This window comes from Pyrgilauda ruficollis, unplaced genomic scaffold, assembly GCF_017590135.1.
Source record: "Pyrgilauda ruficollis isolate IOZ18807 unplaced genomic scaffold, ASM1759013v1 scaffold32, whole genome shotgun sequence".
NCBI classification, from domain to species: Eukaryota; Metazoa; Chordata; class Aves; order Passeriformes; family Passeridae; genus Pyrgilauda; species Pyrgilauda ruficollis.
Window position 1 is genome coordinate 5176347 of NW_024524600.1, and position 144179 is coordinate 5320525.

General features: G+C 35.6%; 4 protein-coding genes across 5 annotated transcripts; 2 read left to right on the forward strand and 2 right to left on the reverse strand.

Annotated features, from left to right (window-relative positions):
- Positions 1-17347: 17347 nt before the first annotated feature.
- TMTC3 (transmembrane O-mannosyltransferase targeting cadherins 3) lies at positions 17348-47090 on the reverse strand. Its single transcript, XM_041474386.1, has 15 exons — positions 46997-47090; positions 39363-39483; positions 38557-38773; positions 37252-37470; positions 33440-33539; positions 32625-32740; positions 30837-31009; positions 29746-29998; positions 26791-26939; positions 24816-24936; positions 24098-24209; positions 23294-23397; positions 21943-22112; positions 20947-21173; positions 17348-19522 (listed from the first exon to the last, which is right to left on the reverse strand). The coding sequence occupies exons 3-15, from the start codon at positions 38743-38745 to the stop codon at positions 18711-18713; spliced, it is 2745 nt and encodes a 914-aa protein (XP_041330320.1). The 5' UTR covers positions 38746-38773; positions 39363-39483; positions 46997-47090; the 3' UTR covers positions 17348-18710.
- Positions 47091-47168: 78 nt separating this feature from the next.
- Positions 47169-95973, forward strand: CEP290 (centrosomal protein 290). 2 transcript variants are annotated; one of them, XM_041474243.1, is made up of 55 exons: positions 47169-47407; positions 49493-49549; positions 50081-50206; positions 50345-50422; positions 50825-50894; positions 51097-51143; positions 51428-51571; positions 51761-51814; positions 52476-52628; positions 52969-53151; positions 53495-53584; positions 53660-53782; positions 55619-55742; positions 56264-56436; positions 56855-57017; positions 57658-57758; positions 57844-57931; positions 58397-58509; positions 59267-59351; positions 60496-60638; positions 60812-60976; positions 61878-62027; positions 63030-63145; positions 64618-64720; positions 66016-66246; positions 67535-67708; positions 68888-68999; positions 69782-69987; positions 72051-72202; positions 73195-73306; positions 74072-74527; positions 75587-75751; positions 75973-76080; positions 76159-76293; positions 76917-77180; positions 78291-78398; positions 78965-79155; positions 79799-80012; positions 80202-80339; positions 80449-80670; positions 81218-81334; positions 82728-82873; positions 83676-83831; positions 84433-84556; positions 85120-85773; positions 86807-86935; positions 87215-87301; positions 88997-89161; positions 89491-89613; positions 89910-90070; positions 91787-91928; positions 93602-93675; positions 93822-93925; positions 94771-94874; positions 95164-95973. In XM_041474243.1, the coding sequence occupies exons 3-55, from the start codon at positions 50105-50107 to the stop codon at positions 95347-95349; spliced, it is 8028 nt and encodes a 2675-aa protein (XP_041330177.1). In that variant the 5' UTR covers positions 47169-47407; positions 49493-49549; positions 50081-50104; the 3' UTR covers positions 95350-95973. The 2 variants fall into 2 exon arrangements, with proteins under 2 accessions (XP_041330177.1, XP_041330178.1); XM_041474244.1 differs by lacking the exon at positions 85120-85773.
- On the reverse strand, positions 95945-102375 carry CUNH12orf29 (chromosome unknown C12orf29 homolog). The gene is made up of 7 exons (XM_041474245.1): positions 102242-102375; positions 100404-100521; positions 99682-99777; positions 99183-99299; positions 98638-98832; positions 97432-97601; positions 95945-96892 (listed from the first exon to the last, which is right to left on the reverse strand). The coding sequence occupies exons 1-7, from the start codon at positions 102329-102331 to the stop codon at positions 96704-96706; spliced, it is 975 nt and encodes a 324-aa protein (XP_041330179.1). The 5' UTR covers positions 102332-102375; the 3' UTR covers positions 95945-96703.
- Positions 102376-103090: 715 nt separating this feature from the next.
- Positions 103091-115880, forward strand: CUNH12orf50 (chromosome unknown C12orf50 homolog). The gene is made up of 11 exons (XM_041474264.1): positions 103091-103224; positions 104676-104799; positions 106849-107022; positions 108227-108304; positions 108405-108518; positions 109805-109924; positions 112513-112620; positions 112847-113044; positions 114474-114563; positions 115119-115210; positions 115821-115880. The coding sequence occupies exons 1-11, from the start codon at positions 103216-103218 to the stop codon at positions 115878-115880; spliced, it is 1167 nt and encodes a 388-aa protein (XP_041330198.1). The 5' UTR covers positions 103091-103215.
- Positions 115881-144179: the final 28299 nt, after the last annotated feature.

Sequence of the window (144179 nt, forward strand, 5' to 3'; positions counted from 1 at the left end):
TGACTGAGAATTTTTGTTTGCATCCTTCATACCAGATGAGTGTGGAACACTGAACTCATCAACTTATTTCAGCTTTCTTTATTTTCTTTATTTTGAACATTCCCCAGATATATCAGAAAATTATGCCTGCTGAACTCACATCATTAATTTGGATTTTGCAGAGGAAGCACTTTGTTTCCCTAGAAAAATAATCATCTTGCAAAAAAATACTTGTCATGGTTAGAAGCACAATGAAATGCTGCCTGGAAAAATCAGGCAATTTAGATTTCTAACAAAACTAGGTATACAGTACATGGCATTGAGAAAGTTGTCTAAATTCTACCCGCACTTTTTAGATCAGTAAGACAGGTTTGACATACATAACAGACCACAAAAAAGTAAGTGGATGAAATGCATAATTACTGCTATTGGTATGAACTTAAGGGTTTTCAGTTAGAACTTCTGATCCATATTTCAGTCAGAGCACAAACTGTTAACAGAACATTAGGAAATGCTTTGTAATAAATGTAAATACTATATTCTGATTCTGTTTAGCATCAATATAAATTACTCAGTTTGATTTAATGGGCTGTGCAGGAAGGTCACCTTATCTCAAAAGCCTATCAAACCCACTGTCTATTTGAGGTAGAAATTATTAGCTTTAGTCAATAATAATCAATAGGCCTAATTTATGTTCCAAAAGTTTAAAAACTGCACAGAATTAAAGCTGTACAGATCACAGAGAACAGAGTAGAAATCCAGATGGATGACCTCTGGTGTTTGGTATACTTGGCTTGTTCTGAGCCCAAAACCCAAGTACATTAAAATAAATAAAAGTTCAAAGATATTGAAAAGTACTTCTGGAAATTAAAACAGACCAGGTCATTTATGAGAGAAGCAGAATTACATTAAATATACCATATGCAGAATTGGTAGAAAAAGCAAGACCAGAAAACAATATCATGCATTTGCTCAACAGAGACATAGAATTCTCACAAAAAAAAAAAAAAAAAAATATAGTTAGTAGAAAGAAAGGTTACTCTATCCAGAATCTGAGCTAGAATAAGAACAGCCAAAGAAATGGACATTTTCCAAATTCATATAACAAAATCTTTCAAAGAATGAAACTGAAGTTCTATTATTTCTGAATTTCTACTGAAAGAGTGTAGAAATACATGGCCTAAAGTGACTCAAAAGATAAATATTTATCAAAAAAGAAAAGAGCTACATCTGCAAAACTTGGGATTTCACATCTGTTGGGAGATGAATCAAAACAAATTCTGTCATGCTCTGAGTGTTTCCTGTAAAAGTGCAGTATGAGCCAGGTTCTCTCTTACAAATGCCATCACTACGTGCTGTGTATGGCTACAGCTTCCTCCCAGGTCTGCCTCACCAGTCAGTTAGCAGAAAGTGCTGTAGAAAGAGACATTTTGCTAACAAGCACCAGGTAATGTTGTCCCCTAAATTAGTACTAATAGATAGCCTGCAGGAAAAGAAAAGGCAGGCCATCCAAATATTTCCTGAAAATAGTTTGGGACTTGGAACTACTGAGAGCAGGTGAGGGAGTTTTCACTCCTCACCTACGCTGACTTAAGAGATGCAGCACAAAGACATGTAAGCTACACACACCTCTTAAAAATGGCTACCTTACTAATAAAAATAATTTTTAAAAGGAAACAATCTAAATAAATGCAATAAAATTGGAACATAGGAAAAAACTTCCCGAATTCTTAGTTACCACTTCTATGATATTTTCTGATTTTCCAACTCACAGAGATCAACAGACATTACAGTTTCAGGATGTTAGGACAATAATTAATCTGATCAACAAGAGAGAGAAGACCAAAGTTTATTTCTCCATAACCCACAGCAGGTGTTACCTAAGTGCAGCAATTGAACGGTTTAAAGCATTAAAATCTAAAGGTTTAAAGCATTAAAATCTAACTTCAGGCTTGTTTAACAGTTATTGATAGAAAAATTAAAATTAGTATCTCTGTAACAGTACTAAGCTGAACATTGTATCACTAATAAGTAAGCCTCAGTACATTTTGTACATTTAGTATGTTCCAGATGCACCATTAAAATAAGTGTTGATTTTTGGGACAGTACCATGGCTTATTTCTTCTTTCTGTTGTTTTGCTACTGCTTATAGTTTGCTAAAAAAGACTGATCTCAGCACTGAAAGAGCATGAGAAAAAATTGTGCAGTAGAGAAAATCGGAAATCAGGAAGCAAAACCAGATTAATTATTCATCTTTCTCCAAGGTCTCACCAAAGATGGAGGAGGTTCCTCGACTTAGTTGCACACAGCTAATAACCTTCAATGTTTTTCAGTTTTCAAAACTGTAATCAGAATAAGCTTTTGTGTATTCTTAACTTCAGTTTTCTTAATACAAAATCCTCTACTTTATTGCTCTTCTTTTTGTTGTTGTTTTGTTTTATTAGATTATCCTTAATTTTAATGTTCTAGCTATATTTGTTTCATTGGTGTTCTTGTAATTTTGTTGGAAGGTAATAGTAATAAAAGCTTTCTTTGGACCAAGAAATAAACATATTTTAGTGTAAAAAAATGTGAAAGTCTTCCTTTATCTTTTTCTTAGTGAAATAAATTGGAGTATCTAAGTATCTTCCTATATTTGCACATCAACCACTAATTTGCACTTAGAAAAGCTATCAGGCTTGCATTACACAAAGTTTTACATTTAAATACTTGTAAATAAATATAATAGCATCAATTTGAAGAGAGACATAATCAAATACTGGTAAATGCCATGATCTTTGACTCAGTACTTACACAGTATTGCAGGGTATTATGGGTTTATTTCAGAAGAAATTGGGCTATAATTTTTTCATGACTACTAAAATCAAAATATCATAAACAGAACAAGAGAAGTGATGCATCAGTTTGTTACCTACATTCACAGACAGGAATTTGTTTATCTATTTAACCCTAGTTTCTGAAATGGAACTATTTCCCAAATATTTCTTAATCCTTACTAGCTACAGAACTGATGTTTTTTTCCTTCTTATTTTTTAATTTTTTTTTTCCCCAGATTTGGATCACAATGAATGACTGTGCTTTTATATATATATTCATAGCATACTTAATACTGATTACTGGGTAAACCTTGCACATGGCCCAATTCAGTGTAACTCAACTTACTGCTTTTGGGATTTTTCAGACTAACAGGCTTTAGAAGAAGGTGGTAGAATGTAACCCAAATATAATGAACCTTTTACAAAGACAATAAGTAGTTTCATTTGCAAGCAGATGGTGAGCTGGACATTACCAAGATATCATGTAAAATACTTCAGTCATGAATGCTTTACTGCACAGCAGTGAGAACCTGTGTGCCTTCACCAAGAACCTTTGTGCACGGAGAAGCACGTGCGCCTTCAAACTACACTTCAGTCTAAGTACCTTTAGAATTCAGATTTATAACTAAGGGTTATCTCTCAGAGAAGGCAAAAAATATTCACACATGGTGTTTCTAATAAACATACAATGCCCCCTGAAGACTAGGATTCTGCTTTGACAGAATTTGTTTATTTTTTGAAAGTACTTTCCAGTAAATTGGAAGATTTTGGCCCTGACTCTCCTCCTATGTTCTTGGCTACCTCACTGCTAAGAGTATTAGCAAATCTCCTAAGAAGACCTAATTCACAAGGTCATTTACAAGATTACTCACAAGGTCAATTACCAGGTCATAACAAGATTGGTGGCCACACTGCTTCAAGCAATGCAGCTTTTCTCAACCTGCTGCTCATCTACCAAACATCCTGGCAGATTTTCCCTATCCCAAAGAGACTGCTGTGTCAACGTTGCCTACAATTTATTGAATCTTCAAAAGTTCATTTGAGCAACAAACAATAAAGCTATATATTTGCTTTTTAAACAATGCTTTACTTAAGAATATTTATTATCCAGTATAGTGTTGAATCACTCAAATATGACTCTTAGGAATAGCATAAATTATTTTCCTACGACCCTTGATATAATTAACTCCCATTTTAATAATAAATTTTCTGAAGCATGAGAGTAATTACTAAACAATTTATATACAAATAGCTCTTTTAAATGGGAATATTTATTACAATTTAGATTATTTATTTTTATTTACTGATTTTCCTAAATGATTCTTTCCTAAGTTTATCTGCCAGCTCTTGTATAATGGCAGTGGTCCAGTAATAATGTTGCAGTCTTGGGTTCGAAACAGAGTATTTTAAAACCTGACTTTAGAATACATGCATATTATCTGTTCTGTGAGATATCATCATCACTGCCACCAAGAAAGAAAGACCAGTGGTTATGGACACCACAGAGATTTCTTTGGAATTGAATTATTTGATCCTTAGTTCCATTGTGAGTTGAAAAAATTCTATCTCTGAAAATTCATTGAAGCAAAAGTCACAACAACTTCATTTTTTGTACAGGTTTTGAAGTGTTCAATGTAAGTTACATACATATATGGAATTCATTTCTGCTCAGAATATATAGATAATTTGGACTTCATTCAGTTCACTAGCCAGCATTTCAAGGAGAAGTGTACTGCAAAGTATTTCACCAAAATTTTCAGTGAGGGCCATATTTCATACTAATTTTTATAATTTCATACTAATAAAGTTAAGAATTTTTATTTTTGTCATATAAAAATGCAAAATGAAAGAAAACCAAAGGTCACTTCTTCGGTGTTTTCTTCTGACCACTCAAAAAAAAGCTTAGAGTTTATTCCAACAACATGAGATCTTATAGACCTACTAGAAAAATGGTCTGGTATGCAATGAGAAGTGCTGACCTCTACAAATGCAAAAGAAAAGCTGAATCTCCAGTAAGGTCAAATAAACATAGGGATTATTGACATATTCTGAGGAGTTTAACATTTTGCATACTGTTAAATACCTACTATTAGCAGCATTAATTATTAACAGGCTAACTACAACAAATTATTAACCAACAGATTTTCAGCATTCATCTTTCAGGTCGCTTTGAAAACTATTCCTCAGATTCTCAGTCTGTTAGGTTTGATTTCTGATATGTATCTTCTAATACACAGAAAAGTGTATATATTGTTATTAAAGGCTTTTCAAATATTCCCCTTTTAAAATATTGCTGTCATCAAAGATCCCACATCCTGAAGTACAGGTCTAGAGAATTTGTGATTAGCCTTATCAAAATTATAATCCTTCCACCATATTACCTGTGTTTTTACAATCTCATGTCAAATTTAATCTTTAATCAGGATTTTACGTCAAAGTTAAATGAATTAATTGCTGACTCTAACACTCCGGTACCTGCATAGTCAAAGTGTATTAGACCCACATGAATTTCTTTGGAGTTAAGGTGTTTTTTCACGTATTTAATTCATTAGAGATTAAAAAATTGAAACAAACACTATGATTTAAGAGCAGAACAGTTTATAAGCATGTGAGAATTATGAAAGTGGAGATTTAACCCCAGGACCTCCTTTTCTTTCAAGTCCTCTTGCTCTAGATCCCACACAGTTTTCTTCAATGTCTGATTTCACTTATCTCTCTGTGTGATGTACTTACACAGGTTACCTGAAAATGTATGTAAAAAATTCTATTATTAAAGGACTTATTCTATTTGAATAGCATTATTTCCAAATGTAATTACTTAAGAGGAATAAAAAAGCAACCAAAGTGTAAGTAGAAGCACAGCTTCCATTTTGAAAGTTTTCAATGTGTTTACATAGTAAAAAACATCTGTGAGAATAGCTGTGATAATGACTTAAGAAATCTTTCTGGAAATACTATTTGACTAGGGAATATAGTGAAAACTCCACATTCATTATACAAAATTCCTCTTAATCAAAGTCATATCTTGCACAACACATCTACTGAAATATTAGGACAACGTTTTTCATAGTTTATTTATTTACTGATTGGAGCAATATGGCAGGCTGACAATACTGTTGAAGTCCCATCCCCCCAGATTGCTCTCCTCAATTCACTGTTGTTTATACTTTTTGGCTCTGCAGCTGCAATGCTGTCCTTGGTTCTTGGGCTGGAAAAGGATTGTTTTGTCTAACTAAACTGTAAAGAGAACTTGCTAACACTCTATATGAAGTTCAGAGTTATATATTATATGCAGTACAGAATCTGGAAAATATGAAAGCCAAAACTCAAGACATCACTGTAACCAATACTGTTATTGGCTCTCACTTCCTTATTGTGAGAAAAAGGCAGGCTATGAATCTGTAATGCATTAGTTGATTGGAAACTGCCACCTTCAGCCTAGTGTTACATTCCTTTCATTTACTGTGGAATGAAGACATGGGCACAATCAATTAGGATGGGGTGAGTACACTGCAACATTTTCTTTGGTCACACTAGATTTCCTACTTCAGTCATACAATAGCTTATCCATGCGGCCAATATGAGTCTTCCTGAAAATTTCAACTCCCCACAGGATCTGATCAAATGTGCTTTCTGCCTTAAAAGGAAAGGATACAGAGCTATGAAAAATAACATACAGGCATAGACTCTCCTAAGAAATTCATTAAAATGTATGAATAACAATGTGGTAAAACATTTTAAGTACATATACATTATATAATCTTTAGTAGACAATATTATATACCAATATGTATTAGTATATGTAGGTGTGTACAAATATTCATATACATATATATATATATATATATGTATAATTTCTCCTCTTCCTTACTCCCATGGGTTTTTTCAACACATTCCTTTCAAATTATGCTCCAGTTATATTTTGGAAGTAAAATTGGCTCAAGAGATTAATGAGAGTTTCTTTTGCCTGAGACATATTTGCCCTATTATCATTATCCTTGAATTATGTTTAACATTTCCCATTGATGCTAACCTTAATAAAATGTGTTCAGTGATTATGGCTGCCCATATCCAATACATATCTCTCTCTACTACATATGTTTTTCTATAATTACAGAAGAATGCAAGATCTTCACAAACTGAATCAATTTTTTTGTGGATTAATTGAGTATGTCTTTTACATCATGAGATAACTTACAAGCATTGACTTAAACAGACATTTTTCCTGAAAAGAAAATTAAAGCAAAACAGTTTTTCTTCACCAGATTCACAGTACAGAACAAAGAAACAAAAGAAACCTACTCTGGAATAGAAGTGACAGGAGGATGAAGAAACATTTTTTTCCAGAACTAGCCTCATTTATCCCAGACTGGGGAAAACTAATCAAGATTATTTTCATGTATGAGACATATCTGGGGTCTGAGTTCAAAGCAGAATAATTAAGCACTTAGTTGTTGCAGGTCAGAACTCAGAGATATTTAAAAAGCAAAATCCTTAGTTTTCCATTATATAGTTTTAAAATTACTTTTTTTTCCTTTACAAAATAGATCATTCTAGCTAGAAAAAAAAATCCACACAAACAAGATCTTCTCTGTGAATACAGGAGAGAATTAAATAAAAAACTGCAGAACTGTCATTTTCAATAAGGATGAGATAAAACAGTAGGAAAGATGATGCAAGAATTCAGATGTGATATGAATAGGTCCAGTGTCAGGGGAATTCCTGACTCCCAACAGCTTGTGTCCTAATGAAGAACTAAACTAAATCCCTATTGCTTTCAATGGAATTGAAAATGGAATATTTAAATGGAATGTTCTCAGGCAGAGAGTATGAGAAGCTTGCCTTAGAACATAGCCCCTCTGCAGACTGATGCCAGTCTCCAATCAAGAGGCCACCTTTATAGCCCAAACTTCTGCATACAAAGCAAACCTGTACTAACAGTTGCTAGATGCAAAAAAACCAACCCCAACCCACCCCCAAAACAACAAAAAACCCCAAAACCCAACCAAAGAAAGAAACAAACAACCCAACATTAAAAAAAAATATGATGTAAAAAAAATTAAATGCATTTTTCTTGATTTATGTTTTGGGCAAAGCTGAATCTTCCTGATGCATTTTAAGAATGGCCAAGGGAGTAAGTGTCCCTAGGAACATGAGCTCATGTGTTTCCACCTCCTTCAGGCTGAGAACTGAGCACTTGGGTGCCTTTAAGGACTTGGGAACACACAAGCATCTAGTGACAGAAACATCACCCCAAAAGATCTTGACAAGCAGGAGCTGAAGGTGCTCTTGAGGTGTGTGCATGAGGAAACCCCTGCAGGGCAGCAGAGCAGGGTTACTGAGGACTGGCACTTCAGCCTTGTATCCCCCACGGCAGACATTTAAGCACCTCACAGGTCTAGCAAATGAACATACAGAATTGTTCAGAAACAGGTGAAACCATATATCTTCTAGGAAATGAAAGTTTTGAAAGCAGCCAAGAGTAGCTGGAAAGATTGCAGGTAGCAGAAGAATATGATCATTAAGGGAGGAAAAAAGTAGGAAAACAATATCAGACTAAACACAAAAAAAGCCTCTTTAGATTGTTAAATTAACTGTGTCATTAACTGTGTGGTTTTTTTTGTTTTTTTTTTTTTTGTGATAAGAATCTGAAATGAAGCTATACTTATTTTTATGAATTTGTTGAATTGGATTTGTTGAATGGATGACCAAGTGCCTATATCCTTTTTTTTAGAATACAGACACACGAGGATTTGACTCTAGCACAGCAGGTGGAGACACAGAAGGACCTGTGCCCAGAGGGAAGTAAACTCTGGAAAGGAGGTTCTTATACACCAAGAAGGCACCAAGAGATGAATATTGGGACACATTCCTAAATTTTGGATTAAACATCTGCTGCTCAGGAAGATTATTTTAAATGAGGCACAACATTTTACATTTAAGGATCCATTCTCTACGTTCTTTGAGATTGTCATTCCTGACTTCCAAACTTAGACTTGTTTTCACTGCTCTTTTTCTTCTTCTGTTTTTTTTTTTTTTGGTTTTGAAATTTAACAAATTACTTCAGCAACCATTTTCCCCTTATTTCTTAAATAACAGAATACAGTAAGTTCTTCTATTACATTGTAATTCTTTTTTACCTTAACTAGTTGAAATGTTTCTGGGAAATGATTCTGTGCCTACAATTTACTTTTCATATAAAGTCAGAATTGTATATTATATTAAAAACCAAGAATATCATCCAGTACTAAGAATATATTTTCAATTTTTTAAATTTACAACCAGTTTTTCATCATCATAATAATGTTATTATTGTTATTATTATTGTTATTATATTATTATTATTTAGAATAAATACCTTTTATTGTATAAATCTTTTAGCCAACCAGCCTACCAGGTAGAGGGCATGGAAGCAAAAAAAGGAAGGCCGAGAACTGCATATTCTTCTCTACCTTCACAGTACTGATTCACTTCAATCTTTTGTACGGCTTTCACTACCATCTCCAATACATATAAAAAGGCAATTTGCATCTTCAGAAAAAACTGAATTCTACTGCAAATTTTCAGTTAACCTCATGTACTACCGCATGAATTGCACCAGTAATTTGGCACACACAACTGTGGGACTTGCACATCAAGGGATTTGTCTTAACATCATTGAGTTGGCTCTTTAAAAGGTCATTTATTTAACCTGTAGCGAGAGCATCTCAGGACAAAGGGGTAAGATGGCAAAATAATTCCAGAAGACAATAAACATGCAAGTTTAGACAACTCTTCACTGCTACATTAAGATTTCAGTAAAATTATAACCACTGAAAACAAGACACTTTCATGTGATCTGTTTCTGTATTGTTCTGTGCAGAATGATTTCACATGTCAAATACATCAGTTTGCAATAGGCATTGTTGCCTTCACAAGAGTACCTCCAATTTAAACATATGCTTTAAAATAGAGGCTTTAAAATGCAAATGCCTATAATTTCTTAGCTTAGACTGCTTTAAGGAAGGACAAAATTAGAATAAACTTCCTGGATCACAAAATTTACTTCTTTATTATTACAGGTAGCATTTGATGAATTCACTTTCAAAACTGTTCATAGCCTTAGTTTAAAATAACTTTTTTTCCTCCCCCCACCATTCTCCTTCAAAGACAGTCCCAAAATATATTGTTCCAGTAGACTGGGCCTTTTGCCTCATTTCCAGCTTGAGTGTATTTATAATTGTTTTCTCCCTTTTTGTTCTTGTACAAACATTGGCTTTTAGCCTAAATGGCAGTATGTCTTCCAGTTTTAACCCTCCTACTGAATATCTTAATAAAGATCTGCCCTTTTGACTTGTTTAGCCTCAGATAACAAGCTCTGGCTCTTTGCAGAAGACATTCCTCTTTCTTTACTTATCCATCCAGCAGAGATTTTCTGTAATTATTTTAGTTTTAATTTATTGATCTTGGACATAGAAAATCAAAACTAAGAAAGTATTCCAGATAAGCATCACCAAAGTATTTATTTCTATTGGAGTTGCCTTTCTGACACAGTCATGTCATTTTTGGGCTAAATTAATTCACTAATTTTTAATATTGCTGTTAAGTAGGATAGCCAAGTACATTTCCACCTTATTTCTTTGCTAAATTCTAGCTTTCAACAGAAGTGGGATACCAGTAGCAGGGTTGTGATGACCCACCCTTTAGGGGAATGGTGCATCACTTTTTATTATCTATTATTGTATTTAATCTGATTTCTATTAATCCAGTTGAAATAAGATATTTTTATGCAATACCATACCCTATATTGACAATGCTTACATATTTGTATCATCAACAAACACAATCATCATTTTTACTGTATTTCCACCATGGTCATGACTGACATTATTAAAGAAGTTCAGTGACAAATTATTTTTGGAATATCTCTAGTAAATGCTGCACTACCAGATATTGCAGAACTGTCTTTCCCTGCTGGAAAGCTTTTATTCATCTTCTAATAATTCCACTAATTCTTGTCATTTGTAGTTTAACTATTAGTTTCTCCAGAGCTCAATTTCAGGAAGATTTATCAGGTGTTTTATTCATCTGTTAAATCAACAAAAAAATAGCATCTCAATTTACATAGATTGAGAACTTTACGGTATTTTGCTTCCACCTTTTTCTGTGGTCCGTTGAATTGTCTCAGTATATCTGTGCATAAAATCTGCCTCTTGCAGATCCATCCAGTGCTTAGAAAAAAGTGTAAAGCAAGATGGAAGTGATACTAATCTAGTGTTTACTCAAGCATCCAGTAATCTGTGGAGTATACATGTCTTGACTCACTGGGGGTACTTTTGTGTGCAAAAATCTTATTCATTTTTTATTATTCCACTTAAGCCTTTCCAGTCATGTTGTACCTGCAATATTCCAAACATGGTCTTCACAGCAGTCTCACTATTTGGTGCTATTGTATGTACATGAGCTTCAGGATCTATGCATAATGATCCTGAATTAAAAGTTAAAAACTTTGACATGGAAATTGACTGTAACATTTAAAAGCAAATTAGTATTTTCTCTTTAATTAAGCAGTTGAAGAAAAACAATAAATTCTTCAGAAGAAAATCACAGGCTTGGAGGAAAGTTAACAAACAATATCATGAAGACTCATATTTCAGTAGAATTAAGAAGCTTTGTCAGACCCTAGATGCTTTTTAGCTAGTCCCAAATATATAATGAAAATGCCATTTTTATTTATTTTCTGGTTTAGATCATCACATTCTTCCATGATGATAAGCTTCTCAGGTCAGAGGCCACATCTTACAGTGGTGTTATTTAGAGCACGGCAATTTATCCTGTCACATGGAGAACATGGGTTGGATTGTTGCTTAAGATTTATAGTTGCTGGCCTAAGGTATACAAAAGTTGCTACCAGGACAATGAAGAAAACATTTCGTGAAGAGGTGAATTCAGGACAGAAATACAGAATAATTCTAATTTTGTCCTCATCTGCAGAGTGATACAGTCACGATCTTTGTGTGACTCTATAGATCGTGTTCTAGTTTAGCCTGTTGAATGAACCCTCTGTTTCACATTTTAACGAGACACTTACCAAGAAGTACAAAGATAGCAGCCTTCACCTCTGAAGTGATAATGAACAGGAGATAACAACAGTTTGAACAGCTGCTGCCCTTGGAAGCAGAAACTCCCACCTTCTCAAAACCCTGCCAGATCACGAGCAAAAGAAATCCAATCACAATACACAACAGTAAAAATCAGCCACATGGTGTTATGCTCTGTATATTGTACAACTATACTGATTTATTTACGTAAGTCTCTGCTTTTAGCTGATCATTTGTGTGATTTATGTAGCTGCCTCACAATGGGTAATAACCTGAAGCAGTTACTTGGTCATCAATCCCTGTAGGTATTTTTCTACGCTGCTGTTCCAAGGACAATAATGAAAGTTTTGAATAATAAGGCAAAATGAGCACTTTTCACGGCGAATGTTGAAATAATTGTGTTCCACTTTTTTAGCAAAGACTTACATATGCAATTTATGTACATATATAAATACATATATTCATATGTATTTAACCAAAAGCAAAGAGCAGAACATGAAGATGCTTATTAGTTATATATAAAGGCTTTAATCCTTCAGTTACCGCCTCTTTTCAGTCCTCTGTCCTGGAACACTGGCAGTGTGAGAAAGTATCACTGCCACAGAAACAAAAAAAAGACAAGAGAACAAAGGAAAGAGAACATAAAGACATCAAAAACAATAGAGAGACTGTGCTAATGAAATGCAATCTCACCTCCAATCCCTTTATGTAGGTTCATCTAGAGCTGAAGGAGGAGCAGCATAACTACTAAAAGCAGCCAAATGACACAGCTTTTAGACTCCAAAGTTGATATTGTCAGTAATTTACGAGTTAAAAGTTTGCTTTATTTCCTCCTAAGTCAGAAGGCTCCTAAGACAACCAGACACAAAACAGCCTAAGATAACAGTGTTTGTTTTTTCGGTATTAATTTTTAAACTAAACTCCCCCATTTGCTTTCTTGCATTTCAGTTGCTTTCTGATTTATGCGGTTTTCTCTTTTTCTAGTCACAGCATGACCTGTGTTTGTAAGCTGAAGGTTCATCAGTCAATTTTATAATCAGAATTTTTTAAAAAACTGTTATTTAGGGGAAAAGGTCTTACAGTCAGTAAAATAATCAAAATTTAAAGGAAGTCAATGGAAAGAAGTATCCTTTTTAGTACAAGATAAACCACTGCAGATAATTTGAAAATCTTGGAAAAATCTTTATGCATCTTTGTAATGTCAGTGGTACTTTTATCTTCATGCAATAAATCTATTTTTTAGATCAAATACATAATTTTTCATGTATAAAACTCCCTAAACTCAATTATACTTATTTTTGCTTTTCCTGAATGTACAAATTAGCTCCTTTGCAATATCTGTTAAACTGTCTGAAGGATTATCTTTGGAATGGTAAATTTAAACCTAAATATTTGTACTAAAACTTTGACTATATTCACCCAAGTGAATAAAGGGGCAGAAACACAGTGTGAATTATACAAATAGTAGTCATTGTTACAGATCATACTGTAACTTCATGAAAACCCTCTCATATAAATACATCTAAAGAAGTAGTGCAGAATTCAGCTTCTTTTATGTTTTTGCCCAGTATTTGAATTTAATGAGATTTAAGCTGTCACATTCCTTTCCATTCTTTTTATTTATTTGTTTGCAGCTATTTATACTGGAAAACTGATAAAAGTATATGCATAGAGTTGAAGAAAACCCAGTATTCCAGACCTGTTCAAAATTTGTTCAACGGGTAGAAAGGGGGTTCAGAAGCTCCCTTTAAGCCTCTTTTATTAACAATTACTGTATCTTGCAAACTGAGATAATAATCCATAATGTCTGATATTCCTGTAGATGAAATGAGCAGTGCACCCAAACAAAAAGGCAAACCTTGATTATTCAGTGGGAGGCTGAGGAGTGGTAACAACTAATCCCCCAATCTGTCAGCTGCCGGTGTCACAGTCTCCTGCCAGCCCTCGGTACTGGGGAGTCGGTGCTACAGATCGTTCTCCACTGATGCTCACGTACAACTAAAGTGTAAGGCTGGGTGAACAACTGCAAATGAAATCAAGGTGAGTGCATGTTCTAGATGGTATTTTAAAAATCAAGATTTATGACTTCTACTTTCGGTAAGACATCCTGTAATTGTTGTATTTTCCTCCTCCACCTACTCTCATTGTGAGCAGATGAATACTCATGTAATTAAAAATACCTTGCCATGCCTATTTAAAAATACAATACCCTGATAATTACATGTGAGGAACAAACATATATGCTAAATAGGGGTAGGATATCCGAACAACATGCTTTATTCCAATGCACAGAGTACTATGTGGAGTCCTTCAAGGCTTCACATTCACTACAGTTACAGAATTGATAGCCTCATATAAATCTTCTAAGTTGTATCACCCTCCAAAACTGTATCAAATACACCAAATCACCTGCTTCAGTGATCTATGAGTAACTAAAATTTTGGAAAGTATATATACTTTTTTCCCTCAATGCCAAGGTGCAGTCTTGCATGCAACACCCCAAGCCAAGCTTTTAATTTCTTTGTTTCTGTCCATAACCACAAAAGACCAAACTCATCCATGCAAGCAGGTAACCCCTAAATTTGCTGTAATGCTAGTGTCTCTGTATGGGTAATTAGCAAAAGACAATTATAGTTCTGTAAGCACTGGTGAAGACACAAGCTGAATAAGGATTTTTTACTCCTTTTTTTTTTGCTAGTGTCTTTCTTATACTGGTAAAGATGTAGCAGCTAACAGTTGCTTGCATTATGCTAGAGTAATAACATGATATTAATTTCATTCTAAACAGAATTCCTTAGTTGACAGTAGATGGTACCCATCAATTCTAACTCTTTCCAGCAATCTTTAAATTATGATCATGCCAGAGAAGGTTAAATGTGTTTTTCTGGGATGGTTTCCTAGCCCAGGAAAATTATACAGTTTATTATGTTGTTCCCAAACCAAGATAATTGTGCATGAAGTTCTCTGATTTGCTTGTTTGGGTTTTTTTTTTTTTTTTTTTTTTTTTCCTGGTTTGGTTTTGTCATTATTGCTTTTTGTAAGTTGATATGTGTATGTGATTTCCTCTGGCTGTTTGCAAGGGACATATAACCCACATGCCGATCTACTAGTTTGCAGACAGGTGCTAGACTGTAAAAAGCAGTTTTAAAATTTTTCTAAGAATATTAACTGCACCACCACTCGAGCTATAAAAATGTAATCGCTATCTAAGATTATTTAAAACAAAATGTAGCATTGCAATATTTGTAACATACTAAGCTATGTTATTTTGATTTCAAGAAGGAATGCCTTGTTTTTATAAGCTCTCTTGGAGGTTTGGGGGACAGGTTCTTCTTCCTGTAGTTGAAACACTGCACAGACTGTTGTATTTTTGTATGGGAAGGAAGTGAGGAAAAGGATGGGTGGAAGGTGTCTTACAGCCTTTCCGTTCTCAAGGTTTCTGTCTAAGCAAAGCAGGATGCCTAGGCTCAAAGTCCAAGCATAGTTTTGGTTACATAGCAGCAGGTGAAGCAGGACTTTCCTGGAACAGCAGGTTCTGCTGCAATTCCAGACATTGTGCCAGACAGAAGTGAATTACAGAACTCGTAAGGAAAAGCCTAGCCATGTACACTCGCCCAAACGAGGACCCTTCCTGGAGCTTTTGTGCAATGCAAAGTTTGCAAGAGACTGGGATGGGCTGAAAACTTCCCTGAATTGTTTTGATCTTCATTGAGTCTTTCCATAAGAAACTTCAGGAAGGCACAGATACCTGCATTTTTAGCCCAAAGGTCCACACCCCTGAAGAAGGCTTGTGAGCTACAAGGCTGTCATAGTTTGACATGGAAGGAATTCAAGGAAGTGAAGGAAAGTTTCTGTGCAACAAAAGTACTTTCTTTTGTTGCCTCTGCAACTGCACAACCTCTAGGTATCTGAGTGTCCCAACTACATGTATGCATATCCAATTAACCCATATGCTTATGAGTCTATCTATGCATATACTCACCTGCAAAAGATCCAAAAAATAATCTGACAAATGCATGCGTCTGTGCTCAAATCACATGCACAAATGTGTAATACTTAAAATGCTTACTCTGCAGCTGTATGTGTAAGTGGGAAAAATTTTGCATATGGATGCAAAGATGATACAAGACATCCATTCCATTTTTTCAGCAACTACAATAATTGCACTGTATGAATAGAGAACTACAAATTATTTTAGTATGCCTGTTCAACTCTTAGAAATTCCTACTCCTTGCATATTTAGTGAAATTGGGGAATTCTGAAAAGGGATGATATTTATGGTGTTTTGCACATGATGATGGCAGGAAGAGAAAAGATAGGTTGAACTGGAAGGGGAAAAATACCTCTCAATTATTCTGTTCTACCTGCAAGCAGAAAAAGCCAAAATTACTCTTTTTGATCATTTTCCTATGTGGAAATGCTATTTTGGTAGTTTTTCACAAGCTATGTCACTTCAATTTAATGAACCATTTTTCTTGTGAAAGCCTAATTTTAAAATGGCTGACCCATCCTAACAGGATATATACAACTTGTTAGTCAAAATACTTGTTTTTACTAACATTTCTTTGAGAGGGACAAAGGGGGAATAGAACTTGAGAACAGACTTGAAAGACATCCAGTAACATTCAGTTTCCATCTATCTGATGATTTTTGTTAAACCTGATGACACTTCTTAGCAACAATAAATCTAACAGTTCTTGCTAGTACCTAGAGCTACGTGGATGGTCAAGATGAGACATGACTGAGGCTCAGATGCAGAAATTGAGACTGTGTCGTTACTCCCCTCTTCAATTTACTCACCAAATAAAAATGGTGGGGCAATGGCAATAATAGGAGCTCTTCATATAGAAGAAAGATGAATCCTGACCTTCTCTATCAGAATACCTTTTCATACTATGTAGTTCCTGCCATTTTCACATGAATGTTCCTTCATCTTACCCAGAACAACCAGAACAATGGCTAATCTTTTTCTAAAACAAAGATTTGGAGGAAGACTTATTATGCAAGTTAATGTTTCTATAAAAGTCAACATACTCGCTATTTTAGGTGCAAGTACCTTAGTTATTCACAGAAAAGTCATTTTCAAGGTGTGGTCAACAGATTCCTGTGAGCACTTCTTTAAAAGCAGCACTTAAATATTCTTTTGTATGACGAACAGCTGCACACCATAGAATTGTTCCTGTCAGCTGCTTGTAAATAACATTTTTTAAAACACACTTCCCCCCACCTCCCCAGTTATTATCATGCAAGCAATTGTTGTGCTAACTTTAAGAATGATAAGCCATAAATAAAAGGTCTGTGCAAGGAAGCCCTTTACCCATTTAAGATCTCTCCCACAGAGATAATTATTACATCTTACAGCTGGATTACTGCCTAGGCAGAAAGTTGAGCAGGTACGGAAAGTATTAAGTTTAAATGGTAGAATTGTTAAGGAATACTTCCACGTCATGAAATAAGACAAAACATGAAGAGTAAGAGTTAGATTTAATGATCAGTGAAAATTATGAGTGAACTCATCTCTTACACTTCTTTCTGAGAATTAAGGAAAACATTTGGTTTAGGTAATCAGTAGCATATTTAAACAAAAATATATGCATTGCATAAGGAAAAAAGCAATACTGAAATTTAAAAGATTTTCATTTTGTGTAAGAAATTAAAATGATGCACTAGTGAAAAAGTGTAAATGGGAATATTTTAGTAGTCAAAATAAATATTTAATAAAAACCACACACCCAAGACAAAGTATCAAAACAACAGAACTTGGTATTTGAAAGGACACTAGCTACATTGTCTTGTGTTAAACATGACTAAATTCAGTGGTTTAATTATTGTCGCACTGCCTTGAGCAAACATTGCTTATATTAGTGTTGTAAAAAGTCATGAGAATAGAAACACTGTTGTAATGACAGAAATAGTAAAACCAGATTGCTATAAACAAGGAAGAATTTACTACACCAAGGAGTCAATCCACAGCCATCGATACAAAGTCAACAAAATGGACTACTGCATAGCGTACTGGTTACTGTACCAAAGTGCATTTATCAGCATTCAATGAACTGGGGAAGAAACCACCCTTTATAAAACAATTTCTGAAAACAATCAGATGACTGATAGTTGAAGAAACCCCACACATTTCCTTTAAAATAAAAAAAGCAGAGTCTAAAGATCTTAAGAGCACCATAAGACTTCTTACCAGGTAAGAGAGTACAAACCATTAGCATTGTAAATAAAGAACATCTAGAAGTTAACATATCATTCCATATTTAGAATGCAACTGAAAATTTTAGTGTGTTGTTCCATCCTCCTATACTACATCCAGTGGCATTTTGATGACTTTGTTAAGTTCTGGAAACAAATAATGCAAAGAAAAACTGTTTTTCTTGTTCAGCAGAGGTCTAGAAAAATTTCAGCTGATGTCTAAACTGAAATGTAGATAATGAGAATACAAACAGATTTGTTGGGGGAAAGAAGGAATGTCTGGCTTATCCCACTAATTCACCATTCAGTTCTTCCACTGAGTCTTTGAAAGTAGCATTACTTAATATCCCTGACTACCAACAACTTTTATGAGTGCTATTTTCTTAGTATTAAGGATTCTGCATTGAAGATTTTTCTCAACCCTTTATCCTTCAATTCCCACCCATCCCTCCATCATACTTAAAAGTTGTGGTTTTCTCACACAGAGCAATGTAATGCCTTTTGCTGCTTAATAAGTGATATGCAGTCAACATTATTTCTATTTTCAAAGCACTGAGAACACTTTCCAGTTGGCTCACAAATTAAACAATAATTAAAAATAGTATTCTCCTCTTATTCTCTTGTGACATGGTAAAGACTATTCACCATTTAATATACGCTCAATTTCTTCTAGTCTTTTCAATGCAGCGACTCTCTTTTTCTCAATGTCTTTGATTTCTTTCGTAGATTTTTTGGGAGTCTCTTTGTCCACACTGCTTTTCTCTGTTGGTTTCTTATTTTTTGAGTGCTCCTTATTATCAGCTGTTGATTGGGTGGTTGTCTTCTCACTTTTTGCTTCTTTCAAATTCTGAAAAGAATTTTTTTTTGCTGCTGCAGCTGCAGTCCCATCTGATGGAAGTGATGACTGTTCCATAGCACCAAGTGATGCAATTTTACTTCTAACTATGTTTAGATGACGCTGAATATACTCTTCATGAGGCGCCAGCGCTAGTGTTTCAACCAGACATTTTTCTGCCTTTATTAAATCTTTTTCTTCAAAATAAACCACACAAAGATTATGTTTTCCTTGTACATTTTTGGGATCCAGTTCCAAAATTTTTTCAAAACACTTTTTTGCTCCAACAATATCCTTCTTTTGGTTCATAAGGATATCTCCTTTCAAAATCAGACCTTTGGTATGATCAGGGTAGTATCTCAGTAAGTCTTCCAAGACAGGCAAAGCCATCAATTCTTTTCCTGTCTGAGAATAAAGCAGGGCCAAATTGAACAAAGCACTTCGGAAGTTCGGTTGTAACCTTATAGCTTTCTTCATCCATGCCTCTGCTTCCATGTCTTTTTTGTCATCCATTGCTAGCATACCCAAATTGAAGTATCCATTTGAGTCCTGCGGCTCTTCTTTCACATAATGTAGCAGTCTTTGTTTAGCTTCAGGTCTAAGTCGAGCATCACCTAAGTGACAGAAAATGCATTTAATTCTCAAGATATTTCCTGAAACATTTACGCTGAAGGATTTTTAAACTGTAAAACGCTAATCTTTATACAAATTAAAATGCAACTGTAAAAGGGTTTCATCATAGCTGTGTAACAGCAAAACCAAATGTTATCTACCTTCTTTATAGAATGAAACTATATACAGTTGACTTCTAGCCAAAGTCAGCATCATTACTCTATTAGCTATTGAATGATATTTAGGTTTGGTATAACAGGTACAAGAGGCGTCTCTACAAGCTTAAGAGAAATTATTTTCATGCATAGTTGAGCAAATGGAATGCACAACAGACACCAGATCTGACAAACCAGCTCTTACAGAGCCAAACTTTGAGAGTAAGATCTCATTTTATTAAAGACAGATTGAAAGAGTTTAGACAGAGAGCACATAGGGTGACTTCTAATGTAGGCAGGCTAAGGTATCTTCCAACACCAAAACAATAAAACCTGTAACCCCTATATTTTAATTTGCACCAAAATTTAAAAAAGATTTAGTAAATTTTATCTTGCAGCCTGTGCTATTTGACTGAATGATACAATGAACATATTTTAGTACCGAACTCCAGACAGAGACTTACTGAAGGACAGGGGAGCTGCTTTCATCTGCCCTCTTTCACTCCCTGAAACAATATCACACCTTCTAATATGAGTGAGTACTAAATAGTTAATACTTCTTTTTTGAAGCTGCTTATATTTCTACAGACAAGGAACAAGGCATGTCTTGAACTACCTAATTTACAATGTGAGAAGAGATGGAAAATTATCAAGTGTCTTCAGCTTCAATCAACTCTGTTTTATCTTTTTTAGGGGCAGTTTACCATCTCAACAAAAGGGAAACAAATCTTAGCAGCTCACCTGCCAAATACTCTTTGCAACAGAGCTCTTATCCACAGAGCTATATATATGTGAAAAAACAAACTCAACAAAATCCAACTGAATTCACCCTAATTAGCAGTATCACAGAAAAACCTATGAAAACATTAATATTTCCAGAGCTGGATTTAAGCCCAGAGACGTAAGCCAGATTTCTGAGTCAATAATTAAACAAAGCACTACAAATGCGAACCAGGTATTAAATGTATTTTACTAAATACTATCTTTATACACGCATTATTTTGAGGATATTTGAGTAACAGTATTTTTTATACGTGTAAGATATATTGTAAAATAGCACTTGTATTGAAGATGCTGATCAGCTAAGGTATATGTGCACTTTGCACCAATTCCATACACTATAAATTACAAAGCTATAATAAACAGTTTCTTTTTTGATGATTCTATGTACTTCTTCTTTCCAAAAATAAAAGACTTAATAAAAAAAAATAAATAGTTTGGATCCTATAAATGCAAATATGCAATACGCACAGAAGGGACAATTAACATACCAGATTCCTGCATTAGCAGTGCTGAGTTGAATAACGCCAGTTTATGCGCTGGGTTGAGTTCTAGAGCTCGGTTGAAATTCTTCAGGGCTTCTGTTGGATCTTTCAGTTCAATGTAAACAATTGCCAAGTTGTACCACAGGTCTGCATTGGTTCTGTCCAGTTCTAGAGCTCTAAGGTAAGCTTCCTTAGCTTTCAGAGGTTTGTTCATTTTTAAAAGTAATTCTCCCCTGTTGAAGAACCATACTGTTACTCATATGAAAATCGACAGGTTTTTTTAAGTTTGTCTTCCTACAGACAGTAGATGTCAGAAACAGTGTTTTTAAAATTTAATTTTAAGCACAAAACAATACAAGACCCTCCTTTACATTCTATTCCTAAAGCTTTCAGTTCTCAAAAACCTGTATAGAACAAGTATATAAGCAGGACAGGAACAAAAAAGGAAGTGAAGAAGGGTGCCTGATTTGGCTTTGTAATTACACTGCAAAGCTATAGTTCAGGCATCTTTGAACATCCCTAAGTCCCAGTGGGAATCACAACAAACAAAATAGTGGACAGAAGCCTCAATACCCACATCCACATTACCCTTAACTAAAATGCAATAATGTCAACTAAATAGCTATGACTTGCATTTTCTGGACCATCTTTAACAAAAAAGTATAAAGAAAGCTCCATGATTCACTGACCAAAAGCTTTTTAGTTCAAAACTAAACTATGAGGTTAGAAATTAGAGATTCATAAAGAAATCTAACAGAAGCATCTTTCTATACCATGTTTGAATACAGAGACCCTACATGGAAATATGCCATTTGAAGCAGGAATTTAAAAGAACTGGACTTTTAATGAATAATTGATTATTGTCCCAAATCTTCATCTTCTCACTTGGAAATGAAACAATTTCAGAAGCTAATTGAACTGTACGAACCAATAGTGTTCACAGTACTACAAAACCAAGAAAGTTTATTCAAGAATATATATCTCTAGAATTAGAAAATATACCTGCTGATGTAAGCCTGCTTGAAATCTGGCCTCATACTAATTGCTTGTCGATATAACTGATCCGCTTCTTCGAGGCGAGATTCGTTTGCTCGAATTAAGTTTGCAAGATTGATATAAACATTTAGATGGTTAGGAGCAACTCTTGCTGCATACTTTTTCCCTGGAATAATCTGTCAAAATAATATATGTACCAAACATAGATGAGGAAAAATATGAAAGATGATCAGTATGGAACTCCTTTTCACTCTGTCACATTTGTTTTAGGGTACAACTGGACATTATTGTGTAGGCTCTTGATAATGACAAAGAACAGTAATTTTTTTGCAGAAAAATCATCTCAAAAAATAAATAGAATATTATCTGTGTTTTCATAGAAATAAATAATAAAAAAACTTGTACAATATTTAAGCTCTGCTGCTACTTAGTTTGGTTTATGCAGATAGCCATTTGAAACCAAACAGACCTTGCAAAACTTTCCCCAGTCAGACAAAAATATTTCCTAAAGCCTAAACTGCCATTCTCTCAGACATTTTAATTCCTTTTTATGACCCTTCAGCCTAAGAAAAGTGTAAATAAGATTTTATAGCCAATGATTTGCCAACTGATATAGAAAATGAAATGTAGTGAGGAGAGATGAAAATGCTGTGACATTGCAACTGCTGTACTGTTTATACTTTAACCATTTAGAATCTTCATATTGTTTAACAGAACAAACTTCTAATTGCCATACTTCTACTCAACTGGCTGCTCATTGCTGCCAGTCTCATTTTCACCACAGCTTTTATTACCTTCACACATTCTTCAAAATACTACTCTCTTTTTCTCTAAACACCTTGAACAAGTACAATTTCCTAGGTATACATATAATTTAACAAATAGAAATGGTAACAAAACACACGTATATAAAAGCATGTTCAGGCAAATTTTTTTTGTTGCTGCTGTGGCTAGCTTCTCCAACCTCCAATGCTGTATTTAAGCCTTCTCTGAAGGGCTCAGAAACTCAGTCACCATCAATGTATTAGCTGTGAGTGAAAATAAAGCAATTGTGACTAGAAACTGTAGGTTTTGGCTGCTGCTTGCTTTTACAACCTCAATTTCAGAAAAAAAGAAGCCCAAAACACAACAAAGCATTATAAAAAGTAAATTCAAACAGTTATAGCAGAGTTTCAAGTCAGCATTTTTTAACAGTCATGAGTGTATACAGCCTATTTTTTTCATAGATAGCTTCTAAAAGAACACTTTAAATAAACTTTAAAATATACAGCCACACAGAGCCATAGGAAAAAAAAACCAAAAAATGTATCACAAATATAGGTCCTGTGCTGTGGTGGTAGACAAAGTTACTAATTACCTGTGGCATCAATGATTTAGCAATCATATAAGATTCTTCAGCTTCTTTTGTTTTGTTTAGGTTCTTATAAGTTCTTCCTACATTCATGTGGGCACCAATATCATCTTAATAAAGAAAAGAATGAAATTTAACACATTTCCAGGCACTGAGCATCATGATTTAAACACTTCTGCGTTCAGAGTAGCATGAAGTACAGGTACTCTGATGATACATCTCCATCACCAAAAGAAGAAAGCAATTTTATCAGATTTCATCTAAATTATGAAGCTAATAATTTAAACAGGAACTGGTTAAAGAGGTATTATAAAATTAAAACTGTAAAAAGTTTAAGGTCCTATCATACTTCCATGTATCTAATTTTTTGCTATAACAGAGGCATATAAACTCTAGGTTATTTATTAATCTTCTAAAAGGAAAGATTTTCCAGTACTACCTAGAACTTCTTTTGTAACAATATGTAAAAAGGATTAAATGTGGTATTATTGAGATTTTTTTAAATTTTCTTACACACTTCCTAAGTTTTGAATAAAAAAGCCATATTTATACTCCATAAGAATTCACAGCTCAAGTTAATACATAAAGAATGTCATACAAGGAATAGTTCTGAAAGTATTTGCAGCTTTTTACTGATAGAAACTTCTTCTGGAATACATTTTTAGTTTATTTTCAAAAACCCTGGATCAATTAACTTACTATGTGACTTTGTCTGATGTTCAGTTGAAGCAAAACAGTCCATTGAGGAGCTGTTAGTAAGCTAAGTATACTGAAATACCAGGAAGAGATGACAACTAGTCAAAGCTTTACCTGGTTGCACTTGCGTGGCCTGTATGAAAAACTGCAGAGCTCTTTCAAATTTTTTTTCATTTTCTAATGCATGCCCCACATTGTTCCATAGTTTTGCATTGTTCTTATTTACCTAAAACCAGAAAAAGATACAAAAGTGTAAGGTATTCAGTTGAAATTACCTAACAATTGAGTTGCTCTTAACAATATCTCAAGACATTAAAATGACAAATGACAAATTTCATCAAGCTTCTATATGCAAAGAATAACAGGACACTATACACGGAATGATTACATTGATCTTGTGCAACATCAATTTGTTATAGTGATTTGCTCCTAGAAATACCAAAAATCTTAAAATTCATTTTAACTGTTATGGGATATTTTGCAAAGTGCCTTATCATGCCATACGAACTTAGAAGAAATAATTCTATGCCTCAAACTTTTTGCAGATTTTTTACTGAAACATATCCAGCTTTCATCCAGACAGGAGAATAAATTCAACTGCTTTGACACAAAAAAAATTATCAACTGTTTTCTGCATAGGAATTTCTCTGTGTGCATCACACTGCTTTTACAGCATTCCCAAAAGCAACTAATTAGATGCCAATACTCTCAATATAGAAATTAATGTGCTGAAGCAAGCATAATTTTTGTCCATTTTTATCATGTTCCACTGCAGCTTCTTAAGAAAAGCAACAAGAACTTCCCATTATCCTTTCCAAACAGAATACAGTACCTTTAAAGCAGACATAAACAAAGTGTACTCCGACTCCCAATCCCAGTTTCTGTGCAGTGTTTTTAAGGCATGAGTGAATAGCACCGCAGCCAAACAAACCCAAGAAATTTTTCTTAGCACACTATTAAATAAAACAAAAAAAGACTTGTTGTAAGCACACCAACAATTCTAATTTTTATTAGAATAAGTATCTCATATGCTAAAAGGCGAACAAAGGACCACATTTGTGATTAGCACATTCCAGAGTTTGAAAGGAAATAATGTTCAATTTCAAATTAATTTTGTTTACCTGCTTTTGTTGTTATGCCCATGCAAGTCCTTTCATAAGAACAAGTCCAATTCACACAACACAACAGAATTTGTATAGAATGCTTACAGAAATTATACTTCTCTTAAAACTTATCTGTAATTTAGGATAATAAATATGATGCCAAAAAGTGAAGTTCTCCAAAACACTGTACAAAATGTTAGAAAACGAAAAAAGCAACGAAAAAATAATCTCATACTTTTGTTCCACATCAGACAATTCCACACATATTCTTTATTGCACACATTGCAAATCTTTCCCACACTGCAGAACACACCCTAATGGAGAGATCTGTGGAGACTACCCAGTCTTCCATAAGCAAATGTAATCCTCGTGCTACTGTAATATCTAAGGAGAAAGGTTTAGTGTCTTTCTAGCAATTTTATTTATAAAGGTGCAAACTGGGGCAAAGGTCACTCTCTGTGACAAGTTTGTCAGGAATAATCTTCATTATGTGCAGTTCATTTTTCTGGAGTTTAAACATGACAGATATAAAACATACACATTAACATGCTGATCATTTGGTTTCTGGATTCTAATTCAATTATGAAAAAGATGTCAAACATTCAATAGCCTTCCCACAATTATGAATACACTTTGTTTCAAAAAAAGCTCTAATTCTTGAGTGGATATACAGGTGTCCACCCTTAACCGCTATTTCTCATATTTGGCTTTTGGAACAGTTGTTCACTCTGCTACCTGTTTCACAAGGGTTTACTAAAAACAGCAAGGTTTCTTCCCCCCACTTCCACTTCTAAGATAAACAAAATGCATATTTTGTCTAGCATGTTTGGTTTTAAAAATATAAAAAGGGGGAACTGTAAAATTGAGAGAGTAATTCTAAAACACTGCCAAAGTGATCAATAAGAACTGGGACATACAATAATCCGTAAACCCATCAGGCATATAAGAAAGTTTTCTTCTTTCCACATATTTCTAAAGCAAGGACCCTTTCTTTCTCATTTTAGAGAACTGATTTCCAATGTTTCTGTAGTAAATGACACTAGCTGCCTAATTTCTCTCCCCAGCCATCCTCTCCTGGTTCCCTGCTTTCTTTCACATCACTTCTATTTTTACTGCATTGTAGTGGGATTTGTGAGAATCCACACTCCCACAATTTATCACTAATTTCTCATTATCCAGTGCTGTCAGCTTCAGCAGCACCAGTTAGTGTACATTTTACTGCAAGTCCTCATCTCTAACAACAGCAGACAACAGACTGCAAATTGCTGCCTTTCCATTTGTCTGAACTGGCATTAGGATACCACTGGGCTAAGGATAAAGCATCCACATCAATGGGAGGTATGTCCAAATCAATGCAGAAGATATGAGAAAACACAAAAGCGTGCGCAAAACATGCTATCAGAGCGCAATTTTTAAGGAGAAATTGTTAACCAAAGAATTGTTTTGTTTAAAAAATACTGAATGGCTCTGATATCCATTCCTAGCATGGCATTTCTGAAAATTAGATTTTTTACTGATAAAATTTTCAGCAACTTGAATTGGCTGACTCACACGCATTGTATAAACTTCAGTCAGTAATCAACTTTATGAATAAAGTTAAACCAGTTTTGATTTATACTTATCTATTATTTTCATAGAAGATAACAATATTTATGGCTACGCAAGCTTTCCCATTAGGGCTTTAATCATTATGAATTTATTTACCTTTTATTTGATAATTTCTTCCATCCATGTGCTACTAAAATGCAGAATCCCATGCTAGGAACATACAGCACTCGCTCTGCTACTACGAATCCAACAGGAAAAAACAGGTTTGATGCAGGAATGAATGGCAGCACTATTAAGCAGAGAGCCTAGAAAGGAAATACAAATAACATTAGCAACCAAGATATTGGCAGTGACAAACTGTACCCAAGAAACAAGTTGCTAATTACAAAAAATAATCCCATAAAACCAGCCATAAATAGTAGATATTCAGTCTTTTTTTTAAAATATTCAGATCTGTTTTACATTGCGATCGCTGTCAATATGACAAGTAGTAACCTGCAAATGATTCTATTCCTTACTTAAGGGCTTGGAAGTCCATTTGCTTTACTATACTACAAAAAGAGGATAAATAAATAGGATCAACAGATCAATTAAATTCAAAACAATGTTTTAGTGAGAGTTCCAGATACAGAAACAAGACGGTGTAAGACCCTTGGACATTATCTGACAATTAAAAATTTGTATCAGCTTATTCGAGGCATAAAGCAGCTATTTTTACAGTACAATAGAGTCTGTTTTGTGTTTCTGTAAGAAATGTGAATAACAAAATCAGAATCAGTCACCAAATAAGCATCACTTTTTGGACAGAGTGCTAAGAGTACCTCAAAGTATTTGATATTACAATGAACTTAAGAATTGCACAATTGTAGTTCTTAGGTTGGGGACTGACTTCTCATCAAAAATTGTGTTTGTTTAGAGACAAATCCATCTGTTGCAAAGAAAGTGGACATGATCAATTGCTTTAAGTCCTGGACGACTGTTAAGCAGCAGATTTCCAGTCTCTGGCTCCAGAAAATACATGAATAATTATTTCAAAATATCTGGCCTTCAAGTTATAAAAAAAAAAACCTTACAAAAACAAACCTACAGAAATGGAATTTTTCTTTGAAGAAAGAAATTTTCCAGAAACTTTCAGTACAACTGGCTGTCTAGAGTTAAGCATGACATTAACTGCCTCTTCCATGCTAAAACCAGTAAAATAATCCAGTTTAAAAATCAACCCAGGATTACAGATATAAAAATGCAACACTGATTTAAAACTTTAAGACTTTATCTTGTATTTCAAGGATATTTCAAGAATATGCACATGGATCATTAACACAGCTCTGCTGCTGATCCACAGCATTTCATTAAGCTCCAGGAAAACAAAAACACAACTGAGCCTCACAACATACAGAATACATTGATTACTTGGGGTTATTAATGGCTTACTGGAATGCAGCAATAGGCTTTGGCCTATCGTATTGTTTCATTTTGTAGCACATAATATAACATTTAATATAAAATATTGCATTTCCATTTCCTATGAAATTTGCTTACAGGCACTTCAATGCTGAAGAAAATCAGCATAATATTGAAAGTTATATACACAGCATAGGTACAGATTAAAGGAAAACAACTTGCATTAAACCAGGACTATACTGTGTCAGGTGACATTGAGGCATGCCACAGTGAATGATCTCAGAAAATCCTTCCTATAAAGGGCACTTGGAATAATAAAAACACATGTAAAAATACCACCTTCAAACAAAAACTAACTGACTTACACCAACATATGCTAAAAAACCAATTAACCCCTTCCTCTAGTGAACTTCACCAGGTAGGGAATGAACAGAAATGCAGGGAAATAAACAGCCTTAAAATTCAGGAGCTGTCCCATAAAAAAAGTGAACCACACCCCACACACATTTTTCCTGCTAACAGTGCAGTGGAGAAAAACTTATGCCTCAGCTTATATAAGGAGGAAAATGCAACTACTCTGCATATTTGAAGTGCTGTAAAACTTATTTTCCAAGCAACTGTGCACCTTGCACATTTATGGTATCAATAGTTTCTTCTCTTCATACACAGTTTCCAAATTCAGGACAAGAAATTTCATCAGCAATACTAGATATCATTTTCACTGGTCTTCTAGGGAAATATATTGCCTTGTTTCAGTGACAAGACAAGAAAAAAACATATGAGTCAGAACTATAATGCTAGCTCTTTTAGAAGTGCATCAAGATTTGTCAGCTGCTTAGCAAAGAACTACTTAAATCTTAGGTTATACATAAATATTTCCACCCATCTGAAACCTTTGTTTGCTGATTAACATACTAAAAAATGCATTATTTCTGAAGCAGACTAAGATAAATGCATGCAGGTTTGTTGTACACATAATTTCACCACTGAATTAATAAAAAGTATGGTATTAGATTATCATTCACCTCGCAAAAATTTGCAATGGAATCAATAATTGATGACTGTTTTGTTATCAAAAATACCAGCTCCTTTGAGACTTCCCATTTCTTCAAAAATATTCTTTTCTGTTAACCCCTCTCAGTTTTAAGATCATATATAATAGTGAACAGACACAGGAACTGATCTTACAGCCTGACAAAATTAGTTTTTCATAATATGAAAACAACTTACAGAAGAAAAACAAAACAACAATAACAAAAGTGGAAACTTTATTCCTAAATGCAAAAATATGTCCTTTCTTTTACACCTATGAGAAAGAAAATCAAATCTCTTGCTAAATACACATCACGACTACTGACATTTAAATAAAATAGACAGCTTGCAGGATGAAAATGCATTCTGGTCCTTGAAACATATTTAAATTCTATTGAAAGCCTCCATGTGCCAGTTGAGATCTGAATATGTGAGAAAGGCTGCAATACAGTTCACAAATACATAACAAGGGGCATATTTATTCTCATGTCTAACAGAATCACATACTTAATTGCAATTTAGCAGTTTTGTTGCTAGACAATTCTCCTCTTATGTGTTCATTCTAGCCTAAAAGGAGATGCACAGAGTATCTCTGGGTCACAGCAGATTACACATGTGACCGTACAACCTGAGCTACTTACTCTTAACAAAAGGACAAAAACAGTGCATCGTTCATACCATCAATACTGTCTTGGACGAATCTCCAGGGTATCGGAGACTGAAGACCATCAAAGATCCCAGAAAGCAAAAGAAGGTAAGCGTGGCAATATTTCTAACATCTAACAAAGACTCCACAAGAGGAATAGTTCCCATTGTCCAGTCACAGCATAATTCTGAGGGATTGAGAAGAAGCCAAGCATTTACAGGGAGAAGGTAGTTGAAAGTCAGCTGTCTTGCTGGGGAGGGACTAACAGCAGCTGGGTTATCAAACCTAAAGCAAAAGAAAGGAGAAAAAGGAGCTTTTAATGAAGAAAGATATGATCTTGATTCACTTTGTGGCAAACTTTAGAGTCATAGCTAGAACTACTAATTACAGACATGTAAAATATCCTAATCTTCCTGCATTTGTCAGGTGTGAAACCATGCACAGTGATTCACTGAAGAAAGGGACAGAGCCTCCCCCATGTTTATGAAACTGTTTTGGGGTATAATCAACATAAGTTTGAAAAAACAGAATGATTTACGTCTCAAGTTGAGCTCAGTGGTCCTTGTTCATGTTTTTAATAGTTAATCTCATTTTTTCAGGGACAGTTTTAGATTCTTGCATTTCTACATTGCTCAAACTTAAGATAAATTAGTTTTTCAGTTCTAATGTCATTCATATACATTTATCTTCAAGTAGTCTATCTGAAGACAACCATGTTTTCCGCACAGTACATACGTAAAATGTAAAATATATTCTGTATGTAGAAGAGGAAAAATTTAAGAGGTTTCGAGAATTCAGCCAAGGTTCAAATAAAGAGACAATAAAAAATATTTAAGCAATAAGATATTTGATTTCTGAATTACTAAGATGAATTATCAACTGTAAACTTTTTTAAATGGCTGCCTGCTCGGATACCTCAATATTTTGGACATTTTAGTCAACAGTTGCTAAAATATATAATTTAGCAATTTCACAAAAAATGCAATATTGTACAGAAACCAAAGAGTAATATTAAAATAGGTGAATAACACTTAAGTTCATATATTTTTGGCCAATTCATTCAACTTCATTAGGTCACATCTTATTTATAAACAACTGTAAATAAGAAATACTTTACTATTACCTTGTAAACACTGGAAGCTGAGACTGGATAACCTGGACTCTGACAACTACAAGCAGGAGTGTACTGAACATTAGGACTATGAGCTTCAACAGTGTCTGGAGCATAGAGAAAGGAATACTGCCTTTCCCTCGAAGAATCTGTAGAGCTGTGTCCAATAATGCTGGCAAGGTGTACTGCAAATTAAAAAATGGTTTATAATCAGTCAGGGTACTCATTAGTTCCTTAGATAAATATGAGCTACCTAATGCTTTTTTCCTTGGTTTTCTGTAGACATCTGCTCCCAATAGTTACTTAATTCAGCTTCTTAGTGCCTTCATGACAAGTCCCCAAAACAAGGTCTCCATTCTAATAAATTAGTCAAGTATTCTTGCTAACACTATCACAGCTGAACCTGTACACCCATAGCTATTTTGTGCTGACAGATCAAAAAATTGTACCATCTTCAGAGGCTTGAACAAATGAATCAAAACCGTGAAAGAAACTGTCAAGAAGAAAAATCACTATTTTCAGAATTATCAACCTCTCTGAAAACTTACCCTATAAACAAAATTCCTTACAAATGATAGAAATACTATTCGCTTCCCGATTAGCCCTGGCTTTCTGTTTTATGCCTCTACTGCAGTAAGTCAAGACTCCTTGCCTCATGAACATCATAATCTTGCACGGTTTCCCATTACATAAGCTAATTTCTTCTCAGTGTACCTCTTTCCCTTTGTCTTCATGACTTCTGCTAGTGATGATTTATTGCTTCAGATATACTGGCTGGCTAAACTACAGAAACTGAAATGTTTTTGAGGACTGGTAAAACTCTAAGTTCATGTGACACCTGTGCTTTCAGAAGAAGCCTCCGTTTGCATTTTACCTTTCCTACTCAACTGACTTACACAATCTCACTAAACTTCAGTGAAATTGAAGATCAGATCAAAAGTTACTAAAAGGAAGGAAGAGTGGGCTGAAAACCAGTCACGTACTGCTGATTTCCTTAAAAATCCAGCTAGAAAAATGTATTTGAATTCACTAGATCTGCAAAATTCACCTATGTGATTATGGTGTTTCAGCCTTGATTATCTGTCCCCAGGATAGACAATCTTTTGGCTTCTATTGGTGCAATTTTTACAAAATTTTCCTTCTTAAAATTTATAGTTATTATACATTTTATAATAATTAAAAAATCATCTTAAATTATGGAATGCTACATTTTAAATTGCTACATTTTAATTTTTAATTTATTTTGGTTATTAAAAAGTCTAGAATTATTTAATTGCAGGAAAATCTTGTTTCTTTAAGGAAAAATTACTATTAATTTAAAGGCTTATCAGTGCTTAAAATGAAATAAATAAGGGTATTCTTAGAACAACTAATTTTTTAAGAATATTCCTTATTCAAATAGGACTACTCTATAGAAGGTTACTCAATAGAAAATTATGAAATGAATTTGTATATAATATGTTATTTTTACTACAAGGAATAAAACCAAATAATCCTCCACCTTTAGGCACCTCAAACTGTTACATGTTGGGATTTGCAAATCTCAGTCAGCTAAAAACACAGGCTTGCATTAAGACCTGTCAAGTCTTTACTGAGTATATTTACTAACATCTCTGCACGGCATGTAAAGGACAACCCGGAAGTTATTTCTTTCCCTCACTGTCAAACATGAACTGACTCAAAAAAATCTGAAAAATGTAAGAGAACTATTGAGTGAAACTTAACTGAGAAAGATCAGCACCAAAATATGAAAGTACTTAGTCTCATAACAGAAATCCACTTTATTTTTCAACAGCTTACCCCTTGAGCAATAAAGACTTCATACACACAGCATATCCCCACCACTGTTATTCCTTGTTCTTTACACAGTGTTGCAACAGCTACAAGAAATACAGTCACTGCAATTGGTGTCCACACTGCAAATAAAGAAGATATTATTGAAAATGTTCCATCTTACAAAAAACACATTTAATGGAGTAAATTACTTTAAAAAGTGAAGGCTTTGGCTCCTCACATCTGAATATGCCATGTTCTGTAAACTTGTTTAGTATATATAATGTCTTATGAAAGAGGACCACTTTTACTCTACAGAAAATAATACACATGCATCAATTTTAAAATTGCCTCCCTTAAACTGAATAAAATAAATGAAGGGTAAAAGACTAATTTATAATAAGTAAAACAAAATATCTCAGTATTTCCTAAATCACCGAAGCACTTTTTCAAATGGAATACTTTATAGGGAGTCATGACTTCTCACTATGTCAATCTGACTCTGGCAAAGACAGAAGCCTCCTTTATCTGCACTGAAACTCTGGAGTTTACTTGTGACTGACCATCTGAGGCACCTCAGCACACTTCCACTTAAATGACCATAATAAAAGTCAGTGCAAGTATCTCCTAGGGCAGGAGTTATAAAACTAACTAAAGAATTGCCTAAGTCTTGGGGAAAAAATGCAATTTATAATGGAAAGTAGTATTACATGGGTATCTTGGCTCTGAAGGAGTTTTGGTACACACTTGCTGAATAACCAGTTCACCTCTATTATGGTTTTAAGAGCGTTTTTATCAGTGATAAAGACATGAAATTATATCTCTATTTGCCAATCATTTACCTATGGTATTATCTGGCCCTTTAGACTTCGTGTATGACAAAAAAGCAGCTAGGAAAAAAATAGATGATAAAAGCTCTGCTCTGCCCACAACTCCAGTTACCTGAAAAAATAAAAGAAGAAAAACCATAATTATTATCAAGTATTTATTATTTGATATTTTAATATAGTATTTGCTGAGTTTTTATTAGTAATCTAGGTATGCTATTTATATGTTACTAGATATTTATTATTATATAAAGATAGCAAATCTCTAAGGAAGTATTCCATAGAGCACAGGAGTTGCCAATCCCCAGGAGCAAGAAATTTGGTAAGAAAAGCAAGACGTCAGTGTTGCTGAGTAGAGAACTGTTGGTCAAACTAAAGTGGAAGAAGCAAATGCCCAGGCAGCGGAAACAAGGACCGGTAACCTGGGAAAAATAACCTGGGACAAACCTTGGTTGTGCAGAGATGGGGTGTGGAAGGCCAAGGCAAAGCTGGAATTCAATGTGGCAAAGGACATAAAGAAAAACAAGAAAGGTTTCTACAGGTAGGTTAACCAGAAAAGGAATGTCAGAGGTGTACCTCCCCACACCAACAGTGAGGAAATAAACTGGTGACAATGGACAAGGAGAAGGTTGAGGTACTCAACAACATTTCTGCCTCAGTGTTCAAATGCAACCTCTCTTCCCTTGATGAGGCAGAGAGGAGTGGATTTTAGGAAATTCAGAGAAGAGTGTGCTTATGGCAAAGGGTTGTTTCAGAATCCCCAAAGAAATACAGATTCATTCCCATTTCAAGAATTGTTTTCAAAAAAAGCTAAAGTGAAACCAACAATCAGATATGGAAGACAGGCCATTATGCTCATGGTTACTACAGTAGCCACTGTGTTGCCACTTGTCCTCTTCTGTAGTGCCTGTGACTGCTTCCAAATTTTTACAAGTAACATGGCTGAAAAAAAGCATGCTGTCCTGAGGTAGATGGTATTTAGCTAAGGAAATCACATAGCTCATGATTTAACTAAGACGATGCTGAAAACTGACTTTTTAACATCTGGACCCAGCTAGAAAGTTTTATTGCTAGTACATTCTTGGTCAAGCATGACTGATCCAGCACAGCATAAAATGAGAAAGTAACTCAGTATCCAAGGTCACAGTGTAAAGAAAAGCATTCTAATCTGAACCTGAAATCATACTCTAGTATTTCTTTTGGGACTACTGCATGTTTACCAAAGGATTCACTGAATCACGCACAGACAAAGCGTGTTTCACAGTTGGTAAGACACCACAGTTTGTGTTAGTATTTTGAAGAGCATCTAAGTATTTGTTTCCAAAATCTCTTAAGATGTTTCAAAGATTCCTGGTCTGGATTCCAAAATCGTCTAGCATTAAGACATTAAAGAGAACTTTATCTGTAGATCAGTTGAAAGAGAACATTAATGAAGCATGTTGGTGTGCCTCCACAGTTGACTGCCAACAAAAGAGAGGTTCTATTTCTGGGTACAAACGTGACTTATGAGAGAAAATTCCAGCACTCACAAGGTTAGCTGACATCCTGTACTTATAAAGGTGGTTTACATACTTCTGGCCAGAACAGTAGCAAAGTAGCTAGGAAGACTGAACTGGAATTGCAAAGACAAGGAGAAATGAAACAACGATGCTGTTATTCAACTAATTTCCTAAAAGCGTCTTCCTCAGAAAAACAGATATTATCACTGCAAGAGCCTAGCTTCTTCCTGAACTCAAGCAGAAAATTATCTACTTATCCTGCTCTGATAACTTTCCCAGGAAAAACCTGTTTATTTTAAGATAGGCAAAGGGTTAAAATATTTCTGTATTGTATCCACAGTTTCAAACTCTTGTGCAGGTGACTAATATGTAGGAGATTATTTTAAAGAATTAAGACCAGGTACCTTTCAACTATAATTGTAAAAGATATAAAAATCCCTAGTCCTAGCATACATCTCATTATTACCTCCTCTTTTCTGTGTAAGGAAACTTCCACTTTTTACACACTGGAAGAGGTGAGGGTAAGACGAAAACAAGCCCTTATGTGACTGTTCCCTGAGTACCTGAGTACAGCAGCAGAGGGATTTAACCAGAATCGCAGTTTCGCAGCGTTTCCAGCCAGCACCAGGTTGCAGCGATCCTTGTGTTACAGTGCCCCCGCGTGGCCACGCCAGGCCTTACACACCGTCTGCCACACCGCCCGACACAATTCGCTTCTGTTACACAACGGGCTGCAGGACTGGCACGGTCCTTCTTACTAACTCTGATGCACGGTACTAAAGCATCTGTGCTACTTGCTATTTGGGGCAGAATCTGAAAGTTCAGGCATAATAAAGAATCACTGAAATTTGGAATGAAATTGATAAAATTACACTGGCTGATCTAACCTGTGAGCCAGCCTAACTAACCTAAGTCACTGGCAACTTGCTAACACTGCTGCAAAGATCCTATCACATTTACAACAAAGAGGCAAAGCCAAATTTGGCAATTTAAAACATGTTTTTTCAAAGAACCAGAAAACCAAATGAAATAATTTTATTTTTTAACCCGTATTTTGCCCAAGTTTTTATAGTGGTTTGTGCTTTGGAGTAGACAGAAATTTTTAATGCTTAACTTCCTCATTTTACACATTCCATTAACTTCTAGCAACCATATATTTATAGCTTAAATAACAGCCAAATTTATCATCTCAATTCCTGTACAATTTGCTCAAAATACACGGATGCAGGCATCTTAATTATTGCTTAAAAGGATCTGTACTATTAGTGTACAAGAGATAGATGGAAACTCTTTACCCAAAAAATCAAGACCAAAAAAATTACAACATAAAGTGCAAACCCCTCTCATTTTATTAAAATCAAAAGACTCTACTCTTCCCTTCCCCACCTAAAAAAACTCTCTCCACTCAAAGTGGTATCACCTTCAAAGCAGTAAATGATTCAAACATTCTCAGTTTTCTGAAAATAAGCTAATACTACAAAGAAGAAAACAGCTAGTTTTAGCTGTATTAGCTAAAATTAGCTAATACTAAAAAGAAAAAAAACAAAACCAAACACCTGTGCATTGAAATCCAGGAAAGCAAATTGAAGGGGAGCAGAAATAACAACAGAAAATGCCGCAAATCTGCTTTATCAGATTTTTTGGCAGAAAGAAATCTAATGAATGGTGATCACAAGACTTCATTTCCTCACAACATTGCAAGCCTGGTTGGCCATTAAAAAGTATATAATCAGAAAACTTGTACAAACAAAGCCTTTTTTTTTAATAGCAGTGAAGAATTCCTTCAGAATCAAAGAAAAGAAGAGAGGAGACAAATGTATTTCTTCTTCCTTGTTTATGTTAATTGTTAAAAAAGTGGAAGGTTCAAACAGAACTGGGCCTAAGCTGGCTATAACATAGGAACAACAATCCTAGAGAAAGTCCCACCAAGACAGACAATTACATAAAAGAAAGCAGACAGAACAGACATGGTGATTAGCCACAAGGGATTCTGGAAATGCATTAAGAGGCATTCATAGTATTTGCAAAATAGGATACTGTATGAATCATCACAGAACACAAATGTCTACGTAAACTGAAGTCATAAAAGCCAATGTGCATAGTAGAGGCCTAAATTATTTAGTAACTAAATTCATGTTTCTTTAATTATTTTCCAGGAGCTGCATGAGCAGCTCCTGAGCATGGAAATTTGTCACTTCTACCACTCACTGCAAAGGAAAGAGTAAGTACAAATGAAATCATACTTTCTGAAGTTATAGATACACACAATGAAATTTATGTTTAATTAACACAGCTCAAACAAATTAAGCACATCACAGCTGTACCTACCGCTTCAGTATGTATTGGGTGCACTGCAAAGAGCAAGGCTGCAACTACACTGCTCCTGTTGTCCAGGAAGAGCTTACAGACCTTGAGGAAGACTATGCAAACCACGACATGAAAGACCAGATTTAGAAAGTGGTAAGAAACTGCATTTAACTCGCTGAACAAGTAGTTTAAACGAAACGTTAGAACTGTAAGGGGACGATAAGATTTATGACTCCTCTCCTGAAAGAAAACAAATAGATCAATCAGTCACCACTAACTTACAGAATGACTTTCACTCCAAAATACCTTCCTAAACACTTATCCATACCTGAATCCCCTTCTACTGTCAGGCATCTACCTTCAAAACAAAGATATGAAAATCAGTAGCCCAACAAAAAAAAAAAAAAAAAAAAAAAAAGGCTCTTTTGCTTTTTTCCACTGGACATCGTTAAGGATGTTTTTCAGTAAAAACATGAAAAAATGTACTATTTGAAATTTCACTGGGGGAATTTAGGAACCTATTTAACCCTCAATGAATACAGAATTATGGCATCTGGAAGCTTTGGTTACAGGGTTTTTGAAAATCTTGTGTCAGAGTCCATTAGCAGAGCTAGCAAATACTATGTCACAAGGAACTAACCCCACAGGTTATGAACATAACAAAAGATTATAAAGTGGAATGCCTTGATAAGCAGAGAATGTATGAATGGGAGAGAATTTTTATTAATTTGCTCAGCAATAACAACATGTGTGACTTTTAGAATTGTATCAAAATCCTTTAGCTATTGCCATTTAACAATGATTACCAAGAGCTTCAGTGCTAGTGCAGGTTTTCAGATAATACATAGCCACTCCATATAGGCTACAAATCAGAAACGCTGAATTCATATCTATATATATGTATATATACTTCAATAAATTTAAATGAATCAATATCCTAATTCCAAGCTTTGTTGTTTGTTATTTTTCCTTCCAGGTTGCATTCAGAAATAAGTGCCCTTGCATGACAATATCTAATTTTTGCAGGAGAAAATAAATTGGTCAGAGTTCCTCAATTTTGATATTCTGATTACATAGGAACTAACATCATGATGCTGTGCGCTGTCAGTACAACTTCATTTTCTTTCCAGTTCTTTTACTAAACAAAGTGAAAGAATATAAGCTACATGTGTTCCTGATATTATTGTACAAAACACTAACGCCACCAAATTCCATCAAATCCAAGGTATTCTGTTAAAACAACACTAGGAAAAAGAAGTGTAAAAACACTCTGCAAGGTTTTTTTTAATTTCATAAATGTTTCAAAGTGTTTCACAAACCACCTACCTCAGACATTGGAGTGCCCCAGAAGTCATTCTGAAACAGATTTCTTAAAGGAGTAGAAGGATGCAAATCTTTATTGTCCAAAATTGCTGAAACATCATCAAAAACAAACCCACAAAAGAGACTGTTCCAGTAGCAGGCTGCCACCACACCAACTATTAGTGCTGCTTCCTTCAGGCTTACGTCAGCCATCTTCTCAAGGAGGTTTCATGGACAAAAGCTGAAATGTATGTAGAGAAACTTGAGTAGTTTTACTTACTAAACTTGATTTTAAAAAGTCAAATTAAGACATGAAATACTGTAGAAGTTAATGACACTGCATACCTACTCAGATAGAAAAGTTTCCTCAAGTCACACATGTAACATGGTTTGGTGTTTAAAGTAAATACTCTCATTAAAATATCTTACCCTTAAAAAGCCTTACAAAAGGTGGATACACTGCTACTCTTCATGTTTTACTTGCAGGGAAAGAAAAAAATTGCATTGATAATAAATTATGATGTAGCTTTTGGCAGACAGCTATTGCAGTTCAAGAGAATGCTGTCAACTGATCAACTATGAAAAATAATTTCTCTGGAATCCTGAGTAATTTAACATACACAAAATTCTAAGTTAGCAAAGAGGCAGATACTGTGTCAATTATTTATGGGGTTTAGATCTAAAGGTGTTTCTCAAAATATTTCGAAATCAATTAAAACTAAAACTTCAAACATTCTGATGAATGAACAGGAAACTTTTAGAACTTCATAAATACAGGGGTTCAAGGACAGGTAAAGGACACTAATAATAAAAAAAATAGTTAAACTTACCATTGAAGGTCACACTAGGCTCATTTACATTCTTTGTAGAAGTTCATGAAAAGGTCATTTTTTTCCCCCTCACCTCTGCCAGTTGCTCTGATGTCACTGACTCTTCATATGAGACTACTGTCTAAAAAAAATAATATACAAAAATCCAAAATTAACTTTACCTTATATTATTTTCTCTCATCTTGCTTAACTTCCTAAACCCTCAAAATTATTTATCAGCAGTTTTATGATTATTTACAGAACATTATATGAGTGAACTGATCAAAAGGTGAAATTACTGTGTGTTGCATTGTCCAAAAATACTGTTCTGCCTTGGAATAATAAGAAGGTCAAAGGTACTTCTTTTGACCACTAGTTGACCCTGCATAGACCACTGCCAACTATTGGGACTAAAGATACTGAAAAGCTACAGACAGTTGAACACTGACTTCATTTTGAGAAAATGGACATGACTGAACAAGAGTATTTTCTCCCCAGACTGTAGGAGGGGAGCATCTGTAAGGATACAGAGCAGCTAATATTAGCCAGATAATGCGGATCCATGAATACATAATGACTGCAGCTTTCTGTTTATCATAGTTCACACATCAAAGCTGATGAGCTATTTGAAAGCTACAGTCTGCTTTATTGTCCTAAACCCTGAAATCTTGGTGATTTTTTTTTCTTTGGTCTACTGGGCTTTTTAAAAAATGTGTTCAGATTTTTCGTAAAACATGCTGAACTGGAAAGGATTCACAAGGATCACCGAGTCCAACTTCTGGCCCTGCACAGGACAACCCCAAGAATGACACAATGTGCCTGAGAGTGTTGTCCAAATGCTTCTTGAACTCTTAAGACAGACATATTAGATAGATGATAGTTGATGTTGTTTGTAGTTTGCAGCATGGACCTGAGAGTTCACAATCACTCAGCACCAGAACTAGTGGCAAAGGAGCAGTAGGTACAGGAAGGAATATATGTGCAACAAGATGCAGGTGCAGCTAAACTGAAAACCAGGACACATATAATTACAAAGAAATCAAACCAAACCATTTGGTATTCCTCACATAATGGCAGTTAAAGGCTTTTGTAGTACTTGGAGCATTGGCTATTGATGTTACTTCAACAAAGAAAGCCTTTTTTTAAAGCTGCCACCACCTTTGTAATTAACAAAAAACAAGTAAAAAAACTACCACAGTGTTGAAGGTTGTTGCTACACCTTTTTCATGGAATCAGACAATGGTTCGGGTTAGAAGGGACCTTAAAGATCATCTAGTTCCAATTCCTCTGCCATGGGCTCAATCTGAGTACTTTAAAACACTAAGTTAAGTTTACAACTAAACATATCTATGGTCCTCTCAGCAGCCAGAGAAATCTTATTAAAAAAAGAAAACAAAGCATGTTATAGGAATACACTTTTGAACTTGAACTCATCACTTTTTTAGTTTCCCCTTCAAAGAAGGTGGATATGAAACATATGCTTTTACCCTGACAGAATTTGAAATTACAAGCTGTTGCAAAAAAGGAAAGAGTCCACTTCCTACTTCTTGAAGTTCACTAATTCTACTGAAAAGCAGTGATATCTGAAAAGGACCTATAATAAACTTGTCAGGATTTTCCAACATACAAGCCTTTATTACTTTAAATACTGTGACATAGTAATTTACCACACAGAAACAACTGTAAGATTTATTTAAATTTAACCTTTAAGAAAAGGCTTTGTTAGGTGAGTAGGGTTTTGGTGACTTCTAATTCTTTAACAACACTTATTCAGAAACAGCTACTATTACCCAACTAGCAAAAAACCAAAATTGATTCCTAAGTACTGCGTCTCATCAAAATGAAAAGCTTAACCAGCCTTAATTATTAGCTCTTTCAACTTTTAGTAGGTTTTCACTTTTCCACACGTGAAAAAGTACGTCAAAACATCTACTATACTTATCCCTTAATCCCAGGTGATTCTGATGCTTTCACAAGCCTTTCATTTTGCTCTGAATTTCTAGTATTACTTCCACTCACAACTCCACACTCTACACCACTATTGACCATGCTGTTCCCTGGCAGAGCTCCACTTACCTACATGACAGCTGTAGGGAAATACTGTTTTCATTTGAATGAAAGGGAACTCTTAAGCATAAATAAATTCAGATATTAGATAAATCTGAAGTTCATGTTTTAGTGACTAGCTCACCATCAGAAAACTCCAGAAAATATCCACATTTAACACTGAAAGCTTTTATTGCAATTCACCTTCTCCTTTACAGGCACATTTCAATCACAGCTACAATTACAACTACATGCAAATACATTGCTGTGCTTTGGTCTTTCAAGGCAAGTATTTGAGTCACAGACACTCCAGGCAATCCTGTACAGTTTTACTAAAATTACTGTAAGCAATGAATATATGCAACAAAATGCAATGTGCTGGTTTTAGCAGCAAGTCACCCAACCTATTGCTTGAACTGTATCAAACTTGGTAACCTCTAAAGCATCACACTATAACCCCCTCAAATTTTAGTTGTGTGCTAAAGCACTAGATCCTGAAAACAGAGAGGGATAATTGAAATCTGGTAAAGCCCCCATATTCAAGCACTCTGCTTCCAGGCTAAGCACAGAAAGAAAAATGGGAAATGTAAGACCACCATACAACCTGTAGATTGCACAAAACTGCAGTACAGGTACTTCACTACTTCTGACTTGCATTGTGGCATTCTAAGGTCTTATTTTCCTGAAATGTACTGTAAAGATACACAGAGTGAGGAAAATTACTTTTTTTCACCAGGTCTGATCACAGGGTACTTTTAATGTTCTTGCTGACTTAAAGCATAAATATGGAATAAAAAAATTGCAGTTCTTTATGTTAGCATAACAATGCAGATTTTGAGCAAGTCTTGCCATCAGAACTACTACTTCCTATTTGCTGGGTCTGCTACTGTAGCTGGGTCCACCCTCACACTCCAAGCTCCAAACCTCCAAAGATCATCAACATGTTGAGAATGTAGAACTAAAGCAGAGGTTTATAGAAGATCATCCATACTTGGTAAGCCAGGCAAAAGTATGCTTGCCCTTAAACTCAGTGGAAAACAGCAACTGCTTCTTGGCAACCAAAATTACTTTCACGCCAACTAATCTATTATCAGTTTGATGCTGGAAAGAAAGAAGCCATGTAAGGAGTATATAAGACTGAGAACCTTGCAAATCACAGATGTGCAAGAGGCTGCTGAAGCCTTGATATGACTGGGCTGCTCATGTGAGTGGATATATTCTCCTTCTTAGCCGACTGACATGTTGATCAACCCAAGCAGGGTCTTGCAAGTGCCACTACTTCACTTCCAGTGGTGGATGTATTTGATAAACACCTGTAAAATGCTGCCTAACAACTTCTTTGTTAAAACAGGCTTGCTGTGAGGGAGAACCACATCACTGCCTAGTCCTAAACATGCAAACAGTCTGACCATCCCTCAGGTTATTTTTTCATGTCACCTACCTGCTACTTTCACAGCTTCTAAGACTGCCCCTCAGATACCTTAACCAGCCCTTGGGCTGTATGACTGCCAGCTTGTGGTCTAGTGCACTGCCCCAGAGCTACCATTTGACTGGATGAAATCAGGACAGACATGTACTTCACATGCTTTATTACAAAGACTTCTTTTGGTGCTTTAATTTACAACAATATCTGACTGTGTCATGAAGAATATACAGCTGGAAACATTATGAAGAGCAAGGTAAACCTTGAGAGTCAGAAAATGCACAGTAGTCATCAGAGCCAACTGTAAAAACAAGAATACCCAGGCTGTGCAAAACAGCCTATCATTGGACTAAATCTCTTAGGCTGTTTGGCACAGAAATCTGCACTTTGCACTGCACCGTTTTCACATTTGTACAGAGACATTAAATGGAAAGGACAGAAGAGAACCAGAACTCTCAAGCCCATTTGGCTCATAAAGTACAGAATTCTCCTGTTCCAGCTTCTTGAGATCACTCTAATAGTTCATCCAGTCTTCAAGAATAACAGACGAGTAAAACATAAAGTCTCAGAAAACTGAAAAAATGCACTGACAAAAAACCAAGTAACAACGACCAAAAGAGACAAAGCACTTTTAGAAGGTAAGAAAACACAATATTTCTCAACAATTGCTACTAAATCCATGACACTATGGATGGTTTAGCACACCACATGTTGCAAGATGCAGTAGTCTGCATAAGAAAATCTCTGTCACAAATAAATGCATAACGATGTTCTAAGAGTATCCTCAGTTGGGAAATCTGGGTGTGCAGAAGCCATTTTTCGTCCACCAGAATTTAGAAAACATTGGCAAGTGTGTATCTTGGCAAGAATACAGCTACAATTCTGAAAACATGCAAAAGCTATTCAGCATTCCATAATTAGCTATCTGCCACCTTACAATAAAAGACCCTTGCAGGAACAAATATGTTTTTGTCTGTTAGACACATCTGACTATTAAACTTTAGAAAGTGAGTAATGACACTCACCGATTGAAAGGCATTAATAACAACGTGTTATGACAATTTACTAAAAAATAATCAGGCAATACTAGAGATTTATTTACTAGACACACAAACTATATTAATCACTGAAGGTTCTGAACTGTTTAGAACATTACTTACAGTTCACAGAGAAGACCTTCAAATTATCAAAGGTGGAAGAAAGTAAAAAGCTGTTAAAACCACTCCTAGGGTTATTTTTATTTTTAAACAGCTGAGCAACTAGTTCATCTAAGAGCCGGTAGCTGAACTAATGAATACCAGCAGATATATACAAACCAACAGTCATTTAAAAATAGCATTTTAATTCAGCTTCTGAGGCTCTGCTGATGTCCTAATTTGTATTGCCTACTTGCTAACCTTTGTTTATTTTTATTCTGAGTTAAACTGAACATTCTTTCTGCTGATTTAGTACAAGTATTTACTGACAGAGAGAGATCATAATTTTGTTTCTGTTTTGCCTTTCCAACAAAGCCTTAAACTTTATCTACTCATGCCACTCCAAGGTACAACTCCAATATGAAACACGCACAGCTGAGATTTAAATGATTTGGCTTAAATCTGACCTAGAAAGCAAGAAGTATTTGGAAAGATGAGAAGATAAATAATACAAGACATGCCTGAATTTCCCTTTCATCTTGCTGAAATCCTAAGCCAGGATAAATATAATAAGAAAAGTTTTATTGTGAAAAACCTTCTGCAAGGTTTTCACTACCAGATCAAGAGGCATGGGACTGGTAGGAAATACTCTTCACTACTCAGGAAGGTAATGGCCTCCAGCGTCCTCTTCACATGGTTCTGAATGATTATCTAGAAGAGCACGGGCAGTGGCGGTTCTGATACAAAGTCAGAACACGTGTTGCAGACCAGATGAAAGAACTCCCACGGGGAAAGAACTTGCTGGCAAACAGGGGGCTGGACCAACACTAGGGACATTTTAGGTTACTCTGGTACAAACAAGGACCAAAATGTAACACAATTTAAAATGGGTGAGATGAAGATCCTGTTTTAGCTGGTGGTTTAGCTTCAATTTGCTCAATGCAACCGGTACATGCCACTTGAAATACAAACCACACAGGTCTGCCTTGTACTTTATAACTTAGAAACTTAATAACAGAATCTCACATTTCCATGTCAAACCTTTAGGGGTTTTTACTACATTCAAACAGTAGCAAAATAATACCCGTTCTATTTAGAGCAACTACATAAAACATCTTCTGTGGCTGCACTGATGCAAAAATAGTGTCTCTAAAATAACATTTACCACCACTCTCAGTGTTTCAGAAATGCAACAGCACAAACTGTATGCTTGTTTACTCCAAAGAATAAATGAACAAAAGCTACCAAAAGCTACATGTGAGGTATAAGCTGAAAACACAGCCTTTAGACTCTGCTACTCTGTCCTTACTTAGTATGCTGGGTCTGCATAAGATTTCTTGTGTACTTTAAATAACATTCCATTAGGCTTTTCATGGTGCAGTTTTTCTATTAGGTCTTTGCAAGGGCACACTGTTACCAAAGCTGTGATTTAACATGTATGCCTAACTCTTCTATCAGAGTAGGTCAAACTGCTCACTATGGAGCTGAATTGATTTCTTGGCTCCAGAACTGTAAGTATCTATTTCCACTAAGAGAAGATCCACTTACACAAAGTTCATAACATGAGGTGATGCAAAACATGCTAATTTACTTGGTCCAAGCCATGATGTATTTTAAATATTTTGTCATTTTGTGTGGGGTTAGTACTTTGATTCCTTTTACTCTTTTTTCACTTTTGGAGTTTCCATGCCCACCTCAAATCCAAATACCTTTTACTTCTGCACCAATGGTCTTTACTAGCTGCACTACACAATTACAACCCAGATATGGTTTCACTACCAGTAAATGTAATAACGTGTTCTCTGCTGATTCTGCAACAGAATGCTCAACAATACTGATGCATATTAAATAAAGCACATTAAATGAAGCACATACTGGCATTAACAGCTGGTTAAGATGATGAAGATGATTAAAAAGAAAAAAAAAAGCTCCTATACAGCAGCATTCCAGCATCAATGGATTATTTTCTCTACCACAGAAGGATTCATTTCCTGAAGGCTTAGTTTGTGGCTAAGGTGCCATTACTTTCTGTGTCACTTCCTACACTTATAAAAGTCCCTGCTACTAAGAAACCATTGTTTTACACCTAATTAATTTTATTTTTAGTAACATTACCCATTCATTAAATATAACGCAGCCTCCTTCCCTAACTACACAGTTTGCCTTTTGCACCCAATATGGAACTATCATTAACCAAGCCCTGGCTGAGATATAGAAGTCTTTGGAGTTGTGCTGTGACTGGAACAAGCTGCATAACTATAAGAAGCACAAAACATCTTGCATCTTGTCAGTCTCCATTAAATATCAACACTGATCAAGAGACAGCAAAAAAATTGAAAACAATTATTAATCCAAAAAATGGCAAAAGTACAAAGACAACGTTATAAATCACCTTTCTCTTACCATCAAAACCAAAACAAAATAAATCCACTTCAGCTCTCCACAGCTGTTAAATAAACAAATACAAAGAGATAAACACGCCTGGAATGGTTACTAGTTTTCTTTTTTTATTTGAAAAGATGTTTCCACACCCATTTAACTAAAACACAGGATCCCAAACTTTCTCGGCTATCAGACCACTACCAAAACTCAGATTTGCCGGCTAGTAGTACCCAACGGATTCAAGCAGTTTATAGGTGTGATTTTCCCCGCTCCTTCTGGTCCCCACTGTTCCCTCCCTACCCCCAAAGCACACCCGGGCGGTCCCCGGGCAGTCCCGCAGCTCTCCCGCCGGCCGGGCAGGAACCAGCACGCTGCCCGCAGCGCTGGGGCGAGGCAGCCAAGGTAGGGGCAGCCGGGGCGGCGGAGGCGGCAGAGCCAGGGCGCGGTCCCGTTCGCCGCTCAAGCGCCGCAGTCAGCGGTCGAGGCCGCACCGCAGCCCGGCAGGCGCGGGGGCTCACCGACGGGGCACGGTGGGCACGGCCAGCGGACCGAAACTACCGCGGGCAGCGGCTACACCAGACCCACCCCTTCCTCCCTTCCTCTCTTCTCCCCCCTACCCTCGGCTAGGCCCGTCGCGGGGCGCGGCCGCAGCGCCGTGCCCGCCCTACCTGAGGCCGACACAAACGCTGGAGCCGCGGCCCCGCCACCGGAGCCGCCACCCACCGCGCACTCCGCCGCCGCCGCACACAGCGCATGCACGCCGTCCCGCAGAGGCTGTCGGAAAAAAGGTGGACGGTGCCGTCGGTCCAGACGCATGCCGGGAGCTGTAGTCCCGGGGAGCCCGCCCGGTGGCGGGGGTGGTGCTGGGGGCCGTTGCCCCGGCGAAGCGGCGCTGTCGGGCGGGATCGCGCCCGGCCCGCCCGGCTGCCCCTCGGGACTGGGACAGCCCGCTTGGCACCGGGGGGCTTGTCTGTGGGTGCCACGGAAGCGCTGACTTTTCCTGCGCCCACGAGTATCCGGGTCCGCGGGAGAGTCTGATGGCGTCGCCTGGCAGCAGCCGCCGTCATCCTCCGGGAGCGGTGAGGCCACGGGGCGGGGGGTGCTCCGGGCAGGGAGACCAAAAGCCGCCCCCGGCCGGAGCGGCCCGCGCTCCCCCGGGAGCAGCCGGGCTGGGGGCCGCTCCTGCGGGCCCGCTCCGCTCCTGCGGGCCGGCCGCGGGTGCCGGGCAGGCGGCGGCGCAGGCTGAGCCCGGGGAGAGAGCGTCCCGCCGGGTCTGCCCTCGGCTGCTGCCTCTGCTGCGCCTCCTGGGGAAGGCGGCTGCAGAATAAGGCAAATTGTTAGTTCAGCAGAGCTGGAATGAAACAAAAATTGTCTCAGCAGCATCCTGGAGGGATCCTGGGCTGTCATTGTGTCTTGTGTCTGGGATATGCCAGACAGGAGAGAATGGGAACCTGCGAAGATCCTCTCTTGACTGGGGTTTTGTAATTAAGATCTTGTGCTTCGCAGAGCTACTCCGGGTAAATGCAATTTGAAAGTAAAAAGTAGCTTAAACTGGATTACGCCATGTAAACAATGCGGAGTTAGCAGAGCACATCTCTGGCGTGACTGTGGTGCTTCTTGATGTGAAGTTCCCCTCGTGTGCACATGGCTCTGTGCTGCCCATTGTACACAGCCCGCTGGGAAAAGATCAGCTCTTCCCAGTGGTGCTTGATCTCGCTGTGATGGTAAGGTGTCACCTTGTGAGCTTGCCTGCCTCTGCGTGGTTTCCTGCAGTCAGACAGGGGCATTGTTGTTCTGGTAGTACTTTTCCAGTACTGTTGTTTGGAGGTACTCCAGACTTCCTTTTCCGTCTGAGACTGCTGAACTGTACAGCATCTGGATGTTTTATGTATGCTCGATTCTCTGAGTCCAGAAAGTCTTATGATGACTAATACCAAATCCCCATCTATTTCACACATTTTGTAGATCCATCAGCTCAGTGTCTCACCACATGGATTATCTGTTTACTAAAATCACTGGTTTTAGTTGTTGACAACACATGAGTGAAGGTGAAAAACCTCTCAGTTAGATAAATTCTCTCACAGTATGTACATACTGTGGAATAAATGCTGTGCATAGGTTGTGCCCTCCTACCTTACTGTAGCTGGTCTCCCAACAAGTTGGATTCAGTTTTTTATGTACAATCCAATTATGTTTTATCCTTTTGGATAAAATTTTAGGATGGATATTTTCTTAGAACCTTATTTTGTAAGTGAAGGGAAAAAGATATATGAGAGATGGAAGGTGGGAAAGGATTGACAGTAGTAAGTTTGTGTATTTGCTTTGAGAATAGTTTTGATGGTTGAGCATTTAAAACTTCTAAGTTTTACAACTCATTGCTTAAGAAAAAATGAGTATAAGAGTTTAAGAACTCTTATTCTTAGACAAGTATGTCTGAAATCAAGTAGTATTCAGTTAACTGAATAAGTCAAAGTGCCAGTATTCTCCTTGTATTATCCTTTGCCATTACAACAAAACAGAAAAGCAATAATGCATATAAGGTGTCGTCCTTGTGAAGTCATGGATCGAATGTAATGCATGTTTTATGGTTAGCAAACATTGAAGAAATACAGTAAATATAGGGGACCTTTCAAGTAGTTCACATGTTCAGAAAGGATGAAGGTCATTTTTATCCTCCTTTAAGCATACAGTTGTATTTCTGAGTCTGACAGCTCTTCTTTCAGAATGCTTAGGCATATTAGTTTTGGAAAGTAATACAAGTTTCAGCCTTTTATTAATGAAGGAGGTTTCAGTTGTTGAGTCTTTAAACTGGTGAATAAGGAACAGGGTGTGTGATGGATCATATCTCAAAAGATTGTGCTCAGCATACAGCGTTGCTGAAGTTATTGATTGAGCTTGATTTTTTTTTTCTATAAAATACATACCTCTGCTGTGTCGTTCGTTTTTTGAATAATACTGTATTTACTGTTCTAGTTAGCTTTATTTCTTTCTTATTTTTTCTTAACCATTTGTGCTGTATTCATAATTTAGGGCAATAAGTAGATTAAAAATGTTCTGTTCTAAACTTGGCAGAATTTACTTTCTGAAATATTGATCAGAAAGTCTAGAGACATCTCCAAAGAACAGAATAATCCAGGATTTCCAATCCCTTCTGCCTTTTTCAGATACTGCATTGACTTTCAGGCATGAAAGAAATCACTGTGGCCCAGAAGAACCAGTAGGTAAGCAGTAGAAAAAAACTTTCCCCTACTTTTTGATGAGGTTTTTCTTAGTTTCCAGGTTGAATAATGTCCTTTGTCAATTCAAGTATTCTAATCAAAAAGAAATGATGTTTAATACAATGTCAAGAAGTTGGTGCTTACAGTATCAAACTGAAAGTGTTGTTTGTGTTTTAAATATTAGAAATAATGATTTTTGTGTTTGTTCATTGGCATAAAAATACCACATTAAGAGATGGGGAAGAAAACAAGGACATTGAAGTTAAAATATAAGTTTCATGTGTGTCCTGATCTTCACTGATAGTTTTAAGAATTCATTGAGTATGCATGGTGTAATTCTTAACATAAAGAAAAAATGGTTTTATTATAGCCTCCTAGTTTGCAATAGATCAAGATGTGAACAGAATGTTAATCACTGTTACAGTTATTTGAATCATCTGGTGTGTTCAGTGGCCAGCCTCCATTAAATCATTTGACTTAAAATTGGTTTGCACTGATAATACCTGATAACTGTTATTTTAATCTTTGTTCCAGGAAAAAAAAAGTCATACCATCAATATGGCACCTGTTTTAGATTGGAAGAAGCTCATGAAAGTTGATCCAGATACTCTGCCTCGTCAAGAGGAGCTAGCGGACAGATTGCTGGATATCATGATCAAGGTGCTGGAGAAAATGGGAACATGAGGGTTCTGTCATCCCTTCTTCCCTAAACCATCTCTGGTCCTTCACATACATGAAAGATTCATTTTGTGTATTTCATTGATACTAGTGTAAAACCACTTTCGTCTCTTTTGTTAGGTTGATGGGAAAGACTTAAACACTGAAACTCCAGAAAAAATGGTACAGCTTTTTAAAATTACTCAATCACTACTGAAGGTTTGTATTAAGGCTTACTTTCTTCAATTCTGCAGATGCATTTGTTTTGCTTTGTGGGTTTTTTGTTTTGGGGTTTTTTTTTTGTTTGTTTGTTTTTGTTTTGGTTTGGTTTGGGGGTTTTTTGTTTGTTTTTTGGTTTTTATTTTGTTTAAATAGAAGCACCTTTTTTTCCCCTGTTCCTGAAAATACTGCTTACTCCTAAGGTAATTTATATGCCAAATGTGTGCTTGCACCTGAGCTGTTGGAATTTGGTAGTGGGAGGTGAAGTGAATTGGAGTAACATTGTTAGATAGATGGAAAATGCAAATAAATGTCTCAAAATTAATATGTTCTAAACATAAGGTCTATGGAACCATGTTTTAATTTATGGTAGTAGTAAATATTTATTCTTTGCTTGAATAGATGAAAGCTCAAGAGGTAGAACTGGCACTAGAAGAAGTTGAAAAAGCTGGGGAGGAACAAGCCAAATGTGGTAAGCAAGCTTTTTTATGCTCTTCCTAAAAGATTTGTTAAATGTGTTTTTAGGTTTTTGTTCTTGCTGTTTTGTGGCTTTTTTTTAAGGTTTAGAGAGCTGGACAAAATACCAACTGCTCTGAAGTCAGTTGCTTTAATGTATTGTTTTATGTGTTTTTTTCCTTATTGGGTAATTCACTGTATCTGTTGTGTTTTAACAGAAAATAATTTTAAAACCAAGCTGATAAAACTTCAAAATGAATTAGAGGTATGTTTTAAAATTTTGTTAGTGTGTAAAGTGCTCTGGTGGGGTCTTTTAATTATTTTATTTTAGACTAGTATTTAGTCTTGTAAAGTCGTGAAGTAGCCCTGCATTTTAGCAAATGCTTTTTATTATTTTTTAGATATGCAGCAGTCTTGGATGAATAGTTACTTGAGTTTTTCACACTTGAAAAATCCCATTTATTTTAGTCTTAGTATCTGCTTTGGTTTTTTAGTTCTTTCTACTTTGAATATCTACTATATTTATAATGTTATTTTAATGCTCATAAGATGGCGCAAAAATGTGCTTTTGGTCGTGATACTCGTTTTTTGCGTGATGAGATCCACCAGCTGGAAAAGGAATTGGAACAAAAAGAGAGACAGTTAACAGATACAGAAAAGGAGTTGGAAAAGGAGAAGAAAGTGAATGAACAGGTATGAAGGATTTGAGCTTGACATCTTTAGAAGCTGTCAAATATTTTGAAAAGTTGATGTTCTGAAAAAAGCATTTGAAATATATAAAAAAAAAAGACTGATGACACAGGATTGCTGTGCTTTTGTTTTTTTGTTTCTGGAATTCTTTGTGTCGGTGATGCTTATAAAGGTTTTCTGTCTTGTTTGTAGCTTGCTTTTCGAATTGAAGATGCTGAAAATGAAAACATCAGATTCAGGAGAGAGGTTAGCCAAAATTATTGCTGATTTACTGTATTTTCAACTTTTTAAATAAATATACTACTATATTTCTGTTTTTATAATTTTTGGTGTGATGTTTAATTTTGGAACATTACCTGTGTACTACTGCAAAGTAAATATGTTGTACATCTGCTCCAATGAAACGTAGTTAATTGAGGTCAGGAAGTCTCTACGTTTCAATTTGAATAGTCCTACTGTGCATTAGCTTGGCCTGGATTTTGGGTTTTGAATTTTTAACATTTTTGTTAAATATTATTTCCATGTAAATTTGTTTAATTATTGTCCTGGGGTAAAACCTTGATAATAATTTGTCAAAATACCCTTGTATATATGTGTGTGTGTATATGCTGGCAGAGGTATAATGAAAGCTATTTTATTTTGTCTCTGTATTGATTAATGTTTAGTCTTCCAAAAGCGAAGCTAATTTCTAATATTTTTCATGCTTTGTTCTCTTGGTCTTGTTTTCTCCTTTTTAATATGAAGAAAAAGCGCATAAAGAAAAAGGTGAGGCTTCTAAGACTTCTAAAAGCAGACTGTAGGAATTTGGATGGGTTTTGCGTGTCTTAGCTCTTTGTGTTAGCTTGCTAGAAATGCAACAGCTTTGTCTCTTAGAAATGGATTTAAGTTTGGATTGTTTTTTGTGCAGAATGAACAGTTGCGTCAGGATGTGGTTGACTATCAGAGGCAAATAGATTCTCAAAAAGAATCAATTCCATTACGAAGAGGAGAGATATCTGATTACACATCACAGCTGTCCAAAAGAAGCTCTGAGCTTGTCCAGTATTTGGATGAAATTCAGGTAAAAATCTATGCATTCAATTGAGTAGTTATTGGAGTTTTACTGACCATAGTGTCTTCCATAACACTATGTCAATTTACAGATAAAGTCATGTGTTGTAAGGGAATTCATAATAAGGAATTCAGTCATACATACAGTCTGCATCTCTGAATTTGGAAGAGGTAATGAAGTTACTGACAGGGAGAGAGATATGTCTTATTTGCTGTTTGGCTTTGTTGAAATTGATAACCTAGAGGGGAAATACTCTATTCTGCGCTAATTTTGTATAAGACTTTCAAGTTTGTATTCAGGTATTAAGACGGGCACTTTCTAAAAGCAGGGTTTTTTTTTATTTTTGCAGAATTTGACAGAAGCAAATGAGAAGTTAGAGATTCAAAACCAAGAAATGAGGAAAAATCTTGAGGAATCAGTGCAAGAAATGGAGAAGATGACTGATGAATATAGCAAAATGAAACTAATTGTGCAACAGTCTGATATTATTATGGATGAGTTAAGAAAAGAGAAAGATCAGTACAAATTTCAAGTAAGAACTGACTCATTATTTTGTATAATTAGGTTTCTACTGTTTTCATATTTTAGCTGAAGTTAAAACCTTCTATCTATGCAGTAAAACCACACACTCCTCTAAAGTAATGCTCTTTGAAAGTAGTGTGATCTTTGAATGTGGTACAGATTTTAAAATTTTACTGCAGACTACAAAAATTTTTTTATATAGAATGTTAGTCATGCCCTGTTCTCAAAAGTCATTCCCTTGCTGTTGTAATACTAATCTGTAATACTAATCTTGATGTAGTGTGTTTGTACATATATACTGGATAGGTCCAAACCTTTTTGTAATGTGATGTTCATCCAAATGGCATGTCTAGGTTCAGGATCTTTCAGACCAGCTGAAAGCAAAGAATGAGGAGGATGATCCACTCATGGCAGCTGTAAACGCAAAAGTTGAAGAATGGAAGGTATTTTTTAGTACTTTTAAAATCCTTTTTAGGAATTACTTCAAGTGTTCTGATGGTATTTTATCTTCTTTTCAGAAAATCTTATCTTCAAAAGATGATGAACTCCTACAGTATCAGCAAATGTTATTTAACTTGGAAGAGAAAATGAAAATGGTCCAACTTGATGTAGACAGAAACAGTATACTGTCCCTTCAGCAGGTACAGTTCATGTGAGACATTGCACACATAGAAATCACCATTAACTAAATATGCTATTGACCAAATATATATTTAGTCTTTTGTAGTTTGCAAATACAAAATACTTAATTTTGAGAATTAAGAGACAGATTGATTCATTCCACTGCAAAGTTTGCTTAATAGACAATGTACAAAGGAAACTTCTCTGTATGTATGTGTGTACGACCTGAACTCTTGGTAGCTGGCTCTGTTACTTTCATATTTATCTTTTCTAACTATTATGTAGCATTTCTAAAATATGACTTTAGCTTCCATAAAATTTGTTAGTTAAGGAACGGTCTTACCTAGTACATTATTTTTTGTGTTCGTTTGTCTCATCTCATTAACTCTGTGGTTCATCGTATGATAGAGCTAGCTGAATTTGTGTATCTCTCATATTCAGGCAAAATTACATAGTTCTTCACAATTTTGAATGTCTCCACTTTCTTAAAAAACATAATCCCCTCCCTGTCCCCCCAAAGTAATGTGGCCTGTTAGGAATCCTGAAATAGTCTCTATGCAAAGCATACTCTCTGATTCCAGGATGATTTCCTGCCTTGCTTCAGGTTTTTTGAGCAAATGTGTAATGACATTTATGTTACATTTTGGGTTCTTGTAAACAGAGCAGTATGGTGAGATATATTTATGCAGATAGCTTCTCAAGAGAAAAACACCCTAAATTACAGCCTTAGGTATCAGAAAATCAGCCTTAGGTATCAGAAGAGGAAAGCAGCTGAAAGTAACTTTGATAAGCAGTTGTTTGATTTTAGCTGATTAGACGGCTATAGAGGCTGCTTTTTTAGAGGGGTAGGAGAAGGAAGGGGCATTATTGGCATGGCATTTTGAAATATTTTGTGTAAATAAGCATGTATTAAAAGTAGACATTTAAAAATTAATTAAGTTACTGCTCAGGTTTTTACTCAAAATAGACTGAGCTTGCTATCCTTCAATGTGTGTTTATATTCTATAGGGTTGTATCTAGGTTTTTACGACTTTGCTAAGTTCTGTATTTTTAGGTTTCAAATGTGGTTATATTTGTAAGAAATCCTGTAAGTTGTTTTTCAGAACATTGGTATAAAGTAAGGACCTTGAGATTTTTGTGGTTTTATTATTACATTATTATTAATGTACCTTTTATTATTATTAATGCCTGTAAATTTTTAAAGTCTCTTTTTATCTTTTACCACTTTTTTGTTAATCAAAGAAAAAGTAACATTAAGATTTCTATGTTGTTTCTGAAATTCATGTACAAGTACAGAAATAGTATACATAGAAGTCACTTCCATAGTCTGTGTGTATCTATGATTGTATACGCATCCAAAACAAGGTAGTATATGAATTTTGAAAAGTTAGATGGCTTGCTGAAAGGCTGTCTGCAATTCATGTGTCATGTATGATGGATTGTTAGTCTTTGCTATCTTCAACCTGTATCACTCAGTTCCTAATGGCAATTGTTTATGAGGAAGCTGCTAAGAAACCTGTATTATCCAAAACTTTTCCTCTAACACTCTCAAACTTTGAGAATACTGTTTCCATTTAAAGTCATTATACTAAAATGCTGCTTATTTTTCTGTGTTTGAGTGCTTTATTTTTACTTTCTTTTTTATTTTTCCTGCTTTGCATTTATATACCAAACTTCTAGATAATATCTGAACTCTCTGTTGTAAGTATAGTATATTTGCTGTTCTAGAAATTGTTTTGTATTAGCTACAAGCAATTTCTTCATTTCCCATGTGGTGTTCTGTATTGGTAGTTTGCCTGTCAGTAAAGAAGGATCCTTTAATGGAGTTTCTTTTTTTTTTTTTTTTGCATGCCTAGGGTATGCAAGAGCGAGATGCTCAGATAAGATTGCTCACTGAGCAAGTTGAACAGTATACCAAAGAAATGGAGAAAAATGCATTCATTATTGAGAAATTAAAATATGATCTCAAAAACGATAAAGGTAACATCACTGTTTTGTATTAATGTCAAAATCAGAAAAATCAGAAATCACAATTCCTTATTTTTTAGAAATAGAGGAAAAAAAATGCAGTATTTGAGCAATTTTAATCTCTAATATTTTTTCTTAATTTTCTTTTATTAAACATTTGTGAAGAGTTTAAATTTATCCAGATTACCTCGGTGAATTTTATGGGTAATAGAATTATATCTGATCTGTAAAAGTTAGAGCATAAAATATAAGGTCTCAGCTCCATGAAGAATTGAAAAGGAGTAATAGCTTGCAATTCCAAATAAATTCTGATGACCTTTCTGTGCACTCACTTATGATAAATATTGTTTGAAGAAAATGTTAGGGGGAAGAGAACCCAATCTCTTATATGTAGTGTCTTGTACTTTCCTAATTAAAAAGAGCAGGGAATTAATATCTCCTTTATAATGTTTTCTGAAGTGTTTCTGTTTTGATTAATGGCAGATAGCAAGAATTCCTAGTTGAATTGTAAACATCAAAGCTTTTCTTTCCAGGTCACTCATCTCTTGCTCAGCCGAACCAAACTGGGGATATGCAAGAAAAGTTTAAAATGCTAGAAGAGAGAACTATGGAGGCTGAGAAATCAGCAGAATTGGCAGAAGCACATGCTAGAGAAAAAGACCAAGAACTTGTTGAGACTTTGAAAAGAATGAGAGACTATGAACTGGTAAACAGTTTGTCAGAGTGGAGAGGGTATTAATCATATTTTTAGGAGATTGTTTTGTCCTCCCATATTTATTTAATTGTTCTAATTAGGAATAAATAAATTTCTTTGGTGCCCTTCCCCTTCGTTCTTCACTTTCCTATTGAATAGTAATTGGGTGCTCAAGATATGATTCTTCAAAGGATCATATAGTTGGAGGACTCACTTTTGAAATATGCAAGCTGCTCTGTAGTCAAGGACAGATTTACAGGATCTGCTTTTTATTCAGTAACTATTTTCACTAAGCATAGTGCAGAAGAGTGATAGGGGTTGAAAAACATTTTTTCTTGTCTGTGTAATGATGAAAGAAAGATTCATGATCTATTTTAGTAAGTCTTCTATTGGTTGTTTCATTCTTACTTCCTGTGTGCGGTTTTTGCAGGGAATATATGGTTTGGAAGAAGCTGTTGCTGAAATCAAAGATTTAAGAAAGCAAGTCAAAATACGAGAACATGAGATTGAGTCATTAATTAAAGAAGTCAATAAACTTGAACTTAAAATAAATGACCTTCTTGATGAAAATGAAGAACTCAGAGAGCGCTTAGGTATGCTGTATCCAGTACATGTTCAATTATTTGTTGTGTAAAAACTGAAATAGGATTCTATAATAGAAATTTTTTACTGTACCAAATCACTGGAAATAATTTGTTATATTCTGCTAATATTTCCAAGTAGTTTTAATTAGTTTGGACAAACTGTATGATTGAACTTGGCTTACAGGTTCCTTTGAGTGAACAAAGGAGGAGGATAGGTTCTCTACTCTTTTTTTGGTTTTCATTCCTCTTCGATCATGCACTGCCTAATAAACTTCATAATATGGTACCTGGAAAGCATAACATCCTGAAGTTGTAATGCTAGATGAAACACACAGTGAAAACTTCAGATAGGCTTATTTTTAAATAGAAGAATTTAAATGTAAATAAATTTAAGTGCCACTTTATTTTATTTTGGGTTTTGAGTAACTGAGGTGAAATTAAGCTTTCTCCTGCTCTTAATACATGGAGTATAAGATGTGTGTTTATGTTATATAAATAGTTATATATTTTTATAGATAGTTGAAATACAATCAACTATCAACAAATTATTTTTTTCACTCTACTTCTCTAGTTATGTTCTTACATAAATTAACTGCATTAACTAACATTAACATTCCTCAATAAATGACTTTGATCTATTTTGTTTCAGGTCTTGAGCCAAAGACAATGATTGATTTAAATGAATTCAGAAACAGCAAAGCACTGAAGCAGCAGCAATATAGAGCTGAAAACCAGATTCTTTTGCAAGAGGTAAGTGATAAATCCTATTTTTGTGTAAGAGCTACATAATGCATTGAACAAAATGGAATACTGATCTGTGAATAATAATATACAGATTGAAAGACTAGAAGAGGAAAGAATTGAACTGAAAAAGCACATTCGTAAGTTGGCTCAGGAGAAAGGAAGAAGAGTTGCAACAATAGGTAGGATGTTTTTGATATAAACTGTGCTTTCAAAAACATTCTGTTTATACTTAAGCATAAAAATTCTGTTTATAGTTAATGTAGCTATGTTATACTTATTCATTTTTATAAATTAAAGGGTTTAATATATTGCATTGAATCTGTAGGAAGAGGTGAGTGGTTTTTGGATTTCCTGATCTTACAGCCCAGTATTGAGTTGTGATGACTTAATGCATCTCTGGGCCTTCTGTTTTTGCCTTGCAATAGGTGTAGGATGATATTCCCAAAGTTTCCAGTAAATCTACATAATTCATGCATTTCAAAATTCTTAAAATTTCAATTCCATGCCACTCATGGTACCATAATGCTTCAGAAGAAAAGATAGAAAACTATAACTCAGATATAATAAATGGAGTGTATTCTTTTGATTGAAGACCAATTAAAATTTCCTAATAATTTATTGCTTTTACATCTGCTTGCATTTAGGGTTGGATGCTGATAATATGCAGATGACTGATAGCTTTACTGAAGAGAAGGGAAAGAATATGAGGAGGCTGGATTTCTTGAACAATCATGTCACTGCTGAAGTAGAAGCAAAGGTAGGTTCATAAAGGAAGTTTATGAACATATCTTATATTTCTCTTTCAAAAACTAAAACCACCTATTTTGTAAATATTGTTAAAATACTTATCTAGGGGCTTTTATTAACTGCTTTTAAAAAAATCCCAAAATTAATGATTTGTAACTTTTTTTAGAAAACTAGTGAATATTCTATATTTTCTGTAAATAATCCTAGCAGCTCATGTAATGTGGAATGGAGAAACATACTTGCAGAAAGAATAGCACCAGCTCAAATTCCAAAGACAGAGAAAAATATAGCTGAAAACAGAAAGGCTGTGTGAAATCTTCTTAGAAAAACTTCAGGCATACGTGAGAATTCAGATCACTTGGAAAAAAAACAAATACTTTTTCAGTTCATTCAGGTTCTAAGCCTGTGAGATAGAGTGGCAGCTAGTTAAACACAAGTGTAATTTTGAAGCTCTTGATGTTTTCATATTACTAGAGCTACAAATTACAAAGCCTCACAGACTTCTGGTTTGTACCAGACCACTATTCCAGCTGCTGCATGACCCAAGAGTACATAATTTGCTATGGACAGTGTTATATGGGATAGACTTCATGTAACTATTCCAGTGAATCCATTTCTGTTCCTATTTAGGCAAGAAATCAGTACGTGGATGGGGAAATTTTCTTGAATGCCAATTTCAAATTTGAAAATGTCTGGCACTAAAACTGCTAAAATTAGATTCTACGTATTTTTTTGTCTAGGAGAAACTTTTTTTTTTTTTTCTTTAGAATGAATACCTTGCAACTGAATTACGTGAGAGAGAGAGAGATTTGGAGAAGAACAGGACTGTAATGGCCAAATTTCAATCTAAATGTAAGTTGCAACCTGTTTTAAAACTAGGGAACATTGTCAGGTACCTGTAGATAGTTTGCTTATTTAGTTGTCCTGTTTCTATAATTGTGATCATAAATATCTGACTAGTAAAAGAAATCTTGTGTTTATATTGTATCTATGTGTAAATATACATACATGGTGTTACCAAACCAGTGATAGTACAGGAAACATAGTTTATTCACATTAAATACATTAAAATACTATCTCCTGGTTTTCCTTCTTGATTCAGACCTGGTAAAGTCTTTAAGTGTGTGAGTAATCCCACTTCTAACAATTATACAGCTTCTGTAGTTGTAGGGCTTTTCTGGCTGAAAGGAAGTATTGGGGAATTAGAGCCACTTGCTGCTTACATACATGTCTATATTAGCTGAAATGCACTGTTTGAAAGCTCAGAAATAAAAATAATTCTAATTTCTCTGGACAAGAAGCTTAATTTTTTTTCCCAGAAAATGTGAATTCTTAAAATTCTTTTTGAATTTTTAAAATAGACTTGGTGAAACCACTCAGGTTTTTGCAGCTCACTCCTGGGTGTTCAGGATGATTAGCAATATTGTTTGAGTGCAGAGAATGTCCTGACAGGGTCATTGTGGGTTTTTTCAGTTTTCAGGCTTCTCATTTTGTGCTGGAAATTGGAATTTTATTGAGAAACTACAGGTGGTACGAGTCTCGAGACTCCTTGACAGCCACATAAGTTAAATGCTCCTTTTTTCTTATTCTGGAGAAGGAATTCAGGCAATTCCTAGATACCTCATTGTTACACTCAGACATTTCCAGCACAGCCATGTTTCTGAACTGGTAAAGGTCAGACAGGCTACTAAAGAAGTTTAAAATGAAGTAAACATTGAAGACTGGAAGGTTCGGTGAAGTAAATTGTGTCCCATGAAGCATTTAATTTTTTTTTTTTCTTTTTTTATATTTCATCACTGAAATACATCTCCCAGATATTCCTAGCAGCTCTTGATTTTAATTTCATAATTGCTTATGCCTAGGTATGTATAATGTGAACATTCTTTTAATTTATCAAATCATTCTTTTAATTTATTAAGAATCATGATGAAATGTCCTAGGAAACCTTAAATCATTTTTTCAGTGCTTTTTAACAGATTTACAACTTTTATTACAGTAAAAGAGTTATCAGAAGAGAATAAACAACTTGAACAAGGAATGAAGGAAATATTGCAAGCCATCAAGGAAATGCAGAAGGATTCCAGTATGAAGGGAGGAGAAACAGCCTTAATAATCCCTAGTCTGGATCGCTTAGTTCATGTAAGCTTGCCTTCTAAATTATTATTTAGCTTTGTAGGATTTACAGGGATAAAATGTAATGCTTTTTGCTAATTTCGTGTAGTCTAAACTTGAGGGCTCCAGTTTACTCTGAAAAAATTAAAGCTTTTCTACATTTTTTCTTTGTTATGTTAATTAACTGATTACTGCATTAGGCAATGGAGTCAAAGAATTCAGAGGGGATCTTGGATGCTAGTGTACACTTGAAAGCCCAGGTTGACCAGCTTACAGGACGAAATGAGGAATTGAGACAGGAACTAAAAGAGACTCAGAAGGAGGCAACAAGTTTGTCTAATCAGCTGGCAAGTGCCAATGAAAAGGTACATAATTTATTTTATAGAATTTATTTTCAACTTTAAAAGTGGCTGTTCTGATAATTTAGAACAATCCACATGATCTATAAGACAATGAATTCAGCTTATTGAACAGTGTCATTGTACAAATCTTACTGAAATTTATGTAGTGGACCTACTAATTTGTCCTTTTTAACTTCAGATCTCACTCTTCTTGTTACTTTATCCTTGCAATATTCCATCATGTTAAATAAACACTAGCATGCCTATCTTCTGGGGAGAGCTGTGTCCAAAAAAGCTCACAGATCTACTTCTTCAGAAAAGCCAGGAGTCTTACATTTTTTATTTATAAATATGTAACAGCAATTAAGTGTTAGAAATGATGAGTCGTTCTTTCAAATCCTATATCTTGTTTTAAGTTGTACAATTTGTTCTGTGGAATGGTTCTTCCCGGGAAGGAATGATGAATGAAATATTGTCTTACAAGAAGCTAAAGTTAAATTTGCCTTTTATCACAGCTTTGGTGATAAACTAATCGTCTAAAATAGTGTTAGAAATGAAAAGGCAAAGATTTGTTTAGAAAAAACTGTCAAATAACCACTGCAATAATTCTTTCCAAACCTTAATCTTACTAAAGGAGTAGGAGTGTTTAAAACAATTGTGAATAAAACTGTGATGTTATGTGTAGTTGCCCTGATTGCTGGGGTAATTTGATAAATTTGGATTAATTTATTATGCATTTATTGACTTATGAAATCATAGCATTTTTAAAGGATATTTTAAAGAGTTATTAGAGTGTTTTAGAATATAAGTGAAAATTTTTATGTTTTATATTAATAACAACTGATGTAGCAATATATTTTTCATAATTTTTTTTAATCTAATAGCAAGAGCTACTTCTTTATGACATTTTTGTATCCGTCTTTAGATTGAACAAATGAAAAATGAAATTTGCTTACTACATCAGTCAGAAGGTGCCAGTATTGTCTTCCAAACAGTGAATCTTCCAGAAGGAATGGCTCCTTCAAGTGTTAATACAATTAATTCTCTGAACGAATATTTAATACATCTTACACAGGTAACTCATATATTCCTTGAAATAAAGAGTATTTGTAACATGTATCTAATTCTTTTCAAGTCCAGTAGAATGTCAGGTATGGACATGAGAGATGTCTCCAAAATTATTTTGGTGTTCTAACATCTACTAAACTCTTTGGGATATTCTGTAATTTAAAGCTGTAAAGCCTGAAAGGTAATAGCTAACTAAATTTTGGACAACAATTCAGATTTTTTTTGTTTCAAAACTGAATTTTGATCTAAATATTTGCCCACTCTTCCTTCTACTTCCACAGTTACACTCTTTCTATAAGAACCTCTCTCTTACTGCTGTCTGGATTCCACACCTGAGTCTGCATGTGCAAATCCTACTTGAACAGTTTTTCCCTATAGAGCCAAGGTCTCTAGTAATTTACTGTATGATTTTTCATTCTGTTATTTGTCAAAAATACATTCAACAATTGTAAATAAAGGCATAAATACATTGAAACCAATTCCAGTGATTGCCATGGGAAGCATAGCAAATAGGCGTATAGTAATGAAGAACTATTTCAGACTTGGAGTAAAAAAAAAGTTACCTTTTTATTATTGTTAATTTATAATTTTCTGTCTTTGATAATTTTATCATTTTTTCATTAGAATATACTTTTTCAAATCTGTATGCTTATAAAGTAGAAGAGTATTTGAGAAAATGAGAAGAAAATGCCACTTGCCAGTTAGACATTCAGGTAGTATTCTTTGTGAGTTAGCTACAGGTCATAGTGTTTTGAACTTTGAGGGCTGAAGCCTGCAGTGCAATTATGCTCTCTTTCACACTGATCAATGTGAATGCTGAAGCTCATTGGATTTTTTCATCTGTTGCTTCTAAAGAAAATGCATTTTTCATATTCATAGTTCACACAGTTCATGGCAGAAGCGTCTATCATGAAAACACAAAGGACTGCCATTTTGATTAAATTGCTAGTTTCATGTTTAAAACCTACATTAATAATTTGTGTATTTTTATTTGGAATATAATAACTAGGAACTGGAAAACAAAGAAAAGTTGCTTAAACAATTAGAAGATGCAGTGGAGGACTACAAACGAAAATTTGCTGTAATTCGTCATCAACAAGGCTTGCTGTATAAAGAATATCAAAGGTATTGCTCTCTTTTCTGAATTATGAAAGTTCAATTATCTAAATATTTAACAGTCTTGAAACAAAATGTGCTGCTGTGTTGAAGTAGTTCTTTGGTTAATGTCATAAGTGTTGCCATGTTTGGATATGGACTCCATACATATTCTTTAGTCCTGTAAGGATTCAGAAAACTCCTACAAAACTGTCTTCTGCTGGACTCTTCTCGTTTTGCATGTTTTGTCATGAGGACAAATTTCATTGTGCTTTCTGCATCTGATATCTTGCACTTTACTAGAACCTGTATGATGTTTATTAGCCTAATTTTCTTTTGCTTTCAAGTATAGGTTCTAATAGGCTTTTGGGAGTGGAGAGGAGGGGAAGGAAAAAAGAAAACTGCTGTCAAAATACAGTCAGAGGTCTTTGAAAATTTCGGGTTGTTGGGGTTTTGTGGTTGGTTTTCTTTTGGACTCCTAGTTGTTTTATGTGCTTCAATGATCCTAAATTCCTTAAAGTTATTCTTATGGTCAAAAAAAATTAAAAAATGTTTTCATCTGTTAGGAGGATAGGGATGAATATGATAATTTGGATTTTTCAATTCACAAACTATTAGTTGGATACTCCCTGGATTGGAATGAACAGTCACCCGAATGGCTTCTGGAATAAGGTTTTAATCTTTCAGAAACTTGTGTTTATTCTTTGAATCAATTAAGATTCCCAGACAATATTATCTCTTTTTTAGTCATTAAACAGACAGTTTTTATTGAAGGCTGTAATATACTGCCTCATTTACTACTAGGTGAGATGACTCCAATATCCAACAGGGATAAAATGATGATTCAAGGTTCCTTCTCTAAACCTGGTACAGACAGAAATTACAGAAGGAGATTCTTTGACTTGGCATCCCATAAAAGTCACTTCCAAAGAATTTTCTTTAATTCTCTTCCATTTTACTCCATTATTTAAGAAACTTAGATACCTCTTTGGAGAGAAAATACCACTTCTAAAATACCCTTGATGAACCATTTTTTAAACTATCCTAAACTATGCCATATAGTCTGTAGGAACTTCCTTATTAGACATGTATGAAAGATCATAATTTTTTTTCTCACAAATAAATAAATAAAAAAGGACAGAGGAGAGTAGTTTGGACCAAAGTGAAGCTGAATAAACTGAATCTTTTTATGTTTTGGGTATGGTTTTCACTGAAATAACAAGGGTGGGAAGTTACATCCTTTAAGCATCTATAATATACATAATATACATTTGAAGAATAAATAAGGCACTGAAGAATTATTTTCATCATTTAAGTGGCTATAGGCTAAACAGGGGATATTGTTTTTAGTAACCCATCTACAATTTATCATGTGCTTTTCAAATTATATTGCTGCTAAAATTAAGTACCTTGGTTTTCAATATTTCAAAATTGCTTTTGAAGTTACAGTTTTAAAAATCATCAGCTCTTTCATTATAATAAATGATTTGGTACTGTTTTAGTCAAAAGGAAAGCTGGCAAAAAGAATCAGAAAATATTAAAAAGGAAATGAAAAAACTAGAAGAGCAAAAAGAAGAGGATGCTACGAAAATAAAGGCATATTCTGTAAGTAATTTTGTTACTTTCAATTTTCAGAAATATTTTAGGACATAGAACAGAGGTTTTAATACACTGCTCTAGTTTGTTAGATGGGGAAAATGTGTACACAGACCTCTTGTGCCTGTCCCAGGGTGCTGTGTATGTATGGGGGTGCTCCAATGTTGTGTGTGCCTGTTGGCCTTCCTGCAGTTTGCTAACCCATGCACTGGGGAGAAACCACCCCAAGGGGTCACATCACACACCTGATGAGGTGTGGGTCCCTAATTGTTGCACTTAGTACTCCCAGAACATCATCTGGAGTGCTGAGGTGTGGTGTCTAGCAGGGAGGAGTCACTCACTGTAGAAGATACAGGGACAGTAGAGAGACTTCTGAAGCTGAACTAGGTTACGAGTGCTGCATTATAGCCCTTTCTGCCCCTGCTGTTAGAAGTCTTTATGCTTTTTTTATGCCAGTTTCCAAGCTGACAACTTCTTTATTTGAAGTCTCTTATTTTATTGTTACTCTTCAGTCTGGTTAATGGTGATCTTTCTCTTGAACATTATCAGTTTTGAGCAAATGCCTTCTAAGGCAGGTTTTCTGTTCACACACACGCTTTACAGCCACACTGCTCTCTGAGCAGCAGTTGTTACCCAGGCTGTTTGATTGGGAGGAGGAGCATGCAAACAAGCCCTTGGAAAACACATTAGCTTACACTAAGTATTGAGGTTATTACTTCCAGCTGTGTCTTATTATATGTATCTGTTAATGTATATGAATCAGTGTTTCAGAAAAACAGGAAACAATTCATCTTTTTACGCATGCATGCAAACACGTGTGTGCACACAGACACACAAATGTTACTATGGAAGGGATCCTGTGGTTTTTTACTTTACAAGTACAGGTTTGATCTTCAAAGTAGGAGGTTATTAGGGTTTGTTTGGAACCACAGGACTTCTGTTTTGTTTAGAAAATTGTTCCAATGCATTTTTTTTTATTCTGGTATAAACAGGAAGACTGATAACAGTAAATGCAAAGAACCATTCTTGTTCTAAATTTTGAAAGTGTCAGCATTAATTAAAATTCCAGTTAGTCAGTGAAACGTACTTAGCTACTGGTTTTGAAGATTCATCTTTTTCTTAGAATACTGTATGTTTGAGCATATGTTGAGTGCACATATATTTTATTAGCAAAAAAAAGAAATTATTTCAGAAAAATGAATGGAATTTTTCCACCTAGATTAAAAAGTATACAAGAAATATTGTATGTAGTTGTGCTTTACCATATTTCTGTACAAGGGTCTTGTTAAAAAAATGTTTTACAGAATTTACTTGATGCACTTGAGAAGGATCCTGATGAAACAAAGAAAGTACTTGCAGAAAATAATAGAAAAATAACTGTTTTACGAGTTAATGAAAAATCACTAACAAGGCAGTGTACCACTTTACTTGAAATGGAGCGGCACCTCAGAAAAGAAAATGATAAACTAAAGGGTGAAATAACACATATGGAGACTGCAGTTACAGGGAAGATTGGAAACTTGCAGCGATTCAAGGTATAGTTTATAGTAGTAATAGCACACATTTTTTATTTTTACATTTGGGAAAGAAATACCCCTTGGTTTTAAATGGAGTTATTACTAGTTTCTTGAATGCATATTCCAAAAGCTTTCTAATTGCTGTTACAAATCTTGTAGAAATATTCTTGTATTTATATGAGTACTGTGATCTGGACAAGCTCAGTAACTGGGTCCATGTGAATCTCATACGGTTTAACAAGACTAAGTGCAAGGTGCTGCACTTGGGTCAGGGCAATCCAGGGGAATGAACAGATGGAGAGCAGCCCTGCTGAGAACTTGGGGGTGCAAGTGGATGGGAGCTGGACATCACCCAGCCATGTGCACTTGCAGCTCAGAAAGCCAAACGTGTCCTGGACTGCATCCAAAGCAGCGTGACTGCTATGAGGAAAGGCTGAGAGAACTGGATCCAGGGGAATGAACAGATGGAGAGCAGCCCTGCTGAGAACTTGGGGGTGCAAGTGGATGGGAGCTGGACATCACCCAGCCATGTGCACTTGCAGCTCAGAAAGCCAAACGTGTCCTGGACTGCATCCAAAGCAGCGTGACTGCTATGAGGAAAGGCTGAGAGAACTGGGATTGTTCAGATTGGAAATGAGGAAGCCTCTGTGATGACCTAAATCTGGCCTTCCTGTATCTGGAGGGAGCCTACAAGAAATATGAAAAGACTTCTGACAATGGTATATGGTGACAGGACAAGGGGGACAGGCTTCAGAGTGGGGAGAGTAGATTTAGATTAGATGTTAGGAAGAAATTATTAGCTATGAGGGTGGTGAGGCACTGGCACAGGTTGCCCAGAGAAGCTGTGAATGCCCTGTCCCTGAAATCATTCAAGGCCAGGTTGGATGGGGCTCTGCATAACCTAGTCTAGTGGAATGTGTCCCTGCACATGGCAGGGTGGTTTGGAATTAGATGATCTTCAAGGTGACTTTCCAATTCAAACCATTCTATGGTTCTGTGATCATCGTATGAAATCAAATCTTACCTTTTGGTCGTACAGGTTGTATTCAGGGCCTGTATTCATTTTACAAGGTATGTTTTGCCAGTGCCTTGAGAGGCAACTGTTGATAAAATTACCCAGAGAGTTAGAATATCAGAAAAGTTTTGTCAATGTTTATTACAGGTGGTTTTTGAAGATGAACGGTAATTTAAATACATTTAAATAAACTAATATCTAAAGTGCTGTATTAAGTATTATTCTTTTTATGTGGAGTAATTTTATATTTCTAAGTGACCTTAGTAACTATTGCGTTGATTATTTTCATAGGAGATGGCTTGCTTTAAGATTTCAGCTCTGCAAAAAGTGCTGGACAGTAGTGTGCCATTGTCTGAGCTAGAAGTGGCCAATAAGCAGTACAATGCATTAACTGCTAAATACAGAGAGATGTTACAAAAAGATAATTTGCTTGTGCAACGGACAACAAACATGGAACACATGGAGGTAATGTTTGTGTTACATTTTAAACCTGAGGGAAAAAAATGGGCAGACAGAAAAGCATTTTGTTGTGGTTCTTTGTTTATTTGTTTGTTTGCTCTTTAAACTAAGCTTTGGGTATGTTCTCTCAGAAATTATTCTTAGTTCTTTGATTACTAAAATGAGACCAGCAGAAGGAATATTTGCTATCATCTTCAGTTTTGGAGGTTATAAGGAAAGTAGAATTAATGTAAACAATTGGAAAGCTTTCTCTCAAAGTATGTGCTCTTACTAATTCCCAGCTTTCACAGGAATGAAATGGTAGTTCCAAAAAGAGTAAAGCTTTGGAATTTTACTTCCATAAAAGAAGCCAAAGATTGTTCATTATGTGCTTGCAAAATATTGTAGGTACTACAAATATTTAACACTTCTTGTGAAACTTTTATTCTGAAGTAGAAGGGACTTTCTTCTCAAGAAACTGAAGTTGGCTTCAAAGATATGTTACTACCTCCCACTTTTCACAGCCAGTAAAGAATGAAGGACTCCTATGTCTATTTTATGGAATTTTGTGTGTATGAAAACTTGCATTACCTATTTCAGCAACTTCATAGAGGTAGAGAATAATATATAAACTAAAAATGTGTCCAGAACACTCAAATAGAAAATTAATATTAAGTATTCAGTTAGTTTTATTGGTTAATGTGAAATTTGTATTTCCATTTGGAGGAGTGAAGGAACATTTACAAAAGTAACATTTGGCATCATATTAGATGCCTAAAAGAACTGAAAGAACTAAAAGAAATGTGATCTGTCTCAAAGAGGTATTTATGTGCAACATGAAGTATTCTTTGTGGGATGAAGTAATCTTCCAGAAGTACTTCTTTCCCACTGTTAATGAGGTGCTTAGTATGACAAACAAAGATTTTTCTCATCTAATTTTAGCTGCTGTAGGAATCACAGTTGGTGGTAATAATTATTCACAGTATTCACTAGCTGTGACAGTAAGATACAGAGCACAAAGACTAATATTTTTACACTTTACAAACATATACACTTTAAAAACATATAGTCTTCTGTTGCCATATATGTAGGTTATGGTCACGCACAAATAAAGTCTGTTAATCTGAAAGATTTTGTAGATACTAAACATGAAATCGGTTACAATTAAACAGTTTGCAGTTATGTTGCAACTTTTCTGTCACATAGCGTGAGAATGAATCCTTGAAAGAACAGATAACTTCGTTGAATAAGGAACTGGAGATCACAAAAGAAAAACTTCACACTGTAGAACAAGCGTGGGAGCAGGTTACTAAACTGGGCAAGTATGAAAGTTACATTGCAACATTAAACACCAAATGGTATATCCTGTATAAAAATAATATTTTAAAATATTTTAAAATTGATGTGTCTTAAAATAATGAAAATAAAAAAAAAACATAACTATTTTATGTCTTTCAGTAATGATGTCTATTTTTGTGCTGAATTTTTTTGTTTGTAAGTTTAATTTTACTAAAAACAAGTTCAGTATTTTTTTCATGAAACTCTTCCACTTTGACTTTCTTGGGTTACTGGGTCAAGGGTTTAAAAGCTTTTAACACAACATCATCTGAACTTTTTCTTTCTTAATATGTTCTAACTTGATTGTCAGTCATAGTGTTTCAGAGTTTGTCAAGAAAGTAAGTTTGTTTTGCTGGTTTCATGCCTTGTAACAAAGTATTCTTTCTTACTATGTGGGGTTTCTTTGTATAGATTTCATTCCTATTATTCATCCCTGTTTCTTTTACAGATTTTAAATTAAATATCATGAAGGTTTACCAGTTGTATTAAGCATAAGGTGAAAGGCTACACTGAAAATAGCTATCAGTCTCAACAATCATGGTTGCAGATACATGCATTCATAACTGATAGTAGTATTTTATTAAAGTTGTATACTTTCCAAACATGTAGTAAGGCAAGATAACTGTGCATCCAGATGCACAGATGTTCTGATAAAGTTTACTTGACACAGATAAAGCAAAACTCATGTTCGGTTTCATGGTGGAAATAATTTTCATAGTTGAATCAGTTTGTGTTTCTTAATTTAAGTATTTTTTCATGTAGGGGATGACAATGCCATGGACAAAGCCACAAAAGCAATAACCAACAGTGAGATTTTGTCCATTTCTAAGAAAATCACCATGTTGGAAATGAAGGAACTAAATGAAAGACAGAGAGCAGAGCATTCACAACGAATGTATGAGCACTTAAGGGGCACTGTAAAGCAAATAGAAGAACGTAATTTTGAATTGGAAACAAAATTTGCTGAGGTAAATGTCTGAGATTTAACAACCTAATTTGCTGCATCTTAAAAACATATTTTTGAGCTTTTCAAAAATTATTTATATCAATAATATCAATTTATGTCAATAAGTGTATAAATGAGCTTATCATGCAAAAAATAGTTTTGCAGGCTTTAAGAACTGCAATTTAGCATATGCAAGACATTGGTAAAAATAGAACTGATTAATTTGTCAGTAGTTTATTTTAAAAGTTAGTTGGCACGATGAGCGTCTTGACAGATGCTAGTTTCCTAGTTTTGTCAGCAGACTGCAAGAAAAAAGTCCCTTCTAAACTTATTTCTGTCTAATCCGTATGATCTCTTTTTCTTATAATTTTTTCCTTATAATTACCAATTATTCAAAAAAAGGTTAGAACTTTACATCCCTTATGCAAATGATAGTGTTGTGATTCCGCTACAGACTGGTTACATCTTATGCTGCACATTGTCTACAGTACCAAAGTAGAAGTCATGTGCCACTGAAGCTGATGAACCTTAGTATTCCTGTCCTATCAGTCTTAAACTTGTTAGATATTTTTGTCCACACTATTAATTTTTGAATTTTTTATAGAAATTTATTTTTTACTAGCAAGAGACTTATAGTTCTACAATAAAATTATATATAGGAATTGTACAGGTGTGTTCTTGTTACGTTACTGGTCTATAATTTAAGCACAAGGGCAGAAAGAGAATAGTTGATAGGAATGCAGATACATTGCATTCATTTCCACTCCATGTCCTTTGCTAGAGTGTACTCTAACTATTTTAGATTGCTGTTGTGTGACTCCCTCTTTCTCTGTTGTTTTAGTAATGTTTGTTACATTATTTTGGTCTGATTTAGTCTGGGAGATGGAGTAACAGAAAGTGTATAAAGCTTTTCAGCAGCAGTATTGCTAAAGCCTTTTCTGACGGGGTGCGTTCTTTTATTTCTACAAGGAATGCTTTAGGTGATGCACTTTAGTGTCACAGTTTTCATATACTCTTTTGTATATATTTTTTACCTTGTGATACTTTTATACTTTAGGTCTGATGGTCTTCCTTCATTCTGAGATGATGAACTAATGCTATTCTTTCTTACTCGTACCTCTGCATCCCTCTTTTGCCTCATTTCTGTAGTTCCAGGACATACATTTTCTGTTTCATATACCCCTGTTGTCAGTACCTCCTAGCCTGGTATAATTGCCTTTTTTGTTTGAGAAAGATAACAAGATTGTGTGGGTGTATTAATGAAAGCTGTAGGTAATACCAGTTTAACAACTGATAACTATAAGTCTACTATACATCTTTTTAAGTCATAAATCAACTTCAGCATTCTACTTTTAGTTTTCCAGATACGTGAGGATACCCTGCACTTCTTTTTGTTTGTTTAGGAAATCAGTTATTTTATTAAGTAGTGGTATCAGAATAATGGGTCACAACTGTATGTACTGATTAAGTCATGGGATTTCTCTGTGTTAGGATTAAGATAGATTAAGATTATTTATTTTAATGCTTTTTGGTTTGAATTGAAATATTGGTTACTCAGTATTTGATAACTTGAAAAATCAGGCTGCTTGAAAGAAAATAATTTAATTAAGAAAGGTTTTTTTGGAAGGAATAAAAGAACACAGTATTGTCAGTCTTGGCATTTATAACCTCTATTTGTCTTACCAATGCCAATATAAAAGGCATTATATAAATATGTAAGACTGTTCATTTCCCTAAGTGTTTAAAGTCTTTTTTTTTTTAAATTTGTTTTTATTTTTCATTTTAGTTTAGGAGCAAGTTATTGCAGTAATGGTTTTAAGAAAATCCACTAATAAAAATTGTATTTAGTTTAGAATTCTTTTCTGTGCCAAATATTGCTGTATGCATGGAATCCTTCAAACAAAAAAGATGTGTGAACAGAGGGTAGGGGAAACTGGTTTTTGAACTCAAACCTCATCACAGCTGAACTGTGTTTTGTAATGACTGAAAAAAACCCCCTTTTGGCGCTGCTATTTCATTGCAGCGTTTGAGCAGTTATGTGCTTAGGATACCATTTTGTTTGTTTCTGGTTTTGATTTTTTTAAGCTCACCAAAATCAATCTTGAGGCACAGAAAGTGGAACAGGAATTAAGGGATGAACTGTCAAAGAGTGTAAGTAAGGCAGTAAGTGATGCAGATAGACGACAAATTATGGACCTAGAGAAGCGTGAGATGGAGCTCAAGATTGAAGTTTCAAAGTAAGTCTTGAATTTATAAATTTTGAATTAAGTATGTTCAGAAATGTGTGAAAATTAAGGCATACTAGTCTTACATAATACACTACTTGTGTATCAGTGACATGCAATTTTCAATGCCTGTTTTTCTGAGCATATATATATATATGCCAAATTTGGCATTGAAAATGAAGCTTTTAATTCCTGACTATAAAGAATGCAATTTGTTTCATTTTACTTTGAACAAGGAATTAAGGGCTGGCTGAGATAGATAGGCTAAGTGTGCAATTAGATACTTATACTAGTATTTTTACACTAATTAAGGTTGATTTTGTTTCTGTGCCACAACCCCCGCTCTGTCTATGAAAATCTCGCAGAACTAATTGGAAAGCAGTTCTTTCTTTGAAAGACTCATATCTCAAACATTAAGGTACAGTAGGAGGGAGGATTTCCATTTACTTAGAAGAGATTAACTTTGCAGAAATTGGAAAATGGAGCTTTTTAGATGTGTTGGTATGAACATTTGTCTTTGAGTAATTAATGTAATCCTGTTATATGCCTAAACCAGCAAAATCTGTAGGGATACTTGCACTTTTTGGCACTGCAAGTAAGTTATTAGATTTGGTGAAGCAAAGAAGGGAATTGAGAATGAAATGTTTTGAGCATGTAGAAAATGTTGAGTATTTATAACCTGAAGCAGCAGAGAAATAGAGGACAGAGATGATTAGGTTAGGTAAAAAACCCATGGCATTGTTTTCCTGGAGTAGGTTACTGCTAGCAAACTTCTGTATAATTTATAATAAAAATGTCCTGTGAAAATGTTGAGAAGCAATATAGAAGAATTTTCTTAAACAGATCTCTAAGAGTAGAGAAGAGTATGCTGAAAAGAATGAAATCCAAATGTTTTGATATGAGGAAACATACTAAGTATCTTTTCTTACTGTCTTCTATGTAGAAAAACTTAATAGGTTATTCACTGATTTCAAGTGACACAATACTCTTGTTTTCCCTGGAAGGTTAAAAGAACTGTCTGATGTAGCACAAACACAAGTTGAAGCTCTGGAGGCACGCCAGCAATACAGAGATAAAGAAGTGGAATATCTTAGAATGCAAATTTTAGATTATCAGGTAAAATTTAGCCTTTATTAAAACTGCAGTTTGGAATCTTTTTTCCCCTGGAGTGAGATGAAATGAAGTAATTTTTCAATGAATTAGAAAACTGCAAAAGTATTTCAGAAGAATCTTAGCAAGCTAGTTCTTGTAGTGCCCATACCCTTTCAAAAGTTCCATATTACATTAATTTTTCCCTTCTCTATTTATTCCATTTCTAGCTGTGCAGCTATTACAGATCCTGACATTTTTCATGTTGTTTACATAATATTCATTCCTGTATCATCAATAGCTCATGGTCAAGGAAAAACTCATGGTGAGGAAAGTCTGATCGTTTTTCTCAAGCGAGAAATTACTTGTAAATATTGAAGATTTGCAATAGGTTTAATATTTTGTTACTAGCTAAAACAACTTATTGGAATTTGGTTTCACATTATGTAATGGTTTGAGACCTTAACTCCAACACTTGTGTCAGCTTTTACATTACCATATTTTCTAAGTGTAGGTACATATTTCTTCCTCAGTTTCTGGTATTTTGGAAAGAGACCATTTTTAAGAGGAGTATCTGAAAAGCTGTACTTCTAAAATGTGGCTGTAGAAACAATAGTGGAAAAATTAAAAGCCTCTTACAGGCTGACTCTTACTCTTCTCTGTGGAATAAAATACATGCAATATATAGCACATATATATTAAAAATATCTTGTTTATATTTACATATAAACTGTGTTAACATATTCTGCGTTAAAATGAAAAATAAATTTGTTCTATCAATTTTGTTCTTAGGCACAGTCAGATGAAAAAGCAATTATTGCAAAACTGCATCAAGATATCATAGCCCTTCAAGGTAGTGAATCTGTTGCTGTAGACCAACTGGAGAAGTTTAAGTTGAAACTACAGAAGATGGAGATCCATAATCTACGTTTGGAGCAGAAGCTTGATGAGAGAGATCAAGCGTTATATTTTGCCCGACTTGAAGGAAGAAATAGAGCCAAACATCTACAACAGACAGTTCAGTCTTTGCGGCGACAGTTTAGTGGTGCTCTGCCTTTAGCACAGCAAGAAAAATTCTCTAAAACAATGATTCAGCTACAGACTGACAAACTGAAGGTCTTGGAAGAAGTTCAGCATGCCCAGCAGGAGCGTAGAAATGCAGAAAACAGAGCATTAGAGCTGGAGTTGAAACTGAAAAGTTTAGAAGAATTAGTAAGTGCATTGAAGGATACAAGAGGAGCTCAAAAGGTTTGTGATTTTATAGTTTTGAATAGCTTTGCTTATCTGATCTGCATTTAAATTAAGTTTCAGTTCAGTTTGTTTTCTAAATATATGTTTTAATGTAAAACTTACTGATTTCAAAATGCACTGTTAGAATATGACAGCTATCATATTTTGTTTTCTGTAAAAGTCAGTGCAGTTATATGTACTAATTATCTTCTTTTGTGCCCAATTAAGGCACATAGGAACTACACCCTAAGTGCAGTTATATTAAATTGAATTAAATTATGAATCTAATTAAATAATGAAAGAAATTAAATGAAGTACAGAGTAGCATTCTGAAGTTTTGTTCCATGAGGTTGCAGTGAAATCTTCACTCCAGATCCATGTCTTTTTAAATAAATCCAGGGGCAGTAATTTAGACAGCATGGTTAGAAATGTTACTATGCTCATCTAATTTTGCTTAAGCATATTTTGCAACCATAAGCAATGTCGCCCTGAAATCTTAAGAATGCTTTCTCACTTCTCTTCAAGATCACTGTGTGTTAGATAACATGATTGTATCTGTTGTGACTAAAGTTGTCTGCATGTAAGCAATGCTCTGGGCATGTTTTAGTTTTAAGTCAGTTTTCAAAATATTTTTCTAGAGCATTTTGACATAAGTATGTCTGTTATTCTTAGTACACGTGCATTTTTTTGAACACATACAGTTTTTAATGGTTTTGAATTCTCTTGCTCTTTTAGAAAATACAAACCAAACTTCTTGCTTACTATTTTTTGTTCAGTCTGGACAGATACATAAGGTATAACTTGAAAAATTTGAAAATTGTTTACAATGTACTTTTGTCAGTGTAAGGGAAACCTGTTGCCTCTCCAGTTGGCTGCTGCACTTATCAGTCATTCCCCTTGCAGTTTCATACTCTTGTCATACTTTCTCTCTCAAGATAAGTGAAGAGCCTTAAAAAGGCAGAACATGTGTCTTCCAGTTAGTTTGAGAAGTTCCATCCTGCCTCAAAGCCAAAGAGTGAAGCTTCATCTAGTTGGCCTGTGGTAAATTATAATATACTGTGTGTTATTCATTGCAAGGTAATTGTGTGGCACATGAAAATGGAGGAACTCCATCTGCAGGAACTTAAACTCAGTCGAGAGTTAGTCAAGCAAAAAGAAGAGGTGAAGTATTTGCGTAATATAATTTCTGAATATGAATGTACAATCAGTAACCTGGAAGAAGAAATTGTACAGCAGAACAAGGTATGTATTCCTGCATGCTATTGAAAAAATATACTATTCCTTATTTTACTAAGTGATTTTCTAATAGTTTTTTAACACAGGTGTTTGTATCTTGGTTTTATAATCCCTTTTAATAGCTTGTTTGAGTGTTTTATTTCTTGGTAACAATTTTTTCAGTTGAAATCTATAAAATTCCCCTTGCCTTCAATAAATAAACTACCTCTATCAAACATTTGTTACAGTTTCATGAAGAAAGGCAAATGGCTTGGGACCAGAGAGAAGTAGAACTACAGCGCCAGTTAGACCAGTATGATCATCAACAAACTGAAATACTTAGCACAGCTTTAAAGGTACATGCACTAAAAATAGACACATAGGCATGTTTTTCAGAGCTGTCAGATTACATGAATATGAATCTTTCTGTGCAGTTTGAAGAGGCTGCAGGCTCAGTTCCAGACCCTAGTTTGCCAGTCCCACAGCAACTTGAGTTGGCTTTAAGAACGATTCAGGAACATATTCGAACAATCCTGGAAACTAGGGCAACCTGCAGATCACTGGAGGAGGTAATTTAATGTATAAATTATAATTTAACATGACAAAATTTGTGTTTCCATATGCTTTTACTTTTTTTTTTCCCATGAAAAATATCCGTTTTAAAATGTCATTTAGACATGTTTAATACTCAGAAAATGTAAATAATATAATCACACCATGAGTAAAATGAAATATTTTTTCCATTGGAAAAAATCATACAGGAGACTTTTGTAATGTTTTTATTCATCCATTTAGTAGGTTCAGATGTGTCTTGCTGTACAAAATTCAGTTGACTATACGTAGTTAAATTTAGCAAGTGGTACAAAATACTTTTATCTCGGGTTGTTAAATTAATGCTCTTCTACAGAAGATACTTTGTGATTCTTAAATAATTGGTAAAACACCAGCTTCTTCATTTGGTAGGACAAAATTAGTTGTTTAAGTGTCATGTGCCAAGCAAATACATAAAGACACAGTAATGGTATTCCAGGACATTTTCATCTAATAGTAATCCCGTACAGCTGGAACCCAGTACAAAGTGTTTTGTGTTTATAAGTACATTTAGATAAATCTTTCTGGTACATTTCTTGAAAAGTAAGATCTTTTTGCAGTGTTTGAATTCTGGAAATGCAGAAATTGCCTTTTGTTGTAGAAATTAGAAGAAAAGGAGACCGCTCTGTGGAAAGCTGAACAAAATGTTATATCAAGAGACAAAGTTATAAATGAATTAAGACTTCGATTACCTGCAACATCAGGAGAGAAAATAATGGCTGAATTAAGCAAACAAGAAGATGACTCAGAGTACCGTCATGCCATTAAAATTGCTCATCAAACCATTGCAAATATGCAAGCAAGATTAAATCAAAAGGAGGAAGTGTTAAAAAGATACCAATATATGCTTGCTAAAGCAAGAGAGGTAGTTAAACCTTTTTTCTGAAATGTCTTCCATTTTCAAGTTGTTTTAGTTGATTCTTTGTTTTCTCATTGCTAGCAAAATCTAAAAATAAAAGTTTCTGATCTCACACAGAACAGAGACTTTATTTGTGGGAAGTTCATATAGCATTTTTTAGCTTTTTAGAATAGTAGGTTTGCTTAGTCAAGAGGTTATGTATATAATGTCTGTCTAGGAATTAAAGTAGTGTGGCATGAAGAAAATGAAAATTCTGCTGAAGTGGTCTCAGTCTATTTTGTATATTTCTTTGGGATTTTTCAGTATTTGCAGCAGATCTCTTGATTGCATCTGGTAGTGAATTTGGGAAGTATAAGAAAGACATAGATTTATGGATAACATTCTTCTTAAAGCATATTTTAAACTAAAGCATTTTTTTAAGCATAAGCAGTGTGCCTAAGCATACTTTATATTATTTAAGCATAATTCATACTGTTTTTTCTTTACATCCATAAAGTATATTTTAAAGCAAAAACGTTTTGTCAAAGAGGTACTTCAAGACCAAACATGCATTGGTTTTAGATAAGAAGCACATTTCCAAAGCAGACTTTCTATCATCTTCACGTAGTGTGCTTTGGTTAACACATGGAGCTCTTTTTTTTGGGAGAAATCAAGGGGTTTTGTTTGGAAAACACCCAGAAGATGCAGTCTTAAACTGAGCCTTAAAATGTAGTCTTAAAATGTGTGCTAGCATTCCATCCATGGGATCACACTATAGTCCAAGGTACATAAACTGGAAATGTCCCAGGTATGGATATTACTGTCCATGCTGATAGTCACAGCTGGTGAAGACCAGCACCAAGTGTTTTGTTCTCCGGCTTCTGTGCTGTTACACCATACTAGTTGCTACATAGTTTAAACCTGCAAGAGTTGATTTTTTTCCCCCAATAGTGTAAAAAGGAAAAAAGAAAATAATTGATTATAGCTAGAAGAAAAGAACTTGAAAAACTTCCAGAATTAGAGGAAAAATCTGGAGAGCATTATTGAGCAATGAGTAAACAAACAGCTTGAAGGCACTGAAGTTTCATGACTTTCTGGGATAGAGTACATAATTTGAGTTTTATTTTGAACTAACAGGAACAAGAGGAAATAGCAAAGAAGCATGAGGAAGACATAAGAATTCTACACCAGAAGTTAGATTTGTACACTGACAATTCCCTTAATAACTTCAAAGAGACAGCTTTGGTGAGTTATGTATTTTAGAATTTGTGAAGTTGTTCCTATATTTTTTACTTTGTTGCTGGAAAGAACAGTTTGGCAGTCAACAGTGAGTACTAACTGGTGATAGGAAAAATAAAATGGTGATTGATTTGTGATGGTTGCATTGTTTTTGAGGCCTTAGAAGGCATGAGAGGCATTAGAAGTCAAGTGTAAAAAACCAGAGTTACCACCTCAGTATATATAGGCATTTTGCATATCATTCTAATTATGGAGAATTCTAGGGAGGAGAGTTATATATTGGTTTCTGTTCTTCTCATTCTATGTATGGCTATATTAAGCTAATCTATTTAAATTCAAAATTCCTCTCTGCACTTTATATTCTGCTGTATTCTATTGATCAATAGATGTATAAAGCTCTTTTGAAACCAGCATAACCCGTTTCTCTGTGAACTAAGAATCACATTTCAGTAAATAAATGGTAGCTATTAATGCTTGATTATATTTAGGAATGAGTTAAAAATGTATCAGTAATGCTTATCTTTTGCTTAAAGCTTAAAATGTTTTTCACTTCCATTTGTTGTGTTTTACAGGAGTTGGGGAAAAAGACTTCTATGTCCCTATCCAACAACAAATATTTTCATCACTTGGAGCAAACTGTAGCAGAACAGGATAATTCTCTTGCTTCACTTGTTGGAGAATTAAAGAAAACATCATCTGATTTGGAGAAACAAAAACAAATTACTGTATCAAAAATCAATGAGTTTGAGACACTCAGAGCCCAGTAAGTTTTTAAACTATTAATATGAGGCACATTGGAGTGGTTCAAGTCAATTATGTATTGCTGCTACAGGACTAATCTATCAAATTGAATGTGTTTTTGCTGACTTTAGGATTTAGCTGAAAAAAATCTCAAATGCATTAGTATAGTTGGCAATTTTAAGTTATTTTTAATCTGTAGCCCTTCACTGGGGCTAATACTGTGGCTTGAAAAATGCGGTTAAGTTGTTAGCTTTGTGCCATTTAATGAAAAAGAAAGTTGTTTTTAAGTTACTGCATTACTTGCTGGCTTGTGTTCAGTCATTTTTCTCCCCATGACACATCCATTTGAGTTTGCTGCTGAACAAGTTTTTACTCATGAAAGTTTATCCCATGTTTAAAAGGAAAAAATATGATGCTTTCTTTACCCGTAAGGGCCAGGGTTGAAAATGAGCAATGCTCTAATGTCATTTTGCTGACCTTCATGAGTAATTCTCTTATTAAATAGGGTCTGCCTTTGTTGAGTCATCTTTCTTTGCTGTTTCCAAATCTAAGTGTCTTTTTCTTTAATAATAATAAAAATAAAATATTTTGGTTTTTGTGATTTATTTAGAGTTTGCTAACTTAATTATTACACTGTACCCTCTTAATGCTTATTTTTTTATTAGGCTTCAAGAAAAGCACACAGTTGATATGGAACAAATCAAAGAAGAAGCAAATGAACTGAGGAACATATTGTCTCAGAAGGAGAAGGAATTAGCAAATGTTAAAGCTGAACTGGAGGTCCAAAAAGAAGCAAATAATAGAGCACCCACAGCAACCCTGAAAAACCTGGTGGAACAGTTGAAGAGCCAGTTAGCGATAAAAGAGAACCAGCACAAAGTTAGTCAACAAAAATTAATCTCTATATCACTTAAAGACTAAATTTTTCATAATGCTTAAGAATTCTTTGTATAGCTGAGCAGGAGATAGAATATAACTGCATAACATGCCAAAGTAAAATATAACTGCCTTTTCTTGTTTTGTAGCAGCATCTTCACTTACAAAAAAAATTGAATTAATTATTTTCAGGCTTTGAGTAGAGCACTTCTAGAGCTCCGAGCAGAAATGACTGCCAATGCTGAACAGCAAATTATTTCTGCTGCGTCACAAAAAGAGGCACAGATGAATGTCCAGGAGATTGTTGACAAACAAACCAAGGGGCTTATGGTGAGTACTAGGTAATGTCATTGTACTGCTTTGTTGTGTTTTACAGGAGTTAGGGAAAAAGACTTCAACCTGATTTGGTGCTTTTGCTGACTTTTTTGTTTCCTTCTAGACACAGATAGAGGAATTGAATAATCAGATGATAAAACTTACAGAGAACCTTAAAATAAGTAAAAGCAAGGAAGCTTTGTTGTCTGATGAAAGGGATGAGTTAAACCAAGAGTTTCAGAAGAAAGCAAAAGCACTTGCTAAAATATTGAAGGAAAAAAATGAAATAGAAAAAGAAAATGAAGAACTGAAGAACCGAATTAGGAGGCTAAGCAATAGCATTCAGGTAGAAGTGACTTTTCAAACTATGTTTGATCTTGGTCAATTTTCTGTATAGATGAACTGGTTTGGGGGGATGAAAGATTTAAGTATCTTACACTTGATTAAAAAATTTATTTTTTGCCCATCAGCTGGGTAATGTGTAAGATATTAGCTTGTTTCTTTGCCTCAGCTTAAAAAGAAAAGTAATTGCATACTTCTTGAAATATGTTTCTAAGAGTCTGTGGAGCTGAAAAACCACTTTCATAGCTTATTAGAAAAATGGTATTTTGTCTTCTTCCGGGCTCTCCTTATTTCTCCTTTTGGAAGAAAAGTAAGGGATTTACAGAAGATTCATCTATCTATTTTTTAAAATTGAACTACTTGCTGCTGATTATTCAGTTCAGAGGGAAAAGTTATGTTCCAATATTTTAATAATTTAAAGATAATTTTTAAAAAATCATTTAGGTTTTAAACGAATTTTACCAATTTGGAATTAAAATCCTTATTTTTTGACTGGAGAAAAAATTCAGTAGTCACTAAACTTGAAGCTGTAAAAATTTGTAATTTTTCAGAGCAAAGCTGATGAACAAAATCTGGTAGATGTGCTTCAGAAAAAAATTAAGAAGTTGGAAAGTGACCTTGAGAAAAAGTCTGAGGAAACAGAAAAGAAGGGTCTAAGAGAAGACAAGGTATGTGATTTTTATATCGTGGCTTTGAAAGAGCTCATCAGCTGAGGCCAAGGTTGTTCACCTCTCCCTATTTCTTCTAAAACCTACCAGCCAAACTTGACCAAAATAAAAGCAGTTCTCGGCTGCAACTTTTCATCTTTCCCATGCTCTTTGTTACTGCTCTTGTTACTTAGTATCTTAATGTTTTCCTGCCTTTTTCTAATGGGTGTTTAATTCTACAAAATCTTAGAAAACTAAGTAGGTAGTGTTGAAATTGATTACATGAGTCCTGCCAAATGTGTTTTTGTGAAATCAATGCAATAGCAAAAGCATCAAATACTGAGGAACAAAAGAGTGAATCTTAAAAGGGATGATGTCTCTGTAAGTGATTATTCTTGACAATTGTGATCTCTTCATACAAGAAGTTCTGAGTGATTAGAGTTAATCACTCAAATTTCATGTTAATTTATAAGTTTTTTGCTGGTTTCTTGCTTGTTACTATGTCAGTAACTAATTAGTGGCTGCTCATATTAATTATAAAGTATGCTGGAATATTATAGCATACTTGTGTAATGAGAGTCAGACTATTGATGTATGATGTGAAATATTATTCTACAACTGCACATATGCTTTCAATTAATTTGAAATGTTTTAAATACCTGTTGCTTTGTGTCTAGAGGTATATTTCTCACACTTGGCATGCATTTTTCCTGTTTTCCAAGATTTTCTTTTCATTCTATCGCTTCATAGCAGTAACTGTTTACAATAAAACCAGAAAATGAAGTACAGGAAATAGCCAGAGAAGGAAAAATTCTGACTAAAAATAAACAAAGAAAACCCCAAACCAAACCAAAAATTTCGTACAGGAATATTGACTGTGATTTTTCAGTAGCCATTTGTGATTCTATAGGTACAGGTTTTAACCAATGTGTAATTTATAGTTACTGAGTTATTAACTCTAAATAGAGATTCTGTTTCTTATAGAAAAAGAAGCTGTGCAACAGGGGCCTGCAAGCCCCTGGTGCGTTGTAGAAGACAGATCTGTTGTAAATTGCCATACAAAAAACCTACTTTGTCTTAAACCTAATATGTCATTTGAAGTAAAAGGGCACATTGCACTAGCACCTCTAATTTCATGAAATGCTTCACTTATTTTTTTGTAAAATGAGTATTAAAATCTAAGGAAGAATTTGGTGGGAGCAATAAACTGCATTAGCTTTATCCACCAATCACAGCAGTGTATCCAGCTGAACCTGCTACTTAGCTATGGCAAATAATATATGCCTGCTATGGCTTCCTGCTTTAAACTGATAAATGAAGAATGTATCATTCTTAGCTTTCTAATGTGTTTGCTTGTTTTGCTGTAAGAGAAGAAATCAAAGGGAAATACAGCATCTATTTATGTTCTTCACAGACCTCCAAGGAGGAAATAATTAGATGGGATGAAGGTAAAAAATGGCAAATGAAAATGGAAGGATTGCGGAACAAACTAAGGGAAAAGGAGAAAGACGCAGATGCTTTATCCAAACAGTTGAATACATTGAAGGAAATTTATACAAAGTGAGTTGGTTTTAATTGATTCAGCTACAAAATGATGACATAAGGGAAATACAGATATGTTTGACATACAGTAATTATAAGATAGATGGTGAGAATATGACATTGCTGTTGAGACTAAAAGGATTAGTTAATTTTCAAGCAGCAGGCTGCTGACTCTTCTAGTATACTTTCCCTTGTGGAAGCCAACTACCTGTATTAGAAGAAAGTGTCTCAAGATAAAATTAAGTCCTTTATTAAGCTTCCTGGTTTAGCATTCTGTGATTCTCCTAAAGGAAATAACAGCTTAATGAAGACAGGCTGTTTCTCACAGTGGTGTTATTTAACCAGGTTGCTAGGACTGGATACTTCTAGTGTTACAGCAGTAATTACAGTTCTAGGATTGTGAGTTGGAAGCCTTTTCAGGAAACAACCATACTCATATGCTCTGCAGATGTTTACTTCAGTGAAGTAATGGCAAGATTTTACTGATAAAAGATGTGGGGGTGATTGTAGCTGTTACTAAATTGTGATTTGAAACTGCTTCAAAATGGCTCTTATTCGTAGCAAGTCTTGCCTGAATTTCACGTAGAACAAGGCAAGACCAACAAGTGGTTTATGATGTGCATGATACTGACTTCATGTCCATTGGGTTTTTTTGGGTTTGAGTAGAGATTTTGGTAAGGCTCTAGTGTGTACACAGTAACCTTATTAAATAGAAGGCAGACAAAATGCAAGTGTGATTCTTTAAGACAGAAAATATTTTCTACTCAAGAAAGCAGTTTAGCAAATAAGCTTTAAAATGTAAATTTACTGGATGTTGCAGGAGTGAAAAAGAGAAAATTGCTCTGCAGAAGAAACTGAAAACTACTGGTGTCACTGTTGACCGTGTTGTTGGAATAAGAGCCATAGAAACTGAAAAAGAAGTGGAAGAACTAAGAAAACAGAATCTAGAGTTAGAAAATGAAGTTGCACACTTGAGGTGAGAGATTTTTAAAAAAAAATAAAAAAAGTGAGAAATATAAATTAGCAAAAAAATATGTGGAATGAGATAGTCTCTAATAAGCAACCTGTAATGCAAGAAGGAAAAAAGAAACAGGAATTAAAAAAAATTTTAAAAAGAGTCCATGATGAGCAAACTTAAAAGTATTTGGGAGCAGTTGTGCATGTTCAGAGAATATGCAGCATTGGTTCATTATTCTAAAAAGCTAAATAATGTGAAAAACATGTGGCTTCTATTGTGAAAATTTTAACTACAGTTTAGAGTTAGTGAAAGTTACTGGAACTGCTAAGTGCAGTTAGGAAGTGCTTAACCAGTTGTCCACTATCACCGTGGATAATGTACCTGAGTAATAGAAACTGTGTACATCTGAAAAGAGCAAATTCCTTTTGCCAAAGCAAGTATCTTCCATTCATTGGGATTAGTTGAAATACGGCCAATGTTGATTCAGAATAACTAACTTAGAAACACTGGGAAAATCCAGTGCAGAAATCCAGAATTTCACAGTGCTTTTACATTAAGGGATGTTTTTCTGCACTAATAGCCATTTGTCTGTTGTTTTGGCTATTCATTTTTGATGTAGAACACTGCAAGCAATCCCACGAGACTCTGTTGTGGAAGATTTACACTTGAAAAATCAATACCTCCAGGAAAAGCTTCATGCATTGCAGAGACAATGTTCAAGAGAGACATTTTTGAAACCCTCGGTAAGTTAATTATGTAAGCATAGTACATAGAATACTACTTAGGAAAAGTATTTGTTTTCTATTTGGTATTCTATGTAATTTATCTGGTTTTATTTAAATGACATTATCCTACAGCAGGATATGATATACTCAGCTTTTAGTGGTTTTAAAAAAACCCAACAAACCAAACACCAAAAACCCCCAGATCCCCGAAACTTAAAGTTTCTGTGTCCTACAGGTAGAAGATGGAATATTCAGCATCCTAGCATATGTGGAGAAATAAGGAAAAAATATTTTTAAACATAAGTCTGCAACTAAGAGACTACTTTTATATTATATAGTGATTAAAAATTAATGATGCACAGAGTCTGGGGAAATACTGAGCTATATTTCAGTTACACTAGGTGGTTTTGTCCCACTTGGATTTTTACAAGGCTGCTTACATTGCAAATTTTGCATTATTAAGTTTTCTTAATCTTTCAAGAACAGACTTAATGGTACATTGTAGTTCCCTTTATTTCCTGTTTTCTTTTACTGTGTTCTGCTTTTCTTTCATGCTTCACTCTATCTTCAACTTGACTCAGAGTACATGTGACCAAACTGAACTGACCAAGTCTGTTCCTATCACTGTCAGTAAACAAAAGTATCTGAATTTCCTTCACAAGAAATCTGTTTCAAATAGGGCTGAAATCAAACATCAGACTAATAATAGAGTTACTGATGGCAGTGAAGTAGATGAGGACACAGACATGCAAACATGCATCATGCCTAATGAAGTCCAGGAGGCTGCTGCAGATGTAAGCAGAGAAGTGTCTCCTGAAGAGCACCCTGAAGATGGTGAGAAATGCAAGGACACAGAGATTTCTAGGGAAGGACTGAAAACCAAAATTATAGCTGAAGCTGGTAAAGAGAACTGTGGTGAAAAAGAAGAAAATATAACCCAGCCTGAAAATGGAAAAGTTAATGAGAAATGTGAAGAAGAAGAAGAGAGGAAGCAAGAAATCTTCAAGCAATCAAATGTCGATGAAGAAGAATGTGTAGAGGAGCCTGATGCTGACAAAATGAGCTGCAATCAGTCTGCTTCAGGGCAACCTCCTAATCAAGCTAATGACTGTGAAGCAGAGAAAATAAATATGAATAATGAAATGAATCAACACACTGCAGAGAATAAACAGGAAAATGACCGAAGCTGTACAGAAGGGATTGAAACTACCCCAGAATGTTGTGAAATGCCCGAGGTTTGATACTGTAGTGGCCCTCTAGCATTTCTTCAGTACAAATGATGTAGAAATAGAATAGTTTGATCTTGATAAAGCAGTGCTTTCCTGTGCATGGTCTGAAGGGATATTGAAGTACTCACCAAGTGGTCCATAAAGCAAACTTTATACTTTCATGATAGCATGCATGTCAGCTTGCAAGTAAGCTACTGTCAATTCTAAAACTTTGATCCAGAGAGTTTACAAATAACCCTAAAGATACATGGAGCTAACTGATGTCCTTCATTCTTTAAGAGACTTATGATATGTTATTATTTACACTAAAAAAAAATGCTTTAATGAAGGAAATACTTGATTGCTCTAGTTAGTGATAAGGTAATGAATCATACAGTTAATTCCCAAATTACATAAATAAAAACCACTGATTATTAAATTATTAAAAGGTTTTACTCTTTACTAGTCAGGCATAATAATTTACCGTATCACTATGATTTCAGTTGGCACTATTAAGTATGCAAAGCTGTCTTTGTGTAGTTGAAATCACTATCCTCCATGGAGAAAGACTTAAGATTTTGGGAACTAACAGATTCAATGAGAGTTACATACTACTATTCCTGGCTTGTTCTCTGCTCCATTTGACATAATTGAAATTTCTTATGACGTATGTGCTACTTAAAAACTATCAGAATATGCCCTTAAAATTAGATGCTGTTCCCAGGTACAGTGTCACAGCTTACTTCATTCAGTAGCTTCTTTAACTTTTAGTCTTTGAGGTTTACTTCTACAGAATAGTTTGAGAAGTAATTTTGGTTTGATGAAATTTTTATGATTTATACTGATCTGTAAACTTCCCTTAAAGGTTAAGCAAGTTTAAGAAATGTAGGAGAGGGTGGTAAAATCAAAGCAGATTAGATCAAAACTGGTAATAATGCTTTCTTTTTTAATTTCTGTGGAAAATACTAGTTTTCTGTTGCTCTTAATCAGCTACAACTGATAGTTGTATTGAATTAGTACATTACCATTTAATAATAATTTTCCCCCCTCTTTTCTCAAGACATCAGGAACAGGATCAAGTGATCAGTATCGAAGAGAACAAGAAAAGGAAAATTTAAGATTGTCATCTGAAAACATTGAGCTAAGATTCCAAATAGAGCAGGCCAAGAAAGATTTGCCAAGACTAAAGGTGACATCTTCTTACTTTAGTGCCTACCCTCACACTGGTCAGGGAATTGCTTAAAAATAAATGTTTTTTGGGTTTTTTTTCCTGTTTTTTTTTCATGTTTTTACAGAAGATGAGAAGGTTGAGTAGGTGGTAGAAATAATGGAAAATGTCATTGAGATGGGCAATTGTTTTCTCTTAAATTTTTCCAAGTGAAAGCACTGTAATTTTGTTCAGCAGTTTTTCACCTCAATTTGAGATCTGAGTTGCTTATTACTTTTTTTTTTTTTTTTTTGCTTGTAGGACCAAGTAGAGGATTTGAAAGAAATGTGTGAACTTCTCAAAAGAGAGAAAGCAGAAGCTGAACGAAAGCTGAACAGCATTAGAGGGGTGAGTATTCTAACAGCACTTTCATCATAAGTAAATGAAAAAAAAATGAAAAAAACCCTTAAGTATTATTGAAGCGAAATCATTTGGAATCAACCAAAACCAAACATGAATTGTTATTTTTCATTTTATTGACAAAATGCTACAATGAATTAATGACATTAACAGGACCATTAGAATGACTATTAAATATTTGCACGATCATGGCCTTATTTTGTCATTTGGATTAGTTACCTTCAGAAGCATATTTGTACAATAAATACCAGTTACAGCCGTAATAATGAAAATTATATTCATGTATTTATGTAAATTATTTGATGCAGATGTAGAAAGGGTAAGTTACTGTTAGTGAAGTTTTTTATTTGTTGTAGTATGGAAGGTGGCATAGCTGAATTTTACCCTAGCTACTGTCAACTACCTTAATAGAACAGTATTTCCAAACTTAAAGGGAAAAAAGTACTCAGCAGTGTGTCTCCTGTGGCTCACTTATCAAACTATTTGTTTTCTAGAGAAAGCCAAACTAATAAAAGCTCCTAAGTGACTTTATAGCTCAGTATGCAGGAAGAATTGAGTTCTGCTTCTGCATACCTGGAAAAGATCAGATATTTTTTATTAATTTACTTATGCTTTACATGGACTGCTTGTGTACCTGTCTCTCTTATGCAGTGGTATTCTTGGACAAGAAGATTCAGTTTATACAACTGTTTCATGCAAAGGTTCTGAGGAGAAAGCAAATTCTGAATCTTTCTCAATTCACAGGCAGCAAGATGTGACAGGTTTTTCTTTAACTCTGCTGTGTACCAACACAAACCTCCTAATCCCTCCAATTATTTTAAAGAAAAATAAATACTTTTTAATCATGAAATTTGGTCACTATATACATTTATGTGTAAGTCCAGGGAGTAAAATCCTCCCCATTTTCCTTATGAGATCACCTTATGGCCCCAGAACTAGAATCAGAAGTATCTTTAAATTATAATTGGTGAGGAAATTGCTACAAAGAGGATGAGAAAATAAATCTCATTCATTTAGGGAGTCTTCAAATCCTCTTCAGGGATTTGAAGACTCCCTAAAAGATTTTTTTAACTCATTAATTAATTTAGTGAAACAAGGAAAATAGAGAAATTACAATATTTTCCCCCATTTATTTATTTTTCATTTTGCAAGAAGAATATATTCCTTTGGAAAGGGAGATCTATTTATGCTTTAATATATAGTTCTTCTGTCACATTAATTCAGAAGAAGGGTTGCTAAAAAAGGGCCCTCTTTTCTTCCCTCAAGCTTCCAGCCCAGCATTTTTCCCCAATGCCCCCAACAGTAATTGCATGGTCTGTTGGATTGGGGAATTTTTCTACAAGAAAAGCTAAATAAATTAAGTAGTTCTTTGATTTATTTTCCGAATGTTTCAGTTTAGTTCACAAGTACAGCAGATTTTGAGACTTAACTGCAGCCCTTTAGGGTAATATAGAAAATGAAGGAGTTGATTTGTTGACTTGGGGAATTAATAAATCATTAGATATTTTGGTGAGGTAAGTATGCTGGAAATTCTAGGGTTCAAGTCATATCAAAATAAAGCATCTTTTTTCCTATAAATATGAATTGCAATGGGAAAATAAGCAATAAAGTAAGATTTGGAGTATCTCAGAACGTTAAGATGAACAATTTGCTCACTTTACTTGTTTCCTTACCCCTCTGTAGGCTGGTAGAAGTGGAAAGACAGTCCCAGAACTGGAAAAAACAATTGGCTTGATGAAAAAGGTTGTAGAGAGAGTCCAAAGAGAAAATGAAGAACTGAAAAAAGCTCCAGCTGTGGTTTCTAATGAGAAGTTACTTGGTCTTGAGCAGGAAAATGAGAGGCTAAAGGTACAGTTTTATCTCCAGTAACTATATTTAGGTAACAGTTTATATGCAAGTTAGTAACAAAATGGAGTACCAAGCCTGTTGATACTGATTGGCACAAAACTGTTTTGAAAATGCCAGATATTAAAGATATAGAACAGAAAGGCAAAACTTCATTTTAGCCTAATATACTGCACAGTTTAAGGTACTTTGTATCTTAAGGATATATTTAACTATGTGATAAAATGTTCACTGTGCTAAGTAGCTGTAACTATGCTATGCTTTAAAAATGGAAATCTGAAATCTTCTACTAAGTGATGTAAATGTGTTTTAACAAATTGTTTGATCTTTAGTCTGAAATGGAAAAAACGAAACTTGATCTGGAGGGCCAGCTGAATGTGCATTATGAATCGAAAACCAAAGGAATGGAAAAACTCATTACTGAAAATGAGAGACTGCGTAAAGAACTGAAAAAGGTATAATCATTTTAATGCATCCCTTTATTTCCCCTAGCCATTGGTTATGGTAAGTATATGGTTTTTATTTTTCTTAATGGTCAATATAACACTGATATTGCCATGACAGTTTTATTTCACTATATGTGGAGAGGAGGTATCCAAGGGCCAGCCCAAGACCAAATCTGGAAGTTGTGGTGCTAGTAGTCTGGGATGCAGTTTTCCTCTACATCAGCACTGACCCTCTCTCACCGTCATTTGAGAGGCTTCCTGTGAGGTTAAATATTCCATAAAGCTTTGCTTTTATTGAACAATAGGAAGCTGACAGTGGAGAGAAGCTACGAATAGAGAAGAATAACTTGGAGATATTAAATGGGAAGTTAAATGTTCAGCTGGAGGAAACCATTAAGAAGCTAAATTTGGCTGAGAGCCAATTTGATGGAGCTGACAGCAGAAACTGGAAGTCCATTGTAACAAGGTAGGAATTGAGAATGTAATAAGAGGACAGAAAAATGATGCAATGCTTATACTATTAAGAGAAATAAACAACCTGTGTCCTGCATAAGGATGGCAGAGAGCAAGTTTTTGGTAAGAAATACTTAGTCCTGGACTCCTGGGTGACTTCAGGATGAAGTAAGTTGATGTGTTGCAAAGTACTCTTTAAGAAACAGAAATGGAAGGTATCTACAAAATCAGAACCTCTGACAGTAAACTTGTTAGGGCATAAAATCAGCTGGACAGGAGAGAGACTTTGTCTAATTTCATCTTAGGTGAGATCACTGTTGATGCGCAAGATTTTACTCCCTTCCCGGTCTTGCACTCCCACAGGATCCCTTGGATGGTCTAGTGCTACTCTGACATATTGCTGACCCATCTCTTCATTGAGACCTCAAAAAACCATTTGGTTGTTTTTAACCTTCCCCTGAACTATCAGTGAGGTAAAATGTCTCTATGCAAGGCCAGATGACAGCCATAATTTGTCTAAGGAAGGAGGGCAAAACCAACTGCAGGACAGGACAGAAGTAGTTAATGGATACAGCAGAGAGAGGATATGAGCATGCCATGAAGATCATAGGCCCTTAACAGCTGGCATATCAGCTCAACAGTACTCATGCATTTATTCTTTTTGTTTTTCACCTCTTCTGAAAAACATTTCTACTTGGTTCTATTTAGTTGAGACATACAGTTATGTATAGGTACAAAATACATGGTCATGTTTAATTGTACTTGCCTCTTTCAACTCATGTGAATAAAGCCTTCTCTTTGCTTTTACTTTAACATGAATTTAAAGTAAGTTAATAACATAATGACCTTACTAACCTAAGAGAAGCTGCTTGTGGAACTTTAACATGCAATCCACAGCACATCTACCAATGCATACACATGGTAATAGTAAGTGTTTCTTAGGGCAGAAAAAGGGGTGTCATCCCAGTGACCCTTCAGAAGACTCTGGCAGATAGCAAGGTGTTGGACACTGTATTGCTATCTGAAAATCCAGATGGATTCAGATGGGAGACTGGGCTACGTGACCTCTAGAGGTACCTTAAAACATTTCAAATTCTACACATACCTTTTTGTAGCCTCGTAAAGCTCAAAGCAAAATGGAATCTTCCTCAGACTGCTCTTCCTCCATGGTAAACAATATACTGCAGAATAGTTTTAGCCTTGCAGTCTTCATCTTCTCTATCTGTATTAGCCCTTTTCTCAGTACCTTTTCCATAAATTACTAAAACATTAAAAAAATACTTCCAAAGGTATAACACTGAGGTAAGATCCAACTACTGTACCTTATGTACACTTTTAGCAGCAGGTGTTCGGGGTTTATGTGCAAGAGCATAAAAAGGTTCCTGTCCCTCTATTAAAGTGTAGACACAAAAAGAGAACCACAGAAGTGTAGTATCTAGAAAATGGGGTTTATGTGCAATAGCATAAAAAGGTTCCTGTCCCTCTTTATTAAAGTGTAGACACAAAAAGAGAACCACAGAAGTGTAGTATCTAGAAAAGCCTTTATTTATTCTAGGATTAAAGATGTGTTTCTCATTATGCTTCTTTCAGCAAACTGTATTTAGAAGGCCAGTAATTATTTCAAGGCCATATTTTAGGGTGTATTTATTCTCCTAAAGATATTTTAATCTCTGTTTCTGCATAAGTATTAACTTTTGCTCTTATTTTTTCTAAATGAAAATACTGCCAGAATGCAGGAAACTAAGTTGAAGGAAATGGAAACAGATATTGCTAAAAAAGCCCAAAGCATTGCAAACCTTAAACAGCTGCTTCAGGAAGCAAAAGAACGTGAAAACAATGCTGATAAAAATTTACAAGATCTAAAAGAACAAGTGAGTAAAATTTAGCTAGATAACTCTGAAAATAGAATGCATAATTTGTCTTTGTAATGTCTGTAGTGGCAGAATACTTGTTTTTTCTCCAATCCTTTATTTCATAGGTTTTTTCAGTCATAGTTGCTATATTTACATCTTTTAGCCAATTAATGAGGTTTACCACATATTATCAATATATATTCTTGACTTGCAGTCTGAGGAAAACTATTATTTTTCTACTGTGTTATTCTGTACTTTCAGTGATGACATGAAAGCCTGTAGATAGGTGCTTCAAAAGGTCTTACAGTCTTTCCAGCTTGTTCTGCAGTGAGGTTGCTGCAGAGATTTCCCTATTCCCTCCAGTTTGTTTTTTTGGGAGGCAGGAGAGTATTGAGTTTGCTATCCCAAACAGGATCCTCATTTCTGTTTCCAGTCTGCCCTCTTATGTGCAGTCTCCAGTAGTCTTACAAGTACTTTTGTACATGTGGAAGAGTTGATGAGTTTTCAACTCAGGTACCTTTGAAAAGATGTATCATGTTTTGGCTTTTAAGTACAGAGGTGCAGTCCTAGAATTACCCCTACATTAGCTTTTATCTTCTCATTTATTTATATGCAGATGATTTTCTTTGCAGGTAACTGGTACTGGTGCTTCTCAGTGTAAGGTATCAAATACAAAACTTCCAATTTGGGAAGTCATATATATATATTATGTAAGGAAGTAGATGTGTTCAATAAATAGAACTTGGAATTGATTCCTGTAAAACAATTACTTTGTTAGTTTTTCCCTGGTTTTCCTTTTCTAACATCAGTGTTACTAACATGAAGTATATACCAGCAGCAAATTTAACAGAGAGATAGAAGTATTACTCTGGGAGCAACACAGTTTCCAGTTTCTTTCATGTGTCAAGTACTGATGAAGGGATGAGATCGAAGTTAACTGCATTTCAAAAAACAGAGCCTGATTGTGTAAAAAAAATAACCCAAATCCTTACCATGTTAGGTAGTAACAGAACAAAAACCTATCATTGCCAGTAGCCTCATGTGAGTTCATGAACTGTCACTGCATTTATTACCTGTATATAATCACATATTTAAACCACTGTTGTGCTCCTGCATCTTTACCAGGCATCTCTTTCAGAGGCTCCCTCCCTCTCTTGTCAGGGACCTCTTCTAACTTAACTGCAGGCCACCCCTACTCACTGTGCCCTCATTGGGGTTGTCATTGCAAATCACAGGGTTTTCATACAATCTTTCAAAATGAACTGGAAGAACCATGTGCAAATAAGCACATCAGTAATATTTTTAAAGCATTTAAATTATTTAGGCATATCAATTCCTTATGCATGTAAGGAATTGACATGCCTAAATGTATACTTATGCATACAGTATGTTGGAGTAGCTATGTATCCAACCTTCTTTGTAAGTCTAACTTCTAAATACTTATTTCTTCACCCTTCATGAAATACGTAGCAATGATCTTTACAAACTTTGGAAAGGCTGCCAAGAATGAGCTTTCTGTGTAGAAACTGTACAGGAACAATTTATTTTTTTTTCTGATAGCTTAATGTTTTGTTACATCCTTAGTATTATTTTCATTCTTTTTTAATCTTGTATTCAAGAGAACTCTATCTGAACTGCATTGCCGTTGATATTGTTTTCAAGAATAAAACTTCCTTAATTTTTCTTTTAAGATTGAGCATCTTAAACATCTTCCTGAAGGTGCAGGGACAGAGCAAAACATCATGAAGGAGCTTCAGCTTTTAAGGTAATGTACTTCTAAACTAAGTAAACCTCAGCCAATATACATGAAATAAGATCAGGAAATGACCACTGCAATTTTTAGTTAAGTATTTTATGTTTTAAAATATTTTAATAATTTTTCTAAAAATCTAATTTTTTTTAATATGCCAGATCAACTAATAATCAGTTAGAGAAAGAAAAAGCAGAACTACTACATCAGATGAAGGCTTATAAGAATGAAAGACACACCTCTACAAGTGAAGGTCCTGCAGCTGGTAATCATTTTCAATACCTTAAAATAATGATCTTCTTGTATTTAGAGTCTAAAACTACTTAATATATGTGTGCAAAGTGATAGTAAATCTACCCAATTATTTGAAGTAGATTAACGCTGAAGTAGTGTAAACTGAAGCAGATTAAGGTCTTGGATTTTCGAGTACATATACAAGCTTTTTGAAAAGAATTTTCAGTAAAAATCTCCATAATCAATTAATTTGAGCAACAGGCTGTAAACTTTGTATGATTTTCCCCTCACAAGAAGGTGTGTAGTTCCTGCCCCCATCTGCTTTAACCTCAAAAGACTGTAAGATGTCATTCATTCATTGAAATCCTCTTTCCTACACCTCTGGCTTTGGGTTCCAAGATGCTAGAGAATGAGTGTTTATTTCCAGTTACCAGCTCTGTGAAGGATTTAAGACCTAGCAGGCATTAGTCCCATGGGAAAAGTAGAGCACTATGGAGAAGTGCACTGCCATATGACTGGAGAAAAAAAACCAAAACAAAACTAACCTTATGGAAATCATGAATATATGCAACAAGATCCTTATGGTATTTCCAAACTTCCAACATTTAATTCAGAGGAGGTGTACAAGTTGTATTTCTCAAAGGCGTGCTAACAGACTGGCCACTGGGCTACTGCATTCAGCCACAGGAACTACACACCACTGCCTAACTGGTACAAGAACGAAGGAAAAGCCAAGGTGACTTCAATGTTTGGTGATTCCAATTGGTTTTATTTAACTGTTTCAGCTTTTAGGACATGCAGAACTATGGAAACAATATTATTTGTACCACGGGTTTTCACTACTTAAAATTTTATTAAAAATCTTTACTTTTGCAGGACATAATGAAACTGTAGAGGATAAAATTGATAAACTACTGAAAGAAATTGATGACCTCCAGTCACAGCTGGAGGTTTCAGAGCTCGAAAAACAGAAATTAAAGGTGAGCTGCAAGGACCATCCTAGGCAAGATAATAAGCAAAACTATGGTTAGCTAGAAAGAGCTGTTTAATAGCTGAATTAATATTTAATGACAAAGTCAATTTTTAAACATTGCTTACAAAGCCTACTTTGTTTCTATGAAAGTATTGTTTATGGGTAGAGTTTTTTGCTTCTAGACAAGATCGTTATTCTCTTCTCATATAATACCTCAAGAAAAAGGCAAAAAAAGGTGTTGTGTGGTATTAACAAAGTTCTGGATAAAGGTGGTACTCCTTCATTCTTTTCAATAGGAAGAGACAAAAGAGCTGAGAAGAGAACTAGAGACCTATAATCCTTCCTTTTTTGAAGAACTTGAGGATCTAAAATATAACTACAAGGAAGAAGTAAAAAAAAATATTATCTTGGAAGAGAGATTGAACCAGCTTTGTGAAGAGTTTGGCATTCAGGATAGTCCAGGCAATATTTCTGTTGATTAGGGTAGCATTCCGTATCCTCATCATTGATACAAAAAATAAAATTGTCTGTTTATCTTGGAATTATACAAGTCTCTTAAAGTTATGTTAATTTGCACACACCTAAGAGGGCAGAATTGCATTATTCAACAATTAATTGTCAGTATTTATATACAACAGTCAAAACAAAAGCAAGTTTTATCTCTCCCAGCTCTTGTGCAATAATATATTTTTATTCAAAACAGTTAATTTGGATAATAAGGTGTCAGATGAAATTGAAACTTTGGGCTTCTTTTAAAAGTTAATAAACCTTTAAACTGTCAGCATACTAAGTATGCTAAGTCCCAGATCAGTAAGAATATGTAATTTGCTCTTGTTGTCTTGTGCAACCATAATGTTTAACTCTGAACTCAGGGTGAGTGTGCTGGATGCCTGTTCTTACATTCCTGGTTATTTTTACCTCAACATTAAAAAATCCAAGAACAAAGAACTGAAAATGAAGCTATAGTATTTCAGCCAAACCACTGGTATTTTTGTACATAATTGATTTTTCATTTTGTTTATTTTATATTGCTGGATGTATAGTTTTATAGCAGAGATGAAATAAAGCCAACTCAAATGATTGTTCAGTCTCACCTTTATTATTTATATACCTTATCTTACTTAATATGCCTGTGGTGAAGTTTCCCAATTGAGACACAATTGTAAATAGGAATTACTAAGCCAAGTCATGTCTCTCTCCACTTACTAGGCTCTCCAAAATAAAACTAGAGTATTTTCTATTATTTACTCTTTTTGTCCCAAAATAGTGCAAGTGCCTATAGGATATAGGTTAACTGGGTTTTTAAATAATGCTGCAGATGTACAGTTAAATGATACCAGGAAGTTTTCCCCTGTAAGAAACTGTTACAAATTTTTAAAAAATGGTTAAATTTTAGGACTAATTCTGGTCCCAACTGAAATATGTCTTTTTACAGTTAAGAAGCTTGATGCTAAGTCTCAAACCTACATACAACAGTGTCATAATAATTACATTTGTAGAAACACAATCTATGTAACTTTTCCAGTTGATCGCATTCATTAGTAAAGCTTTTAGGACCAGCCAGTGGTAGAAAACGTACTTCCTACACTTAATGCTAACAGTTTCCAGGAATGTGTTCAGAAGTTAAGGATTTTTCATAAAATAAACATGCTAGAAGTTAGATCTCTGCTCTGGCTGTCATATCTCTGTTATTTAGTCATTCAGGACAAACTTAAAATGATACGGTAGTACCTGGGCTGTTGCCTAAGCTACAAGAGTATTCATGAAGAATTTTGTGATGGACACAAGTAAAAGGAATGCAGGACATATAACAATTAACTTAAAAAAATAATAATTTCAAGCATCTAACTTGATATCTTTGAGTCGGTCAAATCTTTGTCCATCCAACATTGAAAAATGGTGAAACAAACTCTTTGGTTCAAAGTCATAGTCACATTTAGTTCCATTAAAAGAAATTACAACAGGCTGAGAATTCAGGTACGTCTCTGCAAGTGGCCAAGGTAAACCAAGATGATGGCGATGGAGCTATAAGAAAAGGAATGAAGGTCAGTTCAGCCATTTTGATAGAGTAATGCAAAAATTCCCAGCTTGGGAAGCGCATGGGTGTGTGTGGATTCTAGGATCCTCTGCATCAGGGCACTTAAAACCATTAATAAGTTATCTCTATAACATGAACAACAACAAAGTGCAAAAGGCAAACGAGAACCAAGGTGTCCTCTACAGTTTCAGAAATCGCATTCTTATTAATAATACTTGTTCTATTAGTCAACATTATGAGAACTTAATTTTTAAATAGAGGAGTTAAGCTTTAAAACTAATCATTTCTATAAAGAGAGGCAAGAAAATATGTTCTCAATTACTTCATAAGCATGTTGGGAATGAAAAAGTTCAATATGTTACATAGTCATTGTAGTGATTCAGCGGCTTTACTAATTGTACTGTCATCTCATTGGTTGGAGAACATTACTATTAAAGAATTTGGAAAAAAAGACTAAAAATGAATACAGAACATCACATTTTAGGAATTCTTACAGTGCTTTCCGTGTGTCCATCTACATACTCACCTTGATTAAGCACCCATCATGGCAGTGCCACACAATTCCTTCAACTTTACCCTCCGTACAGCTTTCAAACCAAGACAGTATGTCATTTTGCTTCAAGGCAGGTGGATTCTTTATTTCAAATGCTCCATGTGGGACTAGAAGATGTACAGGGTGCTTCTTGCTTCCCAATCCTATGTTAAAAGAAACAAATACCTTCCTTCTCGTTACTGTGTTTCCTCACTTTTGTTATTGCAGACATCTTAAAAGCACTCTGTAAACTTCTGTTAGATACTATGATATTGTCCTGCCTTTAACAGAACAGTTAATTAAATTTTTAAGTACCAAATGCAACTGTCTCTCCTCACATTTTAATTAATATTTATTAAAACCTCCTCCTCCTTTGTATAAAATAAACATTACATAGATTTATACTGTCTGTTTTTCCGTTGTGGTCACCTCCTCAGTCACCACACCAGCTAAATCCTTCACACTTCAGATCACGATCAATGGCACAAACACCTTAGTTCCTGAAAATCTGCCATATCTTCTCATGACTACTTAAAACTGGGCTGTTAAAAACTGCTTTGCCTTTTCCTGTTAACATAAATCTTCATTTAGGAAGGCAGCTATTAGAACTTTTTGTTGCAATTCTGGTACATACTGAGGAAATGCTTAGGACCAGGAAGGATTATTTTTCCTATCCATCCTTGCAAGTTATCCTAACAGCAAAGCACAGAAGTTAGAACTCACTTGTGCTCGTATGTAATTGGTTTCTCATTATAAGGCCTTTAAAGGAAGAAGCCACAACTGAAATTTAGCCTATATTACATTTCCTTAAAAAATGCCTGTTGTATCATTTAAAAACTGCAACTTGTGGGGCTCCAAAAAACATGACTGAATGAAGTTTTCTACTTCGATTCAAAACAAACTTTAAAAATTATACTAGTATTTTAACAGTAATATTTACAATAGTTTATCCAGTTAAAATATTTTTTGAAAGAAAAAAGCAATGCATTTTTATAGTAACTGAGGTTTAATAGACATAACTAGTCCCATGACAACTCAGCTTTCTAAGGTGAGTATTTTTGGGTGACAGTTTCTTCAGCCTTTCTCTCCTTTCTAAGGTTGCTACTGGAAAACGCTTTTAAAAAACTTACAAAAAGAAAATGCATTGATTTCACTCAAAAATACCACTTAAGAAAAAAAGAACAGACCATATAAACTTACCATATGGATTTGCATTGATATTAGTTCCAATAAGCTCCAATGTTTGTTCTAAAATTTCTGATAATGGCACGGGACTGATTTCCAGAAGCCCTGGGTCAGCATGGTGTTTCAATACCAGTGCTACTCCAGCCTCATAATTTATAACAGATGAGTGCCAGCAATACTGCTTACTGTTCTTCTCCACGGGCACCCAACCTATCAGAAAACACATTTTACCAAAGTAAATAGCAGAAGTTAATAAATGCATACTAGAAGCTGTTACAGGCATTAAAAAACCCCCTACAGTTAACTACAAACAGAAAGAGTAAAAACCTGTATCTTAGAAGAGTGCAAATATGACAATTATGCCTTCAGCTGAAGGCCTGTAAGTTTGTACAGCAAACTGCAATTATTTCCATGTGTCACAAGAACAAAGCCTTTCTGGACAGTGAATGAATGATGTTCCAATTTTTTCTGAATATGATAACTACTATTTTTAACTCTGGAATTAATCAGAAATTCACACACACCTTTCCCCAGTTTTACCTGTGCTGCATCATAGGTACCTGGCATATGTCCATTTTCATCGGGCAAAGGATTGCCATTAGAGAACTCTATGTCCTTTGCTGGAATCCAGGTATCCGGAACAGGCTTGAAATCCTCTTCAATATTCCAAACAAATTCTAGACACGTAAATGCAACACTTCATTTTTGGTAAACTGTTAACCAACTTTGCTTTAGTTGTCTGTCAATGCAATTATCAAAATAAGATTGATCTAAACCTTGTTTCACAGACAGTAGTCCCAGTTACTTTGTACAAACACCAACATCTGTCACACTCAAGTGGTTTACCATTAGGATAGTTTAAAGATGCATTTAGCCTTTAAGAAGTTTAAAAGTTAAAAAATTCGGATTAAAAATTTAGCTACCTATTCCAGATTAAAGCTCTTCAATTTAAAGGGTGATATTAAAAAAACTGGAGTGGGATAACTGATTATTTGTTAGCCTAGTTGTTTTTCTACCTGGCTAACTTACATTGTCAAAAAGAAAAAAATTTTCACTAACCTTTGCAATCTTCCAATGAGTACAAGAATCGTTTAAACCTTTTTTCACCTTGTTTGGAGGGTTTTCGATCCAACCTGGCCCATAAGTAGGGTTGTCCTAGGAGTTTCCAAAGACAAAACCGTCACTTTACTGTGGTGACCATACCCTGCAGAGTACTGAAATCAACTACAGAACAGGCAAGACAGGAATTCCCATTTGTCACTAGAGAAATTTTATAAGCAAAGCCATCCACTTTTTAATTTCAAAGTACACTATGTGAATTTCTGAATCTATTTTAGATTCTGTGTACAGTCCCGCCTAGCATAATACAGAGTTTACATACAACTGCAGGTGAAGGCATGAGCCCCAGCGAGTCACTGAACCACAGTCTTCTCATTTCCTCCCAACCTCTGTACTTCTATAAATCTTCCCCAAGGAAATTAGACACTCTATTATACATGACCCATTTTGCAAGGAAGATTTACTAATAGGAAGTTTAAAAACAAGAACAGTTCCTGGATGTTCACATTCACTTAAGTCATACTTCATGTATTTTGGAGAGTAAATGCTAGAACAACTTTAGAAACACCTTCTAAGTCTATGGTAACTATTACTTTGTGGTGAAAATGCTTTATGACACTTGAATTCACAACAGCTGTAAATAAATCATACAAAAAAAGTGAAAACTTACTAACATGAGTTCTAGTCAGATGAGAAATCTGCAAATGGATCTTCCTTATTACCTTTATATGTTGTTACATAGCAGCAGGTTCCATCCACTTTTTCAGTAGGAACTGCATTGTGTACATCTGCCTCTAATGCCTTTCCAGTTATAGTGTCAGTTGCCAAAACTTTAAATGGCTGAAAAGAAGACAAGTGGCTACATTACTGCATTGCTCTCATACAGATTCTTGCTCCTTTTACAGCTGACCTCTACAAATCCAGCTCTTTAAGTATTATAGGGCTGATTTCTAACAGTTTCTTCAAAACTTGATAGTTTGCAAAGTACTCTAAGACAGAAAAACTAGGGCAATCTGTTTCTAAAGTCTCTTCCCCTTTCCCATTCTTGGTTATTATTTAGAGATGATTTTGCTTTCCACTTTAAACAGGGCAAATAAACTAGAAGGGTTCCAGTCCAACACAGCAGCATTTTAAGATCCACCTTCCTGCATTAGGGTGGCAATAGAAATTCCTCATGACTAGCTCTCCCCAGCTTTCAGTTTGGAGATGGAAGTCAATAGCACCATGTTAGTGCAATACACGGAGCAGGCGTGCTTTTGCAAGGTAGCAAAAGCATCTGGTATTAAACACTTGGTATCAGCAAGCTCAGTTAAACACTTTTGCACTTCAAAAGAGCAAAGTGATCTGTGGATCTTAAACAAACAGCCAACTAGTACAAATTTCTAGGACTTCTGTACAGCTTCTCTAACAGTTTCACTGCAAACATGCAATCAGTTGTGTTTGGATTCAATTCTTTGTCTCTATAATCATCATGCCTCCCTCTTCTCTCCCCAGTCAGCTTTGTCTTTTAATCTGGACTCTCTCCACTAGCAAAACACAGAACAAGTCCTTTCCTGGCAGAAGTCTTGAAACAGAATGTGGAATTCATAAAATGAGAACCTGTGTTACATGACACGACTGTTTCATGTTATAAGATGTGTAACCATAACAAACAGCATATATGAAGATTACATTAAAAATTTCACGGTCGTGACAAAACATTCCCATTGATTTTACCACCACGACCACGCCCTTTCTTCCCTACCAGTCATAACCACATTTTATCCTTGCCTGAACTTTAAGAACCAAAACAAAAAACAAATCACAGCAACAAAAAAATCCAAAAAATCCAAGCCAGAACAAGCCAAACAAAAACAGCACACGCCAGTTCCAGATCTATTACCCTGTTAGGTTTTTCTGTGCGAAGAGACACCAGCGTAGGGAGGTACCCTTATATTACCATTATTGAGATGGTTTAACTCTGAGTTGAACAATTATGTTACTGTTGTTTTGGCAATCATTTCAGCTCTTTCATCCAGAAGCCAATCACCAAGGGGAGAAGGTCACCCACAGCTGCATTCGCTCTCACTACACAGCTGCTACTAAAATCAGGGAACACAAGCAGGAGATCTGCAGCTAGGCAGGTGAGTGTGCTGCCCCAGTTTGTCCACATCTCACAGCCTCATTTTTCTTCCTACGAGGCTCACAGGCGGCAGTGGCAGGATTGGTTCACACAGGCTCCCCATGTGGTCATGCTGGAGCAACCTTTACTTAGAAAAAGCAAACACAGCATCAGGGTGAACACCTGTACGCGCTTGTCGGGAAAAGCGTGGCGCTGAGCTGACACGGCACTCACACGGGCCTTCCTCCCCGCGTTTTAGCGGGAGAACCCTATGCCAGCCTCTCCCGTGAGGTTTTCTTAAATCTGCAGCCGACCTTCTCGCCACTCGGCCGTGGCTGGGGCTCTGACACGGTCCGTGCCGTTGCAAGCCGCGGCCCAGCGATTTCCCCTGGGCTCGGGCACGGGCCCAGCCCCACCCGCCTGGCCCCCGTCCTCCCGTCCCGGTGCTGCCCCAGCCACCTGTCGCTCCCGCTTGGCCGAGGGCTCGTCCTTCACCTCGGTGACGAACAGACACGGCACCTTGCGCTGCACCGCGCCCCGCCGCCTCATGGCCCCGGCCGGCCGCCCGCGCCCCCCGCCGCCGCCGTGCCTGCGCCCGCCCGCGCTGCGCCACGGGAAATGGAGTCCGCCGCGGCCGCCGCCGGGGGCGCTGCTGCTGCGCGGGGCGGGGCCGCCTCCCGTCCGACATCAGGCCTAGCGACGCCGCGGCTCCGCTCGCCCGGCCCGGCCCGGCCCGACCGGGGGCAGCGGCGCTTTCTGCAACGCCGGCTCCTGCGAGAGTAGACTCCTATGGACTCCTGGGTCTATAGGTTCTGCCAGGAACTTACTCCAGCGCTGGCTTCTCATGGGGTCACAGCCTCCTTTGGGTGCTCCCACCTGCCCTGGCGTGGGGCCCTGCACAGGCTGCAGGGCCATCTCCGCTGCACCGTGGATCTCCATGGGCTGCAGGGGCACAGCTGCCTCACCATGGCCTGCACCGCGGGCTGCAGGAGACATCTCTGCCCCGGCGTCTGGAGCAGCTTCTCCCCCTTCTTCCCGGACCTTGGTGGCCAAGGATTCTTTCTCTCACGCATATTCTCACTCCTCCCTCTGACTGTTGTTGCCCAGCAGGCTGTGGTATCTTTGTGTTACCAGAGATTTGGTTTTAAGACCACAGTTGCATCAGCAAGAAGTTGGGTATTATTTAACATTCGCTAAATTGGTTTGTTCAATTTCACATTAAAAAAGCACCAGAATGGGCGACTCTTTGAAACAATGTGATATTCTATATTTTACTTGGATGCAGTAGAAAGAAAGGAAGTGTTCAGCCTGGACGGGTCATGTAGCAGCATCATGCTGGTGTGCCAAGCTGGAAGAGCAGTTGGCAACTGTTAAAATGTAACATTCCATCCTGGCTAACAACTGCTCTCCGTTCAGTTCAACAGTTCAGCCACATGGAGAAGGTACCACATGCTTCCTTCAACTATTTTTTGTTTTAGCTACACTATCCACTGACTTTTATGTCATCTGAAGGTTTGGCATTTGGAAGAAAACCGCTTTCAGGATAAGATTATTTGCCTGCCTGCTGATAGCTTTAATTCAAAGAAGTACTTACGTTCCACCTGGTAAAAATCCAGGGATGGTTTTAGGGCTCTTGGTTATTCCATCTATTTTTAAGGGTCAGGAAGTTAGGTGTTAGTGGCTGGGAGATGGGCTTTGTGTCTCGGGGAGGGCCCAATTGTACTGACTACAATCCAAAAGTTTTTGGAGATGCTGCTCTTAGACATAGCTGTTAATATCTGGAACTGGGAGAAACCTGCTTCCAAATATTCCAATATTTTCAAGTAGGCCCTTGTTTTCATTAAAAAAATTACTCAGAAACTCATTCTGAAATAATCCCCAACCTGGCATTTACAGTTCTCAGGTGGGATGCCATTCACATCCAGGATATAAGCCTGATTTTACATATTCAGGGTAAATCTCATGAGTCCTTACCTCTTTGGCATTACAAGTTTATCATATATTTGAGAAAGATACCTCAGGTTATAAGGATAAGTGAACTGCATCATCAGAGATGGTGCTAAAAACTGTGAACTCTGATGAGACAGAGATGTGGAACAACAATTTTATGTATGACTAACAGAAGTGATTCGTGTTGTGAAAGTACTGTCTCTGCAATATTGTGCAGACTTTTTAGCTGGTGCCACATTGATCCATAGAGGGACAGCAGCAGTATGAGTATGAGTAAAGAAGCAATAATTAAACAAATCTATGTAGACAGCCTATTATTCCCATTAGATTTTTGTTTGTCATCTTTAAAAACAGCTGAAGCTTAAAGATGGTGTGAGCAGTGTAATAGCAGTAGTGCCAGCATCAAGTCCCAAATTTTTTTAGTTTTTGTTGGGAATCTTTCTGGGTTTTGTTTCTTATCACGTTTTCCCATAGATTCATGTCCTTTAATAGTAAGGCAGTACAAGCGCAAGATTTGCACTTGTACAGCACATTTCATTGGAGATTGATCTGATTTTTCCATTGTACAGAAAAGTAAACTCAGCCACATGTCAGTTAAATGACTTAAGAGATTTTTTTTCCTTGCCACCAGCTCATGAAAAGTCTGCAGTAAACTAAGTAGACTTTTTTACCCCTGTTCTAATCTAGAAACAATTTTACATCTCCAAACACCATTGACTTAGCTCAGTAACTTTAGACCTAGACCCAGAACTTATGATAAAAGTTGTAAAAGACAATTTGAAATGTAAACTATAAGAATGTGGTCCCATAAAGTCCTGGCCATATGTTTATAGCAGTGTGAACTGTCATATATTCAATCTTATGTTCACACAGCATGTAGTAATCCTTTTATTCCATTTTGATTGTTATATTTACAACTCCTGAAAACTGTTTTCTCCTGCAGCAAAACTACAGCAAATTCTCCTGTTTCTGGGAGACAGAGCCCGTAGGCTGCAGGAGGATAAGCTGTGACTTCTTTCACAGAAAACCCCGTAATATAAATGGACTTTATTTGCCACCTAGTAACAGTGAGTAAAAATATTTTCTAAACAATTTGTTCATTAGAGTAATGAAATAAACAAAATGTCCTTCCTGTGCTTATGTTATATATAGTAAGGTCAAGAAATGCACCATGGTGAATCAATCAAGTATGATCTGCTAGCTCAGCAAGTTTAAGGGAAAGAAAGGAATTTGTATAGGATTGCCACATGAATTATTTTAGCTGTCATATTATGAATCTTCATACCTATTAGTGATATAAAAGATGAAGTCACATTTATGTTGCTGAGATCCATGGAATAAAAATGTTGCTTGACTTGAATTTCTGATAGATGAAATCTCTCTAGTAGTTCAAATGGTTAGTATGCAGGTAATAATTTAAGAGAAATCAAAAGCAATGTGTGTGGTGGGAGGAGGAGGTTGCTAGGGACACCAATATCTGTTGATAGAGCACAACATGTATGGATGAGATGCCCCTTGTAGAGATAACATCAGATTACAGAGCTGTTTGTGCAGATGTATTTCCAGTTTGTTGTTTTGAATAAAAATCTGGTGCTTGAACGTAGGTTAAATATTACTAAAGTACAGTAATAGAGTGTAAGGCAGCACTCTTATTTGTGAAAAACTCCATTACAAGTCAAGTTTTTTCCTCATCTGTTTCTAAGAGGAGCTCTTGACTACCAGAAATCCTGGTAGACAGCTGGAACCTGGAACAGGATAAGAGTCCAGGGCAAAAAACAAAGACAGCTGTCAGAAGCAGGAGTGAGGAAACCAAGTAAACATGTTCCTGAAATTGTCCTAGGAAAATGTAGTCTGTCATATCTGGGTATGTGGAGCCTAACTAAGCACGCAGGATCAAGGCAAGACCTGGAGTGCTGTTTTTCCAAGTGCCCATACTGCCTTCAGCACAGCTCCCACTTACACGGCACATTTTGGCCGTGGTGCAAGTCTGAGACTGTACCTAAAAGGCACTGTGGGCAAGAGTGTCCTGTGCAAGGGCGATGTCCAACAATCAGAGCTGGAAAACAGACCAAACCCTTTTACTTTTTACTGAAATATGTACAAGTTCAAAGCCTGTGTATGCCGCAATAGCATTGCAGATACTAAGGCTGCAATTTTTTTTTTTCTTAAAAATCTTGTTAAACTAATTTAAGTTTAATTTGACTTATTCTACATGGAGGTAAAAATAGCCTGTTCTGAACACTGAAAAATGCTCCATCAAGTTAGTGATGTATCTTATACATCTCTTACATGAGATACAACAAATCTAATTTGCAATCGTGTTATGAGAATAGGTTTAACATTATATACATGCTGCTCATAGGCAAGCAAGAGATGCACAAGAATAAAAACAACTGGAATAATAGAAAAATGCCTACACTTTCTCTTAGACTGGAAAATATATCAAAATTCAATATTTTTAATATAATGCACAGAATACTGTGGTTGAAAATCATTCAGCTTGAACAATACACATAGACTCACCATCTTTCATCATGTTTCTTTTTAGTCCATTGTATTTCCTGGCTCTTGCAATGTATTATCCCAGTACTAAAGCCATTTTGCTGAAAATATTATGTGTCTAGATAAATTTCTTAGGAAATTAACATATAAATTCCTTATAAATAATATATTTCGTGATTTTTTTTTCTTATTAAGTGTAAATTATTTTTGTGTACTTCACATTCCTTTACAAAATCTACATTTTGTCCTAGTAATGAGAGTTGAGATTTAGTTTGATATAAAAAAACTCTTCAAATGTGCTTAGCATTGCTGAATTCTTCAAAATGGATGCTGTAGGGATTGATACAGCATGTTTGCAACTTTTTAAAATAGTGCAGTGAGGAAAATGTTCCTCTTTTCAAAAATCTGTATTCATCAGTGCCCGTGTCTGTTCAGAGGAGCTAGCACCTGTGTTTTTCGTACTTTCTGGAGGTGGAAGGTGCTCTCTTGCCAGCCTCTGCACAAGATCATGTCTAATCTTGATAATGTTTTCAGAAGTATGCCTGCTGCTGTCAGCCTGGTTGTGATACTTTAGTTTCCTTCTAACAAAAGAAATTGAATGTTCTTGTCTGCAGATGTCCCATTGAAACAGGATGTCCAAGGAGGCATTCTGCATCAAGCCCATCGTCAGGACTCACTCAGAAATCAAGACAATGTTTTAGTACCAATTCATCCTCCACTGATTATAAACCTCAGTGATGAAGAGGATGATGAAGAGGATGATGAGGATGATGATGAGGAAGACAACTGTAAACAGTTTTTTTCTTTTATAAGCGAGTTGTATGGGTTTTGTCAGCTCTTGCAATGTACCTCACAACTGACTTATTGTAATAACCATGAAATTTTTAGAAAAGAGTTGTTGAAAAGTTTTTGGGATAGTTTTCAGCTAATCTTTAAAATGTTGGAACTGGTAGTCACCAGATGTGAGCAAGGCAGTATTTTCTAAAGCCTGCAATCCAATTCAAATGGCCATCAAAAACTCTTCAAAATTTTGGGATGAAATTACAAGTTTAGGAGGTACTTTGTTTCTGAGAAATAAATTTTTGAACAAGGGCTGTATGCATTCGTCAGTGAAGGTGAAGTCACAAGTTTTTTACAAAAGACAATTGTGTGACTTTAACTTAAGTAATTTTTTCAGCTCATTTACCAAACTCTGTAGGCAGTCATTTTTTAGAGAAAGTTAGTCTTAAATCTAGCAAAGACAATTTGTGCAAAACTCTCCAGTAGTTTAACTGAATGTTTTTACATATATATACACACATATATGTTAATACAGTTAAACCATTGACCATATCTCACTTAGAGATATGAGACTCATAGGGATGGAACAAATGCCACATTCCTGGAGAGCAAAAAGTGAAAGAATGACCTACTTTCAAACATGCATCCAGCAACTTGCTGTGCTGCCCCAACCCACTTTTCACTTTCCCACTGCCCATTGGGATGGCTGGTAGACCAGCCTTCTGGTGCTTCCTAATTTGGTTTCAGCCTGAATATGCCACTTAAACAATACAGAAAGTAAGGCTTTGCTAATCTTCATAGCCTTAACTGAGAGAGATCTGGATCACTCACTTCACCAGCTCTGCCAGCAGGCATTACAAGGTAGTAACTTTGGGCAGAGGTTTTGTGACAAGCACTCTCTGGTGACGCATTGAATCAGATTTCCTTGTGGGTATAAATGAAAGATTATTTTGAAAATGAATATTGGAGATATATTTGAATCCTGTTGAATTAACAAATGTTTGCTTTTTAAAATGTGTATTAACTGCAATCTCATTGTACATGAAAATACCTGATATTAACTAATAATTTTTCAGTACAGAAGCACAGGTTGCAGTCAAAACCTAAAATAACCAATGACAAAAAGTAAAGTCCTTATCATATTTCATTATTAAGAATTAATTAAGGTCTTTGTATAGTTATCTTGTAATCTTTTACAAATATTTCCTGCAGATGTTTCTAACTGGATGTCTAAGACTGTTATAGATATTGAAGAGGAAAGAGCAATAAGGGATATATGCTATAAATCTGGTAAATATGAAATTAATCATTCTTTCTTAAAAGCAATGCTTCCAATACAGTAAACTGTAGGGCTTTTTTTTTTTTTTTTCCCCTCTTGGGGCATGTGTAGGAGAGTATTATGGAATTCAGAATCCTTACAAACACCAATCAACAAAAACTGTGTCTTCACCATGGCAAGATGAGTTATTACCCTTGGAAGCTACTGAACAAAACCTGCAGAAAGGCAAGTATTTTGGTTTGGTTGGATTGAATTTATCACTTCTAAAACTGCTGTAACAGGGAGAAACTATTACATAATTTTGATTTCCTCCGTGCTTTTTAAATTTAGTGAAAATAAAATATTGCAGAAACATATTTGTATTTGTCAGCAAATTACACAAACACTTAATTCTTATTTGCCATATATGTAGTCACACTAGTGCTGATTACCTGCATCAGCTGTGGGCAGAAAAGGTAGAAACGGGCTATTAACCCAGTCTTTTCTGACATACACAACATAGGTACTTCATATAATTTTGTGGTAAAGATTTATGTAGTCTAATTTTAACCATCCTAAGGTTAGGAATGTAGTTTAAATTTCTCATCTCGGCTCTCTGGTGAAAATGAAGAGAGACAATGTATCTCCTTTTTATTGAATCACCAGGCAGTGCCTAAGGGTGAGATGAGCCACTTTTCCAGAGGTGCTTCATGACCTCTGCTGACTATCTTGGGTGTCTTGATGTTAAAATGTATTGTTAAATCAAACTTTTCTATAAATAAATTTAGATTAAATGCCTCCTTCAATTTTCTTTGAAGAGAAAAGAGAAGAACAAAAGAGTTACACTTTGTTTTGAATTCTGGACTATCCAACATAATTAAGGTCAAAGGAATACAAATTTATAAACATTTACCCCAGTTCTTATGGTTTTTCATTTACTAATCTCTTCTAATTTCTAAATTTGAAATGTTTGATATTAAAATAGTTTTGTTAAATTCTTTCAAACAAATATATAGATATATTTAGTCTATAGATGAGAGACTCAGTGACAGATGTGTGAACATACCTTTTAAGAAGTGTCTTTATTTAGTGTCATCTATCATTAGATGCAATAATAGAAACAGATTGATATGTTTCTCTAAAACAGTTTTCAGCTGAGTTCTCTGAGGCTTCAGGCATGACATGCATTTTGAAAATGCCATAAATTCTATTAGATAGGATTAATAAATATAATTCATGGGTAGTGAGAAGCTCATGAATAAGCAGGTAATTTATATCTAGGTCTTTACTTTGGAGCCATAGTCTTCTTTAGTCTATGAATTATGATGTTTTCTTATAGAGCATGAAAGATGAAATCAGTTACACTAGACAGGATTCAAATAATTAATAAAAGAGAAAGAAGGTTATGAAATGAGAGGTTAAGAGAAATTACACTAAACTAATCAATGGCTCATAGGGGTGGGAGGAAGAGAATGTCAGTGCCACTACCTGTGCTTACACAGAGCTAAACATTCTTTTTGTTGCCTTTCCAGGTGATGGTAACACAATTCCTACAAGATTTAATAATACAAGAAAAGAAAAGGAGAATTCAGAAAGGAGAGTATCAGTAGAGAGTATTCCCAGAACTGATCACAAATCCTTTGACAATGGAGGTAATATACTGTAGCATCAGCTTCTCATTGCTGAATGTCATGTGGTAAATAAAATAATTAAATATACATGCATTAAACTTCCCCATTTTGCATTTGAGTTATTATATGTTCTTTATGTTTCAGACACTCTTTCTCATGCTGAACCATTAATTATAACAATGAATCATAAACATTATTTACGATTATGTATTATGCTTATTTTAGGATTGCACTGAAAAAAATCCTTTATGCAGATTGCAGTTGAGTTTGGGAAAGAAAGGGTTCAATGGAGTTATGAAAAAGCAGGCATAGAGATGCAGATGAATTGGCTAGAGCCTGGTGCTAGTAACACCAGGGACATGGGTTTGATCCCTGTATAGGCCATTCATTTAAGTGCTGGACTTCATGATCCTTGTGAGTTCCTTCCACCTCAGAATATTCTGTGGCTGTCTGAAGCCAAAATGCTTTCAAAAACTGTTACCTTTGTGAGACTATCCTTAGTTAAGATGAATAAGCTTTGTATTTTTCAGTTATCCTACACAGAAAAGTAGCAAAGCTGCAATCATGAAACTTGTGTAACAGGATCCAATCCCTCTGCATAATCTTGGTTGACCTTAATGAAGACACACTCTTTTGACCAATTGAGTTCAGTGTTGAATCTTGTCATTAAAGTTGAAGAATGCCCCATTCTCCTTGAATTTGCTTAATACTTGGTAATATTAAATCCTTTTTTTTTCCATAAATATTTATTAATGATAAAATTAGTAGTAATTGTAGTATTCTTTTTCTCCCCTTAGTTTGTAAATGCAAAATAGTGCAATACCATGCTAGGGCTGCTTGCTCTAGCTTGGAGCAAACTGGTGTGTGTCTTCTAGTTCCAGAACTATTGCACAGTAGAAATGAATCTTATATTCTACATCTTTTCCTGTCACCTTTATGTACAAAAGTATCTTTCTTTTTAGATATTCTTTATGTCTGTATAAACAGTTACCACTGAGCCACAATTCAGTAATTGAATCTCTGTTCACAATTATATGTATTTAAAGCTTTTAACAGACTATTTAACAGTTCTGCTTAACAGACTATTTTCTCTAATTTTTGTGGGCCTTATTAAATCAGTTATTTGGTTTCTACTCACTTCAGCTAAAAACATGCCATTTAAAAAGCAGACTTGTTGCATTGTTCACCTTTCTCAGGGTGCTCTCAAGTATAGATAACTATGAAATTCCTTTCCTACAGGAGGTGGTGGTTCTGTGATGCAGAGGAACACATTTGTTGATGGGAACAGATTTGAGGCACTAACTTGGGAAAAAGAACCAATTACATCAAAGTATTCCAGTGTGAAAGGTACTTCATTATTATGTATTGGCAAATTTTTAGATTAGATTACTTTTGTTCCTCTGCAAGTGTGGTGAACATTATATATTTTGTGTAAAACCAATCTGAAGTGAAATTTCTATTAACAGTGTGAATTCTTTCACTGCAAGATGACAGCAATTGTTGTATGTTATGGTTTCATTCTGCTTCTTTTGTCCAGTTTGCATCCTCTGATAGATTCAATTATGAGTCCCTGAGTTAGTAAAGACTTTGATGCTCACATTAGATCATAGGGAATGCTGTGCACTTTCCACTTTGGACAAGTAAAACAAATTTGGTTGTACGTAGTATGTCACAGAACACAGGACTTAAAAAACCAGTAAAAATATAGTTAAGGAAAAAGCATAACACTTGTGATAGAGTGTTTTTTTCAAAAACTCACATACAGCAAATTAAAATATCTACACCAAAGTAACTTAATGATAAGTTTTATCCTTTTCACAGGAGAGTTCCAGAATATATTTGTTAATTTAGAAAATGTTATTGTAAGTAGATTGTTATGCAGTTATTTCTTTGCCTTTTTAGAATAAAAGGGAAAAAAGGACAGATTTTTGTCTTTAAACTAACCCAGAAACTGAAGCAGAAGTAGAGCATTTCTGCCGCATTTTGGCCTGAAATAAGAGGAACCAAAAGTGCTTCTTTACTTTTTCAGGAAAAAAGGGAGAACAAAGCTCCATCTTCCCAAAGAGTAGCAGGGCCAGGAGAAGAATAATGTGGTTACTTTACAATGCAACTTTCCCTGTCAAGTTCAGTTTGTAGTTTGAAGTGGGCAGCCAGTATGCAACCAGTGCTGTTGCAAATTTGTCATCTCCATCACTTGTAGTGTTTTGTGTTCATGCACTGCACGTGTCCAGAGTGTATCCAGATGCTACAGGCATCGACAGTTCGGCCAGGCATCCTTTGAAGTGCGTGGGTTGGTGTCCATGGGCTCAGCCGTGGGAGTTCCAGAGGTCCACACCTATTTGGTGTAGAGAAAGGATGATCTGATTTTTGCATTTAGAGTTAATTTTTGAGTTGCTCTTCAAGATTTCTTGTGCTACAGGAAATACAGACACTTTTTCTTTCCTTCTGGGGAATGGCACTTTTAGAATAATTAACATGTGAAACCAACTTCCACCCAAAGGGACCTATTTATATTAGGAGATTATAAAATAAAAATACCACAGTATTTTTGGCTATGAATATTTCTTATGCTTTCCAAAAAGTGAATACATGTTATTTTGATCCCTCAGAAACAAGCTACACTGAACTGGTAAAGAACCACCAATTTAAGGAAGTAAAGGAAAATAAAAGGATTTCTGAGGAGCGAAGAAATTCAGCTAATGCAGTAACTGGCAAAGGTATTTTGAAAAAATCATCAGCTTATTCATTTCTATTTACTAAACTGTGAGATGTTTTAGCACTATCTAGTAAATTTCTCTTCTTAGTGTCAAGTATGGACGACCCATACTTGGATTTGTCTGTCTACAAAGAAATTTTTTTTAACCTTGTTTGGTCTCCAGTTGCATGCACTATGTGAAATTTTGAATAATCGGACAACCTTTTTGGTTGTATTTTCACTTTTAGGAATTCACACTCCGGACCCCAAAGGAAAACCAGGTTATCAACAAAGGGGTCAAAGTAAGGAGGATGAAACTGCTTCTTCCAGTCCATATGGGAGAGACACTGGAAGATACACTCATTTAAATTCTCCAGAACCTCGACGATCAGCTTATGTAGTCTACCGGACTGTCACTCAAAAACCAAAATTCAATGGACCTACAGGTGAGTTCCTGTACACAGAATTCTTAAAATGCCTGTCTGTATTGTGCTGCTTTCAATTGGGTCCCTGCAGCTGAATAATAAGTTATTTATGCTTAAATACAGGCATGAGTAAATTTGATCAAGCTTAATTTTCACAAGTAGATTTCAGCCATATCCAAAGACAGAAATGTAAAGATTTATAAAGCTTTACAGTTTGTCAAGCAGAATATTCATGAACAATAATTGATCCATCTTTACAGCAGGAATTCATGGATGCAATGAAGTCGTCATGTGCACAAATATAGTGTTCCGCACTTTTTACAGCATGTCTTATGTGATTTATTCTTTTCAAATATTTAATAAACCTTGAAAACTCCACCTTTAAGCTCTTATTTTATTCTAATTACTTGTAGTAGAAGTATGTTTTGCAGTAGAATTTCAGTTATGTCTCAATAAATGTTTCTTGTTCAACCCTATTTTTCCCAGTAGGAAATATGCTGCTTGCTTTGCAGCATATATTTCCATAATTGGGATTTCACTGGAGTTTTCATGATTATGAATTTGTATTCGTTTTCATTATTTAGGATTATTTTTTGTCTGGAATAAACAAGGTTTTGGGTCATATTCACACTTCTGTTATCAATTTAAATGCAGTGTAAATCTTTGTGTTTAACATTAGTGTTATTTTTTTCACATTAATTATGCTGGACAGAGGACTGAATATATTCTTTCTGCTGCTCATAAAGGATGGTACTTTCCTTCATCTTACTCTACTGTCTTCTTGATGGTACATGCTATGTCATTAATTTGACAAGAAGCCTACAGGTGGGATTCTGAGTCTTGCATCTTTCTTTCTGGCAATCTGCTTCAGATTTATTACACCTTTCACTTTATTTTTATCTTGCTAATATATATAGCCTCACCCAATCTAGTACATCATTTGGGCTTTATTTGAATTTTCAGTTTCTCTGTTCATGGTTTCTCTGGATTATTTGTTTTATCCTGTGTCGCTTTGTCAACAGATTTAGTGGTAAATAATTTAAATAATCAGAAATCAAAAGTAATTTCATCTTGGCAGTTTCAGTCATCTCTCTTAAGCTGGGTTCATTCTCCATTTTGAGGTTCCTCCCTGTCTTAATTTCTAATAACAGGGACCTCCTTCAGACAGAGTAAAGCCTACTTTAAGGTGAATAAAGTGTAACAAACTCCAACATTGGTGCTTTGTCTTGAGAACAAATAGTTGTGTCTTTTGTCTTTTTTCTTTGAATATTTGCTTTCATTAAATGTAGACAAGGTGCTATAGAGATTATAGAGAGAAAAAATATTTATGTGAAGAATACATTTTATTAAATTTTCAGGTTAAAAAAGGATAGAACATTTTTGAAAAAATGGGAATTGGCATTTTTCTTGTAAAAGCAATCATTCACATTTTTGCTGCCTTTCTTTCCAGCAGTACCTGAGTCCTATGGTCAGAAAGGCTCCAAACAAAAGAATCAGCCTGACACCAATAGGAGATTTTGGACACAAACAGAAAACTATGGTAACATTTACACATTGTGTATAAACTGAAAATTGTAGGATTATTACAAAATTAGTATTTTTAATTAATCACATTAAGATGGAATTAAATGACGAATATTAATAATATTAATTTTTAATCAATTTTTAAAAAATGGTTTGTGATTAGGCAGCATATTCTGAGGCACAATCAAATGTCTAGCAAAAAGCCATAATATAACCTTGTATATAGGGCTTTCACAAGCAGGGATAAAACAGAAGCTGTTGATGTCTTTGGGAAGGTCTTCAGCCCAGGAACATTCCCTTGGTTAAAACCAAGGATGTTGGTAGCAGAATCTCTTCTTTTGGAAGATCACATGAGCCTCATGGAAATGTTACAATGTTGCAAATTATCTTTAAAGTTCTAGAGCGAGTCTGCCTTTAACACTAGCTTGTGTTTTAGAGGCGGTATCTCACTCATCTGATACATTCCTTGAAACTTCAGCCAATGCAATATTTAATTCACATATCAGACTAAGGGACTCTTTCCTGAAATTGTGGCTGAAGTTAGGAAACAATGTGTATGTTTTTCCTACAGGCAAATATACTTCAGGATCTTCTAATTCACCGGCTTGGAGGAAAAGAAATCCACAAGCAAAACCATTCTCTAAATTTAAAATAACCACTCAGGTAACTGATAAAAATGGTTACAATTCAGCCTTTTTAGGAGAATTGGTATGTCTCTGCCCACCTAGAAAGTGTAAAAGTGCTTGTAAAACTTCCTCATTCAAAACCTGCAAGATTCTGATCAATTTTGAGTAGCTGAAAGAGCAGTTAATAGTTTTATTTGTTTTCAGTCATGTACCTTTGCCTGAATAACTAACCTGTGATTTCTGGTGTGGTTTTTTTTTTTTTTTTTTTTTTTTTTTTAACAATAATGCTTATATGAAAGCAAAGTGCGTACTCTAAAGTGCTACAAAAGGCAAGTTTTGGGTTCTATCACCAGACAAACACAGTAGAGACCATATGAGTTTGATCTGTTTCTGTGCTGGATTGATTGTGAAGCTTCAGCCATGGCTGAGCAATAAGCAGCTGAGGTCTGAAGCCATGGCTACAAAATGTTTGCAAGATACCCTAAAGACCATGCATACATTTTACAGCTGCCTTGAAAGCTGAGATTAGAACCTCTATCTCATGTTTCACCTTGAAATTTTACTTCTTAAAATGTTTCTGAAGGAGCACGTAGTTTTACTCTAAGAAATTATGCACAGAATTTTGTGTATATCTGTTTTGACAGCAGAGTAAAGAAGACATGGAAGTGAATAAAAAAGGAGAAAAAGAAACATCTAAAGGGAAATAAGGAAATTATCAACTTGGATATCCAAAGATGAAGAAACTGCAAATTCCAAAAAGAAGGTGAAGGAAGGAAGCACACTATAGTGTTTCAAAACTGGTTAAAAATTCTTAAAAGTATGCTCTGCATGGTCACATATAAAGATCTATATCCACTATGTTTAATCTACTATAAAATTTTGGCACTTGAAGTTATTTTTACAGACTACGGCTCTACATCATAGACTAATAGTTCATAGAGAAAAAATCCCTAAGCAGAGTCTTCTCATATTTTATTTGATAGATTTTTAAGGCATAATTCCTAATATGAATAAATACTATTAGTTATACTTAGCAGTTTCAGAGGACTTTTAATGTAAACAGCAATAGTGTAATGAATTCTAGAATGTGGTTTGCTGGTACAAAAGCCAGATTCCTACATGGTTTATCTGCTTTGCCACACGTTTGGGGACTCACTCTGAATTTGATCTTGAGATTTTGTTATTTTAATGGAGCAGCAGTTCATAACTGTGTTATGAACTAAATGAAATTCACAAGAAAACTTAGAATTAACTGAGATATGTATTTAAATGCATTTCAAACTAAAATATGAAAAGTTGTATAAAGACTGTTAAGAAGCGTACTTTAATATTGCTTTCTGAGGAAACAAACCTCTCTGTGAAGTGTTACATATACATGACTTCATACCTTTTTCTTAGATGTTTTTTCAGTTTTTTGCATTTACCTGGCCTTTGGTCATCCTTAGAATATAATCAGTTTTTGTAAAGAGCCCTTCAAACTTCCTTCTGTAACACTAGGATCCAGTAATTATCTTGGTGGCACCTGTAACTGTGAGAATGAAAGCATATTGCCACCTTGGAGCCTTTTCTTCTGTGACTGCTTAGAACATGAAGCTGGGTCAGATACCTTCCAGGGTACTTCTAGCTGAAATAATTCTATTGTTCTATGAGAAATATAGTCATATGCTTCTCTGCTCTACTTGATTATCTCAAAAGTGGTGTAATTTTTATTTTATTTTGAAATTTAATTTTTAATCATTTAAGTTAGAACATGCTGTACTGATTATAGACAAGTATGCAGTTATACATCACTGTTCTTAACTGAGAGAAGAGTAGAAAAACCTAGAGGATTTGTTTTACCTAAGTAATAATGTACAAAACAAGAAGCATCTTTTCAAAATCAAGCACTAGATGGTTTGGAAATGTTCCCTCCACCTCTAATTAGACATTGGTGTTTCAAATTGTAGCAAAATTGCCTTGAGACAACATTTCACATGTTGTCTGCCTGAGGCAATTTAAAATCTCAATTCAGAAGGCTGTTGTATCAAGTTATTTTTTAATATTGCAATAAAGGCTTTTAATTCCCTTTTTTTTGCATAAAAGAATTGCAAATTTGCTATTTGTCCAATAGTATTAAATTTGATAAGACCAAAAATAGGCATGGGCAAATGTTGTAATGCTGGTCTGATTTTAGCATTCCGTTAAAAGGGATTTCAATATTTAATTTGTGCAAGTGTTTAATATTGTTAATACTGTGTGGATGTATAAGTGCAGGCTGTGCTGTGCTGCATGTGCTGCCTGCTGACTTGTGCCACACAGATCCGTTTCACAGGAGAAAATCAGCAGCTCCTGCTCAGTACAGGTGATTACACTCCCTGCTGGGCCTCACCTTTATTTAGCAGAGCAGCAAGTTCTCAGGTGGATGTCCTTTCTGTTTGACAGCAGAAATGAGAAATAGAGTTGGCTTCTTTGGGAAAATCCTGTAAGTGACCAAAATAGGGTCATTTCCCATGGGTGAAATCTGCAGGGTGTGCTGGGTTGTGGTCAGAGGCCCCATTTGGCTTGGGGCTCCTAGCATCTGAAGGGTCACATGCTTAATTTTATCTTCCTTTTCTTTTTAGTGTGGTCTCAAAAAATCATGATCATAAGTGGTCTTTTATAGAATCTGAGCACCTTTCTGACTGGGATCATAAAGAACACGGCACTCCTTATACAATTTAAACCACTTCCCCACCCTGAAAAAGCAACTCAACAAACCAAAGCCAAATGAAAATAATTTTCCAGCATCTTAAGATGCGAATATCCCAGCAGATGGTTGGGCTAAGTGTCAGACTCTTCTCAAGAGAAACACAAGGAAATGCAGGAAGAAAAGGATGTGGCCATGAGGGTAATACTGGGCTGATCCTCAGTTTTTGTGGAATCACAGCTTCAGTACTCTTTTCACTGGAGCTTCCTGTAGAGAAATTACAAATACTGTTCTTTTAGTCATGACTTGCTCAACCCAGGAATTCACAGATACCCAAAAATATCTCAGAATTGCACATTAAATATATGGCTCAGCAAGATATTTACAGTTCGTGTGAGGTGTTAGCTGCTCTTGGCAGAAATGAGAAGAACATTAAGGGATCAAGTGGTTTGTGTGATCAAATCTTTAATTAAGATTTCCCTTTCACAGCTTCAAAGACACTAAGATTCTCTAAAATAATAAACCTGTTTGTTTTCCAGATCACAGACACTTTCCCTGTTATGTTTTTTAATCTTGCCTGGTTTTCTCTGTCATTAAAGCCCCAGAGAGGAGCCAAAGGAAACAGAGAATATTCAGTATTTCATGCAGTGAGGCCCTAAAGATTGATTGCATTTCTGTACTTCCACATAATCACTGCGTGACAGATCCCCCCACTGATTTACACTTATACTGGTTGAAAATAAGCTCTGAAATAATGAGCCAAAGATCAGAGGCAGAGGGCCACTGAAGCAGAGTTGAACTTGCCCTGGTATTGAGTATGCATGCCCATAATCTGCTGCTGAATTGAAAAGCCCAGGGGAAATAAGGGATTTGTTGATTTGACCCTAGACATGTTAAAATATGCTAATGTTTTTCCAGATGGTACTTCTAAAAGCACATCAGACATCTAATCTAGGTGAATCATTTTCCTTAGTAAATAGAATAACAGTGCTACCACCTGTATTTTGATAGAAATTTGCAAAGCTTCCAGTCTGAGATCCTGCATTCCTTAACAAACCTGTATAGCTAAATTAATACCATTGACTCCCAGAATCTCAGCAGCGCTGATATTTTAAATATTCTGTTTATTAATTAAGGTAGGAAAGACCATCTCAAGTTAGCACCTGAACAAGAAAAATATTGGCTGTTGTAAAATAAAAATGGAGTAAAACGTCCCTGGGAATTGTAGACATTGTTCAAAAAGCAGGATTTTGAAATTTTCCCCCAATAAAGATATTTTCTGACTAAAGCTCCCTTGTACAGCAATACATTATGTAAATATATAAATTTATTAAAAAACCAACCGAGTCTGTCAGTTATTTAACTGTGCCCGGGGCCACCAGGGGGCGGAGCAGCCCCAGGAATGGGTTTGCACAGAGCCCGGCGGGACCGGACCCTCCCTTGGCTTGGATCGCTCCCTCCGGAGCTAAAGCTTCCCCGCCGTGTTCTGCAGGGGCTTTACATTCAGAGGAAAGGGAAAAGGCCACAATAGTCTTCTTACTCGGGGGAGCTCGGGGGAGAGCTACAACACATTCAAAATTGCTAAATGGTTGGGGTTTTTTTTTTTTTTTTTTTTTTTTTTTTTTTTTTTTTTTTTTTTTTTTTTTTTTTTTTTTTTTCCCCTCGTAAAACAGAGTAGTGATATAACCCTACTTATCTCTTTTTCTACACAAATTTCTCTTTCCTACTTATTTCTCTTTCCAAAAGGTGTTTGCTGTTATCTCCTGTTCTGGACAGTTCTCACCAGAAGCTTCTCAGGAAAACTGAGAAGTCTTTGAGAAGAGATGTTCCAGACTGAGAGTCTCCTCTAATCTTTCCTGTCTGGAAACATTTTAGATGTTTTTAAACGCCTTTCACTTCATATTTGGGGTATTTTACAAGCAGAAATAATGATAGAAACATGCTATTGTGATATGTAAAATTTGAGACAGATGAGAGCACAACCATTATGCTTAAAATCCTACTCCCTCTTTCCTTTTTTTACTTCCTAAGAAAAAGGATGTTAAGCAAGATTACATATTAAATTGACAGGGCCATTTGGAAAGGTAATACAGACTGAAGCTTGCCTGACTGATCCCCATTGAAGTCGCAAGATTTCATTCCTTCTACTGAAAGAAAATTCTTTAATCAAATTGAAATTGAAAAATCACATAAATTTGAAATGGAGTGACTACAACCAGTTGTACTGAGATGAAATTGGGTGCAGTGAAAAGGACCAAAATTTGCCAAAATTATTCTCTTTGAAATCCCTAAAATCTGTGAAGAAAGGGAAGAAAGAGACAGAGAAGGGACTGAAAAAATTAAATTTCAAAAAAAAAAATCCAACCTGATATGATGTAAAAACAAGGAAAGCCAATGGGATGCCATGAAGTGCAGGAATATGGAGCGAAGCTTGCCTAATTGATCCTCATTGAAATCACAAGATTTCATTCCCGTTCCTGAAAGGAAATTCTTCCTTTCAGACATCTTTCCTTTCAGCAGCCACAAAGTTGTTGAGATTAAAATATCTTTTGATGGGAGGAAACATCAACCCTGCTCTTGTATATGAGAAGAACTGCCTTGAGTCTGCTCAGAGGATTAGTGGGTGAAATCATCTGGGAAAATATTTTTGCTGGTACTGGCATTCATCAGTGCTGCTCACTTTTTAAACATCACCTTCTAAGATCCCAGGAGAAAGCAATTCCCAAGTGTCATAAGTCAAGCAGATGAGGCAGAAGGCCAGCTTGGCTGAACCAAGAAAAATTTCCAATTTCATTTGGAAATTAAAGAAGGTGTACACCCATGGGAAGCCAGGTCAAGTGACATGGGAAGAATAGAAGCAGAGATGCTGCTTGCCACTGTAGGGAAAAAAATTGCATAGCCAAAGTTCAGTTGGAGATGAAGCTGGCCAGAACTGGGGGACAATAAAAAGAGGGATTTTTGCAAATATATTATTGGCAAAAGGCAGTGTGAAAATAACATAATGGCGTTACAGGATGAGGATGGTTATCTTACAAACAGGGACAGAGACAAGGCAGAGGTGCTTAATGCATTCTTTGCCTCTGTCTTCAACATGGATGATGGACCAAGGGAGTCACAGTGCCCTGAGCTGAGATTTTTGAGCAGCCTTGGGAATCTGGAAAAGTCCGAGCTGACAGGAAGCTGGAAAATGCTGTCCTGATTTTCAAGAAGGGCAAGAAGAAGGATGTCAGAAATGACAGGCCTATTAGTCTCATTTCAGTGCATGGTAAAACCATGGAAAAATTATTCTGGGAAGTATTGAAAATACACCTGGAGGACAACACAGTCATTGGTCACAGCCAGCTCAGCTTCATGAGATGGAAGTCCTGCCTGTTGAACCTGTTTTTTCCTGTGACAGGGCATTCCACCTACTTATTCATGTCTAGTATATGATGTAACGTCCAACTTGTGGGGCAACATTTTCCTAAGAATGAGGGATGACCTGCAATGAATACAGGCCTTTGGATGTGGAAGAGCACAGTGGAGGCCTTTTGCCAAAAATTAACCTCAAGACATTGTCATTATTCAAGCAAAATGCTTTTCAGGAGTAGCTGTTCAGGATTGTGGCCCAGTGCCTGTACACTTTGGTTCCCTCTGAATCATGGTCTGTGTGTGCCTCCTGGCTTCCTTTATGAAGAGTAGCATGCTAAATAAAAAATGAAGGATATTGTGAGATCGACTCATGCTTGTGAAATCCAGAGTGATTCAGCTTGGAGAGATTTAGGATTTTCTGCCTTTCTATGAGCCCAGTGTTATTTCATCTGGAGCTTCCAGAGCACTGGAAATGTTAAGTTTGAAATTCTTGGTTGTCCCAGTGGCTTTGCCCTGGAGTCTTGAAGCTGAATTATCATTTGCTCTCTGTCTGAGGAGGTCTGTGACACACATCTGACACAGTAAGCTGGGATCCCAGATAGCACACTTGGAGGAAACAAATCAGTTTTCTAAAGGGAGAAAAGCCCTTGACAAGAAGTAATCTTGGCTGTTATTCCTGTGAAATATTTTTTTGAAATGGTACATTTTGACAGAACACTTCTGTTTTGACAAATTCATATTTTCTACTGGAACCAGGCTGCTAGAAAATTCCAAGCTCTCTGTAAGTTCAATTTAGTGAATGTATTATTCATGGCACCCTAAACAGTACCTCTCAAAGCTGAACTGTCCTAGTCATTTAATTCACTACATAATCGATGTTTACCCAAGCATCTCTTCATTTTTGTTGTCTGTTTGTAAACTGTTTGCCACATTCCTTTTTGATGAAGTGGTCAGCACTGAACAGTGGTTCAGAAGAAGCTCTCTCATTGATTTTTATGATGGTGTTCATTTTCAATACCGTTTTTAACATTACTCTGTTTGCATCTTAACATTTGTTCTTTTGATCAATGCCATGTATTGAGCAGAGACTGTTATTGACTAGTTCACAGAAGTATCCAAGTCCTTTATTCCGCTCTGCATTTGCAGACAATTTGGAGTCCTGTAAGGTGCATTAGTAGGTCAGATTATTCTTCCCAATGTCTATCACTAGCTTTTCTTTTTGAGCCCTGCAAGGCAGGCAGACAGTGGTGCTGCAATCAGGCTTCCCCCCAAGGTGCACATCTTGAAATTTGGTCTGGGACTCTGCAGGCACACTGCACCAGCTGCTGTCCAGCACAGGCGTGGAAAGTCTTCCCCACAGAGACCTGTCCTCTTTATCATCACTGTGACCCCCCTCTCTTGCTCTCACAATTACTCATGCCAGCTGCAGGTTATCAGGAAGAAAATAGCAAGGAGAAGGTGACACGTCCTTAGTTCTCTCAAAGAACTGTGTCTCAGAAGCCTAGCTTTTTTTGCAGATTATGGTGTATGAAGAAATTATTGCATGAAGTAATATTAGTATTACCCTAAAAATCATCACATACATAGCTGGTGAGCACAGTGATTTAGGGTGAGAACTGTCAAGATAACTGCCTTAATTTATGCTGCTAATCTAAGTCTGATAAAATTTTCTGTGGCCTTTGCTTAAATATTCTATTTTTAAGGGAATTGAAGGCTTCCTGAAAACTAACCTCATGACTGTTGTTAAAATGCTCAATGTTTTGGGATTTTGTTATTCTTTAATATGTGCTTTTAATTGGTGTTCCTCTCTGCAAACTATTCTGTGAGTTGAGCACACCATGCTGGGGAGCTGAGCACACTAAACAACCAACACAGGCTATCTGGTACAGGCAAATACAAAGAGCAAATAACACAGGGGGGAAAAATGCAAAATGTATGGTAACATGGAGATTTTAATTTTCTTTTTTTCCACCAAAATGAAGAGAAAGTTTAATATTACAGTGGTCAGCTTGGAAAGCTATTTAAATGAATAAATTATCTAGATTTCGTGGATGAATGTTTTCTACCTTTAGTAGGCAACTATTAAGAGATCAGTTTACCCTCTCGGGCTTTTGCAGTGTAATATTTTCCTGCTTGTAAAACAAATAGCAGGGATTTAACTATATACTCTTTTTTTTTTTTCTTCTTTTTTTTTTTTTTCTGTCAGATTAAGCACCTGCCTTCTGTCAGGTTCCCTGCTCAATACTTCTTGCCAGTACTTGCTTATAAAAGAAATTTGTCAGCTACTAAAACATTGAACTAGAAATTATTCTTTGCATACATTTATAACTCAATAGTAACACAAGTTATATCTGTAATTTAACTTTCAGTTACTTTCTGGAGGAATACTGTCCAGGAGAGAGCCTGCTCATCGTAACTTGCTTAGTCGTGCCCTATAAGGATGATGATTGAAAACAAGTGTCACAAAAGACTCTTCTTCCTGATTACACATCCTTCTGGTTACTCTTCCAAAATGATGGAAACACAATAAAACTGTTACCACTGAATAATCTAATAATAATGGTCAGCCCATTTAAAAAACCAAAACCTCCCCCTTCCCCAGTCTTACAAGCTGTTGGCACTAAATTGTCAGCCAGGCCTCCAGAAATATGAAATTTTTTTGGTTTTATTTTACTTTCCCAAGGAATGATCAATATTAAAAAAAAAAAAAAAGGAATCAAATTAACTTGTCTATTACTCCTATGAAAACTTCACTCTTCTGATTAATTTAATGACAGCACCATGGCTAATCCAGGGCATACAGATTGTTGAGGTGTACCTTAGCAGAGTTTAAAAAATAAGCTTGTTAATGAAGCATGAGGTGTGGCAGCATCCTGCTCAGCCTCTCTGCTATGTTGGGAGTAAATGCACAAGACTTCTTTATTTTGCATAAGGTTTTCTCTGTCTAATGGAATTTAACTATAGAAATACGAAGCTGATAGAGTAAATGGTACCTTCCCTGTAAGGTGACACTTTACTTTCTGGTTTCTCCTCTCTCACCTGGCCCCAGGAATTTAGAACAGCTATAGAATTGTAGAACAGCTATACCACTCTCCGGGGCATCAGGGGGATGTTGTTTTTGTCCAGGTCTTAAGAGTTTTCTTCACAGTGTGAGCTGTAAATTAGACAAAGAGAAAACTCAAGGTAGGGCAAAAGACTTCAGCATCCGACCGTCACTCTCCGAGGCACAATCCAAGGATGGTGATGTGGAGCCACCCTCCAGGGCTGTTCAGGCTGATGGGAAAGAATGATGTCTCAGTGTAACCTACCACAAACTATGAGGACTGAGAAGTCATGAAAATTCAGCCTCATTTCTGAAAAAAGCCACAGCATTGTCCTGTTAATCAAAGTGTAACCAAGATAACAGAAATGCCAGGTGTGGGCCAGGTAGAGATAAAGCATGAATCACAAAAGTTATTTGGGAAATGCTGGAGTCAAAGTAGCTGAAGGAGATTCACCTTGGGGGAAAAATCCACAGGATAAATCATATTTAGTTATGTAGTGCCTGATCCTTTGGCAATATGTGCTTTATACATACCCCAAGCATGAACAGGCATATGAGATGTCGTGTAGACACAGTGAAGATGTATTGGGAAAGGTCCTCAGGAACAGATGGATGAGGATCTGGTTAGGCATGAGATGCCCAGAAAGCAGCAGAGCTTCTGTACCTATTACAGAAGCTGGAAGTATCTTCTCTTTCTTGGTACTGTGGATTGCCTTTTGTACTCAGCTTTTGGACCAACTTGAGGTTTTAAAGAGCTTTTCCTGGAAATGCATTCTGAGGCTGAGAAGCTCTGTGAGTTCTTTAAAAATAGTACTTATTGTGACTTAGGAACAGGAGACAGAATTAGGAAAAGGAGTTTGGGTCTTTTTCCCCTGGTAGTTGCTTGCCTATTTTTTCACAGCATTTATAGGAACTTTGATATTTTGTCAGACTCTTGTTCTTCCCCTGTTCTGCAAGTTTTTTGGTAGTCAAAACAGTATTTTACACAGGATGGTAGCAAAAATCCAAAAATATATGTGTCTATTTCTTTTGGGAGCTGGTTTCTTTCTGAAAGAAGATTAAAAGCTAGAACAAATCATAGAGAGTAGCTATCAAATGAAATGGAATAAACAGAATATAACTTTATTTATAATTTGTGGTCATTGAATGCAAACAAATCCTGCTATTATAATCTCTTACTTTGAGGTGCTAAGTAGTGGTTAAAGTTTTACTCTTTCTCACTATGCTCTGTCCTTGATAACCTGTACTGAAGTAGAAAAAGCATTATTGTACCCAACTTTTGGCAAATTTCTGCTGTCACCATTACTTCAGAACTTTAAAAATGAGAAACAATCTTCATTTTGCCAAAAGACAACTGTTCAACAACAATCAAGACGTTTCTTTTGTGGCCAATCCTCTCTGGCCTTGCCTGATCTTCTCCTGTGAGATCAGCTATATCTTTTATGAATTTAAAATCTCAGGTCTTGTGAGGTTCTGCCTCTTGAGGTCTCACAGGCAATAATTGCAATTATATTACTTTCTGTCCAGCCAGCCTTTGCTCTATGAATGAATCACTCATGACCAGAATGCCATTATATCATGTCAGCTTGAGAGTTTAAGAAGATTAAAACTCTAATTTTTATTGCATAGTATCCACAGTGGGCAAAGGAATGTGCTGGAAATTAAAGTGTTAGCATTAATGAATTATGGGAAAATAAAAAGTAGGATGCTTGTGTTTGACCTGTTGCACAATACAGATGGAGACAAAATAGAAGTGGAAATCAGTCAGAGTGAAGAAAACCAAAACCATCTACTGAATAGGTGATGAACACAATACATCCTCCTTGGTGAAATGGAGACAGCTGAGACAAAAGATTCAGTTCATGCTATACCAGGTAGGGACAACCCACATATTCCTGTGAACCAGGATGCAGATCTACAATGGAGTGACCTTTTCTCATCAAGAAATTGTAACTGTGGGGGGATGCCAGCAGGACTCCACTGTCAAATGCTGCCTCTTAAATGCATTGATGCACTGAACACCTTAGTGTGCTCTTTTCTTCATCAGTATTGATGGTGAATTAGGATAGGCCTCAGACTGTGGCTTTCCTGAATAACCCTGTACTACTGCTGTAGTATGACCAGGATTGATTTTTCTTTCTATCCAGCTGCTTTGGTTTAGATCCTCTATTTTCTCTTCTTCTTCCTCCTATTAAATACACAGGATGAATCTATGCCAGATACTGTAGTATCTTAACTAAACATGGCAGACTACAGCATGAAGTCTAAATTATATGCCCATTTATTAACGTCTTACAAATTTTGCATGAAGAAATGTAGATAAACTCCTAATATTAGGTGTAAATTGAAACTACTGAGATGTAACAGTACATGGTAGAGAAAAATGCTTTTGTATTTTCCTCTTGCAAGCAAAGAAGTGATATATATAATTGCATGCTTTTGTAGCAGGATATGTTTTGATAGTAATGGGGTTTTTTTGGCTACTGAATAAAGTTACAAATAGTCTGAATTGTCCAGGTTAGAATAAATGCCCAGACTTCTGTATCTCTGCCCTTCCCTGCACTTGTTACCAGCCCCTTTCTGTTCCCCCAGCTATTTTAGTCCTGTTGATTACTGACTGGAGGTGTTTATATGCTGGGATAGATGTACTACACAGTTTCTGAGAGTTTCTTTATTGCATGCTGAGTATGTCTGATGTCTCAGGTTTGCTAAGTATGCACAGATCAAAGGTGAACTTAGCACTGAACTTACTACCATATATGATTTATCTGAGGAATACCTGTCTTTTCAGAAGTCTCATAGCTTATGCTGTTGGATGTCTGAAAAAAATGCAAGTGTCACAAAACACCAGGGAAGCTATACCCTTGTGTTTTGTTTGACTTGGGTTGGAGCACAGAATTTTAATATCTTCTGAGGGATAGTTGATGATAATGCCTTTGGTTCTTCAGGATCTGTTTGTCATCTGGTTCTGGTGCAAATCAATCTGTTATCCATTCCTGCCATTACAGCTTCACAGGATTTTTTTTCATATCTATGTTATACAAGAAATCACATACTCAACAATGAACTGATTATTTGAAATTTTTTCTCTGTCTTCTGCCAGTGAGAGAGTAATGGGGCTATACATACTTATTTTTCATGGAAACATGGAATGGTTTGGGTTGGGTACCTTAAAGATAATTCAGTTTCAGTTTTTAATAAAACAATTAAGCTTTGGACAAGATTTTCTACCCCAATATTTGGGGATTTTTTCATTATGTAAACATCAGCATCAAGAATGGCAACAGAAAATTTCACAGCATTTATCCAGTAGTTGAATTAAAGGGAAAACTCCTATTTTTGCATAGAGTTAAAAAAATCTTCATACATATACTGTTCTTACAGGACAGCTGTCAGAACAAGGGAATCAGTAATACTGTCTAATTTAAATGCTTTTTTATGTCTTTTTTTTTTTTTCATAGTTAGAAGTGGCCAGCATTGACTTTAAAGTTGAAACTGTGGATTTTCTTTAAGAATCCATGGTGGGGTTTATTTTTGGTTTTTTTCATTCTCCTGGGATGCAGTGCAGAGTTTTTTTGGTTTTTAAAAATTGAACTTAGTTATCCAGAGTTTTATTAATTTTCTTACATAAAGTGGTTCTTTGGAAATCATTAATATGTTGTCTTGTAAGACTCAAAAGCAACTTTACTTTTCTATGGCAACTGCTGGCTTCCTTGCTTTGAAGAGCTATTTTTGATACTTGAACTGTATCTGATCGATACTGTGACATTTCTGAGGGTCTGGTTCTGGATCATTAAAGCTGGGAAAGCTTTGTTGTTAGTTGCAGTGAGCATCAAAAAAAAAAATCCATGCTGGATCATGCTTTCAGTATTAATCTTCACTGTAACAAGGCTACAGCATAAGATCAAAAAGTATTTGATTCATTTTTGATAATTTTTATAGTTCTCAACTTCTTAGCTTGTTTCCACCTCCCACAATGTTTAAAGCCTTCATGATTTCTGCTGATCTGGATTTGTAAATTAATTGTTAAAAGCCTTTGATATTTACAAGATATCTGAAACATTTCTACTAATTAATTATTGATTCCACAAGTGATTAAATCTTACCAATTTGTAATAAATATTTAAGATTTATATGAAATAGAGAGGGTTGACTTGGTTGGTTTTTTGTTTGTTTTTTTTTTTTTTTTTGTTTGGTTTTTTTGGTGGGGTTTTTTTGTTTGCTTGTTTTGTTTGTATGTTTGTTTGTTTGTTTTGCCTTCATGGTTTTGTAATTTGAAATAAGAAGACTTTTAATATTACTCAAGGCATTTTTATCTATGTATATTTCAATGTATACTATATATATTTATCTTAGTGTTGATAGCTTGTCCTTGAAATTAGAAAGATCTGTCAGTAATTCTATGTCCAAAAGAATCACAGAGTGTCAGAATATGCCAAGTTGGAAGGGATTCACAAGGGTCCTTGAGTCCAGCTCCTGACTCTGCAGAGGGCCATCCCCAAGAGTCATCCACATGTCCAAGGGTATTGTCCAAATGCTTCTTGAACTCTGTCAGGTTGGTGCTGAGACCAGCAACGTCCCTGGGGAGCCTGTGCCAGTGCCCAGCCACCCTCTGAGGGAAGAACCTTTTTCTAATATCCAACCTAAACCTTCACTGACACAACTTCAGGCCATTCCCTTGGGTCCTGTCACTGGGCAGCACAGAGAAATCAGTGTGTGCCCCTCCTTGTCCTCTCATGAGGAAGTTGTCAAATGAGGTCTCCCCTCAGTCTCCTCTTCTCCAGGCTGGAAAGACCAAGCGGCCTCAGCCTCTCCTCGCACAGCTTCCCATCCAGGCCCCAGTGAGCCAGTCTGCACAAGTCGGTAATTTCACACGCTCCAAATCATAAACTGTAGGGTGCATGGTCTTGGACTGATTATGAAGGCTGATGAGTATCTTTACGCCATGTGTTGGGAGACTTGGGACTTAAGAACTTCAGAAAGTAAATTTAAAAATTAACGAGTTTAGTTGGAACCCAAATCGAGAGCTGGTGGGAAACAATAAATACAGCTAATCTCTGTTTTCTCCATGGAGCTTTGGTGCTGAAGTCAGACAGTTCTTCAGCAAAAGACATGAATCTGTTTAAATTTCAGAAAGTAGAATCTTATCTAGAAAGTAATCCACAAACATTTTTCAGCACTCTCTGAAAGGACCAATAAGAGCTAATCAATCAATTTTCAAAGCCTGACTGCTGTAGGAGGATATGTAGTGACTACTGACTTCTTCTCAGATTATTTCCCAACACCTGAAAAAAAAGGATGTGGACAATATGGCTTTTTTAGCTCATATTTTTTAAATAATGCAGAGTTAACTTGGCTTGTGAGAAAATAAATTATAGCAGGTGACTGCCGAGAGTTCTCTTTCCACCCACTTTGAGGCAATTTGGGATCTTTTACCAGTCACAAAGAGGGTCTGCTGAAATTGCTTTCTGGTGGTTCAACAAGAGAGAGAGCTAGATAGCTAATATTAATTGGCTAGAAGGCTGAGTATTAATATACTCACCAGATCCCATGAAGAGATTTTGCTAATCCAGCACTTGCCTCTCAAGTGGGAGAGATATAGGCCCTTTTGTATAGCCTAACTCTTCATGTTGAATTGCTGTCTTTTTCTCTGCTTTTATTTTTTAATCACTGTGAAGATTTTACCCTTTTATCTTAGTATTTTTCTCATAAATTGCTGAGTTCCTTGCTGTCCCATCTCTGCATATCTGAAAATTCCTTCACAAGAAGTTCTTTCTAGCACACTTCTAAGTCACTTCTTGAATTCAAAGGTTTGAGAATTTGAATTTGTACGTGGTTCATTTGCACTTTCAAAGTATCCTGACAAAATAAAATATGTCAACCAGGAAGGTTTTTTTGGCCAAAATATGAAATATTTTGCCCCCTTCAATCCTGCCACATTGGGCCACCTAAACATTGTCTAGGCTGCTGTCGTTGTGAGCTGAATCTTCTGGCATGATGTTTTGATTTTTGAAAAGTAAATATACAGACATATTTTAAACTTGGATAAAAAGTCCTCTTTATTTCAGACAGTTAAGGCATTTTTCAGTGTAATTTTCTTTCACACCACCATCAAACACAAGCCTGCATTTTCATGGCGTCTATTTGTTCTGCTGCATGGTCCTAGGTGAGATGCTACTTTTAGCATTGTGGCATTCTGGTGTTATTAGTGGTTCACTTTAAAAATCAAAGCTATCCTTTCCTTGAGAGAGAACTTTATGAAATTAAGCTCAAAAAGTACTTCTAAATCGGGTAGTCTTACCTGCTCAGTATGACAGGATATCAGATTTTACATTTAGCTTTCATCAAACCCAAATGCTTTCTAAGTCTTGAAGTCCTACACGACTTGTGGTAGGATCTTATCTGTAATCCAGCTCACTAGGTCACTTTTGTTTGAAGTCTTTTACTATGCACAATAAAAACAGGAGAAACACAGCTGAAGAGCTTTGTATGCTTTCGTGTGAGTATTTTTCCTCCTGAATCCTTGAGTCACTCACTATCTCAATAAGTACACTCCTTTTTTAATTTTGTTAGCTGAAGTGACTTTAGCTCACTAACTTTATTTCATCTTAACAAGTATCCTTGTCAGATCTAAGCCTTGGCCACACAGCTGAGCATTATTAGCTGAAGCTCTGTGCAGAGAGTCGCAGCATCAGAGTTCACCTCGGAGGAACTGACAAGGTAGAGAATCTGAGTATGTTGGATTTTGCACAGACACGATGATATCCCACGTAAAATCAATATTCTTTTTTGTTAGCTTCTATAATGTTGTTGCTACCTCTTTTAGAAGATGTTTTGGTGAGTCATGAGAAAGTTATTTATAAGATTGTTGAAACCCTTCTGAGTAAATAGACTTGTATACTAAGCACGTAACCTGCATCTGAGTTTTTGGACACAGGTCTCCAGTATTTCTCTATATTGTAACAAACATTGTAGTCCTGTGATCATTTATTCAATGATTCATGTTCTTTTTTAACAATAACTTTCTAACTATTTACTGCTGTCCTGTGAAGTTACAGAATTATTAACATTTGTTTCTGGGATGGTATTGAATACATTTGCTGTATAATTATTTGTTTATACTCTCTTTTGATCCATACTCTCCATAAAGACATATCCATAATTAATGTCACAGGTCTCTATTTATTTCCAGAGATAAAAAAAGAATAATAATTCCCATAGCTCTTTTGGATCTGCAGGGGAAATAGCGATTTTTTGGTCTAAATAAGCTATTCAGCATTCCCCTTTGGTATTATTAATTTTGTTTTTTCAGAGCAACTGCTTGAATGTGTACCAAATGAACATATTTAGCACTAAAATTAATTACATTCAGATAACTCATCTGTTCAAAAAACCCCTGAGAAACACATGCACATAGTTCCTTGCAAGTCTGAATGTAAGCAAAAACAAGGGAAATACAATCACAGGGCATAATATTGTAATAAAACATCAGAACACGTAAAAATCCTCAGTCACCAAGTTATTGGCTTCATATGGACTCATAATTAATTCATAGTCTGCTTCGGTGTGGCTGGGAGAAAGGACATAAACCAAGAATGTGGGGTTTTGTTGTTTTCCCCTCTGTGAATTCTTTTTTGCCAGATTCCAAGTGAAAAGAAACCAAGGCTGGCATTACACAAAATTTAATTCAGATGAAACTTCAGATACTAAAGTCATTGAGTATACATTGCCTCAATAAAAAATGAGATGTTTGCAAGCTGCCTTGATGTGGTCTGCAAGGTCTAGTACATAAAAAAAGCCGCCCAGTGAATTGTCAAGTGCTACTGAAGTAAATAAAAAGAACCCCCTCTGGCCCTTTATTCCTTCTTTATTCTCCTACAATTACTTTGCAGATACAATACTCCAGATGAAATAGACAGTTATAAACCAGCATTCTGAAACAGAATGATTTCTTATACCACTAAGTCACTGCAATACAATTTGAAAAAAAAAAAAAAAAAAAAAAAAAGAAGAGAGACAATAATTTACTATTTTTTTTTAAGTGCTTACACCATTTCAATTTTTCATACAGCAAAAGAAGAACTATGACTCTTGTCTCTTCTGTGCAGATGCTAATGGTAATCATAACTTCTTAGAGGTTAAGTCTCTTTATTATGTCCATGGTGCCCAAACTACGATAAAGAATGACAAAGTAACGCTGACTGTTTTGGATGTCTTCCTGTTTAGGCATTAGTAGTTCTTTCTAACTGGCATCAGAGACCATGTTCAAAGCATATAAAGAGCAACTTACAGAGCAAGACAACTGTCAGTTCATTTCAATTTGTTATATTTCAGCCTGAATATCCGGAAAATAATTAGACATATATAAATCAAATCTCTGGAGAATTATGGATATGACTGTGACTACTGCTACTATGACTCTGCTCATCTTGTTGGAGTGAATTTCACTGTTCTTACTCAGCTGTGGTGTATTCTCAGATCCCACAGTGTGTGTGTGGGGCTAGTGATTGAATTTAAGATCTAGTTATCCTTATGTTGTAGCCTGAACTTGACTAAAACTCACTGCAGCTGTGTAAATTCCTAAAAATTAGTTTAATTGATACTGCCATGAGAGCCATTGCAGTGGCTGAGGGTAGTTGCAGTAACATCCGTGGTATGGCTGACTTTCCTCATCTATAAGTAACCCACAAAGATTGTTAATAAGACAAATGGCTGGTGAACAGATCTTAGAAAGTTTTCACTGTAGAAATGACCCATTTATTGTATCCCTTTCTCGAAGAAGATAATGTCTTTATCTAGATAGAAGACAAATCCAACTATGTTTGTAGCTCTTTAAGGTGGTGTTATTATTGTTATATAGATGTTTGAATTATGGGAGGGTAATATACAGAATGATACCTTGAGTAGCAAAGAATACTAGAGGTACTGTATTATAAAATCTGGTTTTATTTTCAACTGCTTGTATTTTTGTACTTGCCATTTAAAAACTTGATAAAAACAGGCTACTCAATATAGAAGTGGTAAAAAGTCTTTAAATGGAACTTCATTAAGGAAATCTTATAAAAAATCCATGTTCTTGCTGTTAAACCTTTTTAATTTTGATCTTGTACATTTAAAGTGTGAATCTTTTTTCCATCGTATCTGCTCTGTATGAGATATTCTGTGTACTGTGCAAAAAAGTAAGGAATTTGCATTTCAGACCAAAAATTAGGAAAAAAAAAAAAAAAAAAAAAAGAAGAAATGTAGAGAGCTAGAATGTCCTGAGTTGGAAGGGACCTATCAGGATCACTGAGTCCAGCTCATGTGCCTGAGAGCATTGTTCAAACATTTCTTGAAATCCAATCTTCTTGTAATCCAGTTTTAATTGATTTGAATTAAATTGAACTAAAATCTACTGATTTTATAAGGTTTATATAATAGATATATTTAACTACCATAGATCCATATCTCACTGCAAATTCAGAACAAAAATCTTTGTGATTGGTTTTGTAGTTGTTTTATAAATAACGAAGGAGGCTGAAGCTTTATGTCTGAGACAGAATGATTAGGCTGCTGAATTTACTAAAAAAGGCATTGTTTAATCCTACAGGTATTGGTAGCAGTATTCTTGGATCATTGTCAGTTTTAGAGAAATTATCTTTTGTTTGTCTGCTACTTGTCTGATTTACATTATTTCTTCTGGAAATGTTTTAGGGGGCAGGAGAATATTGATGCACAGATTTATCTGGCTTCATTATTAGAAATAGTAACACTGGAGAGAGGCTGAAAATTTAAAAATGTAAGAAGAAGAAGAAGTTTACATTCACACATGGAAATACATATTGTGAGTAGACAGAAAATCCTGGATATTGAAAAGGTTTATCAAAATCAATGGGAATAGCCAAATACTGTAACTGTAAGATGTACATAAATCTTTCCAGGATCCAAGGCTTTGTTAATAAGTCTTGTTCCATGATGAAATTATATATTTGAACAAAATAAACCAAAAGAGTTTGATAATCAATCAATTTCAAAATCAGTTGAAAACAAAATGAAGTAATCTATTTTTTACTGTTAAAAAAACCAAAACAACTTAAACTTGGTTGGTTTATTTTTTCCACAAAAATATAATGTTTACTGGAAAAAATAGCCACTTATTTTTCCTCACTTCATGCTTCTGTCTTCACCTAAATTAGTGAAAAATATATTCTTAAGTTTACATGTTTTTTTCCTAAGGAGCTTTCAAATTAAGGTTATGTGTTTCTCTTTTAACATCTATGAATAATATATTTTCTGTTGGACTTTAAATGTTTCAAACAATGGCATAAATGTAATACTACATGGACATGTGCACGTTTAACTGTATATTTTGAGTAGTTCTCAGTACTGCAGTTAGGAAAGCATAAGGGATGGAGTTCAATGTCAGCAAATGAAGGACCTAGGGATCAGTATTTTCCCTTTACTTTCTTGTATCAGATTACTGCCCTTTACTGTCCATCTGGGTGTTCAAGTCTTTGACAGAAACAGATTATAAGCAAGAAATTGGAAGCATGGTTTTCCTCTGTCTGACATATGCACATTTTTAATGGCTGTCTGCAGAATTTTCACCTCTGGATGTGAATATGTGCTTTGGCCAACCTGATATTTCTAATCCTCTTCTTGTAAAACATGTCTGTGTCAGTTTTGTAATCTTCCACTGCTCTGCACTTACAAAAACTTCCTTGAGATAGCATTTTTTGTTAGGAGTTTTCATTTTCTGTTCCCAGGTGGCACTGTTGAGAGCAGTTTCCTATGACTCTACCTATTCTCCCACAATGTCCTTAAATCAAAGGGGTCTTAGTGCACATTCACTACTTATTCCCTGAAATAATACTCCTCTCTCTTTGCAAATTTACTTTCTGCATCTTTCATCCTGGCCTTTTCCATACATATACATTGCCAGAAGGAAAAGATGCTATAAGAAGACAATGTGTCACACAAGCATACAGACTTGTAGGTTGGATTGAATCCATACCTGATGGATTTCAGGTGTTTACTGATTAGAAAAGGTCTATGTTGGTGGGAGAAGGGAAGTCAGAAACTGATGGCTGGCCCCTGGTTGACATAATTCCTGAGGGAAACTTTCAACACTTATTTTAAGATCACATAGACAAACCTTGCTGAGTGAATCATGTTAGTCTGAAAGACATTTCAAAGTGGGCTAGGCTGATTGCGGGCGCTGCTTAACTCAGCCCAGAAAGGAAGGTATAGAAACTGAAATGTCAGCTCAGCTTCAGGCTGTAGATTGCTTATATCTCTGTTAATTATCTTAACTGTTTAATGATAATTAGTTTAAATGGCAAAGCTGAGATCAATTTTTGGCAGATGCTCAGGTAAGGAGTGATAGCTGGTCAGGCTCCCCTGTCTCTGAGTTAATGAACCCTCTAAAGGGAAATACTAAGCTTGTTCAGGCCATGATAAAAAGCAGTATCTGAGTGATGATGAAACCATAGCTAGCCAGGCAGCCTGCACAACAGCTTTGCTCAGCGGGGACAGAAGGAAGAACTCCTTGAAGTACAGAAGAACTCAGGGAATATATACCTCCTGGTAGCAGCCCTACACTTTGGAAGAGCAATGGGCAAATTTGCTAGAGGCAAATATCTGAAGGTTTGCTGTGTGCCTGCCTCTCAAGGCTATGCAAAAAACGTGTGAGCAGGCTGAGAAAGACCTTTATAAAGGGGTGAAGCCTTCCCATGCCCAGGTGAGAACAAAGATTCACAAAATGGGCAGTTTGCACTGGGAACATGTATTGGTGAAAGTCCAGAACTACTCAGATCAGCCTATTTCTGTTGTCTTGATGCAATCAGATATGTCCCATGTATCAGCAGCTAACCTAATCAGTGTAGAGCTGGGTAAGAGCATAGTAATCCCAACATCAAAAGAGAAATTAAATGAATAACAAATTCCAAAACTAATAACTTTTTAGCTCATAAGCAGTTAAAAGTCCCCAGAAGAATGAAGGCTGCTAGATTTATTGTACAAAGTGCAGTAGATACTTTGTGGGACAGCCAAATACCATGTCAGTGGCAAGGGGTTCAAGCAAGATGTTACAAAACTGAGAGATTCAACAAAATGGGGCAGCTGAGGTTCACTTTGAGCTGCTTTAAGGCAAGTAATATAAGGAACACATCCAGTTTGGCAGAGTATCAAATTTTGAATTGATGTTTACAGTTAAGGAAAAATATCTTACAGTCATTTTGGACAGCTATCTGAAATCATTGTCTTAAAATGCAGCAGCAATCAAAATGGTCAGCAAGATATTGAGTATCATCAAGGAATACATGAAGATCAAGACAAAGCTGAAGTTCTGTAAGGGGACAAGAACAGTTAGAAAAAGGCAATGAGGAAAGACAGGGACTTCAGTTTTGAGAGGAAATTCAGAGAAGGCTGAGAAAGAAGTTGAATTTGGAGATGTTATTCTCTAAGACCCACAGTAAAAGAATTAGAGAGCATTTAAACTAGAAAAGGTTGATTTGAACAGGTAGAAGAGAGCAATTCTTTATACATGAGGTGGTGATCTTCTGAAAGTTGCTACTACTGAAGGCCATAGAAGCAGAGGGTATCATTGGCAAAAAAAAAAAAAAAAAACCCAAAAAAAGCAGATTCATAGAAAAGAGTTATTCTTATGGAAAAGAAGAGATTAAGGAAGGGAGCACCCTCTAGTATCATAAATATAGTAGTTGCAGGTCCTGGGAAAATAGAGGGGGAAGCAGACATAAGAAAGCTTTCAGGCTTGTCTTCTTCCCTGAAATATTCTGCTGCCATTGTCTGAGACAGAATACTGTTCTAGGTGAACAAGTTCTCTAACCTGGAGAGTACTTACTATGTTCTGATGTGGGTGAACTTAGCTGGATTTTCTGGAATAACAATAAATACAGATAACTTCATGAAATAAAAGTGAAGATCCATCATCTGTTTGAAGGCATTTTAGGACATGACCTGGTTCATGTATGAATGAATGCTCCAGAATAATTCCTCAGTGCTGAAAATAAGTCTCACCAGAATGCCTTCTTTATCTGTGGTCTCCAAAAATCATGGTATCTTCGTTTTGGGTGATGAAAGTCGACTTTATCTTGTATGCTTTCAGTATTGAAATGATAAGACTGTAGCATGAGGACAATAAAGAAGGTATGGAGGAGATACATCACTTAAACAGAGGAAAGATATCTATATATGGACAAATAAAGATGAAAATATGACAATGACAAAGCACGTTTCAGCAATACTGGATAGAGACCCTGTAGATACATTTGAAACTTCTGTGATATGTCAGTAAATTTTCTAAGTTTGTTCGTCTGTTTTATAGTTTTCATTTCCTGTGATTTTTCACACTTGCAAATCATAATAGGTAAAAATAATACTTCCCTTTTCTGTTGCCACTGTGAAAGGATATATCTCTGATTCAAATAATCTGGGAAAGAGTTAATTCTAATGCTTAAACTGTACAGCAAGTCGTTTTCAGGTCACTTTGAGAGTAATGCTATCTTTTCAGCACTATAATAATGATAGAATAAAAACAGTTTAATTGTCACAAATGAGGCAATGCAGTGTTTATATAGATTATAGTTTACATATAAACTATAGCAATATAGTTTTTTGCTATACTTTTATATATAAACTATAGCAAAATCTTCACACAAATATTTGTATTTTACACATTTATGGCCATCCCTTTCTGGCTGGGCATATCTTAGTTATTTCATCCATGCATGGAAATTGCTGCCTTACAGCTGTATAAACACTGAAAATCAGGTTGACTAATTGACTAACCTCTTCCTGTGTTTGTTTATGCTAATAGGTTTACTCATTTATGCTCTCCTAATGTGGGCTGGAAAAGACTGACTTTGTGATTTTAAGCAGTTTTAAATGCTTAAAATGTTTTTTCTAGAAAAGTCCTAGATAAAGTTGCAAGACCATGTGCCAGAGATTCAGAGGGCAGTTCACTCTGTGCTATTTTATTCTTACTTTGTAATGCTTCTGTGTAATGGTGAGAGATAGTTTTGATAAAATAACTTCATCAAAACAATCCCTTTCTGTACATAAAAAAATTTTGTTAGCTTAAGTGAGACATGTCAAAATGTGCAGTTTTACAAAGAGAGAAACTTATAATACAGCAATAGAGTTGCACAGCATTTCTGTGTCCTGACAAAAAAATGAACAAGTGATTCCTATCTGCTATCTATAATGAGTTCAGTGAACTTTCTCTGTAGCTGATAATGAGATCCAGCTGATAAGAGCTGTTAGTCAAAATGATGTTGGTGACTGAGCTACGTGAGGTCGTTGAGGATAGGAGGATCAGTGGTCTTTCTCTCTTGTGAGGAGCAGGTTGATCTGTCAGAACTCCGTGGTTGCTGGCAGGTGGTTACTGACTCCTGGGGGAGGATCTGGCTTCTGGAGGTGGACCCCATGAGGCACCAGTACAGGCTAAAAAGATATATATGTATTTGGATTTAGACTGCAAATTTACCTTGCCTTTTCTGTTCCTAAGCGTGATAAAACTGTGTTGTAGTCCCATGGAAAAATCTGCTTTCTTTTTTTCCTTCTCCAATTCTCTAGAGAGGAGCTGCACTGCCTATTACCAGCCTTGAAGACTTTGTTCAGGATCTGCACAACCCAGTGGAGATATTGCTTGCTGCTGGATATATCTAGGTAAAAAAAAACCCAAAACAACAAGCAAAAAAAACCCCTGAACCCACCCAACAAACCAGTTAAAGCTGGCATTTGTGAATTAGTGCTGTAATTATAAGGCTAGTCATGAGGCTTCTGAGTAGTAAAATATTAATAATTGAAATGTCAGTGTCTTTGGCATGCAGAATGTGCCATCAAATAAAGTGTAGGACAAAACTGAGTGCTGAGAATTCTTTGAGGAGCAAGTAAAACATCCTTGTATGGTGCATCTCTGCAAACACTGGGACTTTGCTCTATAGAATGAAGGCTGCTTGCCTGTTTTTCTTCATATGGGCCTTGGACAGAAATGAGGAAAGGAAAAACAATTTCACAGATGAATCTGCTCAACTGATCAGGGAGAAAACTTTGAGGAAGACAACTGAGGAAGCTTATTGGAAAGCTGCATGGGAAATTTGAATAGATGAAACAAACCATAAAACCTCCAAAGAGGCATTCACTGTTCATATAAAATTGTTGATTTTTGAAATGAGGAAATATTGTTTTAAAATATCTTTTATTTAGGAAACTTATGTAAATGAAATATTTCTCCTTTCCTTTGTACCCATTGCATATATTATGTTGCATGTCATGGGATGAAAGAGAGAAAACTGTTTTTTCAGGTGATCTCCTTGTGGTATCTGAGCACAGCTTTGATATAATTGGAAATCTGCCCCTGCATGGTCCCCTCCAGATGGAGGCAAGGAAAAAGAGATGGTGGTGTGGCTGAACAACACTCATGCTGCTGTGGAAGACTGCTCAGATGAGGTGGGTGAAGGCAATTGGTTCATGTAGCTCAGGGAAGAAAGGAGTGACAACAGGTATTTCAAAGAAAGCTGATTTTAGGCCAGCACGAGGAGGATTGGAGGGTGGATTTTGGTTTAGATCAGCTGGCTGTACCTGTTGAGAGGATCAGCTGGTTGTGTAACCAATTACTTTATTTTATTTATTTATCAAGTTAATGAAGAATGTGAGTGTTTTCCCAAGCTAGCCTGACTAGCATGGAGGAGGGGTGTAAGTTGCTCAATAGAGTATAAAAAGACAGACAACAAAATGAACTTAGATAGAAACAGGCTTGGGCTGGATTCAACATAAATATTTCCTCCTGGTGACTGGGGATATCCAGTGCCATCATAACCAACATATAAGGACCAGTAATAGGAATCATATTTGCATTGTGATCCTACTGTATGTTGAATTGCTATGTTCTGCTTGTATTGTGATTTCACTGCTCTGTCATATCCCTCTGCTAAATCAAAATCCAGTGTAGCATGAAATATCTTCAAATAAGTAAGTTTAGCATTAAACATTAAACCCTTCTCGTGTGAAATGTCTAAGAGAAGCTGCTCAGAGAGTAATGAATTCTGACAGGGAATACAGGATAAAAAGGGATTTTATTTTCCAAGTCTATTTTTCAGCTCCTATAGACACATATGAGAGAGGAGTAGGGAAGGGAGGGGGAGTCAGGGAAATTGCCAGTGTGTTATGTCCAGCTGTTATTGCTTAATGTGACTTCATGTTGAATTTCATCTTACACAAAAAGTGTTTTTTATTCAAGCAACAGAATAGTTTTCTGAAAATAAATCAGGTTTCTGATAATTGACAATCAGTTTATATACTTTATATATAAACGTGTTTAGTTTGCCACTAGGTGCCCCCACAACCATAGAAATGTTAATTGTACAAAACTGATACAATAAAATGTTTTGAAGAAAGTGTAGGCTGTTAGAAGTCTCTGACAATTATTATTTATGCTATACCCTATATCAAAGATCTGACAATATTATAAAATTTTTGGGTTTTACATGTCATAGAACTTTAAAGTGTTTTATAAATGCAGTTAAGCTAAGTGTTCCTTCCCTACCCTCCATTCTACATCTTAAAATGGTCCATTATCACCATATTTCTATTTTTTTCCCAAATAAAAATGGAGTAGTGTGTGTAAGTGGTTTGCAAATGATTTTGTATGTCCACCAAAGATTTGCATGAGATCAATTACCAAAAATAATTATTCTCCTAAAATAGAGATTTCTATCTCATTATGTATTCAAGGTCATATGTGTGATTTTTTGGCTGGGACAGGATAGCTGAAGACCAGGATTATGAAAGTTTTGGCTTCTATGCAGTTAGCTGTGCTTGTGGCAGCTTAGAAGGGTTCAAGTCACTACTGACTGGGTGTTTAGATCTCTGAATAAAATTTCAGTAGAAATCCTCATTACATTTTAAATTTTGCTGAGTAGTGGACTATGATATAGTGTAGTAGCAGAAAAAGGATTTAGATGAGGAAAAATTATTTGGATTTGTCTCTGTGTTTACACTCTGTAGTGCCTCTTATTAGCTGGATGGATATATATATATATATATACACATATATAAAAATCAATACTTTGCCATTGTATTTTATTAATACAGGAGGGAATAATAAAACTTCACAAGACCCTGAGATGAGGGATTTCAGGAGAAGGACAGAAACATTTGATTTTGGGCAAGCATCACTTGTAGACTTCAGCTGTGAAGGCTAGACATCTTAGTAACTGCAAAATAAACATTTCTGTTTCCAGAGACAGAGAATAGACTGCTATTCCAGGTAGCTCATCAATCAAGAGAACTGCTTAAGAAAACAGCTACTTAACTATTCTTTGTGTTTGAAAATGTGAATGGTTGCTGCACTTTGACTTGTGCACCTTAGATTTTCCCTTCATGGTATTTAAAAAAAAAAAAAAAGCTCTTGGTGCTTTATACAAACATTGTATGTCAGCTAGGGAATTAATTTGACAATAGGACACCTGGAATAATACATCTGTAATACTTTCTTGTGCTTTTAGTGTACTTCTTTCCTGAATGCCATGGCTCTTGACACTCTTAAAATTGTACTTTTATCTTTCATTCTTGTCTGCAATCTCACTAAGCAGCTCCCTCCTTCCATCATCTTGAGATCCCACTGCAGCCACATCTGTTTGGGCCCCCTGAGGTGGGGCGATTGTGCCAGGTGAGTTGAAACCTCTCAGTTCAGTTTGCTGTTCGACTCCCCCATTACTTCTACTTTGGGTTTATTATTATTTTTTTTTGTTTTGTTTTGTTTTTTTTTTTTTAAGTAGAAAATTAAAATCATTAACCTAGTTGTGAGTGCCCTACCTCAGGAAGTGTTTAAGTCTGGGTGGATGGAGCTATGAACAACATGGTCTAGTGGAAGGTGTCCCTGCTCATGGCAGGGGGTTTGGGACTAGATGATCTTTAAGGTATCTTCCAGTCCAGTCCATTCTATAATTCTATCATATTGGGTGCTCTTTTCCTCCTTCAAGAAACATTTCTGTAGAGTTTCTCCTGACCATCCAATATTGCTTCTCCTTTTGCAAGCTGTGGAAAATTGGAAGAAATTTAAAAAAAATAGGATTTGAAATAATAGTTATTTGGTTGAAAATTTGTTGTCCAGAATATGAATTTAAAGTTCATAAATGTTAAAACTAATATAATTTTCCAAAATCTGTTTGTGCATTCTTTAGAGGTGATATATTCATTTAATGAGGGGGAGGCGGGGGGAAAAGCATCTTCTATTGTGTTAGTACTGTGACAGTCAGAAAGATTAGAGATTATCATACAGAAAATTGTTCCTCTTTCAGGTATTTCAGAGTTACAGATTTATAACAACAGCAACGAATAATGACAGGCATAACACTTCAAAGTTTCAGCGGCAAAAGCCCCACTTTAATGTTACAGCCTATTTTTATCTAGTTTTCCAAGCTATCATGTTTAATTCTAATTGGTTAGTAACTTTCTTGCCACTCAATGCATTGGTTAAAAGGTGTTTGTGTGTACACGCTAAGGCTGTCTCTTTACACAGGTGTTCACGTTTTTTCTTTGTGGAGTCTCATGGGATAAGCTTCTTATTTTTAACAGATGCAAACTGCCTTCTTACAAGAATAGATTGTTATGCAAACTGATTCTCATTCTTATGATTCTTTCTCATGGGAACTTAACAGGCTAGCTCTTAATTCAGTTGAAATAAAAATAAAGTTTGATTTTACAAGGCCTTTCTTTTATAAGGTTTTACCTACATGCAGCACAGATTATCGGATTACAAGTATTTAATGAATCCTGTCCTTCACCTCATCATGAAAAAAAGTTAAGATACCAGGGAAAAGGCAAAGTCTGCCTTGTAATTTCTACATTTAACCTTCATATTAGTGGTGTTAAAAGGTAGAAGTTAGATACTGCTGCCTTTGTATTTCTATTCTAATGACATGGAAATTCCACAAGTGAAATGTTTAAAATCTGGGTAGTTAGTTCACAACAGAACAATGAGCACTGCAAATAATTACCCATGTTTCAAAAATGTATGTAAATTAATTGATATTAGCAGATCTGAGAGCAAAAAAAGACATCTGGATAGCTGAAATAGACAGATAATCATCTGCTCTGTCATTATAGTTTGAATTTTATGTGTAATATTTCTTCTAATGCAACTCTAGTTCTGGTTTTCTTTTGTGACTTATTGTCTTGCTGTGAGGGTTATGGAAGGTTCTGTGATAAGAAGATTGATAAGATGGGACACCTCTGTGAAATTTTTCATTCATATTCTAACATTACGTCTGTGAGGTATTTATAAAGAATTAATGAACTAAGTGTTACCAGTTCAATTTAGCTGCTTAGAAATGGACCGACTGTGTTCAGAAATGGCTTGAAATGTTTCATCCAGCTATAATGCAACTACAGTCAAATGTAATGAACTTAGTTCGTACCTCAAGGCTGGAGGTGGCTTCTTCATTTGCTGTGATGTCTAAAATTTCCCCCTTTAGACTGATGAGTGAGAGGTGCTGTAGGGCAAGGATACCCAACCTCAGCATCTTTGGAAATGCAGCTATTCCTTGTTCCTTATTTCCCACATCTCCCACACCTAGCTCAGTATGAAGAAAGGCACGGGTCCTGAATCTGTATTTGTCTTTCCTTCCTACAATGAATTGTTTGAACTGAGAATCACTAAAAGCATGAAACACAGTTTTTTAAAACATTTTCACTGGGAATTTAATAAAGGAATCTTATCTTTAAGGATGTATTTCAATGATGATTTTCAGATAAAGAGAGAGCAAAGTAAACATGGAGTAAACACAAAAATGAAGAACAGGTGATCTGCTCTGTAACTTAATGTTGCTTTTCTAGTAGAATGTTCTGTATTTGCCTTGAAAGGTTAATTGGCCACTTTTCCTGGAATACTAAAAGTAAATAAGAATATCTTGATGTTTGTGGACCTGGCATCTGACAATATCA

Bases quoted from the DNA above. Each gene is read 5' to 3' on its own strand.
- CEP290 (XM_041474243.1), top strand. From the start codon at position 50,105: ATGGCACCTGTTTTAGATTGGAAGAAGCTCATGAAAGTTGATCCAGAT. The intron at 50,207-50,344 runs GTGCTGGAGAAA...CTCTTTTGTTAG, and splicing joins TGCTGGATATCATGATCAAG to GTTGATGGGAAAGACTTAAA. The intron at 93,676-93,821 runs GTAATGTACTTC...TTAATATGCCAG, and splicing joins AAGGAGCTTCAGCTTTTAAG to ATCAACTAATAATCAGTTAG.
- CUNH12orf29 (XM_041474245.1), bottom strand. From the start codon at position 102,331: ATGAGGCGGCGGGGCGCGGTGCAGCGCAAGGTGCCGTGTCTGTTCGTC. The intron at 100,522-102,241 runs GTGGCTGGGGCA...TCTTCTTTTCAG, and splicing joins CGGCCAAGCGGGAGCGACAG to CCATTTAAAGTTTTGGCAAC. The intron at 98,833-99,182 runs GTACCTATGATG...GTTTTCTGATAG, and splicing joins TGAAAATGGACATATGCCAG to GTTGGGTGCCCGTGGAGAAG.
- TMTC3 (XM_041474386.1), bottom strand. From the start codon at position 38,745: ATGGCTGACGTAAGCCTGAAGGAAGCAGCACTAATAGTTGGTGTGGTG. The intron at 33,540-37,251 runs GTAGGTACAGCT...TTATTTTTTCAG, and splicing joins ACCCAATACATACTGAAGCG to GTAACTGGAGTTGTGGGCAG. The intron at 29,999-30,836 runs GTAATAGTAAAG...CTTTTGCTTTAG, and splicing joins CAGCTTCCAGTGTTTACAAG to GTTTGATAACCCAGCTGCTG.
- CUNH12orf50 (XM_041474264.1), top strand. The intron at 112,621-112,846 runs GTATTTTGAAAA...TTTCACTTTTAG, and splicing joins TAATGCAGTAACTGGCAAAG to GAATTCACACTCCGGACCCC. The intron at 113,045-114,473 runs GTGAGTTCCTGT...CTTTCTTTCCAG, and splicing joins AAAATTCAATGGACCTACAG to CAGTACCTGAGTCCTATGGT.